At 48.2% G+C, this 118254-nt stretch overlaps 1 protein-coding gene across 3 annotated transcripts; it reads right to left on the bottom strand.

Moving 5' to 3' along the window:
* Positions 1-1639: 1639 nt before the first annotated feature.
* Positions 1640-114807, bottom strand: LIMK1 (LIM domain kinase 1). Of its 3 annotated transcripts, XM_029613153.1 has the most exons (16): positions 114633-114807; positions 109073-109169; positions 69996-70134; positions 46201-46310; positions 38393-38599; positions 36458-36563; positions 35890-36077; positions 34564-34747; positions 33888-33974; positions 33539-33670; positions 30546-30605; positions 27852-27917; positions 19580-19736; positions 8209-8264; positions 7011-7168; positions 1640-4057 (listed from the first exon to the last, which is right to left on the bottom strand). In XM_029613153.1, exons 1-16 carry the CDS (start codon positions 114688-114690, stop codon positions 3886-3888), a joined length of 1977 nt encoding a protein of 658 aa, XP_029469013.1. In that variant the 5' UTR covers positions 114691-114807; the 3' UTR covers positions 1640-3885. The 3 variants fall into 3 exon arrangements, with proteins under 3 accessions (XP_029469013.1, XP_029469015.1, XP_029469014.1); XM_029613155.1 differs by lacking the exon at positions 27852-27917; XM_029613154.1 differs by lacking the exons at positions 109073-109169; positions 114633-114807 and adding an exon at positions 104589-104896.
* Positions 114808-118254: the final 3447 nt, after the last annotated feature.

Genomic DNA, 118254 nt, shown 5'->3' with positions numbered 1-118254 from the left:
TTACCCCTTTAAGAGTAACACTGGGTAACCTGCATAGAGTGGCAGTTACTACCACATGAAACTTGCTGGGCAGACTGGATGGACCATTTGGTCTTTTTTGGCCGGCGTTGCTATGGTAGTAGCCACAGGAACTTCTGTTTTATCACTTCCTCTTAGGCCTCCTCCAGCTGCCTCCAGTCATTCCCTAGTCTGAGCATACCTCCAACAATTAAATCCAAGGCTAGAAACAATTTACCGTACATAGATAGAAAAATCTCTTCTGATAGCTCTTCACCTGAATGCTCGCTCCTCTTACCCCCCACATGCAGTTAAGAGCTAGAATTCTACATTTGAGCAGGACAGTCCTGACTTTTGTAGAAGTTAACAGAAAGAAAATGGACAGTAAGAAAATCCCTTTACTATTACCTCACAGGATGGGATTTACAGGTGCTTAGAGGACCAATCCCCCAAGGGTCACCTCAGCTACTGCCCATCTGCACCAGGAGCCAACTTTTCAAAACAATTAGGGATGCTAAACGCAACACAAATGACCCTGGTCTGGACACAGTGAAGGAGTCTGCTCGATAGTGGGGAGTGCTCAAGCACCTATGCCTGTACTGGTTTGGGAAGGTACAAGTAGACTCTCACATAGCTGCGGTGCAGATTACTACTGGTGGTCACCAAGCTGCTGGAGTATGCTTGGCAGTAACTCCAGCCTTGTGTGCTTTTTTTTGTATGCTCAGTTAGAGCTATAAGGGTATTGCAAAGGTGGCTGCAGATGCTTTCCCCTGAATTACAGTATACAGAGCTGTCACGCAACCAGAAGACAGTTAGATATCCTGGACCTAAGTAAACTCTTGGGGAAAAAGATGTGCTATTTTAAAACTGTGAAAGCACCATGACTTCTGGGTTCTTGTACTATGACTTCAACTCTGCTTTGCCTGAAATATAAATCTGTGCCTTAGACTGTTAGAAATATTGGACATTGTAAACAGATGGATTATTTCACCCAGTGCTGTCTGCTCCAACAGTAAATATTACAAAGACAAGGAGCTAGCATGGGAGAGGCACAGAGACCCTTGCTATCCTGCAGTGTACCCCTCACCACTGGGGGTGCATTAGCAGGATCTGCCTCTCTATCCTATAGCAGAATGGATGCGTGGCAGGGTTTTTGTGTGTGATTTACAACCTTTTTCTTCAACTTTGTTTAGATCATTGCTTTCTAACAGATCGATACTCTAAGGCCGCGGTAGAAACAGTGCGGCAGTGCCAGGCGCACCCTCGTTCCCCGCACGCACAGTTCTCTTCACCTACCGCTCGATACTCTCTTCTAATTGCATGCTTTTTTTTTGCTTCGGGAGGAGGGAGAGGACTGGGGCTACCCCGGAGACCGGCACCCATTGACGCGACCAGGGCAGGTGAGCGGGGGCTGGGGGAAAGTTTGCCGCTTATCCTTACTCCTGCCTCTAACGCAGGGGTAGAGGTAGGCGGTAAACTAACAGGTTAAATGTGCGGCAAATCGGCAGGGAAAAAAAGCGATAGTCGGAGCACGCGTCAGTATCTGAGGGGAATAGCTAATTCCTTCATTATACTGCTAATTCGTTCATTTACATATCATATACATGCTGCGTGCGGAAAGGGTTATGCGTCTGTTTTAAGAAGCGCTAAGGACCCGTGAAACTGGAGACTGTATCGCTGGATCGCCTTACGTGTCCGAATTGTGCGCTCCCAGCACGTTACAGACGGGAAATCTTCAACCGCACGTTACAGTATCGACCTGAAAGTTTACTTCAGAAGGGAGAAATGAACTTTTGCTCAGGAACCGATTCCACCCCTAGATGGGATTAGCAGAGATGCTCTTCTTAGGGAAATGCCATTGATTTTGGACTAATATCTCTGATTCCATGGATGGGTGGGATCGAATCACCAACACACAATTAGCACCCTCAAAAGCCAAACTGAGGAGAATTGATGTAAACAAAAATTCTAACAGAATCCAGGTATGACATGTATTGTGAATCAACGGGAAAGCAAGCAAAGCTTGCATTAGAAGATTTTATGGGTTTAGATGCTGTCATTGCTAGGTGAGATTACTGGTTTGTTTGTTCGGTGTTTCCATAATTTTAGATGTATTGATGTTGCTTGCCTGAAATCCACTAAGAGCACATTTTTCACATTGGCAGGGTATAAATTTACTAAAGAAATAAGAACCAAATCCAGCAGCGGGGGAGGGGGTAGTAGAAGAGCATATCATGCAGTTGCTCCTGCCTCTCTCAGATAAAGCATAACTAGAAGTCCATGGAAGCAACGGGATAAGAGCAGGGCTGGATCACTCTATGGTGAGAAAATGGGAGCAGGCTTGTAACCCTAACAGGGAAGGGGCTGGAGGCACAGGGCGTGACGGCCGGGTGGCGCGTGTCAGGAAAACGTCTTGTTCTCAGCGACACATTCGCTATGCAAGTCCCAGAAAATATTGTGAGGCTAATAGCCCCTTCTGCAGCCTTGCTCAGTGGGCTCCCAGCAGGGTGCGTGCAGGAAACAGGTGTGCAAAGCACGGTGGATCCTCGAGCACGCCTTCTGCCGAGACCCTCCCTAGCTGCTTTCTTCCCTCTCCACAGGCTCTCGGATCATGGAGTCCATCTTAGGCTCTCTCCTCCCCCCCTGTAAAGCCCCAGCCCTAACTCTCTCCCCCACCCACCAGGGGAACCTCTAAGAAATCACAGACTTTTTTTTTTCTTTTTTTGCAGCACAAATTCGCATAAAACCAAGGCACCACTTGGGATTGGCTTGGACGAGGTTCTGCAGATGCTGAGGGCCCGGCTCAGAAGGTGAGCTGGCTCAAGTAACATGGCATAGACGACATACTCCAGCCCCTTAGAGAGACTGCTAGGACCCCCATCCTCCCACGACCCGCACAAACTGAAATGTAAACTCGGTCTCTGTGCTGAGAGCTCCATGGGCCTCGGTTCCAACAGCAGCACAAGCTGTGCTCCAATTGTTCCCCTGTGCGCTCAAGGGTCGCTCACCTAATGCCATGGCAGTAGGCAATTCTCCACGGCTTATTTTCCTTCCAGCACCAGGTGCTCTGAATCAGGTCAGCCTCTGTAGCACACTGAGCGCTGGGATGGAAGTTAGGAAGCCTGTTCGGGCCTGGAATTTGTGGAGAGGATGTGAGGCCTGCAATTGTACTGTAAATGCTACAGGCAGAATCTGGGACCTCTGGCCCCTTTTGGTGTGGGAATCTCTCTGTGCTCTCAGTACGACAAGCCCAGGCTTGCTAATGCATCTATAAGAGCAAAAAAAAAAAAAAATGATACCACCCCATCCAGCAGAAAAGGAAGAATCATACAGCATACTGAAAGGAACATGGTCCCACTCCATCCTACATAGGTGAGAGGGGCAGTGTGCAAAGGAAAGGAACATAGCAGGTATCATAAAAGTCTAAAATCTGTCCAGTTGTCACACAGCAGGCCAAGCACTTAAGGAGACACTGCAGCCATGTCCCCAATGCCTGGCACCTCACCCCTGGTCAAAGATTACAAAGAATATTTACAGGAGAATATGCACACTCCAAATATACATACAAGATATTTACAAAGAGATGCGTGCTGTCGCAGGCCACGTAGATGTAGCAGAGAGAATCTGGAGAGGGGGTCACAAAGAAAATAGCAATGCTATCATCTCTGCATGGGAAACGGGAGGCGGGGGGGACACACCCCCAGTGCAGGCGATGGAGAGCGCTTGCTGCAGACAGACCCCTGGTGCGGGTGATGGAGAGCGCTCACTGCAGCCAGGCCCTGGCACCGGTGATGAAGAACTCACTGTAGACAGACCACCAGTGCGGGCAATGGAGAACTCGCTGCTGACCAGCCCTCAGTGCCGGCTGGGTTGAGTTTTCTGTTGACTTCACTCAGGGGAGTCAGGGACCTCAGGGTGAACGGCCAGCCCGCTCTCCCCCCTCTTGTATGTCTCCCAGAATCCCCGCTCCAGCTGTTCCAGGTGAGAGTTGAGAGGGAGATGAATCTCAAGATGCATGAGGAGAGTTTCCAACCAGTGCTCCAGCTTTGAGAAGGAGGGCCTAGAAGAGAGAACGTACACCCGGTAACAAATCACCCTTTAGAAAGCCAGGAGAGAACAGGAACCCAGTAATAAGATAGCATATCATCCAGTACACAGTCCTGGGGGAATTCTGCGCTACTGCGGAGTGCAGAACTCCCACCCTGCGCAGAATTGCCAAATTCTGCACAGAAAATGGCAGAGGAGACCCCGGCATGCTGTGAATAGAGCACACAAAAATGAAGGCTCCAACGTGCCGTTTGCGGCGAAGATGAAGGCCCCGGTGAGAGTGTGTGTGTGTGTGTGTGCGTGCGTGAGAGAGGAGAGGGAGAGGGATATGAGAAAGGGGTGGTGTGTGGGGGAGGGGAGGAGAAGGTGAGAGAGAGCAGGGGGGTGAGCAGGAGGATGTGAGAGAGAGCTTGGGAGGTGAGAGAGTGGGGGGATGCTTGAGTGTGGGTGCCAGAGAGAGAGGGAGCCTATATGAGGAGATTGTGAAGGACTGTGTATGTGTGTGAGAGATTGGGAGCTGGTGTGTATGAAAAAGGGATCCTGTGTATGTGAGGGTGCTAGCCTGTGTGAAGGGATTGTGTATGTGTGAGACAGAGCCTGTGTGAAGGGCTACGTGAGTGAGAGACATAGGTAGCCTGTGTGAGGGAGAAAGGAAGCTTGTGTGGGTGTGTATGCAAGAGAGAGGGCCCTGTATGAGGGTGTGTGCATGTGTATTAGAGAGAGGGAGCATGTGTGGGTGTGTATGCAAGAGAGAGATCCTGTATGAGGGGATGTGTGTGTGTGCGCGAGAGAGGGTGAGGGAGCCTGTATGAGGGTGTGTGTGTATCTGTACTAAAGAGAGGGACAGAAGGAGCCTGTGTGAGGGGCAGTACTGAGAATGAGGTCAAACTCTGGGACTAGCGATAGCATGGAAGGGGTTGAGTCTAGAGGTGGAGGAGTTGGGGCCTGAGAGGGCAAAGTGGCCAGTGGAGTAGGAAGAGTGAGTGGAAGGGACACTGTTACAGTGAATTTCTAGGGAAATTCTGCTCAAAATATTTAAAATTGTGCATCTCTAAGTAACTTTATTCTGTATTAATTTAACATGTAATTACTTAAAGACTGTCATGTAAATTGTGTTATTTTGACCAATATAAAGTTTGCAGAATTTTGCAAAATTTAAAGTTTTTGTGTGCAGAATTCCCCTAGGAGTAAATACAGACACAGATCATACAATAATGTACTCACCCACCATGTAATATATCATTCAATACAGAATATACAGCTCTGTAGTTACCCAATGCAGCACGTGTATTATTACATGGGGTGCAACAGCAAATATATTATATACAGCCTGTAATAATGCATTACCACATACAGAACATAGGCCAGGCTTCTCTATCACCTTCTAGAGAAGGGAAAGGCAGCAGGAGAGCAGGTTCTGAAATATTCTCAGCACCCTGCCTAAGTGGGGGTACTTGAGACATAGGATAGAGGCTCTATTATTCAAAATGTATTTGTACCAGAGAGATATTTCCATTCTCTGTACCCTCTGTCCTGTCTCCTCTCCTGCTGTTCTGTCAGCAACTTCTCCTCAGTCTGCAGACAGAACCACCTGTGGGTACCAGAGAGATATTTCCATTCTCTCTACATCCTCTGTCCTGTCTCCTCTCCTGCTGTTCTGTCAGCGACCTCTCCTCAGTCTGCAGACAGAACCACCTGTTGGTACCAGAGAGATATTTCCATTCTCTCTACATCCTCTGTCCTGTCTCCTCTCCTGCTGTTCTGTCAGGGACCTCTCCTCAGTCTGCAGACAGAGCCACCTGTGGGTACCAGAGAGATATTTCCATTCTCTGCACTCTCTGTCCTGTCTCCTCTCCTGCTGTTCTGTCAGCAACTTCTCCTCAGTCTGCAGACAGAACCACCTGTGGGTACCAGAGAGATATTTCCATTCTCTCTACATCCTCTGTCCTGTCTCCTCTCCTGCTGTTCTGTCAGCGACCTCTCCTCAGTCTGCAGACAGAACCACCTGTTGGTACCAGAGAGATATTTCCATTCTCTCTACATCCTCTGTCCTGTCTCCTCTCCTGCTGTTCTGTCAGGGACCTCTCCTCAGTCTGCAGACAGAGCCACCTGTGGGTACCAGAGAGATATTTCCATTCTCTCTACATCCTCTGTCCTGTCTCCTCTCCTGCTGTTCTGTCAGGGACCTCTCCTCAGTCTGCAAACAGAACCACCTGTGGGTACCAGAGAGATATTTCCATTCTCTGCACACTCTGTCCTGTCTCCTCTCCTGCTGTTCTGTCAGCGACCTCTCCTCAGTCTGCAGACAGAACCACCTGTGGGTACCAGAGAGATATTTCCATTCTCTGTACTCTCTGTCCCGTCTCCTCTCCTGCTGTTCTGTCAGCGACCTCTCCTCGGTCTGCAGACAGAGCCATCTGTGGGTACCAGAGAGATATTTCCATTCTCTGTACTCTCTGTCCTGTCTCCTCTCCTGCTGTTCTGTCAGGGACCTCTCCTCGGTCTGCAGACAGAGCCATCTGTGGGTACCAGAGAGATATTTCCATTCTCTGCACTCTCTGTCCCGTCTCCTCTCCTGCTGTTCTGTCAGGGACCTCTCCTCGGTCTGCAGACAGAGCCATCTGTGGGTACCAGAGAGATATTTCCATTCTCTGCACTCTCTGTCCTGTCTCCTCTCCTGCTGTTCTGTCAGCGACCTCTCCTCAGTCTGCAGACAGAATCACCTGTGGGTACCAGAGAGATATTTCCATTCTCTGTACTCTCTGTCCTGTCTCCTCTCCTGCTGTGCTGACAGTGACCCCTCACACCCTCAGTGTGTTGGGAGCGCCCCCAGCTGGAAGCAGAGAGACATTTCCATTCTCTGCACTTGATCCTGATCTGGGGGCTTCTGTCTTAGTGACCCCATTGCCCCCTTCCTTTGCTCCCTGGCCTTTTCCAGTTTTCCTCGTAGGGCTGTCTGTGTTCACCTTTTCTCAGGGTCCAGGTCGCAGCAGAGTACAGCGATTGGGTAGAAACTTGGAGGGCAATTCGGAGGGCAGAAACGGTCCAGAAATCCTCGGACGTTGAGGCCGAAATCCATTGTCCTGGGCAGATAATCGGGGTCGGCATTTACCCTGCCGATGATCTAAAGAGACAGACAGAAAGAGAAGCAGGAGGAGAAAGAGTAAAAAAAAAGAGGCAATTGGACTGAAGGGGAGAGAGATTAAAAGAAGACACGGCAAAGAAGAGCAGGTGAAAGCATGACCCCCCCTCCCCCCACCACATGGTGTTAGTATAATTCAGTAGCCAAGAATAATTTTTCAAGCATGAATACAGTGTCCTATACTGTGCAATCAGGGCTGAAGTGACATTTCTGAAGATTTCGGGATGGAAAGCTAATCTCATATCTTAAGCCTCATTTCAGAGCTAAGAATTCTGCAACATTCATACAAAGCCATTTTGGTGCTCTAAATGTAATTAATGTCAGGTTCTAACTGTCTTTCTGGCATCCCTGATGGAGCTCCAGAGAAAGGACTACTGAAAGACGTTAGGGAAAAAGTGGCAAGCTGGCAGCAGCTGCTATAGCGACAGACAATCTGCAGGGCACATAATAAGATACGCAGCACTGTACATCTACAGAACCTGCATATTCTTATAACTACAAAATCCAGAAACTTCCAAAGTCATCAGCAGACTGCAGGAGGGAAATGTTTACTGACCCGTCAGGAAGATCCATGCATATATGAGAGCAGTCTTAGGAAGGGAGCTCCGTGCGGGTATGAGGGAAGTCTCGGGCAGGGAGCTGTGTGTGTATATGAGTGGAGTCTGTGCGTGTATCAGAGCAGTCTTGAGGTGAGAGCTGAGTGTGTGCATGAGGGAAATCTCGGGTAGAGACCTGTACGCATGTATAAGCAAAGCCTCTTTGTGTCTATCAGAGGAGTCTTGGGGGGCAGGGAGCTGTCTTTGCGTATCAGAGGAGTCTCGGGCGGGGGGGGGGGGGGGGGGGGAGCGGAGCTGTCTTTGCGTATATATCCCTGTAAACAGGATTATGAGGCTAGAAGGTCTATGTTTGCTTAAGGGAAGCTTTAGCCTTAACTTTTAGCTTGAACCTTGAAGTTCTTTGCAAGTCTACAAAATATTTGGCTTCTCTCATCAGGGTGCAGAAATGCAGATAAATCTGCTTACCTCACACAGGACAATCCCAAAGGAGAAGACGTCCACAGTCTCATCATAGCTCCTGCCTGAAAGAGGAGAAAACTTGTGATCCGTGCCCTACCCACAGGACGCACCTTCCATTCCTGCTACCTCTCCTCCAGTTCTTTCCTCATCCCTGTTAGATTCTTCCACGTCTCCTTTCCCCTCTAATCTAACTCCTCCTAGATCTCTGTCATTTCCCTGCTTTCTTTCTACCCTTCACCCATCTCGTGTAGATCAGCGCAGCCGTGAAAACCCCTGTATCATCCGCATGGTACGATATGTATTCTTCGGTTGTGTCCATGGTCCTATCATTCCAAAAGCGTGTCCGTTACAAATGCTTTCATTACTCCAAGAGGGTCACCTTACAACAGTTAGAGCACCTTACTGGGAATATTTCATATCATGACAGCGTGATGAAGGGTGCAGTTGTAAACACTCTGTTAAAGTAATGATATTAGCTTGAAAAGTTTAAAATAGCAACTCCTGCAAAGCTGTACACGTTCCTTCTAGACTCTGAATTTTGTCCCCACTATCTTTAATGGCCAGAGAATGGTTATTTACTACAGATGATACAGTGCCCCAGTTAGCAAGCAGAGAATCCATCCTACTTGATAAAGCTGGCTCCATCTTAGAGATGGTTGTCCATAAGACTTCAGGCTTTGAAAGAGTGGCCCAATGAAAAGTCTACAGCTTTGCAGAATTGTAATGTATCTTTAAGTAAGGATAATTTGATTTTACATTCTAAAATAGGAAATTTGTCTAATTATTCTTGTAGGCCGAATCTTTGTTTCATAAACTTTCCCAATGTCCTCTTATCTTTCCTGTAGAAATGCTTACAAAAGTTTACTTGCACTTTCTAAAGTTCTCTATGGAATCAATATCTACATTTATTAAGAGTTATTACTTGCCAGATCAGGGACAGGTTGCCACAATTGAGGGAGAAATGAAAATTGGTTCTTACCGGCTAATTTTCGTTCCTGTAATATCACAGATCAGTCCAGACAAATGGGTTTTGCATCCCTGCCAGCAGATGGAGACAGAGAACAAAAAGCTTTGAGGCACTGCTTCATATCAGAGCGCCATCTGCAGTCCCTCGGTACTGACCTGTACCTAAGCCAATGAGCAGAGAAAACTGAATCCCAAACTAGGGCAAACAGTTAAATCAAAGTTTGAGCCCCCTCTTCTTTGTAAGGAACGATAACTGCTTAACCTCAGCGGCTCCCTTAGTAGAACAACAGTCTTACCTTAGGCCGAGGCTGGCAAGCTGAGAGATGAGGTTGGGTTGTCCCAGGACAGCTAACCAGCGATAGGGTTAGAGCCAAGGCAATACCAAGGCAGACAGAGAAGGACAAGACTCCGCACAGTCCAGGGTCAGTGCAGGTAGCAGACAAGGGAAGAACCAAATTGAATCCGAGTAGTGGGTAGGCAGCAAGAAGGCAATATCCAGGCCCAGTCCAGAGTCAGGGCAGGCAGCAGGCAAGAGAAGAACCAGATCCAATCCGAGTCGTAGGTAGGCAGCAAGAAGGCAATAACCAGGCACGGTCCAGAGTTAGGAATGCCAAAACACACAGGAATCCAACGAGAGCACCAACACAAGTAAGCCTTTAGCTGAGGCAGTGCTGTGCTAGAACCAGGACTTTAAATATAAAAACTTCCCGCACAAATGACTTCCAGGAGGAGTAATGATGCGTCCCGGTGGGTGGAGCCGGGACGCGACTCATGCCGGGCTGTGCTGCCGCTGGGAGACGCCGCTGAATGGCGGCACTGCAGGGAGCCCCCAGTGTCGAGGATCATCGAAGCCCCTCCCTCCTGCTTCTAGGGTGAAGTTTGAGAGGGAAACACTGATGAAACTCCTGGAGTAGACGAGGCGCCTATATATTACAGGCTGGTTCCCAAGAATTCTCTTCTGGCCCGTAATTTTTCCATGAGATTAAATATTGTAAAGTCCCCCTTGATCTTCTGACGTCCAAGATTTCTTTAACCTCGTATTGTATGTCATCCTGTATGACTGGGGGGGGGGGGGGGGGGGGGTTTGTCTAGTCTTCCTAGAGGGCCAAGAAAAGATCGCTGGTTTGAGTAATGAAATGTGGAAAACATTGTGGATGCGCAGATTGGGGGGCAGATGAAGTTTGAAAGTGACCTCGCTGATTTGTTTCTCAGTGGGAAAGGGGCCAACAAATCTGGGTGCAAATTTTAAGGACGGTGTACGAAATAGGTTCCGAGTGCTCAGCCACACCAAGTCCCCAGGTTGAAGTTGGGGTCCCAAGCTCCTTCTCCTATCGGCCTGTCTCTTAGCTTTAGTGGAGGATTGTTGTAATAGACATCGGGTTTCCTCTCATAAGTCAGTCATGGACCGGATAGTTTGGTCTACAGCCGGACAAGAGGAGGGCGTACTGATGGGAAGCGGAATCCGAGGATGTCTTCCAAAAACCAGAAAAAAAGGTGATGATCCTGAGACTTGGGGCACGTGATTATTATGACAGATTTCAGCCCAAGGCAAAAGGGATGCCCAGTCGTCCTGTCGCCAATTCACATAGCAATGTAAGAAAGTCTTGAGGGATTGATTAGTTCGTTCGGTTAAATCATTGGATTGGGGGTGATAAGCTGAAGAAAAATTTAGTTCTATTTTGAGTTTTTTGCAGAGGTCCCTCCAGTATCGAGCCGTGAATTGAACTCCTCTATCAGAAACGATACTTGAAGGCAGGCCATGAATCCGGAAAATGTGTTACAGAAATAGTCAAGCTAGTTCTGGAGCAGTGGGTAGTCCGGGAAGTGGAATGAAATGGGCCATTCTGGAAAAGTCGGTCTACGACAACCCAAATGACCATATTACCATCAGAGAGAGGAAGTTCTGTAATAAAATATGTGGCTATGTGAGTCCAGGGCTTTTCTGGAATAGGAATTGGTTGCAAGAGTCCGCAGGGTCGCTGTCATGGAGTCTTTTGAGCCACACAGGTGGGACAAGACTCCACATATCTTTTGATATCCGATTTCCATTGCGGCCACCAGTAGTGACGGGAGACGAGATTTCTTGTTCTGAATATTCTGGGATGTCCAGCAAAGTGGGAATTGTGAGCCCTTTGGAGAACCCTTTGCCTTAGACGCTTGGATACCACTGTTTTCCCTAAGGGAACTGTAAAGGTGGCGGCCAGTATTATTTGAGCCAGATCAATAATATGACAAGGTAGGTCAGGGGTATCATCAGGTAGAAAAGTTCGGGAGAGTGCATCTGCATGTAGATTCTTCTCTGAAGGCCAAAAATATAGTTTAAAATCAAATCGACTGAAGAAAAGTGCTCAACGGGCTTGCCGTGGGTTCAAACATTGAGCCTGTGATAAATAGGCGAGATTTTTATGATCGCTATAAATGTTAATGGTATGCTTGGCCCCCTCCAGAAGGTGTTGCCATTCATCAAGTGCAACTTTTATTGCCAAGAACTCTCGTTCCCCTATGGCATAGTTCTTCTCCGCTGGAGAAAATTTTTTTAGAAAAGTAGGCACAAGTAAGTAATTTCCCTGACTCAGAGGGTTGTAGAAGAATTGCTCCCACTTCTAAGGCTAAGGCATCGACCTCTATGATAAATGGTTTAGTTGGATCAGGGAGTTGCAAACATGGATCTCTCACAAATTCCTCCTTTAAACATTGAAAGGCATGGACGGCCTCGGGAGGCCAGTTGCAAGTTTGGGCTTCCTTCTTAGTCAAGGCAGTAAGTGGAGCCACCAAGGTAGAGTATCCTGAAATAAATTGGCAATAGTAATTGGAGAAACCCAAAAATCATTGTAAGGCCTTGAGCCCCACTGGTTGAGGTCAGACCACTAGAGCATTCAGTTTCTCAGGGTCCATGTGTAAACCGTTTCGAGACACAATATATCCTAGAAAAGGTAGTTCCTCTTGGTGAAAAAGGCATTTTTCTAGTTTTGCATACAATCTGTTGTCTCGGAGGCACTGAAGGACTTGCCTTACAGGGATCTGATGTTGGTGCTCTGTCTTGGAAAAAATCAAGATGTCGTCAAGGTAGACAATAACATGAGAATAAAGAAGATCTCGAAAAACATCATTAATCATGGTTTGGAAAACCACCGAGGCATTACCAGATATTCATAATGTCCATCGCGAATGTTAAAAGCGGTTTTCCACTCATCCCCTTCTCGTATTCGGATTAAGTTGTAGGCCCCCGGAGGTCGAGTTTCGTGAAAATATGTGCTCCTCTGAATCGATCAAAAAGTTCCGAAATAAGTGGAATGGGATACCGATTCTTTTTAGTGATGGCATTAAGTCCTCTGTAGTCAATGCAAGGCCGCAGAGACCAGTCTTTCTTCTTGACAAAAGAAAATCTGGCCCTTGCAGGGGAAGAGGAAGGTCTGATGAATCCCCGGACCAAGTTCTCATGAATGTATTGGTTCATGGCCTCAGACTCCAGCTCAGACAAAGCGTAAACCCTTCCCCTGGTGGGGTTCTTACTAGGAAGACATCAGCAAATCTGGCATACTGATGTGGTAAGCTGGACGGAATAATCACTGAGCAAGAGATCATAGTCATGGCTGGAAGAACTCGTAACAAGCAATTCTGATGGCAGTAAGCACTCCAGCTGGCCAACTGCAAGGTTCCCCAATCCATCTGAGGTTGATGTAACCTTAGCCAGGGTAGCCCTAGGATCACCTGGTTAAAGGATGAGGGGAGCCCATATAGTTGAATGGTTTCCTGGTGGAGAATTCCTGTAGTCATTTTAATGGGTTTGGTAATCAGAGAGATTTTATTCCCCAGTGGCTGTCCAGAAACAGAGGACACAGTGAGAGGAGTTTTCAAAGGCTCTGTAAGAATGTGATATCGACGAACTAGATCTTCTTCTATGAAGTTGCCGGCTGCCCCAGAGTCCAGGAAGGCCTGAAAATGAACAGTACTGTCAAGGATAGAAATTGATACTGGAATCAGGATTTGTGGAGAGGGAATAGTGTGACCCAGGGAGGCCTCTCCCACCAGTCCTAGGTCCGGGAGTTTCCTGACTTATTCGGCATTTATTGACGAAATGTCCCGTTCCAGCACAGTAAAGACAGAGGCTATTTAACCTTCTACGTTGCTGTTCCTCTGGTGTTAACCGACATCGGTCGATCTGCATAGGCTCCTCATTGTTAGACTGAAGTTCAGAAGCCTTGGGGGGCAACGAGAGGTTGTTGAAAAGCAAGTGCCAGCCGAATGGGTTGTCTCAGGACTGCCCACTCACGAGACCTCTCCTGAAAATGAAGGTCCAGTTGAATTGCCAACCGAATCAATTCTTCTAGAGATTCTGGAGGTTCCCAGGCAGTCAACCCTGAAAGACCCTGAAGGAAAATGGCCGTAAGACTGTCATCACCCCAACGAAGTTCGGCCAACAGAGTGCGAAATTGAATGGTGTATTCCCCGACTGATCGGGAATCTTGTCGAATCTGAAGTAAATCTGAAGCAGCCGAAGTTGAACACCCAGGCTCGTCAAAGATCAGACGAAAGTCTTTCAGGAATTGATCCAAGTTGTTCAATAAAGGGTCATCTCGTTCCCAGAAGGGGGAAGCCGAGGCTAAGGCTGATCCTTCCAAAAGGGATAAGATAGAAGTGACCTTAGTCTTATCCATGGGGAACAAAGAGGACTGGAGCGAGAAGTGCATATGACACTGATTTATGAACCCCTGACACTGCTGAGGATCTCCATTGAAACGAGGAGGGGGTGGCATCATAGAATGGTGAGTGGTGAAGAGGAAGTTGGGGTTATTGGTGAAGCGACCGAGAGGGCAATATCCAGGTACAGTCCAGAGTCAAGGCAGACAGCAGGCAAGAGAAGAACCAAATCCAATCCGAGTCGAGGGTAGGCAGCAAGAAGCCTCAAAAGGACAGTTGTCTTTCTGAAGACTGCTTCTGTACCAAGGCAGAGGAACTCTTGCCTGAATGAAAACATCTCGTATCCCAAAAACTGGAATGAGCTGGGAAATTCTTCTTGTCACTCCTCTTATCTTCTGGCAACTAATTCCCCTTCGACTCTGCCAAACTCTTCATTGGCTGGTTAAGAGTCTCCCCAGAGAGGATTTTCCCTTTGAAGGGGAGATTACAGAACTGGGATTTGGACCAAATGTCCACAGACCAATTTCATAACCACAACACCCTGCGAGCCACCACTGCCGAAAGCATGCTTCTGGCAGACGTACACACTAAATCATATAGCGCATCCGCCACATAAGACACTCCATCTTCCAAACGTGCCGACTGCATGGAGCTGCTGGAACAAGCAGAACTCTGCTCTTTTGAGCCTTCTGCACCCACCATAAGCAGGCCCTCTGCATCAGACTACCACAGATCGCCACCTGAAACTTAAGGCAGAAACCTCAAACATCCTTTTTAACTGCATCTCCAGTCTTCGATCCTGAACATCCTTCAGAGCGGCAGACCCTGCCACCAGAATAGTTGTTTTCTTGGTGATGGCAGAGACTGCCACATCCAACTTTGGCAGCTTTAGCAGGTCCGAGGAATCAGGGGACGTAGCTCCTCCTTCCTAAACAGGCGAACGACTCTCAGGTCATTTACCTTCTTAGTGGCATCTCGTCCAGACCTGTGTCATCCTTGTCCTTATCCAGATCTGCATCTGGGTCGGCATCGGGATCCACCCCACTGGGATCACCACCCCAAAGGGGCACCTGCAGGATCCTCGTGAGAATCATCCTAGCCATCCAAGTTCCTTGGATCACCTTCAGCTCCTGAGCTGTGCCCTACCCAGGCGTCTGAGCAAACCACCAGAACTTCTCGACGAGACCTCCCTAGGTCTCTTGGAAGGACTTCATGGCTGTCTGTCCTTGGGACGCTTCCCCCCTGCTGCCTTCCATGCCAGAAAGGCCTTATGCAGGAGTAAAACAAAATCCGGTGAAAACACCTCTGGATCCTCGTTGTCCCCATCAAGGCTGCTCCCATCTGACTCATCTCCCCTGCTAAGGTCCTGCGCTGCCAATAGTCTCATGGGAGAAAGAGCCAGAGGAGAGTCCCTGGGTGCTCTGGAGCTCGCAGACTTCTGTCTGCAACCCTCAGGAGGCATGAAGGCTCCTTCCAGTCCCCCTGGGACCTCTGCCACAGGCCCCAAAGATCTGGTGGCTCTCTTGTCTAGGGCCAGATCTGCAGAGGCTTCCTCACCCCCCTGCAGCACAGCCGGAGCTCAAGGATGCCTCATTCAGCCATGAGGACCACAACCCGTATGCCTTACAGGCTGCCATGCGAGGCTTTGGCGCTATTAGGCCCCAGGCAGAAACAGTGACCTACTGGAAACAACCCTGTTCTGACACCAGCCCTCAGGCCGCACACATGGTGTGCTCAAAAACACGCCTGCCAGCCCCCCTCCCCCCCCCCCCCCCCCCACTGAAGAAGTGACGGTTTGGTGAGCGAAAAAAAGTCACTCCGGCGCTGGCAAATAGGCCGCGCACGTGGTCTGCTTACAGAGCCACGCGCCAGGACAGGCCCAACCTTGCGCGCGGAGAAGGAAAACACACCTGAGCCTCCTGCCTACAAGAACCCCGGATCCCCCTGCATCTATGGCAGTTCAGCTCCTCCCTCCTTCCAGCTCAGACAGCTCCTGCTGATTAAAACCAGCCCCTGCTGCCGAGCCGTCCCGACCGAAGCTCCTGTTTCTACTCTTTTTCTTTTTTTAAGAACTTAACAAGAAACAGATGTACTTCCCTACCAGGAGGAAGGAGACCTCGGAGGAAAGAGGGAGCCAGTACCCTGGCTATCAGTCCCTCCGGAAGAAGCGGGTTAAAGCCAGACAGGGATAGCCAAACCCCTCCCCCCTCCCCCGCTCGCCCGGCTCCACCTGAGGGATGGTCCACAAAGGTACCTATCACCTCAGGGAACACTGAAGCAAATTGTCTTCTTATTCTAATACTTTTTTTTTTTAATTTTAAAACAGACTGCAGGTTTGCACCTCTAGCACCTGCTGGAGACAGAGAAATACTGAGGGACTGCAGGTGGCACTCTCGGATATGTAGCAGTGCCTCAAAGTTTTGTTCTCTGCCTCCATCTGCTGGTAGGGATGCAAAACCCACTGGTCTGGACTGATCTGGGTATGAAGAGGAACTGGATATTAATCCCATCACAGCTGGTGATTTCGACCTGACAGCCTTTTCAGAACACTCTCAGAGTGAATCTCGTGAGACCGCTACTCTTGTGGTGACCTTTCCCCAAGAACCGGACCGAAGTTCTTAACCTTACGGCTTTTCTTTTCTGAGCGAGAGGTGACGTTCGTGAGTAAAATGATTGCTATTATCCCAGATGTCAGTGGAGAAACACGGAGGAAAAGGAAATTATTTCTTGCTTTGAAACCTAGGGTATTAGCCCTAAAGGCTCAATTCCTCCTAAAATTTCCTTGTAAATGACTTATTAAACTCCAGGGAGAAGTAGATTTTCCATGATCCTGTGCAGTTGGAGCTGTGCCTGCCCCTAGCACTTCGGGATAAGACCTATATACATTTAAAATCTGCGCGTGCGGGGTACATTTGTGCGCGCTACCCGGCGCGCACAAATGTACACCCAATTTTATAACATGCGTGCGCTGCCGCGTGCATGTTATAAAATCTGGGGTCGGCGCACGAAAGGGGGTGCACACTTGTGCACCATGCGTGCGCCAAGCCCAAGGGGAGCCCCGATGGCTTTCCCAGTTCCCTCCGAGGCCGCTCTGAAATCGGAGCGGCCTCAGAGGGAACTTTTCTTCCGCTCCCCCCACCTTCCCCTCCTTTCCCCTATCTAGCCCACCCCCATCCCTACCTAAATCCCCCCCTATCTGTTGTACTTATTTACACCTGCCTCTGGCAGGCGTTTCTTGCGCCCGCTGGCCGGCTGCCTGTGCACCAACCCCCGGCACAGCCGCTGTGCCGGACGCCTCTGTCCCGCCCCCGAATTGGCGCCACGTCCCCGCCCCCTTCCCAAAGCCCCGGGACATACGCGCGTTCCGGGGCCTGCGCGCGCAGGAGCAGGTTTTCGGAGTTACGCGCGTAACCCTTTGAAAATCTACCCCATAATGTCTCTGATTTTTCTATATATTATTGCTGTATAAGTTCTCTCTCTTTCTGTAACCGGTGGCCTAAGTAATGTCAATGTATTGGTTTTCTTTATTGTATTGATATTTTTTCTTTTGGATGATAAATATGTTGATATGATTTCTGTAGTCAAGATCTCTTGATTGTGATAATTTGAAAAGGTAATAAAGGGCTGATTATATAAAAGAGCAACCTGCCAGTTCTTCCTCCTTCGATCTAATCCCTCAGTCCGCTTTCTTTTTTCCTAATATCAATTTTATGTCCTATATTTTTAACACTTTTTTGGAATATCTTTAATTATGGTCACAACCCCCTGATTTTGAAAAATCCCCTTCTCTGACACAGATCCAGAGCGGCAGTTACTACCCTTAAGGCATGGGAGTAACCTGTACGGAGTGGCAGTTATTACCATAAGCAACTCGCTGGGCAGACTGGACGGACTGTTTTGTCTTTATTTGCTGACTTTTACTAGCTTTCTATGTTTAGCTGTTTATGCTGTATTCAAGCTTTATACAGCTCTGTTCCGATGATAATGAGCACAGCCACTCCTGAGCTACGTTATCCCTACCTGTCTCCTCATGAATAAAATAGATGTCAGAATGAAAAAAAGGAAATCTTAATCATTTTCTTTGTTTCACCTATTTTAGTGACTGACTAGGTCTTTCCATAGGATAAAGCAGGGGAAGGCAACTCCGGTCCTCGAGTGCCACAACGTGGTCAGGTTTTCGGAATACCCACAATGAATAAGCATGAGGTGCTTTTGCATGCAGTGGGGGCAGTGCATGCAGATACATCTCATGCATATTCAGTGTGACTATCAAGAAAACCCCAGCTGGCTTTGTGGCACTCGAGGACCAGCGTTGCCTACCCCTGGGATAAAGAGAAGAAACTTTCAGAAATGGGAGGTATTCTATTTTGGGTAATAGTAAGGTCCATCCCTTAAGGTGGGGGGGGGGGGGGGGGGGGGGCCTGGTTTTCAGAGTTTGTATAAGTGACTCCACAAGTCACCAAGGGGAGAAGTCGCCTGAGGGGCAGTGAGAGGCAGCCCTGGCGCTGGGGGCTCTCAGAGGCTCCAGGGAGGGAAAAGGTTGTTTGCCCCTCTTTTCTAACTGAAGGTTGGCGTGGATTCTGCAGGGGATCCAGCAGCACCCGGACTTAGGAGGATTTCTTATTCCAAGGCTTATGAGATAGAGGGCTTTGTCCAAAAGAGGGGGTCAGCAACCAGGTAATGTACTACCCAATCTGAGTGGGAAAAGTGGATTTTCCTCGTTCTAAGGAAAAAGGCAAATTCTGGCGAGCTGGGATAGTATCCTAGCGTTCTCCTTGAGCAGGCTGAGAAGATACTGTATATCTTGTGTGGATCTTGGTGTTTGTGACCAGGAGCTACATTTTCTTGCGCTTTTGGACTGTTAAAAAAAAACTCTCTGTCCTGCTTTACTTGTTTTGATACTGATGAGCCAGTTGCTTTTTTTTCTTCAGGAAACTTTTGATTTGGAACAAAAGACGTGGGGGGGGTGTGGACTGGTCTTTTGGAGTGTGATGCCCACCGCAGAATCCGGATTCCAGAGCTGCAGAGAGGTGGAGAGTGCTCTGTGGCATCTGAAGTTGGCCCCCTCGTAAAAGGGGAGTTACACATATAATCTGTGCTAGTGCTTTAGCCTTACTGTTGTAGTCAGAGGCTCATTTCCTGAGGAAAGAGGAGACATAGCCTGTTCTATTCCTGGATTCCTGTTGGGACCGGGCGTACAAAAGGGTCACCAACCTCCAGCCCGTCCGTCTCAACCAAACAGGGTAGGGATCCCTGACTAGGAACCCCGACCCCAGGGAGAAAGGCTCAAAAAGCTAGGAAAAAACACTGGGCACACTGACAGAAAAAACTGCAGTGCTGGAGACAGAGAAATATTGAAGAACTGCAGGTGGCACCAGGGTATTTGAAGCAGTGTCAGTTTTACTTTCTCTGTCTCCATCTGCTGGCACGGATGAATAAACCCAGGAGTCTGGACTGATCCAGGTACGTACAGGGAATCCTGGATTCCTGTTCCATGATTTAACAAAAATAATATGCCTCCCTTAGGAGTCCATCAAAAGCCACAAATGAAAAAGGCCTGTGATGAAGTCAGAAGTCCCCATGACTCTGTTGCTGATATTATGGGGTAGACTCGCAATGCAATTTGCATGCAACCATCTTACTGGCTGAAGTGAGACAGGACTTTAGCATGGAGCGGAACAACAGAAATGTTCGCATCATCACATGAGTTGTGTCCACCAATAATAAGGCAGGAAATCTGAAATAGTGGGGATTAGAATTCTCCACTCACCATTTATCATCTCTGGTGCCATCCAGTAAGGGTTGCCTACCACCGTGTACCGCTTCCTGCGATCCACTTTCTTCATGTTCTTCAGCTGATCCGACTGGTTCTTCTCATCCACCATGAGCCGAGCCAGCCCGAAATCTGCCACCACCACACTCTTGTTCTGAGGAGGGAGAAGACGGAAGTGTGGATGAGAGGAGCCTTCAGCTAGGTGGAGGCAGACAGAATATGCAGGGAGGGAAGCGAGACCGGATGACAAAGCACAGGAGACATTCACCATGCCAGGGACATCCCTATGTGGTAGTGAGGGTGCTGTGCAAAAAGCATGTATCATTGTCAGATAGCTCATGGGGGGGATGCAGCATTTGAGACATGCACTGCGTGACAGAGATCATGAAAGGAGGGCACGTTTGCATATATTCATTGTGACAGAAAGTCCATGGAGGGAGAATACTGCTCGAGATACAAAGTCTGCCAAGGTGCTCATTGGTGAGGGGGGTAGCACATGAGACATGCAATGGAATGGGAGCGAAAGTGTTTTTTTCATAACTGCCATGACAGATGTGGGGTTTCACCCATTAATCAGAAATGCTACTTGTATTGCAGGCCATGCTCTTGATTCAGCTTTCTCTTCAAAGTCTGATCTTGTTCGGAATGACTCTGTGGGAGTTGCACCACTGTCTTCGGCAGATCATTTTTTAGTGCAGTTTACTTTGGGGGTAGGGTACAGAAATAATAACTTCTCTGCTTTGCAAGCAAAAAATTGCAGTGAGGGATTGGAAAAGCCTTGGTTGATCGCTTGCAACCAGCTCTGGTTCAGAGGAGGAATATGTTGATGAATGGGCTTTTAATATAAAAGAGGTAATTGACCAAATGGCCCCTTTAAGAGTATTGTGAGTGAATCCATGCTTGAATTCTCCATGGTATAGACTGAGATTAATTAAGCAGAGTGAGATATTTCGAGAGGCAGTAGAGGAAGGACAAATCTAGAATGAATCGGGATGCATGTTGGGCCTTGATTAAGAGATATAAAACAATTGGTGAAGGAAGTAAAAAAAAAAAAAAAAAAGTTTTATTGCTGACAATTTGCGGTCTGCTGAGAACAAGCAATAAAACTTTTCCAGACAGTAAGGGCTTGGTCTTTGGCCAGCATCATAGTTGGAGACTAATGTCAATAGGTTGAATGGCGAATTATTTGTGCAAATTCTGAGGATAAAGTTAGATTCAAATTGCTTTTTTTTTTACTCTCTTTTTTTTACTCTCCAGCCTGATGCAGTGGATGGGTTGCGAGATGGCCTGTTGAATTATCATTTTCTAGCTGATACATTTCAGCTTGAATCTCATGGTTTGCAGGCTGCCGTCCAAGCTGTTTTAAAGAAACAAGCTGGAATTTGTTGCCAGAAGATATGGTCTTCTGGCAACAAAACCCATCTAGTATAGATGGGTTTAAAAAGGGTTTAAGACAAGTTCCTGGAGGAAAAGTCCAAAAACCATTATTAGCAGGTAGACATGGGAAATCCATATTTATTCTTGGGAGTGAGGAATAAGAAATGGATCTACTCTTTGGGATCTGCTGGATACTTGTAACCCAGATTGGCCATTGAGGAAGATAGGATGATGGGCTCGATGAACTGTTGGTGTAACCAAGTTTGGCATTTCTTATGTTATCTCATAATTAGGATAGCTTTATGAATGTAACCTGTGATGAATCAACCTAGACCCTAGTCAGAAGAGGGGTTTGTGAAGCTGTTGACCCCAGTGTAATGCAGGATGGCTAAATATAGCTCTTCTCCACAGAGGCTGAACGTCCTGGTTCTGAATCAAGATTCAAAGGGGATTCAATGACTTGAGAAGGAAGCTCCAGGTATCTTGTTGGTAAAGTGAGAAATGTGCATTCTCCAAATGAAGTGAAAGGAGAACTGTGATTCCCTGTACGTACCAGGATCAGCCCAGACTCCTGAATTTATGCATCCCTGCCAGCAGATGGAGACAGAGAAAGTGTCACTGACACTGTTTCATAATCCCTGGTGCCACCAGTCCCTCAGTTTTCTATTTTTATAAGCCTTACTCCCAGGGGATTTTTGGGTCCTGGTGGATCCTTCCCCTGTCTGGTTGAGGTGGACGAGCTGGGGGTCAGTGATCCTTTTGTATGCTCGGTCCGTGATCCGTGGGGTGTAAATCTGGTGGTCCATATCCCTCCCCTTCACAAGGCTGCCCAGGCAGCTCTAGGCTCAGGGCAGCGGGTTTTTATCAGTGTGCCTTTTCTTGTTGCATCATCTATCATGAGCCAAGCCAGCTCCACCACACTCTTGTTCTGAGGAGGGAGGAGATGGAAGTATGGATGAAAAGAGCCTTCAGCTAGGTAAAGGCAGACAGAATATGCAGGGAGGGAGAGGGAAGCGAGACAGGATGACAGCTCTGTTTTCCATACTGAGGGAGTTTTTCTGTGTTTTGTTTAATAAAGTTAATTGAAAAAATTTTTTTTTTAACAGTGATGGAAGTTTGGTCAGGGACCAAGGAGCTGAGGTAAGCAACGGCTCTCTGCTCCGTAGAGGCAGCAGTAAGGGGAGAACGGCTTTCTTAGCATCTCCAGACCCTTTTTCAGTCAATACAGGGTTTTTTTCCCGCTGTAGTATTATGGTGTGCCGCTGTGTGCGGTGCAGCACCGGCAAATCTGAACCACTTGGGTCTCTGTGCTGCATGTGTGTCTGGTGGAGAAGGGCCGTTGGAGGGACCAGAGCAGGTGAAATGGTCGCGATGGTGTAGACTCTTCCGTAATATTTCTCCTTGTGCGCCGGGGTTCCGAGCAGATAGAGGCCTCCTTCTTCATCGGCATGGAAGCGACGGCCATTTTGGATTATCACGCAGCGCAGACAGAGGAGGGGGGATTTTCCCCAATCTGCTTGAACTCCAGAAAGGAGCAGGGCAGGGTAGATGAGAACTTTGCCTCAGAGCTACCAGTGTCTGGCTCCTTTATAGTTGGCTCCCAACAGGTTCCTGCTACTCCCAGGCCTTTTTCATCTGATTTTATTTTGCTCCTCCATGAAGCATATTTGGCTCAGTAGTCAGGGCTGAGGCCTCAACCCTTTCCTCCTGTGGGTCAGAGCTTGAGCCCTAGGCTGGGGCAGTCCCGGAAGCAGAGGCCTTCTGGGGTTCAGTGCTTACTGGGTCCTACTCTGGCTGGCGAGGATTTGGATGAGTCAGTCAGTTTGGAGGGCACTCCCAGAGATTCAGGGGTTTTGTTAGCGCAGGACCAGGGGGTTCTGGATGCGGCCGGCTCAGTTCCGGGGGACGATCCAGAAGAAGTCCCGGGTTCTGAGGGGGATGACTCCAAGGTGGTCCAATTGTTCCAGAGGGAGGAATTAGGGCCTTTGGCTGAAGGTTCCCCAAGAAGGCTCAGACATGGAAGGGGCGGATCCGGTTCTGGATGGGTTTAGAGGTCAGACGATAGCTATTCCCTATTATAAGTCAGTGAAGAAATTGGTGAATCAGGAGTGGGGAGCTCCTAACGCCAGCTTGATAGTGAGGAGAGAGATGGCGAAGCTTTATCCTTTGCCTGAGCAGACATTGGAGCTATTTTCCCTTTCAAAAGTGGATGCTGCGGTGTCGGCGGTCACTAAAGAGACGACTATCCCGGTCGCAGGTTCCACGGCATTGAAGGATGTGCAGGATCAAAAGCTGGAGATTCATCTCAGGAGGAATTTTGAGGTGTCTGCTCTGAGCTTGTGGGCGGCCATTTGCTCCAGTTTCATGCAAAGAGTTTGTCTGCCCATCCTGTAGCTGCTGCATCCAACACAAACGAAGTCAGGTGTTGAGGCAGCGGTGGCCTACATTGCGGATGCCTTGTATGACTTGCTAAGGACTTCATCTCGTGTTATAGGGTCCGCGGTATCAGCCAGGAGGTTGTTATGGCTACGTAACTGGTCAGCTGATGTGTCTAAGTCCCGGATGGGGTCTCACTCCATTAAGGGACACCTTTTGTTTGGTGAGGACCTGGAGCAATTGATGAAGGATCTGGGAGAGAATAAGGTGCATAAGTTGCCAGAGGACAAGCCTAAGGGCAGACAGTTCTTTCAGTCTCTGTCGTGTTTTCGGGAGGTTTGGAGGTCTCATCCTGCGAGAGGAGCCCCAGCTTCGCCGAAGCAGTCCTGGGGACAGTCCTTTCGAGGCGGTCGAAGGCCATTCAGAGCTTCCACAAAAGGTGGAGCTACAGGGGCTAAATCCTCACAATGAGGCAAGGCCGGCCACTCCGCCATTCTCTTTATAGTGGGTCATCTAGCACGATTTTACAGGGAGTGGGCCAAGATTACTCAGGATCAGTGGGTCCTCAGTGTAATAAGAGACGGTTACGTGTTAGAATTTTGTTCGTGACCTGTTTCTAGTTTCCCCCTGCAGGTCCCTGGAAAAACTTCGGGCGGTTCAGGAGACATTAGACAGGTTGCAGAGGTTAGAGGCCGTGATTCCGGTTCTTCAGGGTGAAAGGGGCAAAGACTGGTATTCCATTTACTTCGTATTTCCAAAGAAAGAAGGCACTTTCCGCCCGATTCTGGACGTGAAGCGGGTAAATGTGGCGCTAAAGATGTCGAGGTTCCGTATGGAGACCCTGCGGTTGGTAATTAAGGCAGTGCACAAGGAAGAGTTTCTGGCTTCTTTGGACCTGACGGAGGCGTACCTACATATCCCCATTCACCCGGATCACCAGCCTTTTCTGAAGTTTATGGTGCTAGGTCAGCATTTCCAGTTTCAGACTCTCCCTTTTGGGCTGGCCACAGCGCTGCGCACATTCACCAAAGTAATGGTGGCGGCAGTATTACGGCACGAGGGAGTGTTGGTACACCCTTACCTGGACGACTGGCTCATCAGGACAAAGTCAGAGGACAGTTGTCGCACTGTGGTGGAGAAGGTGATAAATACTCTGGAATCTCTGGGCTGGGTTGTGAATTTGGCAAAGAACCACCTGATTCCGTCTCAGACTCTTGATTTTCTGGGAGCATGATTCAACATGCTGAAAGGCAAGGTGTTTCTGATGGAGGAGAGAGTGTGCAAGTTACAGAGGCAAGTCCAGCACTTGTTGACTTTGCAAGTGGCCCAGAGTCTGGGATTTTTTGCAGGTTCTGGGCTCGATGGCTTCAGCGCTGGAGTTGGTACCATGGGCCTTTGCACATATGAGACTGCTGCAGAGGGCTGTGCTGGCATAGTGGAATCCTTTATCGGAGGAATTTCATCTGCCCATGCTTCTCGTGGGTTATGCGCGGGACAGTCTGTCTTGGTGGCTGCTAATGTCCAATTCTAATTCGATCTGGAGGTCCCGGATTGGGTAATTCTTACTACTGATGCCAATCTCTCTGGATAGGGAGCAGTATGCCAACAACAGTCAGCCCAGGACACTTGGTCAGCGTAGGAAGCACCTCGGTCTATCAATCACTTAGAGACCAGGGCAATGAGGTTAGCATTACTTGCCTTTCTGCCTTTAGTTCGAGGCCGGTCGGTGAGGGTCTTGTCGGACAATGCGATGCCCATAGCCTATATAAATCGGCAGGAAGGAACTAAGAGTTGAGTGATGGCCCAGGAGGCTCAGGCGCTAATCCTTTGGGTGGAACAAAACTTGGACTGGATAGTGGTGTCACACATCACAGGGATCGAAAACGACCAGCTGGATTTTCTAAGTTGTAGTTTACTAGATCTGGGGGAGTGGGAGTTGTCCGAGATAGTAATGCAGCTCATGTGAGAAAGGTAGGGCTGCCCCCATGTGGATCTAATGGTGACTCATCTCAATGCGAAGATGGCACGATTTTACAGTTGAAGAAGAGAATTCGAGGGCAAGGGAGTCGATGCTCTGGGCTGTCCTGACCTCAGGAGGTTCTGCTTTACGTATTCCCTCCTTGGCCTCTGATAGGAAAGGTGTTGAGTCAAATAGAGAGAAACCCAGGTGAAGTGGTATTGGTAGCCCTGGAGTGGCCATGTCGGCCATGGTTCGCAGATCTGGTCAACATGGCAGTGGACGGACCATTACACTTCAGTCATCTTCTGTGCCTTCTTCATTAGGGTCCCATATTTTCAGACCAGGCTAATCGCTTTTGTCTAGCGGCTTGGTTTTTGAGAGGCGGCATTTGAGATGCAGAGGATACCCAGAAGCGGTCATTGCTACTCTTCTGCAGGCTAGATGGACCTCTACTTCGTTGTCATATGTTCGGGTCTGGAAAGCGTTTGAAACCTGGTGTATAACTAATGGAGTGTAGGCCTTATGGTCTTCAGTATCTCAGATTTTTATCTTTTCTTCAAGCAGGTTTGGTCAAGGGCCTGGCTTTCAGTTCTCTGGGGGTTCTCTGGCTTGCCTGCAAGATAAACTGTCTTCTCATCCTGATGTAGTTAGATTTCTTTGGGGGGGTTAAGAATTTGCGCCCTCCGGTGAATAGAGTTTGTCCATCCAGGAATTTTAATTCATTCTCCGAGGTTTGTGTGAGGCACCTTTTGAATCTCTTCACAGAGCGATGTTTAAGGATTTGACCCTAAAGGAGAATCTTTGAGTTGCAGACTTTGTCGTGCCGAGATCCATTCCTACAGATCTCAGACTCAGGAGTGTTCTTGCGGATGGTACCCTTGTTTCTTCCGAAGATGGTTTCGGTATTTCATGTAAATCAGAAGGTGGAGCTTCCGACCTTTCCAGTGATGGATTCTTCCACACCTCATGCGTGGGAGCTGAAGTTTTTGGATGTCCGCAGAGCTTTGTTTAGATATCTCAAGGTAACAAATGATTTTAGGAAGTCTGATCATCTTTTCATTTTATGGAGTGGTTCGAAGAAAGGTGCCCAGGCTTCCAAGGCTACCATTGCGGGTGGCTCAAGGAGGCTATTGGGTCATCATAAATTCTCAAGGGGCGTCAGGTATCTGAAGGTTTGAGGGCTCACTGTAGTCAGTCTCAGGCAGCCTCCTGGGCGGAGGCTCAGCTGGTTTCACCACAGGAAATTTGTAGAGCGGCGACTTGGAAGTTGCTACATACTTTTGCAAGGCACTATTGTCTGGATGTAGGGGATCCAGAGACCCGGTCGTTTGGCAAGAGTGTCTCGAGAGTGGGACTCTCCAGGTCCCACCCTAAGAAGGGAGCTTTGGTACATCCCAGGAGTCTGGACTGATCCGGGTATAAATAGGGAAAGGGACGACTCTCCACCCGATCCATGGAGGTGGAGAGTCGTCCACTCAGCTGCAATTTCTTGACATAGACTATTTTTTTCATGATATGGAATACAGACTTGTTGGAAAAGTTTTTTCTGAATTTTGTTAAGTTTGGATAGTTTTACAAGTTTTGCAAGTGTTTTGTGCTTGGATACAGGTCAATACTAAGGAACTACAGGTGGCACTAGGGATTATGAAGCAGTGTCAGTGAAGCTTTCTCTGTCTCCATCTGCTGGCAGGGATGCATAAACCCAGGAGTCTGGACTGATCTGTGGTTCTACAGTAACAAAAATTAGCAGGTAAGAACCAATTTTCCTATTGTCACTGATCTTTCCTGAAAGTTCTTGAGGAAAAAAACTCAGCCTGAGTCCTGTGTGTGGCTCTTGTGAATTTTAAGATGTGGCTGCCTGAGATTCTATTTTGGGAGCAGCAGTTTCCTCCTGCTCCTCTGGGTTTCCAGCTCAGTCAGAACCACTACTGGGATCTCAGGAAGCAGGGGTTGGGGAATAATTTCCTTATTTTATATCTCCTCTCCGCCCAGTTGGCCCAGTCATCGCAGTGACAGTCCTCGGCTGGGGGTCATACACCAGGCTTCTTTCAAAACCCTGCAGTTATGGGGGTCGTAAGTCCAGCCACTAGGTGTCACCATTGTGCAATGACTATGACTCCTTCTCCCTACCTGGACCTCAGAGTTACTGCAGCAGCATCTCCGGTCCACCTGGGGAATGGAAAACCAGAGCCGGGAATCAAGCCCAGCTCTTCTGTAGGGTAGTGCACAGCACTGTTGCTAAATATCTACAGGTACTTTTTCTTTGGGCAATTTTCACAAGGGAAAGTATGCTTGGTACTTTCCTTCTGAAAACTGGTGCAGAATTCAAAGGTAAAGAACCTGTGACTTTGCAGCTGCCTGCAGAGTATTGAGAAGTGCCCCTAAATGAATCCAGAGCCCCCCTAACTGCACCTGAGACAAAGTTTGCACACATGCAAAGCAGCTCACAAGAGATGTGGCAGGTAAGGGACACTGGATCGGAGATCGAAAGAGAGGCAACGTGCAAGGCAGCTCACGAGAGAGACAGCGTGCGACAGACACAAAAGTGGAATTTACCTCGCGCACCAGGCAGTTGAGGGAGTTCAGGTCTCTGTGTATGATATTCATGGAGTGAAGGTAAGTCTGCAGACAGAGAATGCGATTAGACAGTCTGGGTGCTGAGAGACTTGGGGAGGGGGAGAAGGAGAAAGAGTGATTGAGCACGAATGGTCATGCAGTGGGGAAGGCTAAAGACAAGGAAGTGACAGAGAGACAGAGGGAAGACAGTTTCATGGGAGGGGAGGTTAGAATTAGGGCAACATAGGCGAATAGAGGGAAAGAACGGGAGACAGAGAGAGGGAGCACACAGACAGGGCAGTGAGACAACAAGACAGGAAGAGACAGAGTGCAGAGTTACATTCAACAGATTTAATTAAAGAATACAGTCATACTGGAGAGATATGAAAGACAGACAGATATAACGAACCTTTTACATGGAATGAATAGTGCATGAAGGCCAGGAACACTGGGTGCACTAGGGTAAAAGCCTCCTTCTATCACAGTGACAGAAAAGAGTAAATAATGGCTGGATGTGTGGATGTAAGTGGTACAGCTCCAACACGGAGAGTGTGCAGAGAAGAATCAGGCTCTGCTTGTATTAGTGTGTACGTGTTGGCCTGTGCACTGCTGTGCGTACAGCAACCTGGGTCAGTGTCACTATGCTGTTCTTATCATCATCATTATACCTATTAATCCAAAAGCGATTTACACATTGATAAAACCTATACAGCCACCTCCAAATACCAAGGAGGGAAGGATCAAGTTACACAGATCAGCCAAATGCTTGCGTGAACAACCAGGTTTTTAAAAGCATCTGAAAATGTAATAATTCCCCGACGGATCTAATTTCCATCGGAAGCTCATTCCAGAGCTTTGGCACAGCAGCTGAAAATGCCCTAGATCTCTCTCTCTCCAGCCCGACTCCACAGAACCCAGGCCCAGACAAAAGACCCAACTGGAAAGACCGAAGGAGTCTGGCAGGTGGGTAACACGTGATCTTTTCAGAAATATAACCTGGGGTCATATCATGCAACACTTCAAATACAACTAATCTCTTCAATTTTAATACTGAATTGGAAGCCACTATAAATCACAAAGAAGTGGGGGGTAACGAGATCAGACATTTTAAGGCCACCAATCCGCCTAGCAGTTGTATTTTGAGTCGGCTGCAGCCGACTAATCATATTTTTGGTAAACCTCTCCCCCACCCCCCGCAAAAAAAAAAAAAGCAAATTACAATAATCAGATGTTGACATAACTAAAGCCTGGACCACCAACCTCAAAAGTTGAATCTGACGAATGACCTGTAAATATGCGTAAGCAGCCTTAGCAACAGAAGAAATAGGAGTCTGCGTGGACAGATCCGATTCAACCAGACCCCCAGGTTTCTTACCACCTCGCTAAGCCTCAGTTCTGTAGGCCGCAGACAAATAGAAAAGTTGGCCTCTGGTTTCACTTGGCCCACTCAGTAAACATTGGTTCTATTAACTATTAAGCTTAAGGCCACTAACTTGACACCAAGATGACATTTTTAAAAGACAGTCATAAATGATTCGTCTCCTGATGTATCTGGAAAGAAAATCACCTAAAGATCATCTGCAAAAAGATGAAATCTGATCCCCAGCAACCTTAATGACCTTCACAAGGATGACATTAAAAATATTAAACAGAAATGGGGGACAGGATGGAACCTGGGAGCACCCCCAGAAGGAAGAACCCAAGGGGGACAACCGACGACCACCCAAGGAAAGAGACTGAGGCTTATTTTTCAAGTAGGAAGCAAATCACTAGAGTGCTATCCCGCCAATACCAAACTTTCTCAACCGTTTCAGTAAAAGACCCTGATAGGCCATGTCAAACGTGGCTGACAGACTTGAACGCATCACTGTTGATTCCTCTCCTCTAACACAATTTCCATCCAGGATCATCCGATGGGGGTGTAAGCAGGGCTTTTGTACTTAATGTTTTCGATAAAAATTCAACCAGCTGGGATGTGACAACTTTATAAGAATTCCACTGGCAAAAGAAAGTTGGGACACAGGCTGATAATTACTCTTGTCCAATGGATCAAGATTATCTTTTTTTAAGATAAGGCTTAACGACTGTTTTCTTAAAAGTCTCTGGAAAGATTCCAGATTATAAAGAAGCATTAAGCACTAACACAAGTCTATCTAGCAGGAAACAGTCAGCTCCCTTTAGATAGGACACCAGACAAATGTCTAGTTCTGGCTGTACAACCTTCATAGTCCCTAGAATTAATTTCAAAGAGGACCAATCAGTAAGCCTCAATGCATCCCATAAAATAAGGGGTTAGCATTCCACTCAGTTTCCACCGGTGCCCCCAACCCAATGCTAATAAGATAATCAGATCCCATAATATCTCCTTCTATCAGCTCAGAACCTTTTATAAGGGGTCCTCAACTGAACCCCACTAAAGGGATTCCTTCATTTCTGATCTGTAATATCTTATCACAAAAACAAGAGGCAAAAGGATTACAAAGATCCATAGTACCACTCATTGTGGGTGGAGAAATCAGGGAGGTAACAATTGAGAAAAGTTCTTTAGATCCTATTATTAGCCTGCATTAATTTTGGGGGAAAAAGGCCTTTTTTTGACTTTAATGTGTTGTCATGATATTAGCAGGTGCACCACTGCATGTATGTCAGTGTCTGTGTGTGTGTTGGCATGTGTATTAGTGTATACAGACTCACCATTCCTGCTGCGATGTCCCTAGCAAAACTCACTCTCTGGCTCCAGGGGTAGTGACTGTCCTGTAGGGAGAAGAGCTCTTAGCAAGCAGTATCAGCAGTAGGAGACCTAGAGAAGGAAGGTCTTCTCATCCCACAAGTTCCCCATTACTCTCCTTTCCAGTCCCCTCACCCTCACTCTTTGTATATCCTCCCTCCACAGATCCACTTTCTTCTCTCTCCTCCCAGGTCCTTCTCACCCTCCTTCCCCTTCCTCTCTTTCTACAACCTCCTCTACTTTAAAACCTTACAAGAATTTCTAGGTGCATGGGAATATTTTATAGACCTGCAGCACAATGGAAGGAGGTGGATTCAGACATGACAAGATTTGTAATCTACTCCTTCTCTTAATCATTTGTGATCTATTCCAGTCATGAGAGGCAGAATAGAAATCCAGGATGAATTTAAATTAGAACTATTCTACTTTTTTGGGAGAAATGTGACAATAAGACAAAAAAAAGCAAGTAAAGATGAATATAAGAAAACAGAGAATAATTTCAATGAGTGGTGAAGAGAGAGCAAAAAGGTGGCCATTTGCATAAGCAGAAGAAGAAAGAGCAATGAGACTCATGCAGCAGTGTCAACATGGCAAGGTCTGCACATGCTCAGAAAGAACTTCAGAGTTTTTTTCCATCTTGGTGCCATTGGATGACATGACCTACTTGTGGAGCTGACTTTATCCTATATTTTCTTTTCCTTAAGATTTACAGAAGGCAATAGGCCTAAGGCAGGAACTGGCATTAATAAATATGAAACCACCAAAAACCCATTTACAGAGGAGGAGGAGGTGGCATTGACACAATTGAGAGGGGTGGAGTCAAGGATCACTCCCACAGAAGCAGCACAGGGCTGCAGGACAGGTCTGAAGGTGGTCTTCTGCTTTAGCAGTCCCCTGCTCCTTCAGGTTGAGCCCTTGGGTTCTGAGGGCTGATAGGACTTGCCTTCTCGAGAATATCATGGATGCTGCGGGATTCAGGCACAGGCAGGAGCTGGATACAGGCAAGGCTGGAACACGGTACAGGCTGGGCCCAGATGCAAGGGCAAGGCCTGGGAAGGCATACAAGGGACTGTTCTGGGCAGGGCAAGACAAGGACAGGATGAGACAAAGATCAACCAAACACAGGGCCAGACAAGGACTGGACACGGACAGGGCTAGACAAGTTCTGAACATGCAACAATAAAAGGAAAGCTCGAAAGGGGATAAGGCTGACTAGCTTAACCGAGAAGGCCCGAAGGCCACAAGGTAGGACAGAAAAGCCCAAGAGGACATTGAGCAAGGCAGGTAGGCCTGGAAGGCTACAGAGTGACTTTCCAGAAGGTCTGGAAAGTCACAGAACAACACAGAAGACCTGGTTAGGCCACAAGGCAAGGCAGAATAACAAGGCAAAGACGGCCAGATCAAGGACGAGGTGGCTCAATGAAGAGGCATTGAGGGAATGGTCAGGCTGGGTTAAGCAGGGCTGGAACTGATCAGTGAGGAGGTATCTTGCACAGCTGTGAGGCTCGCTGACGACCCCTGGTGGAGGGGAGTGTGCAGCAGCTGGAACCATAATTACTCCATGCATTTACTGAGGGTTATTACGCGCACACGTGCCAAGTTAGGAACACTATTGAAAATGACCCTCCCTGCGAGGAATTGGTTAAGTGGCAGGGGGATTTTTAAAACCTTAAAGAATGGCCAAGAGTTTGTAAAGTGAGCTTTGCTCCTAAAGAAACACTATTGACGCGGGTGAAGAGGCTTTTTTTTCCCCAAACTGCTCACTCTGTAAGCGGGTAAAAATATCTTTACCTGCATTGTTGAGATGGCGTTCCTGGGCCAGAGACCCAAGAAGCCCCTGGGAACATCTGCCCTAAATGCTCACAGAAGTGCAAGTGCTGGGGAATGCTGCAGGGACTTTTAGCTACACTGACAGCCAGATTACAGGCATAAATCAATACTTACCCGCAAAAGAGGCTTTGAAATTTGCCCTCTAAATGTTCCCCCTACCTGCCCTTTCTCCTCCTGTTTCTCTACAGTTGCTCTCTCCTTTTTCTTCCCCTCCCTCTATCATAACAAGTCCACTTTGTCCCTTCTTCCCCCTCCTCTCTCTCTCCATGTGTCACCCCCATCTTGTCATCCCCTCCTTTTTCTCTTATGTTTTTCCATCACCTTCCTTCTTCCTCTCTCACAGGCCCTGTCCCCCCTTCTTTTTCCACCACAGGATCCCTCCCCTCTTCTTAATTTCCCTCCCCTTATGTCCCTCCTCTCGCTCCACAGGTCCCCCCATTGCCTTCCATTCCCCACAGGGAAGCATTTAACAGGGCTAATCCAGGACTATTGGGGGAAGGGCCAGGCCAGAAACGGATTGGGGGTATAGAAGACTGGAGGAGGAGGGCCTAGTGGTGTTACCCTGGGAATTCCTTCTTTCTAACGTGTGTCACTGGATGAAATCCAGTACAGATACGCTCTCTGCTCCCCAAGTGTTCTCCTGCATGAAACTCTTTCTACGTTCTTCTCATATTGCCAAGGTCAAAACTCTGCAATAATCTCTCCCAATAAAACAAATTGAGCTCCCAGAGCGTGCACGCTATCGCCTGTACCTCCCCAGGGTAAGCTCCCCTTCACTGGTATGGTTTAACTGATGCAGCTCTTTAAGGGACATTTGATTTCGGGCCCCTGCACTGCAGGCTGGAGGGGGTGGGGTGGGGGAGCCAATCCAGCCTGGAAAAGAGAGTTGCAGAGAGGAGCCTTAACTTTCTGAGCTGGAACAGGAGAAGCCTGGGCTAGTGTGGCGGGAGGGATGCTACGCTTCCTGGGCAGGGTGGAGAGGATTCTCGGCATTACAGACTGGGGGGGGGGGGGGGGGGGGGGAGTATTGGGTTGGGGTCCCTGGCCTATAAGCGGGGGGAGTCTCAGCTCACGGAGTTAAGGGAGAAAGTCTTGGCTCTTTGAGGGAAGTAGAGGAGTCCTTTCTCACCATGCTTTTGATGATCCCGCGTAGCGTGCCCCCCTTGATGTACTCTGTGATGAAGTTCAGCCTCTTGTCCTTGTACAGCACCCCAATAAACTTCAGCACATTGGGGTGCTCCAGGCAGCGCATGACCTTCACCTGCCGGGGGGAGGGACAGAACATCACAAGAGCAAGGAAATCCCTCTCGCCCAACACTCCCCTAGAGCTCATTCCTGCCTGGCCCAGGAGCACAGGCTCCCCCCCATACAATTACACAGATCCGCCCTGCACCAACAACACTGCCTCCCTCCAATCCAGCTCTCATCAGGGAGCCAGCTTGCAATGAGACAAGAAGTCAGCTGGTGTCAGGACTCACCTCCTTGAGGAACGTCCTTTGAGTCTCCTCGTCAAACCTGATCAGCTCCTTCATCACCATCACTTCCCCCGTCTCCCGATGCGTGACCTGGCAACAAAAAGGAAGTGACATCAGCACTGGCGGCGGTACGAACTGTGGGGAAAAACCCTCGCAAAACTAAATTTCTGCCCCTGTATCAACCAACGTTCATGTATCCTGATGCGCCTTTTGTTTTATTCTATTCCCCCTGCCTCTTGGGAAGTGGACTAGGGACCTCCTGAGGTCTCTGCTTCACACCAGAGCCAGGGGTGTGAAGATCTCAAGAGATCCCGAGGCGCCGTCATTCATCCTTACAGGATGGCTCCAGGGATGTGGTGCACGGTGAACTCCCTATGCATTGAAAAATGGAGGGGGGAGGAGCTGGAGAAGAAAGAACGCGTGAGGAGCAAGGAAACAGCAAAACAAGAGGAGAGTAAAAGGGGATGAGACAGGAAGAAGAAGAAGAAGGGGTGGGGAGGAAGGGTGGGCAAAAGAGGGAGGTGATGTGAATGGCTCCCCTGACATGACAGGTAAAGGCGATGGCTGATAAAATTGTGAACTTGCCAATTATTGTTGTACCAGAGGGAGATGAGATAAAGCCGAGGGGCCCGCCCATGCTGACGCCCTGCTCCCCCCCCTCCCCGGGACACCAGCATACCTTAATGGCCTGCCCGAAGCAGCCCTTTCCCAGCACCTCGCCGTGGATGAGGTCCGAAGGCCGGAAAATGCGGTGTGTGCGGGACACGACCCGCAGGGACTCTGAGCGAGCAATGTCCTTGCGCTGGCAGGTGGGGGAGCCCATGGAGCTGGAACACGGAGATTTATCGATGCTGCAGCTTCTCCTGGGGGGGGGGGGCGGCAGACAGACAACGCTAAACACGGGGCCCCTGTGTACATTCAGCATCCCAGTATTGCCTCTGGTGGTACCCCCAGGGTAAGAGCTGACCCAGGGTGCAAAGCAGAATAAACGACAAACACAGCAAAATAATCACACTAGCAATGGGGCCCCTGCCCCGGCACCTCTCTGTCTCTCCCCTGCAATTGGGCAACTTTGTGTAATGCCCGGGTACTACTTGGGATGAGAGTCCCAGTGCCCCTAGCCTTCTATCCTTTCTCTCTGTAGCTTCTTTTCTTTCCAGCCCTCTCATCCCAGTGGTTTAAGAGAATTGTTTACTGGGATGAGAGGACGACTGAGCGATATCTTGTAGGCTGCAGCTCAAACCATCAGGACCTAATAATCCCCCGGGAGGAACTGGAGATCTCTCTTCTCTTTTTCTTCTTTTTTTTTTTCTATACTCCAGACTGCAGGTTTTAATACCATCTACCATCTGCTGGAGACAGAGAAATACTGAGGTACTGCAGGTTATGTACAGTGTCAGTGAAGCTTTCTCTATCTCCATCTGCTGGCAGGGATGCAAAACCCAGGAGTCTGGACTGATCTGGGTATGTACAGGGAATGAGCGATATCTTGTAGGCTGGAGCAGGAGCCCATGCTGACTCCAGCTCGTTCTCATGCAATTTAAACTTTTATTAACATAACCAGAAAATAATACTAATCAATAACGTCCTACATTTGCAGTCTACTTCCAACACAACTTCTCAGAGGGTCACTCCTGGAGACGTGGGGACCTCTGGATCCCAGCTGGGCTCTGCTTCTTAACCTGCATGGCAGGGTCCCGCCCACAGAGCTCTTCCTGCCCGGCAGGGCCCCGCCCACAGAGCTCTCTCCCTCTCTGGGATTTAAGGTGGGCCAGGCATCTAGCCTGTTCCTTCACATGGGGATTCTCTTTTCTTCTTTCCCCCTTCCTACACCGCTCTTCATCTCTCCGCTGAAAGTGTAAGAGAACAGTTGTTCTGGGGTTTCTCCTCCTCTCCCACGCTGCCCTCTAATTGCCAAACCACCAAAGAGCTGTGCAGACCCTGCAAGAGTCTGGAAAGGCAGAAAAAAAAAAATCTGATGCCACATTAATAAAGTATCTCCTACATGATTGTCCTCTGGCGCACGGCTCCTGCCTCCCCACAGGGAGTCCGCGACGGCGACTTCAGGGGGCTGTGCAGATCGGCTAAGGGGCTGGTTTCCATCATGGCATTGTCTCTTAGCACAGCCTCATGAGGGTCATGCTCAATGGTCAGCTGCAGCAGGCGGCTCGTTTCCTGGAGGAGCAGATCAATCTGAAGAGGACAACAGACAGACAGGAGTGAGAGGGGCAGACAGAAAAGGAGCACGCATGAGAGGGGCAGAGCATGGAGGAGGGAGAAGAAAGAGTGCATGAGAGGAACAGAACGTGGTGGAGAGAGAGGATGGGGAAATGCAGGAGAGGGATGCAATTCATGAGAGGAGAAGAGAGGGACAGAGCGTAGAGGAGAGGAAAAGAGAAAAAAAAATATATAGAGAGAGAGAGAGAGAGAGAGAGAGAGAGAGAGAGAGAGAGAGAGAGAGAGAGAGAGAGACGGCACAACCTGAAGGATTGGGAGAAACGGAGACGGCCAAGCCTCTTGCCTTTCTCGGGAGCCCCGAGACGGGAGAGGGAAGGGGGAGCACATTTCCGTACCTCGTCCAGCGGAACATTCCTGACCGGGGTGCCATTGATCTCCAAGATTCGGTCTCCCACATGAATGGAGTTCTTCACGTCGGGGCTGATGCAGTCAGGATATACTCTGAGGAGAGGAAGGAGATCTGTATTATTTCAGGAGGACCCCAGCATGTGAAAACCCCCTTATAGTCATTATTTGAATAGTGATGAAGGAATGACAGGGACATCTCCTGGCTATTTATGACGAAAAAAGATGAGAGCCCAAGACATAGCTCCACACCCCCCCTGCAGGAAATGCTCTGGTTCCACAGATCATCATTATTGTTATAATCAGCACTACGGGGACTTAAAATTAAAGCCATAATTATTCATAAATTTAGAAAGTTTCAACCCTGCCATCTCTGAAAAGGGAGGAAATCCTCTTCTCTTTTTTTTTTAAACTTACCTGGGCTCAGTACTTACTGACTGAGTACAGAGACGATCTCCAGCTGCGAGGGGAGAGAGCTTTGGACGTCACCACCGCGCTCGGCTTCCTGCACCCACTGCCTTTCGGCTGCTTCAGCAGCAAAGTCCACGCCGGGAACCGGCTACCGGACCAAGGCATACCTCTGAGGTATCTCGGAAATCACCTCAGAAATTCTCAGCTGGGGGAGGGCCCTTTAGGTATTGCCGCAGAAAAGTGGGGCAGAATCTTTTCTCCAATTTAAAAGTAGAATTTCTTTTTCCAAAAGGTACAGCAATCCCCCATAGGGAAAGCATGTCCTCATCTGCTGGAGACGGAGAAATACTGAATGGCTGAGGTCACTGCAGGGGTGTATCTAGGGTGACATCAGCTTTGAAACCTGACTCCGTCTCCATCTGCTGGCAGGGGAGCATATAGCCTATTAGTCCTGAGTCCATCTGACTACAAGCTAGGAAATCATAAATTTAGAAAGTTTCAACCCTGCCGTGACCAAATTTCTGTTTTATGTCTGGGGTCTTTACAAGGCAGATGAGTGTCAGTCAGCCCAGCATCACAGACTGCTGTCCTGGTTTCTGGTAGGTCACAGTAAGGGCTGAGGACAGCATTAAAGTTAAGGTTTCTATAGGGATAGGGACAAAGTTAGGATTTGGATTAAGGATTTTGTATGGCTGTGTTTAGAGTTTATGTAGGTTCACTGTTGTGAGGGTTAGCATGAAGATTATGGTTTGAGTTTGTATAGGGTTTGAATAAGATGAGGACAGGCAGGGTTAGATTTTGAGTTTTTCTACTCTGGTCCTCGAGAGCCACAAACAGGGGCCTGGTTCTCAGGAGTACGTACGAGAGACATTGGCAGGCACGGCCTCCACTGTACGCAAATCCATCTCGTGCATATTCACTGGGGATACCCTGACAACCAGGCCCCGTTTTTGGATCTCGAGGACATACGCTTTCGCATTTTCATAAGCACGCCTGTAATTATTCTCAGAAAAAAAAAAAACCTATCTGCATGAATTAGCAGATGTAATTGTGCGTTAGGGGGGAAGGGGTAGTTTTCCTGTGATAATCTTCAAAAGGGAAAGTCCACACTTACTTTCCCTTTGAAAATTAGGGTAAGGTGGGTGGATGAAAAAATACCCACAGACTTTATCTTTTAACTTTTATCTATGAATTGCCTGCTGTGAAAGCACTAGGCACAAATGGGGGGGGGGGGGGGGGAGGTGCGCCGCTGGCCCACCTGGATACCGTCGCACGCAGACGCTGCACGAAACGTGTGCCGCCCTCTCAACGCGTACAGTCGTGCTGGGTGCTACGTGTTAACGGGCGCCGAGTATCCTCGCCCGCCGAGGCTGCGGGTTAACCTGTGCCAATCTCCTCACAGGTCCCCATAGGAACAATACTTTGAATGGTTTTGCAGTCTTGGGAGGAAACCCTTGTTGCGGCCTATCCTGGCTTCGACGCTGTTTTCGGCGACTCGCAGCTCTGGCACTTACTCTGTGACCCGCACGGTGCAGGGGCGATCGGAGCCGCAGCCCGGGGCGCTGCAGGGCGGGTCAATGGAGACAGAGAACCCTCTCTTGCCGTCGGCAGAGGCGGGGATTGACACCAGGGTGACTGTGTGTGGCATTCGGGAGCATGGAGAATCCGGCAGGAGCTGATCTATCACCGGAGTAACCACCATCTGGTAATAACAGTGCCCGCTGCAGAAAGGGAGGAGGCAGTGGATGGGGTGGAGGGAGGGGCAGGTAGGTTGACATGAGGGAGAAGATGTGTTTTGCGTTGGGGGGGGTCACAGGGAATGAGGGTGTATGGAGGAAGGCCGAATGCATGGGTTGGAAAGGGAGAGAAGGTAGGATATGTGTGCAACGGGGGACACATGGGAGAGAGAGGTGTGGTGAGGTCACACAGAAGGAAAGGGGAGTGTGTATGTGTGTGAGAGGAGGGGGATTGAGTGTGCAGTGAAGTGACAGATATTTGTGTGTGTGTGTGTGTGTGTGAGGTGAGGTTACACATAAGGAAAGGGGAGTGTGTATGTGTGTGAGAGGAGGGGGATTGTGTGCGCAGTGAAGTGACATATTTGTGTGTGTGTGTGTGTGTGTGCGCGCATGTGTGGGAACCACACAAGAGGGAGGGTTGTACGTGTGGTGAAGCCAGATGGGAGGGACGGTGTGCGTGTGGTGGGGGTCATAGAGAGATGGAGGTACGTAGGTGGAGTAACATGGGGTAGGGCAGTATGTGTGATGGTCACATGGGGGAGCATGTGTTTGGAAGGGTGATATGGGAAAGGGGAGTGTGTGTGTGTGTGGTGGGGTCACCACAGAAGAGAAAAATGTGGTGGAATGGCATGGGGAGTGGGGTATGTAATCAGGTGATGGGGATAGTGTGTGTTGGAGAGGGAAGGATGGGAAGGAGGGAGGGAGGAAGGGAAAGAGGAGGTTTAAGAGGCACAGAATTGATGGGGCCGGGTGGAGTAGAGAAAGGAAGTGATGGGGAGGAGGGAAACAGGATGAAAGAAAAGAATATCATATTGTAAAGTTAACTATTTTAGTATGATACCTTGCTATTTACTGCATAAAGAGCCATGGCACAGATGCAACATGCCCTCTACACTGTATTATTGACTCTCCTAGAGATACAGATCCTTTAACAATTATTAGCCAGGCAGACATGGGAATTATTTCTGGGAGTGAGCAACAGGGAATAGATCTCTATTAGGATCTGCCAGGTAATTCCAAATGACCTGATCTGGCCACAATTGGAAACAGGATGCTGAGCTTGATGGACCATTGGTCTGACCCAGCATGGCACTTCTTATGTTCCTACCTAAGGCAGTGACACGGTTAGTTCTGATACTGCATTATTGGCTGTCCTATAGTTTCAGCAGATTCACCACCTTGGCTCATATAAGTTAATGATTGTATGATAGCAACATCCCTAATTAAGGGTGCCAATTGGCTCCAGATTTTCAGGACAGGTTGATCCAGTCCTGGTTTTTCCCCATTGCATGCTGGGTCTTATTCTCTAAGAAAAGCAAGACTATAAGTACTTGCATGTAGTGGAGTAAAACCAGGACTAATTAACCTGTCCTGAAAACCTGAAGCTAGTTGGCAACCCTATTCCTAATGCAAACAGGTTCTAGTAATTATTATCGGGTATGGTATTATTATGGTAAGCTTTGGGGGAGATTAATTAATTGTTAGGAAAGAGACAAGATGACAGGGAAGCCCTGCGGTGTCTCATTTATGTACCAAAAGCCCCTAAAATCCTGGACATTATTTACGGCCTCGCTCTCTCTCTAAACATAAAGACTGTATATATTTGGGGACTTTCCATGCTTAGAGACAATTTCACAATGATTCCAGTTTTTTCTTATTTTTGACTTGTTTGCTATAAGTGGACACTGCTATTAAAAGCAAATAGTCAGCCAAATTGGAACCAGGCAAATAGCCATGGCTGAAGTCATAGATGAAGTAATTGCCAGATATTGATCAGCTGATAATATTGCAAAAAGGAAAATTGGTTCTTACCTGCTAATTTTCATTCCTGTACCACCACAGATCAGTCCAGACTCCTAGGTTTTGCATCCCTGCCAGCAGATGGAGACAGAGAAAGTTTAACTGACACTGCTACATAAATACATGTGCCACCTGCAGTTCCTCAGCATTGATCTGTACCCAAGCTTAAAAACAGCAAACAATAAACACATTTTCAAACCATCTTCTTTAAAACAAGTCTGTATTCCATACCCAGAAACTAGAATAAGCAGATGACTCTCCACTACCACAGATCGGGTGGGTTCTAGACTGATCTGTGGTACTACAGGAACAAAAATTAGCAGATAAAAACCAATTTTCCTTTCCCTATATGTACCCAGATCAGTCCAGACTCCACCTGGAGAGTCCCGCTTGCAAAACACTCTCGCCAAAAGACTGGGACTCTGAATCCCCCACATACAGACGATAGTGTCTTGCATAAGTATGCAGCGACTCCCAAACTGCCAATCTGCAAATTTCCTACGGCGAAACCAGCTGAGCCTCTGCTCACAAAGCCGCCTGAGAGTGCATAGAATGGGTCCGCAAACCTTCAGGAACCGGACGACCCTTAGCTATGTAAATCGACCCAATGGCCTCCTTCAGCCACCGTGCAATAGTAGCCTTAGATGCCTTAGAATCTCTTTTTGAACCACTCCACAAAACAAAGAGGTGATCCAACCTCCTGAAGTTATTCGTTACCTTGAGATATCTCAACAACACTCTCTGCACTTCCAAAAGCTTAAGCTCCCTCGCATGAGGTGCAGAAGAGTCCAACACAGGAAAAGTTGGAAGCTCCCATTCTGATTCACATGAAATGCTGATACCATGTTAGGTGAAAAAGAAGGAACCGTCCGCAACGACACTCCAGAGTCCGAAATTTGAAGGAATGAAGCATGGCAAGACAAAGCCTGTAATTCAGAAATTCTCCTAGCGGAACATATGGTCACCAGGAAAATGACCTTAAGAGTCAAATCTTTAAGAGTCGCTCTCCTGAGTGGTTTGAAAGGTGCCTCACACAAACCCCTGAGGACGAGATTTAAGATTCCAGGATGGACAAACCTTCCTTACCGGCAGACACAAATTCTTTGCTCCCCAGAGAAACCGAATCACATCTGAATGAGCAGAAAGAGAGGAATCCTCTACTTTTTCCCCCGAAGACAACCAAGAGCAGCCACCTGGACCCTAAGAGAATTCAAAGCCAAATACTTGACCAGACCCTCTTGAAGAAAAGACAAGCTATGAGACATCACAGATTTTAGAGCTTGCACCCTCGGAAACCGGAATCTCCTCAGGATCATTCCCCAGAGTCATATCGACCGCATGCGGATCAACCGCAAGGTCGTGCACCAGAGTCCCCACCGGAGCCTCGTCAGAGTCATCAGAGTCATCAACTACGACCCCTCGAGATGGAGCCAGACCCAACAAACGCTGGACTAAACAAGGCCACTTTCTACGAAACTGAACTGATCTGGAACCCACATCCAGATCTTCAGAAGGTTGGGCATGGGTCCCCAAACCAGACACAGCCGTGTACTGCTGAGCCAAATAGGCCTCATGCAACAGCAACACAAAATCTGAGGAGAAAGGCCTGGGAGCGTCAGTCAAAGGCTGAAAAGAACCAGTGATAGGCAGAATAGGAGTACATTCCCCATCTGCCCCCCCCCCCCCCCCCCACACCGCTCCTCCCCAGAGTCCAAGCAAGCCGGGGAAAGCCTCAGAGCGAAATCCCTTTCCATTAGTGCAGCATAGGCCACATGAGCATTCAAAATGGCCACTGTTCCTGCACCGACGGGAAAAGGGTCCTCAACTCAGTGTGAACCCTGCCGTGTGGAACAGGGGCAGGCAACAGGCTCCTCTTTTTCGTGGCTACCGAAACATTGGATGGCCCTCACCTCTGGAAGAACACCTAGAGCACAGGCCGACACGATTAAGGCGTGACCCTGCCGAGCTGCATGCGCAGCAAACTGATCTGCGCACCATCACTCCGATGGCGGGAAGCTTACCTCGGTAACGAACAAGCCAACCAACACTGCAAACTGCAACTTTAAACTCCCCAGCCACCAAAACAGCAAAAGCAAGAAGCCAGCCGTGCTAACATACTCAGGTTTCCTACATTTTTTCTTTTTTACAACACTTTATCAACACTTCCTAGGCTGGAACACAGAACTGCCAAAAATAAAAGGGACAACCAGGAAACCAGCTATCCTGAGCCTGCAAGCCACCTCAGCAGCCTCGTGAAGGGGAGGGATATAGACCACCAGATGTACACCCCACGGACGCAAGGAGTGAGCATACAAAAGGGTCACCAACCGCCAGCTCGTCCACCTCAACCAAAGGGATTGTCCCCACCAGGACCCAAAAACCCCTTGGGAGGAAGGCTTGTAACCCCAATTTAGTCTCCTGACTACAGAACTGCAGGTTTTGCACCATCTACCATCTGCTGCAGACAGAGAAATACTGAGGAACTGCAGGTGGCACATGTGGTTATGTAGCAGTGTCTGGTAAACTTTCTCTGTCTCCATCTGCTGGCAGGAATGCAAAACCCAGGAGTCTGGACCATTCTCGGTATGTACAGGGAACTGTGTTCTAATAAGAGACATCAAATGGGATTAATCAAAAACAGTCCTATACTGAAATGCCTTGCTGCACCCCCATGGTATGGGAGAAGAAATCAACAAACATGCAGTTTTGAAATGAACCATTTTGGTCTCTTTTGACCCAACTAACCTGGAACAAATTGGGCACCCTGACATTTAAGGGGGAGTAGTTTTGTGTTCAGGCCCAACCAATGAATCAAGAGATACATAATCTTTACTGCTCGTTGCATGGAAAGCATTATAAAAAGGACTAGGGCTTAGCCTACATTTTTGGCAGCAGTCAGCCCCAACACTCGAGACCAGAGGAGCAGACTACGCAGAAGAGAGGAGTAGACCCCAGCATCAGAGAGGCATTTGAGGGGCCTTGGATCACTGGCCATGGTACAAGACACCTCATTTCAAAAGTGGGTAATGGGAAGAACCTAGGCAGTTAGGTACTAGTTTGGCTACCTGTAACAGGTGTTCTCCTAGGACAACAGGATGTTAGTCCTCACACATGGGTGTCATCATCAGCCCAGCACTGAAAACTTTGACTGGCACACTGAGCATGCCCAGCATGCCACTATCCACACATCCATGTGGAGTCCCTCTTTAGTCTCGTAACATAGAATTATGAAAAAAATAAAACAAGCAGCAAAAGAAGAAACACAACTTTGTGGGGTCTAACATCCTGCTGTCCTAGGAGAACACCTGTTACAGGTAAGCAACTCTACTTTCTCCTAGGACAAGCAGGATGGTAGTCCTCACAGATGGGTGAATAGCAAGCTACAGGCTGCTCCCGAGCAACAACAAGAACCAACAGGCACTTAACCAGGTGCTAACAGGCAAAAATACTGACATTGCTGTTGGTAACAGAGGGAGACTGCCTGAACCCAAACAATGGGCCTAGGTAGGAAGAGTTGGGTTCTACAGTTGAAAGAGATTCCAAAGGACAGATTGGCTGAAGCTGCTATCATGCCGGCCATCCCTGTCCAGACAGTAGTGAGTGATGAACGTATGGAGAGAATTCCACATCACAGCCTTGCGAATCACTTGCAAGTGGGCCACCAAAGCCACCATGGCTCTGACGGAGTGAACCTTGATGTGGCCTCCAAGCTGAAGGCCCGCCTGCGCATAGCAGAAGGAAATACAATCCGCCAGCCAGCTAGACAGTGTTTGCAACTCCCAAGCTGTTCTTGTCAAAAGAGATGAAGAGCTGCAAGGATTGCCTGTGGCCTGCCATCTGCTCAAGGAAGAAAGCTAAGGCCCTCTTGCAATCCAAGCTGTGCAGGGCCCATTCGCTCTGGTAGAAAAGGTTGTCAAAACAATTGACTGGTTAAGATGAAAATCAGTCACCACCTCAGGCAGGAACTTAAGGTGAGTACGGAGGACCAACCTATCATGAAAGAACTTAGTGTAGGGCGGATATGTCACCAACACCTGAAGTTTGTTGACCTTGCGCGCCAAAAAGATGACCTTCCAGGTCAGGTACTTCAGATCACAGGAGCGCAGTGGCTCAAAAAGGATCTTGCATGAGCCAAGCCAACACCATGTTGAGGTCCCAGGATACAATAGGAGGCCGCAGGGGAGGCTTCAGCTGAAGCAGGCCCCACATGAACCATCCCACTATGGGCTGCACAGAGACCGGCAAATCATCAACACCTTGGTGGTAGGCGCTGATGGTACTCAGGTGTACTCTGACCGAGTTGGTCTTCAGACCAGTGTCCGAAAGGTGCAGCAAGTAGTCAAGCAACTTCGGAATGGGGCAAGAGAATGGATCCAAGCCATGGTTCTCACACCAGAGGGAAAACTTCTTTCACTTCAGGTTATAAGACTTCCTGGTGGAAGGCTTCCTGGAAACTACCAGGACCCGAGACATGCTGTCAGAGAGGTCAAGGGACTGCAGAACTAGCCTTTCAACATTTAGGCCGTCAGAGCAAGGCCCTGAGGTTGGGATGGCGCAGCCTGCCCTGATCCTGCAAGAACAGGCCGGGGAAGGTCCCCAGACCGATCGGCTCTCTGACGGAGAGATCCCGCAGGACAGGGAACCAGACTTGCCTCAGCCACCGAGGGCAATGAGAATCATGGTCCCCCTGTCCTGCCAGAGCTTCAGAAGAGTCTTCATTACCAGGGAAAGCGGAGGATACACATACAGACGGCCCTTGCCCCAATGGCAGGCAAAGGCATCCAAGGCTGGCTTTCCGTCTCCCTTGTACATGGAGCAGAAGTAGCTCATCTTATTGTTGCAGGGGGAGGTGAAGACATTGTGCGACGCCCCCAGGCAGAGGATACCTCATGCGGATCCGTAATGGACATGGTCCGCGGACACTGGGGCATCAGCAAAACCCCGATGACGCCATAAAAAAAAGAGCTGGAGAGCGGTCGATGACCGGTGGCCAGCGAAGAGTGACACTACCAGGAATTGACCACAAAGAACGAGAAAACTTACTGTGCCGCCCTATAGAGGCACTGACGGGGGAGGAAAAAGCTCTGAAGAGAGCAGCTCTATAACCGTGAGGCGAAAGCTGCGCAGAAAAAAAAAGACTGAAGAGTAACCCCCGCGTGGATGTGGGGATAGTGGCATGCTGGGCACGCTCAGTGTGCCAATCAAAGTTTCTAGAAACTTCGACAAAAGTTTTCCGTGCCAGACTCCATCTGATGATGTCACCCATGTGTCAGGAATACCATCCTGCTTGTCCTAGGAGAAATACATATATATATATATACATATTATCTCAGAGTCTTTAGATCTGTTGTCAGAGTGAGTACCAGAGCGGATGCATGTAGCACTGTTCTTGATATACATCGCCCAATTAATCCATTCACCAATTGGGCTAAAACCTACAAGGGTATATAACATATACATTAAGTTCCCAACCTTCCATCATTAAATTTCCAGTAACATGTCCCCTTAAAAAATGTCCAGGAGTTTAGGGGCTTTTGGTACATAAATGGGACTCCTCAGGGCTTCCTGTCTCTTTCCTATCAATTAATCTCCCCCAAAACTACTACTACTCTACCGACCTGTTCCTTGGTCCCATGTCAACTACAGCCCTATCTCCCCATCTGAGACCTCCCATGAGAGATTCAGCTCCCATTTGCATTCCTGAGGCGGCAGCAGAGTCCATGTTTTTTTGTGCTTTCCCTGCTGAATGGCGCCATTCCTGGGGTAATGCAGGCACTGGAACTCACCAGTAGAGTTTAGAGCGCTCCACCAGGGCGTACGTGTCGCCATCACCGATGAATGCCCGGCAGCTCAGGCAGATAAAGCATTCTGGGTGGTACTTGTGTTCCCCAGCCACCTACAGAAAACAGAACACAGTCAGTGCCAAGCCCTGTATCACCAGTCCACTAACAGACACGTCTCACTAGTTTAGTTTTGTGATTTTGATTGTCTTTCTTAACAAATCAGAGCAATGTATAATTAAAGAAAAAAAATACAAAAAAACCCCACACTCTTAGAAGGTCTTAGGAGGAGCTCTGTATTCACAGGATCGGGAGAGGGGAGGAACACACTTGGTATACAATGAAAAGACAGAACACGGACCATGCCTCGTGTGGGCACTGAGCTGAGCAGCTTCCCCGTAGCGTGCCAGGGTGTCTCGGCGTGGCGGCAGGTTCAGATCCGCAACCTGTGCACTCAGCCAGACCCCAGGGTGTGTCCTGGCAGGAGATCCATGACCTGTGCCCTCATCTCGATCCAGTGTGTACTGGCACAAAAGCAAGCTTGGATCCAGGGTTTCTGCCGTCATCACGTCCCACTGTGTCCTGGGAGGACATTCATGGCCTGTGCACTTAATCCATCTAATACTGCTGCCACGGTACCCAACCACAGCAAAGACCACATTTTGCATCTATTTAAAATTAGCACTTACCGAGCAAAAGGGGTGCTACAGTGCTTAGATTAGCCCTACAGGCTGCCTCTGGCACAACACCTCATAGGATGTGCATAGGCACTAGGAGGTCCATATTCAGACTCAGCCTGGATAGCAAAGTTAGCTGGATAAACTTATCCGGCTAACTGTGGAGGTATATTCAACAGTGCAGCTGCACTCTGAATATAGCAGGCTACCTTAAATGTAGCTTAGGACAGCTCTTTGGCATGACAAGCCGCAGCCAGCTAAGTTGTCCGGCTAACTCTGAATATTGGAGTTATCTGGCCAACTCAACTCCTCCCAGTTATGCCCCCAGAATAGCCTAACTTATCTGGCCACCTTACTTATTAGCTGGACATGTACCCAAATATTCCATTAGTCACCTAACTTCTAAATGCTTTTGAATATGGACTTCTATATTTTTTTGCTTTCCTCTGCATTTATTAATAACAGGAATCAGGATAAAAAAAACTCAGCGGCAGCTACACCACTTGGAGAGCTCATAATGTCAATCCCATCACTGTTGGCTATGTACCACCGATTATTAAAAAGGACTCCAGGGGTGATCTGGGAAACTATAGACCTGTGAGCCTTATGTTGATGCTGGGAAAAACAGTAGAAGCTATGCCTAAAACAAAATCACTGGCCATAGAGACAGATGGAGTAGAGCAAACATGGATTTAGCAAAGGGATGTCTTCCCGATTTCTTTTAGATTTATTTGTAGGTGTAAATAAATGAGCCAGTTGATGTGGTGTATCTGGATTTTCAGAAAGTATCTGACAAAGTCCCCCCCCATGACTGCTTTTCTGTGCACCCTCCGCCTTAATATCATGGCGATATTAACTCGGAGGTCCCGAAAGTTACCAAAAGTAAAAATAAATAAATAAATAAAAATTTGAAGTTGGCCCGCGGCTCGAAAACCGGATGCTCAATTTTGCCGGCGTCCGGTTTCCGAACCTGTGGCTGTCAGTGGGCTCGAGAACAGACGCTGGCAAAATTGAGCGTCGGCTGTCAAACCCGCTGACAGCCGCCGCTCCGGTCCAAAAGGAGGCGCCAGGGACGCGCTAGTGTCCCTAGCACCGGGCCTGATTTGCATAGTGAATCGCGCGCACAGGAGAGTTTCAGCCCGACAGTGTTTCCCAACCCTCTCCTGTAGGCAGCCAGTTGGGTTTTCAGGATAAACCACAATGAATACTCGTGCTTGCACTGTATGCATATCTACCTCAAGCATACTCACTGTGGCAATCCTGAAAACCCAACTGGCTAGACGTGCCTCCAGGAGAAGGCTGGGAAACACTTACACACAGGCTAATTATTTTGTAACTTTTCATACAGTAAACTAAGGGTATGCTAATACTTCGGCAGTTAAAAAATGCACACTTAGAGAAAAGGCTCAGCATGCAGAAAAAAACATGACTTTGGTGCATAAATCACATTTTATGCACGTAAATCATGTTTTCTGTGCCTAAAATACAGACTATAGGTCCTGGAGCCGGAACTCTTCCTTTTGCCCATAGGCTATCAGTAGTGCTGGAAACCACTCCACCTCTGATCAGGAGTAGAATTTCCAGCGCTAAGAAAACCTGAGTTAAGCTGGAGCAGCTTTCTGCGCTGGGGGGTCATAGCTCTTTCTTTCATTTGCACAGGTTTACCATGGGAGGGCACTAAGCCGTGCATACAGTTCTACGCACACATTTTCTGTGTGCAAAACTCCTTGCTGCAACGGGGAGCAGAAGCTTGTGTGCAAAAAATGTGCGCACGACTGTGGGTAAAACTGTGCGCTCTGCTGCGCTCACCCTGTTATCAGGCCGATGTAGAATGGTGCGCTCAGTCCAGCGCACCGTGTACCAAACAACTGGCCGCGTGTTTCCGACCTGCGTCAATTATCCCTTATACTGTAAAGGCTAATAGCGCATCAAAAACGCACAGCCAACCCCCCGAAAACTAATAGCGCCTATCACATGCAAATGCAGGTTGATGAGCCTATTAGTTAGTTGCCCGGAATACTGGAAGTAAAATGTGCGGCCAAACCACACATTTTTACTCTCAGAAATGAACGCCTACCCAAGGGCAGGCGTTAAGCTCTAAGCAACCCTGAAAAGTGTATAGAAAAGCAGAAAATACTGCTTTTCTGTTCACCCTCTGATTTAATATCCTAGCGATATTAAGTTGGAGGAACCAAAAATTAAAAAAAAATGTGCTCGCTCAATTTTACCGGTGTCCGTTTTCTAACCCATGGCTGTTAGCGGGTTTGGACACTGACGCCAGTAAAATAGAGCGTCGGTAGTCGGGACCCGCTGACAACCACCTCTTCACTAATAAGGAGGCGCTAGGGACGCACTATTGACCCTGGCGCCTCCTTATTAGCGCACCCACCTCATTTAAATAGAGAATCGCACGCCCAGGAGAGGCACTCGACATGGAGCGCCGGCTCTCCCGTATTTTTTTTTACTGTATCAGCCTGTGAGCCGGGGCCAGGGATTAGTAGCTGGTTAAAAGAGAGGTAACAGAGGGGAGGAGTAAATGGTCAGTTTTCCAAATGGAGAAAGACCAATGGAGGAGTACTGTGGGGACCTGTACCGGGACCGGTGCTGTTGAAAAGATTCATAAATGATCTGGAAAAGGGAATAACACGTGAGGTGATCTGCTTTGCAGCTGACACAAAATTATTCAAAGTTGTTCAAGCAGCAGCAGACTGCAAGGAGCTGCAGGGGGGACCTTGCGAGACGGGGAGACCGGGCATCTAATGGCAGATGAAATTTAAATGTGAAAAAGTGCAAAGCGATGCACATAGGAAAACATAATCCCAACTACAGGTACCTAATATGCTGGGTACTGTATTGGGAGTCACCATCCAAGAAAAGGACCTCAGACTTATTTTGGACAGTACCTTGAAATCCTCAGCTCAGTGCGCGGCGGCAGCCATAAAAGAAAATAGAATGTTAGGAATGATCCGAAAAGGAAGGACGAATATAACAGAAAACATTACACTGCCACCAGGATCAATCATGGTGGCAACTACACTTCAAGTGTAGATGGTTGCCTCATCTCAAGAAAGACAGGAGAACTAGAAAAGGTGCAGAGGAGGGCAAGAAACAGGATGAAGGGGATGGAACGGCTGCCCTAAGATGAGAGGCTGCAAGGGTGAGGGCCCTTCAGCTTGGAAAAGGGAGGGCTGAGAGGAGTTTCTAAAATCATGAGTGGGGTGGAACGGGCAAATATTTACCCTTTCAAATAATACTAAAAGAAGAGGACACAGCAGAAAACTAACAACCGGCAGATTTAAAACAAATCGTAGAGTGCACAACGAAGCTGTGGAATTTGTTACCAGAGGACGTGCTCAGAGCAGGATTTGCAAGGTGTGGACAAGTTCACGGAGGAAAAGTCCACAAAATTTTGTTAGCCAGGTAATTTGGGAAAGCTATTACTATCCCTGGGAGTGAGTAACAAGAAACAGGTCTCCTACTGTCTGGCATCTGCTGGGTCCCTGAGACACAGACTGTCAGAGACAGGGTACGGGGCTTCACGGACCTTGGTCTGAACCGGTGTGGCACTTCTTACGGTGGCTCCAGTGTTTTTTGTTTTTGTTTTTTATCAAGGGTCTCTAATATTTCTCTGAAACCATTTCATTTCTTCTACGCTGATATATACTTCTCTGTGCATTTATGGCCACATGCCATTTTAAAAGATCTCCCTCCCCGAGTCTCCTCCTCAGTTGTTCATACTACAGTCAAACCTTATTTATTTATCCGAATAACCTTCCAGTGGCAGAATCCAGGCATGCGTGGGGCAGACACACAAAGGGACTTTAATGGTGAAGGGGAGGGGCCAGACTACAGACCGAGGAAGCCCAGTGATGTCACAGCAGGCAGGCTGGGTGGGTCGAGTGCTCCTTTTCTGGTGACATCTTTGGTTTCTATACCTCAAGGGGCTACCTCCGTAAGTCTCTTTTCTTTTTTTTTTAGCCTGGCAAATCCCCTCCCCCCCCGGTAACTTCCGTTTAGTCCACCACTCATGGCACTGACGGTCCCCCTGTGCCAGAGCCAAGCTTCGGGGCTCCTGCCGGATCCCTGCAATCACTGGCCTTGATTCTGGCCACTAGGTGTCACCTTTAGGCAAAGACCATGTTGCCTATCCCCCTCCTCCTCCTCCACCACTGCAGGCTGTAAACGCTGCCTCCACAGCATCCCTAGCCTCGGCCAACCAGGGGAGAAGAAGATCCAACCCGGGGACCGAATCAGGAATCTTCCTTATGGCAGTTTCCGGTCCACCTGAGTGAGTTTCTGATGACAATGAGCACAGCAGCACCTCCAAGTTGTACAGGAGATAATGGTGGGTGGAGCTGTGAAAACCTTTACCCTCTAAATTATTTTATCCTCAGGAATGAACCAAAAATTACACAGAAAAAAGGAACAAGATATTCTCTCAGCTGTCAATGACTAAATTACCTGAAACACTTTTTTGCTATTAAAAATAAAATAAAGCAGGTGTGATGGTGAGAGGAGAGGCACCAGCAACATCCTATTGACAAGAGGTCCCTGATCTTGCTCTCACTCCCAAGTCAAGCAAATCCTTCCCATTCTGGAGCGTGGTCTCAAGGCAGAAACACCGTAAACATGCGGAGTCTCTTGTGAAGAGCCCTGCACACTGAATGGCCTTCTATAGCTAATTAATCAGGAACTGCTCATTAGTTAAATCCCTAAATAGAACATACACCGTAAGAGCTGTCTGCAGCATCCGCTAACTTCTGTTATTCACCAGAAGACAGGCCTCACTGCACCTAAGTGCACAGGGTAGCAAAGAGCCACCGCCCCCAGCACCTATTATACACCAGAAGAGCAGGGAGGGAGGTGGGGCTGAGAGATAGGAACTCCTGACTGTGATGAGCAGGGCACACCCACACAGCGCAGTGTGCGTCCCATGGGTGCAGGGATTGAGAGGTGTGGAGTCCTGACACATACAGACAGCGCAGTGTGCATGCCATGGATGCAGGGGCTGAGAGGTGTGGATTCCTGACACATACAGACAGCGCAGTGTGCGTGCCATGGATGCAGGGGCTGAGAGGTGTGGATTCCTGACACATACAGACAGCGCAGTGTGCGTCCCATGGATGCAGGGGCTGAGAGGTGTGGATTCCTGACACATACAGACAGCGCAGTGTGCGTCCCATGGATGCAGGGGCTGAGAGGTGTGGATTCCTGACACATACAGACAGCGCAGTGTGCGTCCCATGGATGCAGGGGCTGAGAGGTGTGGATTCCTGACACATACAGACAGCGCAGTGTGCGTCCCATGGATGCAGGGGCTGAGAGGTGTGGAGTCCTGACACATACAGACAGCGCAGTGTGCGTCCCATGGATGCAGGGGCTGAGAGGTGTGGAGTCCTGACACATACAGACAGCGCAGTGTGCGTCCCATGGATGCAGGGGCTGAGAGGTGTGGATTCCTGACACATACAGACAGCGCAGTGTGCGTCCCATGGATGCAGGGGCTGAGAGGTGTGGAGTCCTGACACATACAGACAGCGCAGTGTGCGTCCCATGGATGCAGGGGCTGAGAGGTGTGGAGTCCTGACACATACAGACAGCGCAGTGTGCGTGCCATGGATGCAGGGGCTGAGAGGTGTGGATTCCTGACACATACAGACAGCGCAGTGTGCGTGCCATGGATGCAGGGGCTGAGAGGTGTGGAGTCCTGACACATACAGACAGCGCAGTGTGCGTGCCATGGATGCAGGGGCTGAGAGGTGTGGAGTCCTGACTGTGGTTGGCATGGCACATACAGGCAGCGCAGTGTGCATGCCATGGATGCAGGGGCTGAGAGGTGTGGAGTCCTGACACATACAGACAGCGCAGTGTGCGTGCCATGGATGCAGGGGCTGAGAGGTGTGGAGTCCTGACACATACAGACAGCGCAGTGTGCGTGCCATGGATGCAGGGGCTGAGAGGTGTGGAGTCCTGACACATACAGACAGCGCAGTGTGCATGCCATGGATGCAGGGGCTGAGAGTTGTGGAGTCCTGACACATACAGACAGCACAGTGTGCATGCCATGGATGCAGGGGCTGAGAGGTGTGGAGTCCTGACACATACAGACAGCGCAGTGTGCGTGCCATGGATGCAGGGGCTGAGAGTTGTGGAGTCCTGACTGTGGTTGGCATGGCACATACAGACAGCGCAGTGTGCATGCCATGGATGCAGGGGCTGAGAGGTGTGGAGTCCTGACTGAGGTTGGCATGGCACATATAGACAGCGCAGTGTGCGTCCCATGGATGCAGGGGCTGAGAGATGTGGATTCCTGACTGTGGTTGGCATGGCACATATAGACAGCGCAGTGTGCATGCCATGGATGCAGGGGCTCAGAGATGTGGAGTCCTGACTGTGGTTGGCATGGCACATATAGACAGCGCAGTGTGCGTCCCATGGATGCAGGGGCTGAGAGTTGTGGATTCCTGACTGTGGTTGGCATGGCACATACAGACAGCGCAGTGTGCGTCCCATGGATGCAGGGGCTGAGAGATGTGGAGACCTGACGGTGGTTGGCATGGCACATATAGACAGCGCAGTGTGCGTCCCATGGATGCAGGGGCTGAGAGATGTGGATTCCTGACTGTGGTTGGCATGGCACATATAGACAGCGCAGTGTGCGTCCCATGGATGCAGGGGCTGAGAGATGTGGATTCCTGACTGTGGTTGGCATGGCACATATAGTCAGCGCAGTGTGCGTCCCATGGATGCAGGGGCTGAGAGATGTGGAGACCTGACGGTGGTTGGCATGGCACATTCAGACAGCGCAGTGTGCATGCCAAGGATGCAGGGGCTGAGAGGTGTGGAGTCCTGACACATACAGACAGCGCAGTGTGCGTGCCATGGATGCAGGGGCTGAGAGGTGTGGAGTCCTGACACATACAGACAGCGCAGTGTGCATGCCATGGATGCAGGGGCTGAGAGGTGTGGAGTCCTGACTGTGGTTGGCATGGCACATACAGACAGCGCAGTGTGCATGCCATGGATGCAGGGGCTGAGAGGTGTGGAGTCCTGACACATACAGACAGCGCAGTGTGCGTGCCATGGATGCAGGGGCTGAGAGGTGTGGAGTCCTGACACATACAGACAGCGCAGTGTGCGTGCCATGGATGCAGGGGCTGAGAGGTGTGGAGTCCTGACACATACAGACAGCGCAGTGTGCGTGCCATGGATGCAGGGACTGAGAGTTGTGGAGTCCTGACTGTGGTTGGCATGGCACATACAGACAGCGCAGTGTGCATGCCATGGATGCAGGGGCTGAGAGTTGTGGAGTCCTGACACATACAGACAGCGCAGTGTGCATGCCATGGATGCAGGGGCTGAGAGGTGTGGAGTCCTGACACATACAGACAGCGCAGTGTGCATGCCATGGATGCAGGGGCTGAGAGTTGTGGAGTCCTGACTGTGGTTGGCATGGCACATACAGACAGCGCAGTGTGCATGCCATGGATGCAGGGGCTGAGAGGTGTGGAGTCCTGACACATACAGACAGCGCAGTGTGCGTGCCATGGATGCAGGGGCTGAGAGGTGTGGAGTCCTGACACATACAGACAGCGCAGTGTGCGTGCCATGGATGCAGGGGCTGAGAGTTGTGGAGTCCTGACTGTGGTTGGCATGGCACATACAGACAGCGCAGTGTGCATGCCATGGATGCAGGGGCTGAGAGTTGTGGAGTCCTGACACATACAGACAGCGCAGTGTGCATGCCATGGATGCAGGGGCTGAGAGGTGTGGATTCCTGACTGAGGTTGGCATGGCACATATAGTCAGCGCAGTGTGCGTCCCATGGATGCAGGGGCTGAGAGTTGTGGAGTCCTGACACATACAGACAGCGCAGTGTGCGTGCCATGGATGCAGGGGCTGAGAGTTGTGGAGTCCTGACACATACAGACAGCGCAGTGTGCGTGCCATGGATGCAGGGGCTGAGAGTTGTGGATTCCTGACTGAGGTTGGCATGGCACATACAGACAGCGCAGTGTGCATGCCATGGATGCAGGGGCTGAGAGTTGTGGATTCCTGACTGAGGTTGGCATGGCACATATAGACAGCGCAGTGTGCGTCCCATGGATGCAGGGGCTGAGAGATGTGGAGTCCTGACACATACAGACAGCGCAGTGTGCGTCCCATGGATGCAGGGGCTGAGAGTTGTGGAGTCCTGACACATACAGACAGCGCAGTGTGCGTGCCATGGATGCAGGGGCTGAGAGTTGTGGAGTCCTGACTGTGGTTGGCATGGCACATACAGACAGCGCAGTGTGCATGCCATGGATGCAGGGGCTGAGAGTTGTGGAGTCCTGACACATACAGACAGCGCAGTGTGCATGCCATGGATGCAGGGGCTGAGAGTTGTGGATTCCTGACTGAGGTTGGCATGGCACATATAGACAGCGCAGTGTGCGTCCCATGGATGCAGGGGCTGAGAGATGTGGATTCCTGACTGAGGTTGGCATGGCACATATAGACAGCGCAGTGTGCGTCCCATGGATACAGGGGCTGAGAGTTGTGGATTCCTGACTGTGGTTGGCATGGCACATATAGTCAGCGCAGTGTGCATGCCATGGATGCAGGGGCTGAGAGTTGTGGATTCCTGACTGTGGTTGGCATGGCACATATAGTCAGCGCAGTGTGCATGCCATGGATGCAGGGGCTGAGAGATGTGGAGTCCTGACTGTGGTTGGCATGGCACATACAGACAGCGCAGTGTGCATCCCATGGATGCAGGGGCTGAGAGTTGTGGAGTCCTGACTGAGGTTGGCATGGCACATACAGACAGCGCAGTGTGCGTGCCATGGATGCAGGGTTTGAGAGTTGTGGATTCCTGACGGTGGTTGGCATGGCACATATAGTCAGCGCAGTGTGCATGCCATGGATGCAGGGGCTGAGAGTTGTGGAGTCCTGACTGTGGTTGGCATGGCACATATAGTCAGCGCAGTGTGCATGCCATGGATGCAGGGGCTCAGAGATGTGGAGTCCTGACTGTGGTTGGCATGGCACATACAGACAGCGCAGTGTGCATCCCATGGATGCAGGGGCTGAGAGTTGTGGAGTCCTGACTGAGGTTGGCATGGCACATACAGACAGCGCAGTGTGCGTGCCATGGATGCAGGGGCTGAGAGTTGTGGATTCCTGACACATACAGACAGCGCAGTGTGCATGCCATGGGTGCAGGGGCTGAGAGGTGTGGATTCCTGACACATACAGACAGCGCAGTGTGCATGCCATGGATGCAGGGGTTGAGAGGTGTGGATTCCTGACACATACAGAAAGCGCAGTGTGCATGCCATGGATGCAGGGGCTGAGAGGTGTGGATTCCTGACACATACAGACAGCGCAGTGTGCATGCCATGGGTGCAGGGGCTGAGAGTTGTGGATTCCTGACACATACAGACAGCGCAGTGTGCATGCCATGGATGCAGGGGCTGAGAGGTGTGGAGTCCTGACACATACAGACAGCGCAGTGTGCATGCCATGGATGCAGGGGCTGAGAGGTGTGGATTCCTGACGGTGGTATTCTCAGCTCCTGGTTCTTGTGAAAGTGAGAGAGTTTGCTCTTAGCATTTACTGCTGAATGACTGTTGTTCATTTGCCGCTTTTACTCCTGCCATTCTTCCCTAGCTGGCCTTTGTCTGGCTGCTGAGGCCTGCTCTGCTCTAGGTTTGATCTCCTTCCTAGCACCGAACAGGAGCACGTTTCCACCTGAAGACTGCATCGCTCACAGATCATGGGATGAGAAGGGGGACCAGGCTCTCCCCTAACCCCCCCCCCCCCCCAGCACAAGCCCGAAGGCAAAAGGAGAGAATGGAGAGGAATTCCTGTGCATGTCTCCACCAGAGAGCTGAGTCACAGGGATCACAAGGCCTCAGCATTGCAAAATGGGCTGATAGAATTTCCCTCCTGCCATGTCTGCCGCGTGGCGGGAGGGAAACTCTGGAAAAGCACACATTTACAAACCACAGGTCAGCACAGGGTCAGTCCACGCAGCACCAGTCTACCAGCCGAGGCACAAACAGATACACAACTGAAATCAGCTGATTTGTGGGGGCTGCCCAAGAAAGCGGCTGCTGCTAACTGCAGGGCCAAGGGGGAGAGCTCCAGCCAGGACTGGGGTCCTCCATCTCCCCCTCTCCGCCACGGCCTGTCCACGAGCTCGTGGGGTTCTCGGAGGCCACGTCTGACCTCTGCGTGCTCTTGAAAGCTCTACCACAACAACATCTTTAGATTCTTCTTCCGCTGCTTCAGTAACAGGGGTCACTACATGCAAAAAAAGTTCAGATTTCTTCCAGACAAATATAGCTGCTAGACTATGACACCAGAGCGGTAGGTTAATATTACATTTCTAGCAAAAGGAAATAAATAAGCCCAGGCCAGGCTTAGACAGTCACACAGCACTAAGCTGCAGTTGCGGTCCCATCTAAGAATCTAAATATGGGTCATCAGAATAGGCAAATCAATCCGTAGAGCCCCACATGTCACCGCCCTCCCTGCTGGGGGGATACAGACCTGCAGAGCCCCCCACACTGTCACCCCCCTCCCTGCTGGGGGGATACAGACCTGCAGAGCCCCCCACACTGTCACAGCCCTCCCTGCTGGGGGGATACAGACCTGCAGAGCCCCCACGTGTCACAGCCCTCCCTGCTGGGGGGATACAGACCTGCAGAGCCCCCGTCAGACCCCTCCCTGCTGGGGGGATACAGACTGCAGAGCCCCCGCGGGTCACAGCCCTCCCTGCTGGGGGGATACAGACCTGCAGAGCCCCCACGTGTCACTGCCCTCCCTGCTGGGGGGATACAGACCTGCAGAGCCCCCACGTGTCAGACCCCTCCCTGCTGGGGGGATACAGACCTGCAGAGCCCCCACGTGTCACAGCCCTCCCTGCTGGGGGGACACAGACTGCAGAGCCCCCACGTGTCACTGCCCTCCCTGCTGGGGGGATACAGACCTGCAGAGCCCCCACATGTCACCCTCTTCCCTGCTGGGGGGATACAGACCTGCAGAGCCCCCACGTGTCAGACCCCTCCCTGCTGGGGGGATACAGACCTGCAGAGCCCCCACGTGTCACCCCCCTCCCTGCTGGGGGGATACAGACCTGCAGAGCCCCCCACGTGTCACACCCCTCCCTGCTGGGGGGTACAGACCTGCAGAGCCCCCGCGTGTCACCCCCCTCCCTGCTGGGGGCATACAGACCTGCAGAGCCCCCACACTGTCACCCCCCTCCCTGCTGGGGGGATACAGACCTGCAGAGCCCCCCACGTGTCACACCCCTCCCTGCTGGGGGATACAGACCTGCAGAGCCCCCCACACTGTCACCCCCCTCCCTGCTGGGGGGTACAGACCTGCAGAGCCCCCGCGTGTCACCCCCCTCCCTGCTGGGGGCATACAGACCTGCAGAGCCCCCACACTGTCACCCCCCTCCCTGCTGGGGGGTTACAGAGCTGCAGAGCCCCCCACACTGTCTCCTCCCTCCCTGCTGGGGGGATACAGACCTGCAGAGCCCCCACGTGTCACAGCGCTCCCTGCTGGGGGGGGGGGGGTACAGACCTGCAGAGCCCCCGCATGTCACCCCCCTCCCTGCTGGGGGCATACAGACCTGCAGAGCCCCCACACTGTCACCCCCCTCCCTGCTGGGGGGATACAGACCTGCAGAGCCCCCACACTGTCACCCCCCTCCCTGCTGGGGGGATACAGACCTGCAGAGCCCCCACACTGTCACCCCCCTCCCTGCTGGGGGGATACAGACCTGCAGAGCCCCCACACTGTCACAGCCCTCCCTGCTGGGGGGATACAGACCTGCAGAGCCCCCACACTGTCACAGCCCTCCCTGCTGGGGGGATACAGACCTGCAGAGCCCCCACGTGTCACAGCCCATTTTCATTTATTAAATTTTATTAATTGCTCAACCCAAAAGTTTCTTGGCCTAAGCGATTTACAATAAAACATACATATTGCTTGTGCAAACTTCTTAAATAAGGTTTTACCACTAAACCCTAATTTATGGCTATTTGGTTTGGACATTACAGCCCAATTGCATTTGACTCCCACAGAAGGACTATTTTTCAAAAAAGCTGGCTTAGTGGGGGAAAAAACCTAATACTAGCAAATTGGTTAAATTCCCAAAGACCCAGTTATGAGCATTGGTTCCAGAAGATGATCCCCCTATGCTCCATGGAGCAGGCCTTTATTAAGAAAGCTACGCCAAAGAAGTTTGTTAACACCTCACTAATTTGGTCTGCCTTTACAAACCATCTTTATCCCCTCACCGGAGCCCGGAACCAGAGTCGAGTGAAGTGCTACACACTAGTGATGACCAACCAGCTACATAGCAGAAGCCAAACGTGATTCACCAATCAGGCCTCCGCCAACGCCCGCTATAAGACATTAATTCATCAAGAGACTAAGGGAAGGGAGGCAGGCGAAGGGGGGGGGGGGGCGGTATCATATGATGCCAAGGCTCTTTTCTCTTATGTGTCACAAATCACAAAGTCATCCCCACCGAAGATACCAGACGAACAGGCACAATCTAAGGCTAACGAGCTCGCATTATTCTTTCAGCAGAAGATTTTGAATACTCTGGCACTCCTCCCAACCAATACTACCCCCCCCCCCCCCTGCTCTACATTCACCAACACCCACACCCACGCTGGAGTCAAGCTCAACAACTTCGAATTAACCTCCCCCGGTGAGATCGAATCCCTCCTCAAGAGACAGAAACCATCTAGCCATCCAGCTGACAACATTCCATCCAAACTTCTACTACTGATTCCAAACAGGATCTCTGGACCTCTAGCTAACATTATAAACTGCTCGCTAACCCAAGGGATGTACCCAGACAGCTTAAAAACCGCTTCTCTTAAACCCCTCCTTAAGAAGCACAACTTAGACCCCAAAGAACTTGCTAACTTCCGCCCCATCTCAAATCTCCCTTTCTTAGCCAAATTAACAGAGAAATTGGTTAACACCCAGCTTTCAGAATATCTAGAAGAACAAAATATCCTATACCCATCCCAATACGGATTTCGCAAATCTCGTAGTACAGAAACTCTTCTCATATCATTAACAGACCATATTATTATGGGACTAGACAAGAGCTACCCCTTTCTTCTAGTTCTCCTAGACATCTCGGCGGCATTCGATACCGTCAACCACTCCATCCTCCTGAATCGCCTATCAGACATAGGTATATCCGGATCAGCCCTCAGTTGGTTCACGTCTTTCCTCAGTAACAGAAGCTTTAAAGTTAAAATTAATAATAAAGAATCACCTTCGACAACTTCCTCACTTGGTGTACCTCAAGGATCCTCTTTATCACCCACCCTCTTCAACATCTACCTCCTCCCCCTATGCCAGCTTCTAACAGACCTTAACCTAATACACTACCTCTATGCAGATGACGTGCAGATTCTGATTCCGATAACAGAATCCATCGCAAAATCAATCATGGACTGGAACAACTGCCTAAAACTGATCACAAGCCTTCTTAACAGTCTAAATTTGGTTCTTAACGCATCAAAGACCGAACTCCTCCTCATCTCCCCCAACCAAGACAACCCTCTCCCACAGACCCACCACAATACCCAGCTCATGCATACACATGTAAGAGATCTCCGGGTACAACTCGATAACCGCCTAAACCTAAAGAAAATTATCAACACCACAACCAAAGATTGTTTCTACAGACTTCAGGTTCTAAAACTTAGAAACTTAGTAACCTACACTGGTTACCTATTAAATACAGAATTTGGCACAAAGCTCTCACCATCATCCACAAATCCATACACAACCAACTTCCTTTAGACCTTCAGTTACCTCTCAAACCATACACATCTGCAAGACCCATCAGAGAGGCTCACAAAGGAACCCTTCAAGTTCCCCCAACTAAATCCACGCGACTAACCTCCACGAGAGAACGGGCACTTTCCACAGCTGGCCCCATCATCTGGAATAACCTGCCGACAGATCTAAGACTGGAACCCTGCCTGACTACCTTCCGGAAAAAACTCAAGACTTGGCTTTTTGTCCAAGCCTTCCCTCAAACATAACATCGCAACAGTGCTTTCATTTAGCTCAATAGACTAAATGTCCAACCCTGTAATTGCATATCCATTCATGTTTATTCTCCAGTTTTTTCTGTCCTTTATTTCCTGGCTATTCTAGCCTCCAAGTTCATTCCCCCTGTTATTTGTACCTGCGCTTCGGCCTTCTTGTTATATGGTTTTTTATTAAGTTAACCCCCAAGTTTGATGTAAACCGGCCTGATATGAAGCTTGTCATGAAGTTCGGTATAGAAAAATGGTAAATAAATAAATAAATAAATAAATAAAAAGACTCAAACCTCTACTATTTTTCCACGACTTCCGGACAGTTCTGCAAGCCCTGCTATTTGCCAAAATAGACTACTGCAGCGCTCTCCTCCTGGGTCTCTCTAGCTCTACCACCAAACCTCTACAGTTGATACAGAACGCCGCGGCAAGAATCCTGACCAACACCAACCGTGGAGAACACATATCACCCATCCTCCGTAACTTACACTGGCTCCCAGTTAAATACAGAATCCTTCACAAATCATTTACCTTAATTCACAAATCCATCCACAATCACCTTCATCTGGACCTCTAATTCCCTCTCAAACTCCATATCTCCAACAATTATGATAACAACAGACCTCAATACCAATATGATAACATTGATAACAATATGATAACCTCAATACAATTATGATAACAACAGACCTCAATACCATCACACTAGCCTTCATGCTAAATTAAGACTATCCAACCATGCTACCCTTACATTTTAATAACCCCTCGTTACATCAACTTACCCCAAAGTTTTATGTCGCTCATATTAAATATATGCACCCAATAATACAAATATGAGTTTTTCCCCCTTTATTATGTTCCAAGTTTCCCCATGTATTCTGATCCAAGTTTTATGCCCTGTTCTATGTAATTGCATTCTCACATGCCTGTTTTTCAGTTACAATGTAAACCGAGACGATATGTAAAATTTTACATGAATCCCGGTATAAAAAAATGTTAAATAAATAAACAGACCAACTAGAGAAGTATACAAAGGAACTCTACAAGCCCCACCAACCAAAGCCACACGCCTCAACTCAACCAAAGACCGATCCTTCTCGACAGCAGGCTCAGCTATTTGGAACAACATCCCCTCAGACCTTAGGCTAGAACCCTGGCTTTTAACATTTAGGAAAAAACTTAAGACCTGGCTTTTCCGCCAAGCCTTCTCAGATCCCCCTGATACACACTAGATGACCGTACAACCTCTTAAACTATGGATCTATCTACTACCTTTAAGTACTTTATTAGCTACCCCTGATTCATCAATTGTTTATACTCTTTGTTTATTGCCTTCTTAGGCCTTTCTTTCCAGCTGTCTACGCTTCCAAGTTTTACTATCCTTGTTGAATGTAACTTTGCTCTTCCTGTTCAAACGATTGTTCTTTTGTTACAGTTCCCCAATTCGATGTAAACCGATCTGATATGGTCATTTAACCATGAAGGTCGGTATAGAAAAGTGTTAAATAAATAAATAAAATAAATAAAATCATGACATGGTTATTGTTGTTGCTGTATGTTATGTTGTTGAAATAAAAACTAATAAAAACAGTTTCCAAAAAAAAAAAAAAAAATCCATCCATGAGTAATGTACTCCAGCAGCAAGATGAGGATTAAAGGCACAAGTAACCTACGTCCTTCAATACTCAGCAGCTCGGGTTCTGCGCTGAGTCCAATGGCATTTTAGAGGTCCAATACTGAGCGGTGCGGCAAGCGGAGGGTTCCCTGGGTGACGCTACCTGAGTAATTTTAGCCTGGATATTCAGCAAGGCTCGCCTGGTTAAATCTGCCACCGAATGTACCCGGGTAACTTGAGGACACCGATTCCCCCAACCAGACTTAAATTTATCCAGATAGCGCAGAGGATCAGCGCTGCACAAATAAGTTTACACCACGCCCCAGATCGCCCCTCCCTTTTTATTTGGCCAAATTTCACCCAGGCAAAAAAAAGTCACCCAGGGTAAATTCTGCCAGTCGGGCAGGACAGCACCTTTAAATCTCAGTGTTGTCCGGGTAATTTAAAGATTTCCTGGACAAACCATTTTCAATATTGATTTCTTATAGACTACAAATTGTTTGTGTAAATGCAGGAACGTTCACAGGAGAGAAAACATCGCTGAAGAAATATGACAGGACCATCAGCCTCTAGGGAGACCGTTCCCACCCAGCCTCTGGCACGCCAGCCATGAACCCATCTGCACAGCGAAACTCCAGAAAGCCTCCAGCAGAGTGCCAAAACCCCAGAGAGGGTCTCAAAATCTCCAGCACGGCTCGGAGAGCTCCGGGCAGGTGTGAAAATCTCCAGATACACTGTGGCTCGATTAGAACCCGAATAGGATGGGGCCGTTTCAATTCCAGAAATGCCCCCATGGCACAGACTGTTTCGAGACTCTCATTCAAGTATAACAAGAACAAAACAAAATAAAATCCCCAGCAAACCAACACATATTATTTTACCACAGAAATAAGGAGAGCCGGTGCAGGCAATCAATGCTCCTCTGTGGTCCCTCCCCACTGCCCTTCCCTTATCCTGGAAAATAGTACCTGCCCTTTCTAGGGGCAAGTCAGCACACTTAGAACATATAAGAACATAAGAAAATGCCATACTGGGTCAGACCAAGGGTCCATCAAGCCCAGCACCCTGTTTCCAACAGTGGCCAATCCAAGTCACAAGTACCTGGCAAATACCCAAACATTAAATAGATCCCATGCTACTAATGCTGGCATCAAGCAGTGGCTACTCCCTATGGATTAACAGCAGTTTATGGACTTCTCCAGGAACTTCTCCAAACCTTTTTTAAACCCAGCTACACTAACTGCCTTAACCACATCCTCCGGCAATGAACTCCAGAGCTTACTTGTGCGTCGAGTGAAAAAGAACTTTCTCCAATTTGCCCCAAATGTGCCACTCGCCAACCTCACGGATAGCCCCCCAGTTCTTGTATTATCCGAAAGAGTAAATAACCGTTTCACGTCCACCAGCTCAAGTCCCCCGATGATCCCGTAGAGCTCCACCACTTGAGCGGCATGCCTGGATATTTCTGCTGCTTCATCGGTGCTGCCATGGGCAAAGTCCAGTCGATAATGCCCAAGGCGCTGGTCAGCAAGAGGCGAGGCCTCTGCTTAAGATTTTACACATGGCAAATGTTATTTTTGGCTCTGCCAGTTTACGAAGGTGCCTTTTGGGTTCCAACTCTGTTGGGACTGCACCCTACTGAGGCTGCGGTGCTGTGAGCGTTCATGGGGATCCCTAGCCCCCCATTTTTAACCCTTCCCCTCCTCTTATTTAGAAACATAGAAACATGATGGCAGAAAAGACCGGATGGCCCATCCAGTCTGCCCATCCGTCCAATTAATTTAACATTATTCCTTAAAGAGCCCCTGTATTTATCCCAAGAGAGATCAAAAACTTTTCAAAAAAAGCTTAAAACATGGCTTTTCAAAAAGGCCTTTCAAACTGAGAATGGGAAATAGGTAGTACTAAGAAACAAGAAAAGGACTTATACGCACAAGCAAAAGTCACCCGAGAACATATGTGTGTTTTTATTTTTATTTTATCACACTTAAGTATTAAGTTAAAGAATTAGAGTATACCGCATCTACGGTTAGCCCATAAAGGGAATTTTAATACACTTTACATATAGCTTATAATACTGAATCATGTATCTGAACAACTGCGGCACCCCCTGGTTAAAGTACAGTCCATCTCGAATTTATTTATGTGCCTATTTGTAAACCGTTGTGATGGTATATCACTATACGACGGTATAGAAAAATGTTTAAATAAAAACAAATAAATAAATAAATGCTTTCTTGAATTCTCTTACTATTATTGTCTCCACCACTTCCACTGGGAGGCCCATTCCATGCATCCACCACCCTCCCTGTAAAGAAATATTTCCTAAGATTACTCCTGAATCTACCCCCTTTCACCCTCATCCCATGACCCCTCGTTCTAGAGCCTCCTTTCCATTGAAAAAGGCTCGCCTCCTCTGCATGGAAACCTTTCAATGTCTCTATCATATCTCCCCTATCTCGCCTTTCCTCCAGGGTATACATGTTTAGATTTTTAAGTCTATCCCCATAGGCTGACCACTGACCATTTTAGTAGCCTCCCTCTGGACCGACTCCATCCTGTTTATATCCTTCTGAAGGTGCAGTCTCCAGAACTGTACTCAGTATTTATTCCAAGTGAGGTCTCATCAGGGACCTGTACAGGGGCAGTAACACCTCCTTTTTTCTGCTGACCATTCCTCTGCCTCTGAGCCAAACATCTTTCTGGCTTTTACTGTTAATTTATCCACCTTTTTGGTCACCTTAAGATCATCAGATATAATTACCCCCTGGTCCCTTCCTTTGTGCTTGGAAGAATTTTACTTCCAATACTGTACCTTTCCCTTGGATTTTTGCATCCTAAATGCTTCACTCTGCATTTTTTTAGCATTAAATCTTAGCTGCCAGACCTTAGACCATTCCTCGAGCTTCGCTAGATCCCTCCTCATGTTCTCCACTCCTTCCTGGCTGTCCATCTTGTTTCAGATCTTGGTATCATCGGCAAAAAAGACAAACCTTTCCCGACAGCCCTTCCATTATGCTGCTCACAAAAATGTTGAAAAGAACCAGTCCAAGGACCGATTCCTGAGGCACACAGCTAGTAACAACCCCCTCCCTCAGAGAAACCTCCATTTACCACTACGCTTTGCCATCTCCCACTCAGCCAGTTTCTAACCCAGTCAGTGGCTCTAGGACCCTTACCCCAGGGCGCACAATTTATTTACAAGGCTCCTGTGTGGAACTGTGCAGCCACCACAGCCACAATCCTCAGCCAGGGACTGTGGTTTTCTCCGAAGCCCCTCGAGAGTGCACTCCAAGTCAGCCAGCAGATGGCGCTGTCATGCGATAGCTGGGACCCCCCCCCCCTCCCCCTCTTGGGGGCTGTGAATGCTGTCGCTGCAGCATCCCCCGCCTTGGCTGCCTCATGCAGCGTCTCTTACAGAGGCCTAACTTCCAGAGTGCCCATGGTGCTCGCAGGCCCGTGGTACATAAGAACATAAGAATATGCCATACTGGGTCAGACCAAGGGTCCATCAAGCCCAGCATCCTGTGTCTAACAGTGGCCAATCCAGGCCATAAGAACCTGGCAAGTACCCAAAAACTAAGTCTATCCCATGTTACCATTGCTAGTAATAGCAGTGGCTATTTTCCAAGTCAACTTAATTAATAGCAGGTAATGGACTTCTCCTCCAAGAACTTATCCAATCCTTTTTTAAACACAGCTATACTAACTGCACTAACCACATCCTCTGGCAACAAATTCCAGAGTTTACTTGTGCATTGAGTGAGAAGAACTTTCTCCCATTAGTTTTAAATGTGCCCCATGCTAACTTCATGGAGTGCCCCCTAGTCTTTCTACTATCCGAAAGAGTAAATAACCAATTCACATCTACCTTTAGGCCTGCAAGCTGTTGAATTTCCCTTCGAAGGTGGAAAAAATCTCTCTCAAAATTGCCCCCATGGTGACTTTCTAAACAATAAGCTTCGGATGCCCAGGAGGAAAAAAAAGCACCCAATTCAGACATTGACTCCCAATTCCACATCCAGACACAAGTATTGTACACAGATACACAGAATTAATAATCCCAGACTCTACCTGTCTCCCTGGGCAGCGTCGTCTCTCAAAGCCCACCTGCCCTTCCTGGATCCCAAACAGGAGCTCTCCGAACATGGTGCCTGCTGTCCACCTGCTCCGCGAGGCTCCGACTCCGAGGCTGGTGCTGGTGTCACCGTCACAGCCCACGGCTGGAAAGTCAGACGGTCTCAGTGACATCAGAGTCCGGCCCCTCGGCGTGCTGCCCGCACTCCCCCACGTACACACACACACACACACTGCCTTTCTGTTTTCTGACTCGCAGCGGGCAATGAAGAAACCAAGCCAGAGGAAGCAGAAGCCATGCAGTGACTGGAGCCTTCCACAGCTGCTTCCGAGAAGATGGCGAGAGTCGGGGATCTCCCACAGGGGAAGTGTGCAGTGAACAGAAACCCCAAACCACAAGCAAAAGGCAAGAAGCAACTTATCCTCCCCTACACATCCTGCTCTCATCAGGAAGGCCTCCTCACACACGGCCTCTCTCCTCCTTATTTGTCTCTCATCAGGAAGGCCTCTCCTCACTCCTCCCCTGCACATCCAGCTCTCATCAGGAAGGTCTTACACACTCCCTTTCCTCACTCCTCCTTATTTGTCTCTCACCAGGAAGGCCTCCCACGGCCCCTCTCCAAATTCTTCCTTATCTGTTTCTCGTCAGGAAGGCCTCTCCTCACTACTCCCCCTGCACATCCAGCTCTTATCAGGAAGGCCTCACACATGACCTCTCTCCTCCTTATTTGTCTCTCATCAGGAAGCCCTCATGTACAGCTTCTCTCTCTTTTTAAGAATTGTTCCACAAAAATTCTCTCTCCTTAGTCTTTCATATCCCTCCGGTCACATGGATAACCTTGTTCCCATCTGGCTCCCATCAGGAAACTATCATGTACAACCTTTTACCTTACGCCTTCCCTCTGGCTGCTCATTTTGTTCTCTCACATGTCCTTCCCCATGTAAACCAAGTGCAGCAGTAACTCTGCTATAGATGAAGGACAATCTGTGCAGAGCCCCTTCCACTCGGCAGGACTTGGCTCTCCTACCCCACTCCCCACCCCCGGGATGTGAGTGCTACTCCATCAGCAGCGCTAACACCAGTCCAAGGAGCAGCCTCCCATTACCGTCACTACTGTGCCAGAGTAGCTCAAAGGCCTTCCTACGCCGCCACCTCAGGACTGCTCAATCATCCCAAATATCCAATTAGGGGGGGAGGGCAATTATCAGACTGTTGGCTTGGGGGCAAAATCCACGGGTCCTTTTTTTTTCACCTGCAGACTTTGTCTCGATTTTCAAAGAGCGAGTATGCGTGGAATTTCACACTGAAACCTGCTGCGGGTACTGTTGACCCACAGATTTTTGTACCTCCTTTTCGTGGGGGTACTTCTTCAATACTGACTAGCACGTGTAGAGCTGAACATGCAATCCACGCGAGATATTTTCCTCTCCCTTGCCCTCCCCCCCCCCTCCTCTAAATGCAGCTTGAGAGAGACTCCAGGCTCACACAGCCACTTGGCAGGGGTAAATCACTATTTATCTGCGCCTACAGCTTTGAAAACTGCCCTTCAAACACGCAAATAAGTAATCTGTCCACAGCCCTGGCCTACGCCCGGCGTCGATACCATCGCTTTTTCCAGAGGGAGGATCAAGCAACTTCCAACATCTATTTGCTGCCTCATGGGGGGGGGGCCCTGCTGTACCCACCCCTAATCTGAAGCCAATGGCCAGTCACCAGGGCCCTGCACATCTCTCTCTCTCTTCCCTGCTACCGGATTGTCCTGTCGAGCTCACAAACCGAACCTCTCGGGGGGGCACTTTTATCGTCGCTGCCCCGGAACGGCAAGAGATGTCATTCATTTCCCGCCACGGAAGCAAATCATTGGCGAGACTGGAAAATCGTGCATCCGCAGGGGGCACGGCAGCGAGGCACCGTACACGCCGGCAAAGGGAAATGTGCCTGATTCTTTAAAAGGTTACATTGCGTGAACTCTGGGGATCCGTGTTCTCCGTCCCTGGCGACGGGGAAGCTCCCTGCAGATCTCCGTATGCCCTGGCACCTTTACGAAAGGTCTAGTGGGCGGGGTGGGGTGGGGGGTGTCAGAGAATAATTGAGGAGGTGACGCTCATACGCCCCCCCCCGTTCATAAGCTTATGGCCTGATAACTGCAATGTCAGACACATCCAACTGAGTGCGCAGCTATGATGCAGGCTACTGTCAGAAGAACGCCAGCTCCATGTCGTAGCAAGTGAGCAGGGGCAACCGTCGGAGATAAAAATCGGAGAAGCATATTACGCTGTGTGTGGAAGAGAAACCGAGATGTCTTGTAACGCTGCTAAATATATGATGTGTGTGACTTTTCCAAATTAAAACATTATACAGCGGTCTCAAAGTTTGGACGGAAAGAGCTCTCCGTGTGGTACCGGGTATGGGTGGAGGAGTGAATGAAATGAGTTCTTGGAGAAACGCCAACAGGAAATGGGACAGAGACGGCAGAGCTGCTGCAGGTGCAACCACCACCACCTTTCCTGATAGAAAAAAAACAACCTGTCAAGAGAGCTAAAGGCGGCACACTTTATCTGTGCTAACAGCATGCAGCGAGCCAGAAAGTCATCAGCAGGCAAGACTCCATACTGGGCATGAGAGGCCAGCGAGCTGAGGACGGAGCGAGACCCCCATCCTTGGCATCGGGGGGGGGGGGGGGCAGCAGCACAGGGGAGGGAGGGAGACCCCAACAGTAAGAGAGTCATAGGTCAACGATGCAATGATGGGAGGGAGCGAGGCTCCATCCTCGGCATTGGAGGGCAGCGGGATAGGAGAGGGAGGGACCCTCTATCAGAAAGAGTCATAGGTCAAGGATGCAATGATGGGAGGGAGTGAGTCCCCATCAGGAAGAGTCATAGGTCAACGATGCAATGAAGGGAGGGAGCGAGGCACCATCCTCGGCATCGGAGGGCAGAGGCACAGGGGAGGGAGGGAGACCCCATTAGTAAGAGTCATAGGTCAACGATGCAATGATGGGAGGGAGCGAGGCTCCACTGTGGTGTCCGAGTTCTGCAGTATGAGGATAGCGGGGGGGGACTCCACCGCATTGCACGAGGATGAGTTTGTGATGCTTCTGACATGGGAAAATGTAATGTTGAGGTGAGTCTGAACTGGAGACCATCAGGTTTCCAGAGACTCCCCACCATTTACTTGCTTTCCCATCCTAAGCTGGGAGCATTTTGCAAGGGCTGCAAAGTTCATAGTTCCTGGTCCCTCTTGCATTAACGTACTGGTGCAGGCAGAAGGCTTAGGATTAGGGGAATGTACAGCTCCCACCCTCTCCTCCCAGCACAGGGGGGCTCCCTGAGGTTCAGGAATAAATCGGCTCTTACCATAACCAGCCCCTTCGTGATCTGCTCAGAGCAGCCATGGCACAGCTCCCCGAAGCGGGCCCAGTAATCCTTCTTGCAGTACAGGTGCCCGTCCTTCTCATAGTATCGGTGGGAGAGGGAGGCCCCACAGTCGCTGCACCTGGAGAGAGAGAGGAGGACAGTTACACAGGTACCGACCCCGCTCCAGACGCACAGATGTAATGGGAAGGCAGCAGCTGGAGGGGAACAAGGGCAGGTGAGACAGAGACACGAGAGGCATCAGCAAAAAACGCAAGATCCAACTACACAGGCCTGTTTCCGACTAAGGTCACTTCTTTCACGTGATTTCTTTGGCATGCAGCATGGGGGAACTTATAAGATGTGCTCCAAAATACACAGAGAGGGTTATTTTCAGCAAGCCCATAGTGTTTGCGGTCCTGTGGAGCCTTTTCACCATCGGGCCTGCAAGTTGATTTTCAAAGGGAAACTCCCTGTGGTTCTTCCCTTTGAAGATAGCACGATGGCTGGAGCCGCGAGGATTTTTTTCAGCTCACAGACTATGCAGGGGTTAAGCAACACCCAGAGCTTTAAATATCTGACATCCTTTGCCTACTTCAGCCTGCCGCTCCCATCCCTGCCCCTTTTCCCTGCTGGGGGGGCCTTATCTGCACGTAAACTCTCGTTTATCTGTGGAGGATGCCCTGAAAAATTGCCCCCAGGAGAACCTCCAGTGAAACCGTGCCTCAGCCACTCAACTTCTGCTAATTTATTCTCCACTCGGTGCCTGGCTTTGCTTCGAGGACACTCGCAAACAGCAAAGAGGGGCGACACCATTCTTCGTTTATGTTTTGAGACAATTGTTCTCAGTTATTTTATTTTTCCCAGGAATTACAATGTTCTAACAACAACAACCACCACAAAAATCAGTGGATTTTCTTCTGTTTCTTACAACAAATTCATTTTTCCACTGATTTTTTTTTTTTTGTTATAACATTGAAATTTCCAGGAAAAATAACATAAAAACGAAACCGAAGGTTCCTACTTATGTTGTATGTGATTCCCACTCTAGCTGAGAGCATTAAAAAATGCTTAGATTGATTTACTTAGAACTTCTTATAATCTGCTTTGCCATATAAGCAGAGGACTCTAAATGAACAGCAGGAAATTTAAAAAGTTAGAACCAGCCTTGATGGTGAATGGGCTCCTCACCAGACTACCAACACCCACACACATCCCTCATGCACGCAACCTACACAATACCCCACATATACAACCCACGTGCACACCTCCACAGTACCCCCCACACACACTCCCCACATGCACACAACCTCCACAATACCCCCTCTCACACACATCCCACATGCACACAACCTCCACAATACCCCCTCTCACACACATCCCACATGCACACAACCTCCACAATACCCCCTCCCACACACATTCATCATTTATTTATTTATTTATGAAACTTTTAATATACCGACATTCATAGGGCATATCATGCCGGTTTACAAAAAACTGAAGCAGGTAGAAAATACAATGAACAGGGGTGGGGGAGCAGGCAAGAAAAGGGGGAGAGGGGGCAGGGGAAGAGCAGCAAGAAAGGATAGGGCAGAAGGAGAGAGAGGAACAATCAAATTGAGCAATATAATAAAAGGAACATAATTGTAACTGGGTTCTAAAATTATAAGTTAAGGCGAGGTACTTATTTACAATAATGCACACAATCATGCACAATCATGCACACAACCTCCACAATACCCCCTCCCACACACATCCCACATGCACACAACCTCCACAATACCCCCCCTCCCACACACATCCCACATGCACACAACCTCCACAATACCCCCCTCCCACACACATCCCACATGCACACAACCTCCACAATACCCCCTCCCACACACATCCCACATCCTCCACAATATCCCCCTCCCACACACATCCCACATGCACACAACCTCCACAATACCCCCCCACACACATCCCACATGCACACAACCTTCACAATACCCCCTCCCACACACATCCCACATCCTCCACAATACCCCCTCCCACACACATCCCACATGCACACAACCTCCACAGTACCCCCCTCCCACACACTCCCCACATGCACACAACCTCCACAATACCCCCCTCCCACACACATCCTCCACAATAACCCCTCCCACACACATCCCACATCCTCCACAATACCCCCTCCCACACACATCCCACATCCTCCACAATACCCCCTCCCACACACATCCCACATGGACACAACCTCCACAATACCCCCTCCCACACACATCTCACATGCACACAACCTCCACAATACCCCCTCCCACACACATCTCACATGCACACAACCTCCACAATACCCCCTCCCACACACATCCCACATCCTCCACAATACCCCCCTCCCACACACATCCCACATGCACACAACCTCCACAATACCCCCTCCCACACACATCCCACATGCACACAACCTCCACAATACCCCCCTCCCACACACATCCCACATGTACACAACCTCCACAATACCCCTCCCACACACATCCCACATGCACACAACCTCCACAATACCCCCCCTACACACATCCCACATGTACACAACCTCCACAATACCCCTCCCACACACATCCCACATGTACACAACCTCCACAATACCCCTCCCACACACATCCCACATGCACACAACCTCCACAATACCCCCCTACACACATCCCACATGCACACAACCTCCACAATACCCCCCTACACACACATCCCACAACCTCCACAATACCCCCTCCCACACACATCCCACATGCACACAACCTCCACAATACCCCCCTCCCACCACATCCCACATGCACACAACCTCCACAATACCCCCCTCCCACCACATCCCACATGCACACAACCTCCACAATACCCCCCTCCCACCACATCCCACATGCACACAACCTCCACAATACCCCCCTCCCACCACATCCCACATGCACACAACCTCCACAATACCCCCCTCCCACCACATCCCACATGCACACAACCTCCACAATACCCCCCTCCCACACACATCCCTCATGCACACAACCTCCACAATACCCCCCTCCCACACACATCCCTCATGCACACAACCTCCACAATACCTCCCTCCCACACACATCCCACATGCACACAACCTCCACAATACCCCCCACATCTACAACCCACATGCACACAACCTCCACGATACCCCCACACCCTTCGGAAATGTACACAATCTCCACATTACCCCAAACACATCCCACAACCTCCACAATACCCATCCACACACACACACATGTCTACATGCAGACAACCTCCACACACATATATATGTACAAACCCTTATAGTTTAATATGAACAGAAGCTTTCAGGCTAATGCTGAATGTTTGTGTGTTGCAGTTTGTATTTGTGTCTCCTTTACAACAGCTGGGCCAGGCTCCACCAAACTTTATGTAAAGGTTTGTCCTTGGGGGACATCTGACTTTTCCACGTTTCTAAGTTGGTAAGTGGGTTGGTAAGTTACATTTAACCTCGTTAAATGTAACTTTTGTTTCTCTGATTATAAAAAAGTTGTTCCATCCATTACAGTTATATATCCCTGTTCAATGTAAACTGATCTGATATGGTATTTAACCATGAAGGTCGGTATAGAAAAATGCTAAATAAATAAATAAATTTTGGGGGGGGTGTAGAAGAGAGACAAATTTGCCACTTTTCCCATAAGAAATGTAAGGGGGGGGGGGGGGTGGATCAGGGTATCTGAACTGAAGCTGTTTAGAATATCAGACTTTCCTCTGATTTATTTATTTAAACATACATTCAGCTTTTCAATTATGTGCTCAAGGTAGACTACAACAAACGGACACAATCAAAAAATGAATATAATATAAAAAGTAATAAAACTTATTACGAACTTAAAACCGTAAGAGCATTAATAACAATAATAAAACAGATGTGATATTCTAGACACCGGCAGTTCAACACCCCCCCCCCCCCGCCATGCATTTCTTTTTAAAAGGTGGCAAACTTTGCCCACTTCCTGGGTAGGGCTGGCACTCCCGGCGAACCTTCAATCACGTACCTTCCTTCCCGCAACTTACCTCTTGGCAGCCGTGGCTCCTTCTTTGGCTGTATTACCTCTGACACAGCCCCCTTTCTGGGCCTTGCACTGGTGGGATCATTGCCACCCTAGGCAACCGCCCGTTTATCCTAACGGAAGCACCAGCCCTGCTCCTGTGCCCCGACAATCGCTCACCCACCCCCTAAAAGTGGAAAACTCTGAGGCCCCCCTCCCTCCCACCAACCCCAGGACCTCCCTCCTCACAAAGTTTGGTGCAGCTAGATCCAGCCTTTCCGAAGTTATTAAGGATGGGGAACACACAATGTAAAACAGAAACTGTAACCCACCATCTCAAAACCCTCTCTGCTCGACTAAAACAAGGATAGCGAGCACACAGAGAACTAAGACAGCCTCCTATAAATTAAAAAAAAAAAATTCAGAAACAGAACTAAAATATTTTGCCCACATAAATGACAATGCAACCTATCAATAAGAATCGACATTAAGAACCACGTAGTATAAATAAGGTTTAGGACTGGGGAGTGTGGAAACGATGCAGAGCTGGGGGGGGGGGGAGATAAGTGGAAGTGTGCGAGACAGGATGGGGGGGGGGGGACGAGGAGGAGAAGAGGCTGGGGATGTAAAGATTGGGGAGAGGGGGAGAGTGTAGGATCGGAAAGACTGGGAGGGGGTGACAGGCCCCTGGGAAGCTGTTAGAAATATGTTGGCGGGAGGTTGACGCTACCCACTGGGAAGGCCCGGTAGGTCCTGACCGCCAGCTGGTGAAAGACGATGCAGAGACTGAGCTGGAGCCCCTTTCCCCGTGGGTTGAGCCTTTGGGTTCGGGGAGCCAGCAGATGACGGTCTCTGGTGAAGGCCGAAGAGAGGTTCCGAAGTCCGGCTACGGTCAGGGCTGGCGGCAAGCAAGGATGAACGGTGGTCACCGGCTACGGTCGATACCGGAGGTCAAGTCCAAGGAAGGCAAGGCAAAGCTGGAGACACGGAAGGTTGGACGAGACTGAATACGAGGAAAGCAAGGCAAGGCTGGACGAGGCTGAAGAGGAGGATTCCCGAAGCAGTGACTCATGCTACCCAGGCGAGGGCTACCTGTGGCAGAGGCAGTGAGAGAGAAGCAGCGGAGGCCCTTTGTAGAGCTAAGGGTGCGACGACATCCGAGGGCGCCGAGGGCCCTTTTAAGTCTGGCCAGGTTTGGTGCACGCGTGCCTAGAGGCGCAGTCAGAAGCGGCAGCGCCCTGCCGCACACTGACGAGGCAGCGGCGTCCTGCTGTGGCTGGGGGACTGGCCCTGAGGTAAGCGAACCAGCTCGCGGGGCAGCCCATGAGCTGGCAAATGTAACAAAAAGAAAGGGGTGGAGAAAGGTTGGAAGTGGGAGTGGGGGGGTCCAGCGTGAAAGATGGAAGAAAGGGACTGGAGCCAGGAGAGAGCGTGAGCTGAAAGGCAGAAGAAACTAGATGAGGCCTGTGGAGGGGATAAGTACAAAGTGTGGAAATGGGGAACTAGGGAGAGGGTGAAACACAATGGGGAGCAGAAGGATGGGGAGGGACTGAAAACAGAGAGGGAATGAGACTGCCGTGGAGGCGGGGGTCAGAGCTGAAAGGAGATGAAGGGCAATGGGGAAGAGGTGGGGATGGGAAAGAGGGATGATGGAGGAAAGTGAGATGGTTAGAAAGAGGATTAGCTTGTGAATGGGGAGTGAGAGAGCCAGATAGTACCTAGTGAAGGGGAGGAGGAGGGCTAAGAGGGGGCTGTGGAGAGTTATAGAAGAAAAGGGTTGGAGCAAGGATACTTGGAAGGGGAGAAGAAGGGGTGGATTGTAGATATGAGTGGATAGAGAGGCAGAGAAGAGAGAACTAGAGAAAAAGTAGATAAAAGGAAAAGACCAATGTCAGAGACATGCAGAGAAAGAAGGAAAGTAAAGAAATGGAAAATGGAAAGAAGACACTGGAAAAGGAGTTAGGAGAAGAGAGAAGTGGAAAAAGGAGACTGGGACCAATGGGATTAAAAAAATAAAATGCCCAGACAACAAAGGTTAAAAAAAGCATTTTAATTTTCAGTTTCGTGGCTGGAATACGTCAGCTTTGGTAATTGACACCGCTTATATAGTTGTAATTTTGCTCAGTTCAGGAAGCAAATGCATTCCTGTTTCTATTTCCCCAGTGTTACGCTGCATGCAGACTCTGTTTTCTTGGGATTTCCAGTTCAGTTTTTTCTGTATGTTTGTTTCTAATAAGTGGTCACTTTTTTTTTTTTTTGTATTTGTTGAGGGCCTGTGCTCTGCATGTGACTAGTTTCTCTTTTTTTTTTTTTTTTTTTTTAAGGTAGGGCGAGGACAAGAGAACATGCGCATGTGGCAGGGAAGGGGGAAGGAAGCAGGGAGAGTCCCCTCAGAATTAGGCAACCCCTATATTTATATGGGATTATGTGGGGGGGGGGGGCCAGAGAAGGTTCGAATGGAGCAAAAAGATGTGGGAGGGGGGCAGAGGAGAGGGATGATGGCCGGTGGTTAGTTCTACAGAGCCAAATAAAAAACTGAACAGAAAGAAAGAAAGAAAGAGTGCGTGAACATGCATGGAAGGTGGAGAAGAGAGGGGGGGGGGGAGGGTTCTGCAACCAACTAGTCCAGTTTACAGCCTCCTAGGTTTTGTTGAAGTATTAGAAGTCTGTAGTGAGGTACTAGAGCAGCCTGTTCCTGAGGCAGCGCACCCCTCTCTGTCTCTGGGGAATTCAGTGAACCCAATGAGGAAGGGCGCTCTCCTTAACAACCATCATGGGAGCAATCCACCCCCATTTTAGGCAACAACTTCCTGTCATCTTCTCCTAAAGCAGAATAGGAAGTAAAGTCTCTTTCTCTCCCCCCCCCCCCCCCACTTCCTGTCTGACTGTTGTGTGAGGAAACTGTTTACATGTCCTGACCACAATACAGAGGGAAGCACAGGGCATCAAGCGGAAGAGAGACATTTTCATAAGCCCGGCCCCCCAGTCTCAGCACCAGCACAGGGCGATGCCACACGGCCTCTCCTAAAAATCAACCAGGGAAGATTACATGCATCCGCTACCAGCACCACGAGGACAGGGAGAATCTACGATTCCAGGACGAGATCGGCTCTGGAATATTGCACGCATCCAGTCTCAGGAACTACACATAGGAACATAGTTAATGGCAGCAGGAAGAGACCCCCAAATGGTTCATCCAATCTGACCCGCAAGGTTTTTTTTAGGGTAGTAACTGCCGCTCCATGCGAGTTACCCCCATGCCTTCTGTTAAGGATAGTAACTGCCTTGGCGGGCTCAGGAGCACAACCAGCTTAGGAAGATTTCACAAAGAACATAAGAAATTGCCATGCTGGGTCAGACCAAGGGTCCATCAAGCCCAGCATCCTGTTTCCAACAGTGGCCAATCCAGGCCATAAGAACCTGGCAATTACCCAAACACTAAGAAGATCCCATGCTACTGATGCAATTAATAGCAGTGGCTATTCCCTAAGTATAATTGTTTAATAGCCATTAATGGACTTCTCCTCCAAGAACTTATCCAAACCTTTTTTGAACCCAGCTACACTAACTGCATTAACCACATCCTCTAGTGACAAATTCCAGAGCTTTATTGTGCGTTGAGTGAAAAAGAACTTTCTCCAATTAGTCTTAAATGTGCTACTTGCTAACTTCATGGAGTGCCCCCTAGTCCTTCTATTATTCAAAAGTGTAAATAACCGAGTCACATCTACTCGTTCAAGACCTCTCATGATTTTGAAGACCTCTATCATATCCCCCCTCAGCCGTCTCTTCTCCAAGCTGAACAGCCCTAACCTCTTCATCCTTTCCTCAAGGGGAGCTGTTCCATCCCCTTTATCATTTTAGTTGCTCTTCTCTGTACCTTCTCCATCGCAACTATATATTTTTTTGAGATGTGGCAACCAGAATTGTACACAGTATTCAAGGTGCGGTCTCACCATGGAGCGATACAGAGGCATTATGACATTTTCCGTTTTATTCCCAACATTCTGTTTGCTTTTTTGACTGCTGCAGCACACTGAGCCGATGATTTTAAAGTATCCAGTTGTCGCTGTCCTTTATTTCCTGGCTACTCTAGCCCCCAAGTTCATTCTCCCTGTTATTTGTATCTGCGCTTCGGCCTTCCTGTTATATGGTTATGTTCAGTTAACCCCTACGTTTGATGTAAACCGGCCTGATATGAAGCTTGTCATGAAGTTCGGTATAGAAAAATGTTAAATAAATAAATAAATATTATCCACTATGATGCCTAGATCTTTTTCCTGGGTGGTAGCACTTAATATGGAACCTAACATCGTGTAACTACAGCAAGGGTTATTTTCCCCTTAAGGCAACACCTTGCACTTGTCCACATTAAATTTCATCTGCCATGTGAATGCCCAATCTTCCAGTCTTGCAAGGTCCTCCTGCAATGTATCACAGTCTGCTTGTGATTTAACTACTCTGAATAATTTCATCCGCAAATTTCATAACCTCACTCGTCGTATTCCTTTCCAGATCATATATATATATATATATTGAAAAGCCTAGGCCCAGAGACAGGACATGGATTCTGCACAGCTTAGCTCAGAACCTAACAGAGAAATTTCATATTCTCAAACCCAAAACCAGGACAAAGAGCTTCTAAAATGCCCATCCCCAAATGCAGAACATAGAAACTCCACACAGACAACCCCAGAAGCTGGCCAGTGAGATTATATCTACCCAAAACCAAGGCTAGGACAGCGATATCAAACCAAATCCCAAGACTGAAAGAGACCACACATGTAAGCCCACAGCAAAGGCATGTTAGGTTCACATATAAGTACCAACTATCAATATAAACAGCAGGTGAAACTCAATTTTTTATGGATCCGTTGGTAAATATTACAAATGCAAAAGGTACACCAACACTCACCCGTGTATTTTCAATTATAAGACGCTCTCACTCTATTGCCATCAAAATTTTAAATTTAGTTCTATGACCCTCATAATAGGCATCATCGTGTTAGCTCGCACTTTTAAGACTCAGCCTTATGCTTAATCATAGGTCACTGGTGATAAATCCAACAATAATACTTTTTTTCAAGTCTTTTTTTCATAAGGTGAGGCAATTAAAAGTTAATTCAATACTGAGACTCTGATGGCCCTAGAATCCCGGCATTTGTGATTCTACATACCATGGGCCCGTTGTAGGAGTGGTTCTTATGTTCTCATGAACCTATAGTGACAAAGTACTATGACATTGTGAAGAAGTAGGACATTATACTCTATGGCTCTGGATAACCACAGACGCTCGGGATGGGGAAATGATAAAGAATACGGTTGCAAGGTTCTCTACTTTCACTAGAAAGCTGGGTTTGCTTTAAACCGTGTAAAATGTTTGTACTGTTGCACACAAACGACTTTTGGATTGATGATCTTGTCACTAGACCTTGTACTGACAGGATTTTGTTTTGTTATCATTATTGCTGAATTGATAAATAAAGATTAAAAAAAAAATTAATTCAATGGAATACTTAGCTTTCTTGAGACACGGGGCCGTGTTTCAGACTGCATGTCCTTTTTCAAGGGAGCTTAATTGTGTGATTCAAATATGGCGGTCAAGGGTTTTCGTACTGTCTAATGTTACAGTACGAAAACGCTGGACCGTCAAATTTGAAACACACAATTAAGCACCCTTGAAAAAGGACATGCAGTCCGAAACACCGCCCTGTGTCTCAAGAAAGCTAAGTATTCCATCGAATTAACTTTTAATTGCTGCACATTATAAAAAAAGACTTGAAAAAAAGTATTATTGTTGGATTTACCACCAGTGACCTATGATTAAGCATAAGGCTGAGTCTTAAAAGCGCGAGCTAACACGATGATGCCTATTATGAGGGTCATAGAACTAAATTTAAAATTTTGATGGCAATAGAGTGAGAGCGTCTTATAATTGACAATACACGGGTGAGTGTTAGTATACCTTTTGCATACGTTCACATATAAAACAAAGCTGAGACCAAGAGGTTCTGTAGCACACACCTAATCCTGAGATTCAGACAAAGTTTTCACATTCCCAATCCCAAGGCCAGGAAAAAGGATTTGTACAAAAATCCAACCCCAAGGCCAAGACACAAGCCTTCCACACGCCAAATCCCAGACCCATGGGGAAGGTTTTCTAGGTACCCATTCCCAGGCCGAGGACAGAGAGCCTCACACATTCAAACCTGAAAGCAGAGACAGAGAATTGTCAGCTAAGCCTACGGAGAGCCAGGAAAGAGAGTTTCCGTACTCCACCGTTAGATCCTGCACAAAGAATGCCTAAATACCATAGCAAAGCGTGCTGCCAATCTAAACAAATTTGTAGTTAATGGTGTGTTCCAAACAAAATCTTGATCCCTGCAACAATTAGAAAAGTACTCAATAAAAAAAAAAAAAAATGCTGGGGAGGTTATTCACTTTACAAAAAAAATGTATTAAGAATTTACTAAACGGGATCATTTATGGATCAGAGCATGAAGGTAGTCCCCTGATCCCCACTCCTTCACATCAGCTTCCCGCCGGGCGTCATGTTAAAGTAACACATACCAGCTCCCTTTCAGGCCGATACAGTAAAGTCCGCAGGAATGAAGGTGAACGCCCGCTCTCCCGGCACGTGCACCAGCCACTTGCCGGTGTGCGCGATTCAGTATTTAAATTAGGCCCGGCGGTAAAAACGGGCAAAAGGAGGCACTAGGGACACTAGCTCGTGCCTAGCGCCTTTTTGACAGGAGCGGCGGCTGTCAGCGGGTTTGACAGCCGACGCTCAATTTTGCCGGCATCGGTTCTTGAGAACGGGTAGATGTGAATCTGTTATTTACTCTTTCGGATAATAGAAAGACTAGGGGGCACTCCATGAAGTTAGCATGGGGCACATTTAAAACTAATCGGAGAAAGTTCTTTTTTACTCAATGCACAATTAAACTCTGGAATTTGTTGCCAGAGGATGCGGTTAGTGCAGTTAGTATAGCTGTGTTTAAAAAAGGATTGGATAAGTTCTTGGAGGAGAAGTCCATTACCTGCTATTAAGTTCACTTAGAGAATAGCCACTGCCATTAGCAATGGTAACATGGAATAGACTTAGTTTTTGGGTACTTGCCAGGTTCTTATGGCCTGGATTGGCCACTGTTGGAAACAGGATGCTGGGCTTGATGGACCCTTGGTCTGACCCAGTATGGCATTTTCTTATATTCTTATGAAACTTTCGGGACCTCCGACTTAATATCGCTATGATATTAAGTCGGAGGGTGCACAGAAAAGCAGTTTTTACTGCTTTTCTGTGCACTTTCCCGGTGCCCGAAGAAATTAGCGCCTACCTTTGGGTAGGCGCTAATTTCTTAAAGTAAAATGTGTGGCTTGGCTGCACATTTTACTTAATGAATCACGCGGGCATACCTAATAGGGTCCTCAACATGCATTTGCATGTTGAGGGCGTTATTAGGTTCGGTGGATTGGACGCGCGTTAACAGTGCGCTCCATCGGAGCGCACTGTACTGTATCGGCCTGTCTATTTGTAAGTAAACCAACTGAATGAACCAAGTCTAAAACATTAAAAAAATCATGGGCTAAAATGAACAGTTTGATTTCCACCTTAATCCAGTTTCCTGCTTCAGCAATGTCTTACGCCTGTCGCCTTCTCATACGGATTACAATAGGGAAGGGGTTTCAAGGCATGGTCCCAGAGTATGAACCCTGCCATATGCATGGACCTGCAGTTCTTTTCAACATCACCGTCTTGAAAATGACCTCAACGTCATCAGATGCGGATCATTCTCCATAAGATTAGTTGCTGGATTATATATGACCTTCATCTCAAATCTTAATCTAATACATGCAGTTTCTGGACAGTTATGTGGCTTCCAGATGAATGGATTGAATTACCCTAAGTGCTTTTCCACTGCGTGCTGAAAAGCGCCAATAAAAAAATTCTTGTTTTCTGACAGAATATCCTCCACACCTTGATACGTCCCCTGTACAAAACTTACACCACATGAACTCCAGAAGAAGCTCCCTTTAGCACAATGTAAGTTTTAAGACAAGCACATGCAGTAAATTTAACACTGAGATCGTACCCAACAGTGAGGTTCACTCCTGCCATGGAATGCACCAGGGGCGACTGCACAGACATTTTGTTCAATTTTTTTTTAATAAAATGAATAAAAAATAATTACATTTTAAAAACAAAATGTTAAAAATGTTGGGCGCTGTCAGAAAAGGGGTGTTATGATCACTGCCCACGGGTTCCCCCGTGAGCAGGCTCACTCACCCCATGCTGCTTTCTTCACCGACGCGGCACGGAAGCCGCTGTCGGCCCTCTCCATGCGGCCGGAGCCGTGGACTAAATCTCTCTTTGCAGCCCGGAGGCCGCCCGTGCTGCTCCTCTTCACCGCGGCCAGAGCCGCGGACTTTCCTGCCATCAGCACGGCTGGAGCCGCCGCCGACACCAGCGTCTTCTTCGCGGCACTAGGCCGCAAGCCCCAGTCTCATCTGGTGGCTGGAGCCGCCCCCAGGGAGTCCTGCAGCGGCTAGAGCCGCTGCCATCATCGGGCCTGCTCCCTCTGCATCTGTGCGTCGGTGCAGGCCGCTATCCGCGGTCCTGCACAGCTCCCCTGCTGCTCCTTAGGCACTGGCGCGCGCCTCTCTTCTGGATTTAAAGGGCCAGGCACAGGAAGTGTGCTGGCCCCACCTAGGGAGTGGACTTCCTGCTCCAGCCCTATAAAAAAGAGCTGTCTTCACAGTCAGTCTTCGCCTTGCATTGGAGTTGCTTCACTCTGGAGGTTCCTGCCTGCCAGAGCTCCGTCAGGTCTTCTCATTTTCTCCATGGAGTTCTTGTCGTCACGTCTCGTCATGCCATGTCAAGTTAAGTCTTCGTGCCTGAGGTCCTCGTCGAGGTGTCCTGGTGTTTGTCTCCTGGTGTCTCGTCATAGACCTTCTGTTTCCTGATGTTCCTGGTTCCTTGGTGTCCTGCTCCTGTGTCTTCGTTTTCGGTGCTCTTGAGCCTTCTGGTCCTGTAGGCCAGGGGTCCCTCGGATGTTGTTGTGCCCCAGTTTGGACTAGCCTGCAGGTGGACTGGTGTCCTGTGCTCCTGAGCCGTCATGTCCTGCCAGCCGTTGGTGGAGCTTCGGACGACATCGGCTCCATTGTTGGAGTTCTGCTTCGACTGGATCCTTCCCTGCGTTCGTCCCGTTCTCAGCGTGGTCAGCGACCAGCCTCCTCAGGCTGTGTAGGGCGCTCAGTGGGACAGGGTGGTCCGCGACTCAGTCCCACAGGTGGGCCGAGTAGGGCGCCCTGAGAGACAGTGACATTGTCCTTCCAGCTGTTGTCAAGTTCCTCGTCTCGTCTGTGATGCCATTGCATCAACCCAAGTCTCGTCCTGATGCCGTTGCATCGACCCTGGTCCGGGATGCCGTCGCATCGACCACTGGTCCGTGATGCCGTCGCATCAGCCTTGGTGTCATGTCTTCGTCCACGATGCCGTTGCATCGATCCTGGTGTCATGTCTTCAGCTACTTTAGTGTCTTGTCTTGTGCCAGCCCTCGTCTCTGATGCCGTCTGCATCAGCCTTGGTGTCAAGTCCTCGTCCGCGATGCCGTGGCATCGATCCTGGTGTCATGTCTTCAGCTACTTTGGTGTCTTGTCTTGTGCCAGCCCTCGTCTCTGATGCTGTCTGCATCAGCCTTGGTGTCAAGTCCTCGTCCACAATGCCATTGCATTGATTCTGCTGTCATGTCTTCGTGTCAAGGCCCGATTGCCCTCATCCTCAGGCTGGACCTGCTGCTCCATGCCGATCCAAGCGGCAGGTCCGAAAGGGCTCGGAATGGTAGGAAGACCATTCACATTCCAACATCATCTGTTGTTGGCCATGGGAGCTTGCAGGCCTGGCAGAGGGTAAGACCGTCAGCCATGCTGGAACACGCCGTCAACCCTTGGTTTGGTCCTGGATCCGTCTGGGGTCGGGCCGAGGCCCAAGAGCACACTAAACCCTGGCGGGGATCGCTTTGTAGCGCCCCCGTTACAACAGAATGCAAGGCCTTTCGAGGCCCACATACAAGGGGATTAAAAAAAATCACTCCCAAGCCAACTCCCTGATTACCCCCAGTTCCTTTTAACTGTCTGATGAATTTACGCAGGGCAGGGCCGATCTCCGGTGGGTGTCCCTAGAAATGGCGCCTGCAGACCTAGGCTGTTGCCATGGGTAATAATTTCTTCTGCACAAAATGGCATCTGCCTGGGTCTGGGCCTGACTGGTGCCATTTTGTGTGGAATAAATTAAACAATCGCGCCAGATTTGGTCTACCGGTCCCATTTCTCAGCATATTACTAGCAGGACAGGCACGACAAGGGTTCGCTCCAGCCCTGTAAAAAACAAACAAAATGGTAAGAGGGTTCGGTGCAAGAGGCGTGTGGGACAGAAGCAGGCAGCCTACATTTTTGGTGACAATGAAATTTGTTTTTAAAACCATACAAATGAAAATGAACATATTTTCTGTTGCGGGTGTGGACCCTTAGGCTGAGGGGTAGTTGGTGCTACCTTCAGGGAGTAGGCCCTGCAGGTCATCCCTGTCAGCAGGCGGAACTGAGATTTGCTTGTTGGGAAGAGGGAATATTAAATATCTGATATCCTAATTTCTGTTAGCAGCTCGTTTTACACTTGCAAGATCCTGGAAAGAAATGTCAAGATTTAGTATTTAGAAAGCTCAAATATGGGATATTGCTATAACAGAAAAAAATCACAGTGTATTGCAGGGTAATTTGTACTCCGGGCAGAATTCTGCACTACTGCAGCGTGCAGAAGTGGTGCACAATTTCCATTTTTTGTGCAGAATTTGGAGAGAGGCACAGCAGGCAGTGAGCGGAGTCCGTCCTGCTTGCAGAAAAGATGTGAAGGCCAGGCATGCCATGAACAGAGCCCATCTCACTCGGTGGAGATGTGAAGGCCTGGAGTGCTGCAAGCAGAGCCCATCCCGCTCGTGGCGAAGATGTAGCAGGCCTAGCATGCCACAAGAAGAGCCCATCCCGTTCACAAAGAATATATGAGAGGCCCGTGAGAGTGAGAGAGAAAGAGTCTGTGTGTAGGGGAGGTGTGCTTGAGAGATGGAGCCTGTGTACAAGGCTGTGTGTGTGTGTGTGTGTGTGTGTGTGTGTGTGCGCGCGCGCGCAAGAGAGCCAGTGTGAGGGTACATGGGTATGCATGCCAGAGACAGGGAGCCTATGTGAGGAGATTGTGAGGGAGTGTGTATATGCATGAGAAAATAAGGGATGGTGCATGTTTGCGAGAGAGGTGTGTATGTGTGTGTGTGTGAGAGAGAGAAAGAGACTGTGTGAAGGGATGTGTGTATGTGTGAGATAGATAAGGGAGCATGTGTGTAGGGGAGTATGTGTGAGGGACGGAGCCTGTGTGCAAGGGTGTGTGTTTGTGAGACCGAAAGCCTGTGTGTGGATGCATTTTCCAGAAAGAATGAGCATATGTGAGGAGACTGTGATGGAATGTGAATATGTGTGAGAGATTGCGAGCTGGTGTGTGTAATAGTGCATGCCTGTTTATGTGAGAGAGAGCCTGTGTGAAGGTTTGTGTGTGTGTGAGAGAGAGAGAGCGAGAGAAACTGTGTGAAAGGATGTTTGTATGAAAGAGTGAGAGAGGGAACCTGTGTGTATAGCCTGTGTGCAGGTGTGTGTGAGAGAGATAGGTAGCATGTGTGAGGTTGTGTGCATGAGAAAGAGAGGAAGCCTGTGTGGGTGTGTGTGCAAAAGAAGGAAAGGAGCGTGTGTGTGAGAGAGAGAGGGAGCTTAGATGAGAGAGCGTGTATGTGCACGGGAGAGAGATAGCCTGTGTGAGGATGTGTATGTGTGAGAAAGAGACAGAGGAAGCTTGTGTGAGGAGCAGTATTGAGAGGGGGGTCAAACTCTGGGAGTGGAGATAGAGTGGTAGGGATAGTGGAGGGTAGAAGAGTTGGGATCTGAGACGGCAAAGTGAAAGGAGTCTAAGAGAGGAGTAGGGAGAGAGGTTGGAAGAGACTCTCTTACAGTGTACTTCTAGGGAAATTCTGCATCTTTAGGTAATAACTTTTCTGTATTTACATTTTAAATTAATTACTCAAAGACTGATGTTTATTGAGAGGCCAATTAAATAAGACGAACAATAAAACGGGTGCTTGTATGGAGTGCTTGTTTCCCTAACCCGCATGCAGCCACATCCCCTGGGTGCCCGATGCAGTATTTAAATGAGGGGCTGCGTAAAAAAAAGGATGCATTGGGGGAGAATTGTGCGTCCCTAGCACTCAAATGCACCAGAAGTGCACACCTAACGGCACGCGAATCTCAACCTCTTCAATTCTTCGACTGAAGATTAATTTAATTGTGGTTAAAGAGGATTGGTAAGTATAGCTTTGGGAAATCTTTGGACTTATAAAAGTTTGGAGAAAGGTAAAATAGTGGGATATGTTCTTTAGAGTTTATGTGTATCTGAGGTAATAAGCAAGCCAGAGATACTTAATGCTAGTGTCTGTCTTTCCTACCCACTCAACCCTTGATTTTTAGGTAAGAGACACTTTCTCATTAAAAATCAATCAGGCTCTTATCTAAATCATACTATTGTACCAGCCCTTAATGAAAGTTTAATCATCCCCTTGTAGGACACTAGCTGATTAATTAGTAAATTCACCTGTAAATTTAAAGTACTCTAATTCCAATTCCCTTAGTATCCTAAACTTAACTAGGAATTCAATAAAATTAAGATGAAGGCAGCAGTCCAGCAACAAGAGGGGGGCTTTCCAGTCTTTTGCATTGAGTATCACATGTATGATTTTTTACCCGCCGGTGAGAGATTGTATGTGTGCACTCAGTGCAAAAAGCTCCTGGCTCTGAGGGAACAAGTCCAATCTCTGGAGGCTAGAGCAGCAGACTTGGAGGAGCTGAGGCAGACAGAGAGGTACATTGACGAGACCTTCAGGGACATAGTAGCCACGTCCCAAATCCAGTCTGGCAGCCCCAGTGCTGCCTTGGATCAGAAAGGTCTCCCAATTGGAGAACATCACCCTGGTGTAGCAGGAAGTGATCCTGTAGCAAGGACCTGCTCTCCAGGTGATGTATTGCCCTCTCGCACTGAGGACAAGTCTCCCAGGGCTACTGCCCAGGAGGGAAGGGTTAGGCCGGCCATCATAGTTGGTGATTCAACTATTAGAAATGTAGATAGCAGGGTGGCTGGTGGATGTGAGGACCGCCTGGTAACTTGCCTGCCTGGTGCAAAGGTGGCAGACCTCACGCGTCACCTAGATAGGATTATAGACAGTGCTGGGGAGGAGCCGGCTGTCGTGGTACACGTGGGCACCAACAACATAGTAAAATGTGGGAGAGATGTTCTGGAAGCCAAATTTAGGATTTTAGGTATGAAGCTAAAATCCAGATCCTCCAGGGTGGCATTCTCTGAAATGCTTCCTGTTCCACGTGCAGGTCCCCAGAGGCAGGCAGAGCTCCAGGCATGGACCTTGTTTAAAAATACAATCCTAGAGGCGCAGTCCAGATGTATTCCACGTATTAAGAAAGGTGGAAGGAAGGCAAAACGATTACCGGCTGGTTAAAAGGTGAGGTGAAAGAGGCTATTTTAGCCAAAAAAAACATCCTTCAAAAATTAGAAGGATCCATCTGAACAATAGGATAAAGCATAAGCAATGTCAAGTTAAGTGTAAAACATTGATAAGACAGGCAAAGAGAGAATTTGAAATTAAGTTGGCCATAGAGGCAAAAACTCACAACAAAAACTTTCTAAAATATATCTGAAACAAGAAACCTGTGAGGGAGTCAGTTGGACCATTAGATGACAGCGGGGTTAAAGGGGCTCTTAGGGAAGACAAGGCCATTGCAGAAAGACTAAATGAATTCTTTGCTTCCGTGTTTACTAATGAGGATGATGGGGAGATACCAGTTTCGGAGATGGTTTTCAAGAGTGATGAGTCAGACGATCTGAACCAAATCACTGTGAACCCAGAAGATGTAGTAAGCCAGATTGACAAACTAAAAGAGTAGCAAATCACCTGGACCGGATGGTATGCATCCTAGGGTATTGAAGGAACTAAAAAATGAAGTTTCGGATCTATTAATTAAAATTTATAACCTATCATTAAAATCATCCATTGTACCTGAAGACTGGAGGGTGGCCAACGTAATCCCAATATTTAAAAAGGGCTCCAGGGGCGATCCGAGAAACTATAGACCAGTGAGCCTGACTTCAGTGCTGGGAAAAATAGTGGAAACTATTCTAAAGATCAAAATCTTAGAGCATATAGAAAGACATGATTTAATGGAACACATTCAGCACAGATTTACCCAAGGGAAGTCCTGCCTAACAAATCTGCTTCATTTTTTTGAAGGGGTTAATAAACATGTGGATAAAGGTGAACCGGTAGATGTAGTGTATTTGGATTTTCAGAAGGCATTTGCCAAAGTCCCTCATGAGAGGCTTTTAAGAAAACTAAAAAGTCATGGGATAGGAGGCGATGTCCTTTTGTGGATTACAAACTGGTTAAAAGACAGGAAACAGAGAGTAGGATTAAATGGTCAATTTTCCCATTGGAAAAGGGTAAACAGTGGAGTGCCTCAGGGATCTGTACTTGAACCGGTGCTTTTCAATATTTTATAAATGATCTGGAAAGGATTATGACGAGTGAGGTTATCAAATTTGCGGATGATACAAAATTATTCAGAGTAGTTAAATCACAAGCGGATTGTGATACATTACAGGAGGTTCTTGTAAGACTGGAAGATTGGGCATCCAAATGGCAGATGAAATTTAATGTGGACAAGTGCAAGGTGTTGCCTTTAGGGAAAAATAACCCTTGCTGTAGTTACACAATGTTAGGTTCCATATTAGGAGCTACCACCCAGGAAAAAGATCTAGGCATCATAGTGGATAATACTTTGAAATCGTCGGCTCAGGGTGCTGCAGCAGTCAAAAAAGCAAACAGAATGTTAGGAATTATTAGGAAGGGAATGGTTAATAGAACGGAAAATGTCATAATGCCTCTGTATCGCTCCAATGTGAGACTGCACCTTGAATACTGTGTACAATTCTGGTCGCCGCATCTCAAAAAGATATAGTTGCGATGGAGAACATAAGAACATAAGAAAATGCCATACTGGGTCAGACCAAGGGTACATCAAGCCCAGCATCCTGTTTCCAACAGTGGCCAATCCAGGCCATAAGAACCTGGCAAGTACCCAAAAACTAAGTCTATTCCATGTAACCATTGCTAATGGCAGTGGCTATTCTCTAAGTGAACTTAATAGCAGGTAATGGACTTCTCCTCCAAGAACTTATCCAATCCTTTTTTAAACACAGCTATACTAACTGCACGAACCACATTCTCTGGCAACAAATTCCAGAGTTTAATTGTGCGTTGAGTAAAAAAGAACTTTCTCCGATTAGTTTTAAATGTGCCCCATGCTAACTTCATGGAGTGTCCCCTAGTCTTTCTACTATCCGAAAGAGTAAATAACCGATTCACATCTACCCGTTCTAGACCTCTCATGATTTTAAACACCTCTATCATATCCCCCCTCAGTCGTCTCTTCTCCAAGCTGAAAAGTCCTAACCTCTTTAGTCTTTCCTCATAGGGGAGTTGTTCCATTCCCCTTATCATTTTGGTAGCCCTTCTCTGTACCTTCTCCATCGCAATTATATTTTTTTTGAGATGCGGCGACCAGAATTGTACACAGTATTCAAGGTGCGTTCTCACCATGGAGCGATACAGAGGCATTATGACATTTTCCGTTTTATTCATCATTCCTTTTCTAATAATTCCCAACATTCTGTTTGCTTTTTTGACTGCCGCAGCACACTGAACCGACGATTTCAATGTGTTATCCACTATGACACCTAGATCTCTTTCTTGGGTTGTAGCACCTAATGTGGAACCCAACATCGTGTAATTATAGCATGGGTTATTTTTCCCTATATGCATCACCTTGCACTTATCCACATTAAATTTCATCTGCCATTTGGATGCCCAATTTTCCAGTCTCACAAGGTCTTCCTGCAATTTATCACAATCTGCTTGTGATTTAACTACTCTGAACAATTTTGTGTCATCTGCAAATTTGATTATCTCACTCGTCGTATTTCTTTCCAGATCATTTATAAATATATTGAACAGTAAGGGTCCCAATACAGATCCCTGAGGCACTCCACTGTCCACTCCCTTCCACTGAGAAAATTGCCCATTTAATCCTACTCTCTGTTTCCTGTCTTTTAGCCAGTTTGCAATCCACGAAAGGACATCGCCACCTATCCCATGACTTTTTACTTTTCCTAGAAGCCTCTCATGAGGAACTTTGTCAAACGCCTTCTGAAAATCCAAGTATACTATATCTACCGGTTCACCTTTATCCACATGTTTATTAACTTCAAAAAAGTGAAGCAGATTTGTGAGGCAAGACTTGCCCTGGGTAAAGCCATGCTGACTTTGTTCCATTAAACCATGTCTTTCTATATGTTCTGTGATTTTGATGTTTAGAACACTTTCCACTATTTTTCCTGGCACTGAAGTCAGGCTAACCGGTCTGTAGTTTCCCGGATCGCCCCTGGAGCCCTTTTTAAATATTGGGGTTACATTTGCTATCCTCCAGTCTTCAGGTACAATGGATGATTTTAATGATAAGTTACAAATTTTTACTAATAGGTCTGAAATTTCATTTTTTAGTTCCTTCAGAACTCTGGGGTGTATACCATCCGGTCCAGGTGATTTACTACTCTTCAGTTTGTCAATCAGGCCTACCACATCTTCTAGGTTCACCGTGATTTGATTCAGTCCATCTGAATCATTACCCATGAAAACCTTCTCCATTACGGGTACCTCCCCAACATCCTCTTCAGTAAACGCCGAAGCAAAGAAATCATTTAATCTTTCCGCGATGGCCTTATCTTCTCTAAGTGCCCCTTTAACCCCTCGATCATCTAACGGTCCAACTGACTCCCTCACAGGCTTTCTGCTTCGGATATATTTAAAAACGTTTTTACTGTGAGTTTTTGCCTCTACAGCCAACTTCTTTTCAAATTCTCTCTTAGCCTGTCTTATCAATGTCTTACATTTAACTTGCCAATGTTTATGCTTTATCCTATTTTCTTCTGTTGGATCCTTCTTCCAATTTTTGAATGAAGATCTTTTTGCTAACATAGCTTCTTTCACCTCCCCTTTTAACCATGCCGGTAATCGTTTTGCCTTCTTTCCACCTTTCTTAATGTGTGGAATACATCTGGACTGTGCTTCTTGAATGGTATTTTTTAACAATGACCACGCCTCTTGGACATTTTTTACTTTTGTAGCTGCTCCTTTCAGTTTTTTTCTAACAATTTTTCTCATTTTATCAAAGTTTCCCTTTTGAAAGTTTAGCACGAGAGCCTTGGATTTGCACACTGTTCCTTTTCCAGTCATTAAATCAAATTTGATCATATTATGATCACTATTGCCAAGCGGCCCCACCACCGTTACCTCTCTCACCAAGTCCTGTGCTCCACTGAGAATTAGATCTAAAATTGCTCCCTCTCTCGTCGGTTCCTGAACCAATTGCTCCATAAAGCTATCATTTATTCCATCCAGGAACGTTATCTCTCTAGCGTGACCCGATGATACATTTACCCAGTCTATATTGGGGTAATTGAAGTCTCCCATTATTACTACTGCACTACCAATTTGGTTAGCTTCCCTAATTTCTCTTAGCATTTCACTGTCCATCTCACCATCTTGACCAGGTGGACGGTAGTATACCCCAATCACTGTAGTCTTCCCTGACACACAAGGGATTTCTACCGATAAAGATTCAATTTTGTATTTAGTCTCATGCAGGATGTTTATCCTGTTGGACTCTATGCCATCCCGGACAGAAAGCGCCACACCTCCTCCCGACTGCTCCTCTCTGTCATTGCGATATAATTTGTACCCCGGTATAGCACTGTCCCATTGGTTATCCTCTTTCCACCATGTCTCTGAGATGCCAATTAAGTCTATGTCATCATTTACTGCTATACATTCTAATTCTCCCATCTTACTTCTTAGACTTCTGGCATTAGCATACAAACATTTCAAAGTTTGTTTTTTGTTTGTATTTTTATTCTGCTTTTTAATTGATAGGGATAAGTTAGAATTTTTTAGCTCAGGTGAGTTTTTAGTTACAGGCACTTGGACTACTTTTCTAATTATTGGAACCTCACTGTCGGGATGCCCTAATTCTAATGCATCATTAGTATCCTTTAAAGATACCTCTCTCCGAACCATGCGCTGCTGAGCGACTGTCGGCTTTCCCCTTTGTTCTAGTTTAAAAGCTGCTCTATCTCCTTTTTAAAGGTTAGCGCCAGCAGGCTGGTTCCACCCTGGTTAAGGTGGAGCCCATCCCTTCGGAAGAGACTCCCCCTTCCCCAAAAGGTTCCCCAGTTCCTAACAAAACTGAATCCCTCTTCCTTGCACCATCGTCTCATCCACGCATTGAGACTCCGGAGCTCTGCCTGCCTCTGGTGACCTGCGCGTGGAACAGGGAGCATTTCAGAGAATGCTACCCTGGAGGTTCTGGATTTAATCTTTCTACCTAAGAGCCTAAATTTGGCTTCCAGAACCTCCCTCCCACATTTTCCTATGTCGTTGGTGCCCACGTGTACCACGACAGCCGGCTCCTCCCCAGCACTGTCTAAAATCCTATCTAGGTGACGCGTGAGGTCCGCCACCTTCGCACCAGGTAGGCAAGTTACCAGGCGATCCTCACGCCCACCAGCCACCAGCTATCTACATTCCTAATAATCGAATCACCAACTATGACGGCCGACCTAACCCTTCCCTCCTGGGCAGTAGGCCTTGGGGAGATATCCTCAGTGCGAAAGGACAATGCATCACCTAGAGAGCAGGTCCTTGCTACAGGATCCTTTCCTGCTACACCTGGTTGGTGCTCTCCCATTATGAGACCTTCTTCCTCCAAGGCAGCACCAGGGCTGCCAGTCTGAAGTTGGGACTGGACTACTATGTCCCTGAAGGTCTCATCTATATACCTCTCTGTCTCCCTCAGCTCCTCCAGGTCTGCCACTCTAGCCTCCAGAGATCGGACTCGTTCTCTGAGAGCCAGGAGCTCTTTGCATCGCATGCACATGTACAACTTCTCACCGGTGGGTAAAAAATCATACATGTGACACTCGATGCAAAAGACTGGGAAGCCCCCCTCTTGCTGCTGGACTGCTGCCTTCATCTCAATTTTGAACAGTTCCTAGTTAAGTTTTAGGTTGCTATGGGAGTAGGAATGTGTCTAACTTCCTTTAAATGTATTAGTGAATTCACTATGTGTCTGGTAGTGGCCTACCGGGGTCTGATCGAATTTTCAATAAAGTTTTTGTTGATGGGTTTGTTTTTTTTTGTGCAAGTGGCACCTGCCTATAAATTAAGGGATGAGCTTGGGTTGGGAATTACAAACAGTCTAACTTTAGTTAGTCAGCCTGAGTGACTCACAGCTCCCTTGATTAACAAATGTTGTTCCCTATTCAAACCTAATCACACTACCTCAACACCTTTCCAAGGTGAGTAACTGAGCTGAACTATTCAACTTTTTTACTTTGATATATACTGCTCCTAGCTTATTTCTAGCTTCTGGCTACTTTTTTGTGGGGTTTTTTTTTGTGGTACAGAGAAGGGCAACCAAAATGATAAAGGAGATAGAACAACTCCCCTATGAGGAAAGGCTGAAGAGGTTAGGGCTGTTCAGGTTGGAGAAGAGATGGCTGAGGGGGGATATGATAGAGGTCTTTAAAATCATGGGAGGTCTTGAACGAGTGGATGTGAATCAGTTATTTACACTTTCAGATAACAGAAGGACCAGGGGGCACTCCATGAAGTTAGCAAGTAGCACATTTAAGACTAATCGGAGAAAATTCTCTCTCACTCAACGCACAATTAAGCTCTGGAATTTGTTGCCAGAGGATGTGGTTAGTGCAGTTAGTGTAGCTGGGTTCAAAAAAGGTTTGGATAAGTTCTTGGAGGAGAAGTCCATTAATTGCTATTAATCAATTTTACTTAGGGAATAGCCACTGCTATTAATTGCATCAGTAGCATGGGATCTTCTTAGTGTTTGGGTAATTGCCAGGTTCTTGTGGCCTGGATTGGCCTCTGTTGGAAACAGGATGCTGGGCTTGATGGATCCTTGGTCTGACCCAGCATGGCAATTTCTTATGTTCACAATTGCAACAGACGCTCAATATGTACATCCATTTTTATCCTGCTTCTTCTGGCCAATTTTGCTGAAGCTGCTAAAGACGCCCAAGCTAAGTGCCCAATGCTACGGGCATCTAAACTGTGCATCCAGAAGACTTTTTTTTTTTTTTTAAATCAAGCCAATATGCATTTATTTTTCAATACTGCAAGCAATAAATTTAAGTGTCACAACGAGTCTAAGTAGGAGGAACCACAGAGGACCGTATTTTTTAAATTCTCCTGAGCTCTGGGGCTGGCGTTAAATTTGCTGGGTTAAGAGGTGTGTGTTGGGTGCTTGGAGAGTTACTGCATCAGGGGGTAATCGCTAATAGCCTCATCTACATGGAATTTACATGCGACGGGCGCTCTTGGCTCCGCATTTGCTTGGGCGCGTGCTTTGGATGTGTTAATCTCCTTATTGCACTGGTTGCCAGTCTAGCCCAGCGGTTCTCAACCAGTGTGTCGCCAAGCAAACAGAGGTGTGTCGCCACACTTCCCAGGCCCCCCCCGGTGACCGAGCTGCTCCCCCTGCCCCAGTGAAATTGAACTCTTCCTCCGCCCGGGGCTTAAAATGCTGATAGCCCGGGTGGGACAGGGCAGGAGAGCTGGAGTCAGCGGCACCAGCATGGTCTCTTATTAAACATCACGGAAGATGAAAGTGCCCTCTGCGAGGGAGCATTTTTTGGAACCAGACTATTACATCAACAACCTTATAATCAAGATAATTAAAGGAAAATTTGAAACAATCCAGGAACACAAGACTTTTGAAGTTAAAATGGTCAGACAGGACTGACAAGAAAGGACACAAAGACCTTGGTTTCTTATAACATTAGGAGCCATAAAATTGTCCTGCCTGTCATCTTCAGATAACCCATCATACCTCCCTCATCCTCTCCCCCCTGCATCACTGCAATGCCTTTTATGATTCACTTTTGCTCATCCTATTCTGACCTGAGGAAGCAGAGCCGTGGCGTGCCTATAGCCATGGCCACGGGTGCCGCTACCGCTGCCATGTGCCAAGGACAGCAGTGCGGCCAGCGGGTACACAGCAAAAGAAAAAGCAGCGTGGTCCTGCCGAAATCGACGGCGTGGTCAGAGCAGCCTTAGTAAGTGGAAAAGCGGCGCGGCCCTGCTGGCAATGCTACTGATTCTGGTGGGCCACACTGCTTTTCCACTTACTAAGGCTGCTCTGATCACGCCATTGATTTCGGCAGGACCACGCTGCTGAGGAGGAGGAGGAGGAGGAGCGCCCCTGCTGGAAGTAGTCCAATGCGCCAATGCCCCATGCCCGGACGTTGTTCCCTTGGCCACGGGGGCTGAAGAAGGAGAGTACTGCTGCTGCCTGCTAAGTCAAGGAGGAAGTGAGTGAGAGGGCATGTGTGCTTGTGTGTGGGAGAGAGCACATGTGCTTGTGTGTGGGAGAGAGTGAGAGAGAGGGCATGTGTGCTTGTGTGTGGGAGAGAGTGAGTGAGAGGGCATGTGTGCTTGTGTGTGGGAGAGAGCACATGTGCTTGTGTGTGGGAGAGAGTGAAAGAGAGGGCATGTGTGCGGGAGAGAGTGAGAGAGAGGGCATGTGTGCGGGAGAGAGTGAGAGAGAGGGCATGTGTGCTTGTATGTGGGAGAGAGTGAGAGAGAGGGCATGTGTGCTTGTGTGTGGGAGAGAATGAAAGAGAGGGCATGTGTGCTTGTGTGTGGGAGAGAGTGAGGGAGAGAGCATGTGTGCTTGTGTGTGGGAAAGTGAAAGAGAGGGCATGTATGCTTTTGTGTGGGAAAGTGAGAGAGAGCATGTATGTGCATGAGAGGGAGCATGTGTGTGCACAGCTACCCCAGTTATTCTCCTTGACAATTTCAGGGCATCTGGAAATCAAAAATTCCAAGGTATGGGTAACGGGGAATTGTTTTAAATCCTGATTTTAATTGTTGGGTGTTATTTGATGTGTCTGTTTTAAAATATTTTATTGATGTTTGGAAGATTTTATATGAGTTTTTAATTATTGAATGTTATTCTATTCATTAATTGTTTAGAATTATTCTTTTTATTAGTATGGTTTTACTAATTTTGTTTTATGAAGAATGGTAATGTTTCTGTTTTTTCTGTTGTTGCAGTGCATATAGAATTTGGCTTGTTGGTTTCCAGTTCAGTTTTTGTGCTGTACATTTCTATTTATACTATATGGTCTCTTTATTCTGTATTTGAGGGTATATCTGTGTTTTGCATGTGTGACTGAAGTGAGTTATTCTGTTAGTGTGTAGTTTCTATGTAGGGATCTATAGCAGCTTGGATTGTTCTGTTTACCTAATAGGGGGTTTATTACTATTTCAGGCCTGGTGTAATTTTGATAGTATTAACTTTCATACAGGCCGATACAGTACAGTGTGCTCCAACGGAGCGCACTGTTAACCTGCCCTTGGACGCGTGTTTTCCCTTACCCCTTATTCAGTAAGGGGCAGAAAACGCGCGTCCAACCCGCGGCACCTAATAGCGCCCTCAACATGCAAATGCATGTTGATGGCCCTATTAGGTATGCCCGCGCGATACAGAAAGTAAAATGTGCAGCCAAGCCGCACATTTTACTTTAAGAAATTAGCGCCTACCCAAAGGTAGGCCAAAATGTGCACCCTCCGACTTAATATCATGGCGATATTAAGTCGGAGGTCCCGAAGAGTAAAAAAAGTTAAAAAAAAAAAAAAAAAGAAAAAAATTTAAATTGGGCCGGCGGCTGTCGGGCCGAAAACCGAACGCTCAATTTTGCCGGCGTCCGGTTTCCGACCCCGTGGCTGTCAGCGGGCCCGAGAACCGACGCCGGCAAAATTGAGCATCGGCTGTCAAATCCGATGACAGCCGCCGCTCCGGGTCAAAAGGAGGTGCTAAGGACGCGCTAGTGTCCCTAGCGCCTCCTTTTGCCCTTTTCTACTGCACCACCTAATTTGCATACTGAATCGCACGCACTGGCGAGTGGCCACGCGCCGGAAGAGCGGGCGTTCGTCCGCTCTCCCGCGTTTTTACTGAATCAGCCCGCTAGGTAGGGCTGTTGCTGTTTGAGTGGCTCTCTGAGGGTCATGCCCATGCCCAAGACGCATTACAGTAGACCTAATACCATATAGGTTTCAAGTATCTCTTGCTTTTTTGCAGGGTTTTCTGGTTGGCACCTCAGCAGTGCATGTAAATATAATATGCATATGTAAGTGATATTTTTACCTCATAAGACTGTGCTTTGAATGTCCTTTTTCATGTAAAACATATTATTATAAATGCATAATTTTTAATTGTGTGTGATGGTGGTCGGGGGTGTAAGGCTGTAAGGTTTTCCTAGGGCGCCTTGTACTGGCCATGGGCATTGCTGTACAAACATTGAACAGAGTCTCCCAACTGGTGGTGTCATGGGTTGTGTTCAAGGGGGAGAGCGCAGTTTTTCGCTTGGCCATAGGCGCCAAATAGACTGGCTACAGCTCTGCAAGGAAGAGTATTAGTTCTGGAAAGCTAGTCAAGAAATGTATTAAGTAAGTTCCAATAAAAAGTATCACCTTATGCATATTTTTTATTTTTATGGGTTAACCTTTTATTTCTGTGCCTTCAAGTGGACTAACGTGGCAATTACTTTCTCTCCGATTCCTGTGGTGCAGGGCAGGATTTCCCAGGCAGATCTGTCCCTTTAAGAAGAAAAGCTACACAGAGTGTCATTCCCATTGTTTCTGTCCCCTTCAGGAATGCGTCAATGTTGGCCAACAATGAGCAGACCCTGGGAAAGTGAAATTCTTCCTTTGAGCCAGCAGTGCTGCGGCAGAGTTCATGAAAGCAAAGTATGCGTGCGAATGCAGTGTCCCTTGAGTGTGTCTATATGCAGGTATATATGTGCATGTCCCTGTGTGTGTGTATGTGTATCTATGTATGTATATATACATACATAGATACACATATGTATATATGTGTTTGTGTATATATGGCTATATCTAACTCTCTCTCTCTCTATATATATATATCCGTTAGTGTGTGTATTTGTGCATGTCCCTGCGTGAGGGGGTTTCTCCTTTCCTGCCTCATGAATGGAATATAAATAAGCAATGATGTCACCGCACTAGCAAGCTCCCATTACATCACCTTTTAAATAGTGGCAGCTGACTGGTCAATTTAAACTCTCCCAGGACAGACCAGTCCAATGGGAGCAGTGCATATGAGCACCAGCCCCTGCGGCATTAACCCTTGCAGTCCTGCAATGTCTGCACTGCTCTCCACTTGGCCAGAAATGCAGCTCCCAATTCCAATACACCCCCCCCCCAACCCACCCTGTCTGCAGTATCGGTATTTGGCCGAACTGTGTGTGAGGCCCAACAGCACTTAAAGAGAGCAGAAAGAAGGATAATTATAGCATAGACTAATTACCCACTTCCTTTCCACCAGATTTTAACTCTGCAGCAGCAAGCCTTTAACTAGGAAGAGGCAGGCAGTCTGCCAGAAGTGACGGAAGCGTCAGGGGAGTGGGGACTGGGGGTAGAGCTAATTAACATGAGGGGGGGGGAGGGTTCCCAGGTGGGGGGAGAGAAAATCATCAGTAGGAGAGGCCAAGGAATCAGCTATCCGAAGAAGAGAGGCCCTGGAGGGAAAGAAAGTCATCAATAGGAGAGGCTAAGGGTTCAGCTACCAAAAGGGGGTGGCAGTGGGGGGAGAGCCAGTCAAGAGGAGGGGGAGGGTCAGAAGAAGAGTCCTGAGCGGATATGCAAAGAGTGAGCCAGTTATAAGGTAGGGGACCCTGGGGAAGAGAGAAGTCAAAAAGAGGGGCCAACAGGGGGAAAAAACTGAGACACCAACTGGAGGTAGCTGCAAGAAGCAAGGCATGAAAAGCAGGAGCAGAGGGAATAGCCGTCAGTGAGAGAGAGCCCGAGGATGAAGGCACCAAGAGGAGGAAGAGGGGGCTTGTGCCTGTATTAAAATTCATGGGCATAAACTTCATGCCCTTTACAGGTACAACTTTGCGGCCTATCCTGTAATGGCTAAATTTGCGTGCGTAGGTATTCAAAGCCAATTTATGTGGATGCCTTGTGTTTGATAATTGCATTGCATGTTTACAGTTGCACCACAGAAAATTTAGTCGTGATGTGGGGCAGTATCGGCAAAGCCACCTGCTGACGTTTCAACTTGTGGGCGACTGGCGAGATCGTGCTTTCCTCCCCCTCCCCCGCCCTGCTATTTTGATGCAATCTTCCTCTCCCACAGAGTTGGGTGTGTGTCTGTGGCTGGAGAAGCATGAAATCACCTGGCACTGATGCACCAGGCACCAGGGGGGGGGGGGGGGGGGGGGGGTGTTCCTCCAGCCTGTAGCATTTGGAAGGACAACCCCTCGTTGACCACAAGAGGTTGGCATGGACCGGTGGACTATAGGGAATTTGCCTGAGCCTGTAGCTCAGTCCCTTGTTTGACCCAGCTGTCTCATGCCTGAGGAGAATGGGTGCACTCAGGTGCCAGACTGTCCTGCCTCGATCTCGACTCCACGGTGGCGGAGACAGTTTTCCTTGACATCGAGGGCCTGGATGCCGATGTCGTCAAAGCCAATGACCTTGACTTCAATGGCAAAGGCTTCAATGAAATGGGCTCCAGGATGGTCTGAAAGGTGTCCTGAAGCCTTAGAAGTCTGATGACCGAGGAGGCTTTTTTAAATTTTTTTTTTTTTTTAACATCATGATAAATTCCCAGGCAATGCAGGCAAACTTTGAGGTTATCTGCGAGAGACATTTTTCTGTCTCACATTCAGCCTCTCTCTAGTTGGCAAGATGAAGAGAATGTCCTCACTGCTCTGCGGAAGATAAAAGACCACGGGGACATGTGCAGCACACAATGCATGATCAGCGGAACCAAGCTTTTTCTTAGCTCCAGCTATTTTGTTTACTTTAAAATATTTATATTCCGCCTATAGCGACAAATCGTGCTAGTGAACCTTCCGGAGCTTGGCTGCCGTCAATGATATCACCCACCCGTGTGACCGACCTTCCTGCTTGTCCTTCCCTCTCCCACAGAACTGGGTGTGCAGGAGCGCAGACCTCAATACTGGAACAGCAGGGGATCATGCCGGTCAGTACTGAGGGGCACTGGCAGGGCTAAATGTCTGGGTCTTGGCACTGGAATATCAAGCGGCACCGCGAGGCAGGAGTGAGGTACACTGGCAGACCCCTGCGGATTTATCCAATTATAAATGGACCTCCTTTTAAAACTTAACGAGGTCAAGACAAAACGTTTCATCTTTCTTCCCAAACTCAAGTTGCTCCTACCCCACCCCCTTTCTCTCGCTGTGGTTAACGCTGTTATGTAGGAATTGAAGAGGGTGGGTGACAGGGTGGAGAACCACATGAGGACGGGCAAGGTTCTGAAAGAGCCGATTCCCAGAGATATCGCTTGGATGCAGTCATGGAGGAGAGAGGCGAACCATGCCAGGGCACAGAGCCTTACTCCTAGGTGAAGGTGGAAAGAGATGGGGGGAGTCAACGTAGGAGCCTGAGAAGAGAGGTCACATGACAGTGGGTGGGTAATGGAAGAAGACAAGAGTAGATAAGGGTTTTGGTAAGACGTTCAGAAAGGAAGGGACTGATTTTGGCAATAGAGAAAGGAACAAGAAATTTTAGAAGTGTTTTGGGCATATGCAGCAGTGCAGGAGAGAAAGATGACCCCCAAGGTTGCAGACTGAAGGGACTGGGAGTGGATGGGTCCCATTGGGCAAACTTATCAGAGCCTACAAATTGCATACTACTCCCGTACTGATGACAGCCAACCACTGATCCCATCCAATGCAAATCAAGGGACTGCCATCACCAACCTCGATGATTGTCTAAATCTAAATCCAAAAAAAGACAGAAACAAAAACCCAGCCATCCTCGCCCAAAAGTGATCCTTGATGGAATGACACTAACCCTTAGCTCCCAAACCCGGAGCCTGGGCTTCATCTTGGACCCCCAACTGTAAAATCCCAGATCCAAGCAGTGATCAAATCTGGCCTATTTCCACCTCCGCCAGCTCTGTCCCCCTGTCCTGGATGACACTGCTGTTCGAGCCACTATATTTCCCCATCTTGACTATTGCAACTCTCTGTATGTTGGAATCCCTAATGCCTTTACCCCACTGCCTACAACTGATACAAAATACCGCAGCCCGCCCGATAGTGAATGCAGACAAATATGATTATACAACACCTATCTTAAAAACCCTGTATTGGCTCCCAGCGCTCTACTGCAACAAAATCAAAACCCTAACCCTTGCCTACCAAACGCTCAAAAGGCCTAGCAGTGACTTACCTTGATGCATCTCTAGCCAAATACATACCCACTCACTCCCTATGCTCCCTGGCTCAAAGCCATCTAATAATGCCAGCCCCCAGAAAAATGCACTCGTCAACACAAGGAAAAGAACCTTCCCAGGACCAGTCCCAGGTCCTCACATTACACTTGCCCCAAAGCTTCTATCCTGACTAGAGGAAATCCTGGCTTTTTGAAGCTTTTTTTTGGATCCAGGTCCTGCTTTCTGAAGCAGCTTTTGGTAGCAAGCAGTGACACGAACCATAATAAAGCATCCCTTCAACCCTTTGCAAACCCCATTCAAACTACCTACCTCCTCCACCAGTAGGAGCTCACATTTAACTTTTGGCTAACTGAATGGAATCCTAATATACCTGTTAACGCAATGCAACATACTGTGTTAAGTTGAACCCCAATCAGCAGCTGTATTGTTCTTAACCAATCATGTGGTACCACTCTGTAACTCATATCTATGGTGCTAGGTTGTGTAATCCATTGGGTTGTACAATACTGAACAGCCCTATTTTGTAACCTGCTTTGAACTCCCCTACTGGAAGAGCAAGTCATAAACAAACAATGAAGATGCTTCCGCAAACAGCTGAAGCTTCTCCTACTGGCCCGTAAGTGCCCTCACTCTGCAATTCCTCATTACTTCCCCTCTGTTATCTGTACCCCTTCCCATCACTGCATAAGCTTCTCTTTATCTGTGCCTTGCCAACTCCCACTCTGCGCTTTCCACCTTGCAGTAAGATATACCCAAAACAGCTTTCCTGAGTCGGTGAGTCCTACAAACTCTCTGGCCATATTCAAAGCTTGCAAGAAGCACACTTTTTGGGTGCTGTTTTTAAAATCTTCCAGGCTCCTAATAATATTAAGATGCACTTGGCTGTGTGCACATTTTGGACGCACAGCTTTATTCCGAATTTAACAAGGAGTTTAGTGCATTAAAAAATGTGCAAACAAATTAGCATTCCGTCATGCAAATCCCCTGTTCATCAAGGCATTAGCTGTTGCTCTCTAGTGCAGAGAGGCACGTAGGCTTAATACATGGTTTCTTAACACTGGAAAGTTAGCTCTTAGTCAGAGGTGGAATAAAGTGTCTGGTGTTAATCTATGGGGCTGATCTGGAATTGGTGGTGCGGGGATCCTGTATTTTGGATTTAAGTGCATAAAACAGAAGTCTGAGCACAAATCAAGCTCTCTGCACTTAAACCATGTTTTATAGTAATATAGTAATGATGGCAGAAAAAGACCAAAATGGCCCATCTAGTCTGCCCAGCAAGCTTCCCAAGGTAGTAACTGCTGCTCCGTGCAGGTTACCCCCACTTTTCTGTTAAGGATATATGCATGCTAAGTATGTCTTTGTGTATATGTTTTTGGGCTACCTCACTAAACTCCTGCTGTATTAGCATACCATTAGCTTACTGCATCAGAAGTTAACTTTTTTTTTGTTTTTTAGCACGTGAGTAAAACAGGCATATTTTTTACTTGCATCTTATTACATCAGGCTTTCAGATATTAGCTTTCTTGATGTTAATCAGGTTCAGAATAATAAATACAGTCCTTGAAAACTTTTTTTCTTTTGCCTATGGGCCTGATTTTTCAAAGGGATCCTACAGGGTGAAAATCCTCCCCTAGCTGAGTGGCTAAATCTAGCAGGTTAGTTGCACTGGGTAAATAGATTTAGCCATTCAAAAAATAAATGTCTCGGGGGGCGGGGGGACAGGATTTGGTCAGGAGGAGGGACAAGTTAGCTGACTAGCTCTAAATTTCTACTACCAGCCAGCCATCTCTTGAGTGTTCCCATAGCTGGCTTAAGTTTAGATGCCTAGGTTATGCCACACATTTAGCCTGCAGACAGCCAGCTATCTTGGTAGTTCAATAGCCATTTAAGTATCTGTCCCTAGGTGCCTTGACTAGACTGTAAGCTCTATGGAACAAGGACCGTCTCTTATGTGTTTCTGGACAGCACTGCGTAAGTCTAACAATGTTATATAAATGATGATAAGTAGTGACATAGCTGAGGTTTACCTGGAGACTGGAATATAGAGGTGTAATAATTCCCTGAAAGTCAGAGAGGACTAGGTTGCTTCACTGTAGGGGGGACCATATTGGACTTTGGTGATACAGCCTCTCAGGAGAGATGAAGGGCACTCGACAGGCTCAAAGATTACGGACTGGCTTTATTTTGCCAGCGTAGCTCAATTAAACACAACACCCAAGCAGTGTCCCTCTTGTGCCCCATGCAGCATCCAGGAAACTCATCCAGAAGCCAAGAAGAGACAGTCCTCAGCTAATGGCTCAGACACTGGCCAAACGACCGTGTTTTAAGTCCTCTCTGCTGATTCTGCACATTATAGCCAGGGCAGTCGGAGAAGACGTGGGCTACGGCTGCAGAATGAGGCCGAGTCACTGGTGGGAGTCTGCTGGCTGTGAGGTCATCAGCCTAATGTACAACTGAGAAGGGTTAATTTCATGCAGTTTCTCTACCTTCCCTCTCTCTTTATGCCATTAAACAAACAAAAAAAAAAAAAAGACTTTTCCCACATTCTTTGCCTATGAAAGAAATCATCCTTATTGAATTGTTTTCCATTCAGGTAAAACGAGTACTGTAAATCCCTTTAGTACAGAGTCTGGCCTAATGCTGCCAGGACTTCCTGCCCCAGGGGAGCTGCACGTCCGGTTTCTGACCGCAAAGCAGAGAGAGCAGCTGCAGGTAAAGCGAGGGGGAGGGGGGGAGACAGGGCCAGCCTTGCACAGCATGGAACAGGCAGCAGCGCACCCGGCCTGCAGGAGAGGAGAGGGGGGGGAGAGGCAGTGGCGCCACACGGAGAGAATGAGAGAGGTATCCAGGGACCGTGCCTGCCACGCAGAGAGACGGAGAAAGACGAGCAGAGTCTGCCATGCACAGAGGGGGGGAGGGGGGGGCGCCGAGCCAGTACCTGCCATGCGGAGAGAGAGAGAGCGCGGGCAGAGACGGTGCCTGCCGTGCGGGGAGAGACGGGCAGCTCTGGCTCTGTACTTACTTTGCTCCGGCGCTGAGCCACTGCCTCCGCCGAAGCAGGGCCGTCAGCATCCTTGCGGCTCTGTCCTTCTCACCCGTGGCCGGGGCGCCCGAGAGGCTCTGCATCTGATCCCGCGCCTACCCAGACAGGAGCAGCAGCAAGAGGCCAGGCTCCCTCCAAGGGCCCTGCCAGGGAAGTTGCTCACACAGAGAACAAAGTGAACCAGATGTGCGAGATAGAACTAGAGAGAGAGAGAGGAACAGGAAGGGGGAGGAGGAGTCGGCCACCCCTGTCCCACCCAGCTCTGAGGCCCCTGGGGCTGGGGAGAGAACAGCTGCATCATCCTCCCTATATCCTGAGACCTCCTAGTCCCTGGGGGCTGGGAAGAGGACAGCAGATGGCCTAAACAGAGATCACTCCCAAATGACTTTGAACACATCCTTCCTGTCCCAGCTGTGCTTAACGGAAAGGAAAAAAAAGCATCTGTGTGTGTGTGTGTGTATATAAAATGGATATTATATACACAGCAAAAAAAAAAAAAAATAGCCTGTCAATGCTCCCATGCCTGAGGTGCGCAGTCCTGAGGACTGCAAACCAGCCTGGTTTTCAGGATACCTACAGTAAATATTTATCAGGAATATCAGAAAACCAGGCACAGCTTGGTTACTCAGAAAACCAGACCTGCTTTAGAGCCTTGAGGACCAGGGTTAGTTACATAAACTGAAAACTAACCAGAGGTCCATCATGCATCTCTGACCTGCACTATCTCCTGCAATCCCCAACAGCCAGCACTCCTGCACCATTCCCTACAGCACTGGAACTGCAGGAGCCCTGCCCTCCTGCATCACTGACACTAACATCTCCTGCTGGGAGGGGTTGGGACTGCAGCAGCTGGGAGATCCCCCCATAGCCAGCACCATGCCCTACAGCTCTCCCATAGCCAGCATCCCTGCATCGTTCCCTAAAGCGCCTCCTGCTGGGAGAGGCTGATAATGCAGGAGCTGTGAGCTCTGTCCCCAACAGCCAGTGCTCCTGCACTATTCCCTTATAGTGCCTCTTACTGGGAAAGGCTGGGAAGGCAGGACTTGTGCAGTGGTGGGGAGATAAACAAGAAATTAATGAATATGGACCTCTATGCTTGCATAAAAACAGTATTTATGCGCATAAAAAATTGGTTAAGCCTTTGCACCTCTCTGCACTGGAAGGCCCCCTCGGGGAGAGTGGCAGAGGATGTTGTACATATAGGTGCAGCCACAGACACCTGGCTACCTTCACTGGCCCATTCACTTCTCGCTTTTGTACCTGCTTCCCTGCAGGATTTCACTAAGGGGCCTGCAGTCCTAATACACAGTCCCAGAATGCACCAGGATAGGAGAAAGCCAGGAATGAGATTATCCTGAGCTTTGGGTGGGCAGGAAGACTGCCCAGTGCTAGCGATGGAAAAGGAAGACATGAAACGGAAGGCCTAATGCGTACGTCCAGTACCTGTCTGACAGGAGACTGGAGTGATCTCAGATCCTATAACTAAAAACATGGGATGCAGATCAAGGCCGCCATATCCTAGGAGAAATGTTTCCTGGCTCAGATTGGCTAAGAGTAGTCACGTGATAGGGCAGATCATTTCCCTTGAGGTCAGCTGTATATTTTGGAGAGGGGGGGGGGGGGGCAGTTTTCCTCCTGCTCCTTTGGGCTCCCATCTCAATCAAGACCAGCCTCTTCTGGGTTCTGGCATTATTCACATCTACCACAGAGTTTTCCTCTGTTTAAAACCTTTCAGCTAGCCCAGCCACTGCAGTGGTAGTCCTAGTTCAAGGGGCCGCAGACTGCGGCTCACCTGGGAGACCCGTGCAGCTGCACAGTCAGTCTGGCCACTAGATATCTCCATCGAGCAATGGTGGAGACGCGCTTGCTCCCCTAGAGGCTGCATGTGCTGCCTGTACGCATCCTTAACCCTGGCTTGTCCAGTCAGCAAATGGGTTTGGGAAAGATAATCGGATCTTCCACATGGCAGGACGTGCTACCCTCCCCCGAGTCACCTAGCCAACCCAAGGCCTGCTGCACTTTCACCAATAAGAGTGCAGTTATGCAAATGGTCCATTGGGACTTCTGAAAGCATCATAGCCCTGTGGCTGGTGCCATGGATCTACGCCTACATCGCCACTTCTGTAGTAAACCTTCCCTTCGTGTGCCCTTCTGACAAAAACTGCGTCATTTGCTCCGAAAACTCATCCTGGCCTGCAGAACATCTGACAAATCACTTTAGTGGTTTTTGATACGGGTGAGGGCAAAGAAAGCAGAACACAATTTCAAATATTTTTCGGTCTTTTTTTTTCTCCTCCTTAGCCACCTTGGGGCCCAATATTTTATTTATTTATTTATTTAAGTTTTTTTATATACCAACATTCAAGACAGAAGTCCCATCATGCTGGTTCACAAGAAACAGGGGTGCAATAAACTTTACAATTTGAACAATGGTGCAGAAAAGCAGTTACATGTAACAGGGAATCAATAACTAGGAGTAAGAAGGAAAATGAAGATCAAATAATTATATATATATATATATATAATAACATTATAAGAGGTGGCTATTAATGCTAATACTAGCGAAGAATGTTGATTGGCTATTAATGCTATTACTAGCGAAGAATGTTGATTGGAGGAGGTTAAGTAATGTTGGAGTTAGGAATATAAAAAGCCAATCGTTAAATCTGTGTGCTAAATTTCAGTGCCCAATTCCTTAATGCATGTGCTGAAAAATGTATAACGCCTGATGCAGTAAGCTAATGGTATGCTAATGCATCGAGAGTTTTAAAAAACAAAAGTGTGCAGACTGGAAAATGTGAGTACAAATATTTAGAGGTTAATATTCAAAGCCATTTAGACGGATAACTCACAAATTATCCGTCTAAATGGATACTGAGCCACTTATCCGGCTAGACTGTACTCGTTATGATTATCTTTGTTTGGCTCTTTTCATGCATATAAGGTAATCCACCTCAAACCTCTTTCCGTGTGAAGAGTGCGGATAATTTGTTTTAAGAAACAGAGAATTGTAGCCAGATAAGTCGTCATCCAGCTACAATCTAGCCAGATAAAAAAAAGAGGCGTTCTGGGGCGTCCCTAAGTTATCTGGCTCCCCCCACCTTCAGTGGTTCAGTATAAATATACGGACTTTAGCCGGGTAATTTGTCTGCTCCCTGGATTACTGAATATGGACCTCTATGCTTGCATAAAAACAGTATTTATGCGCATAAAAAATTGGTTAAGCCTTCACACCTCTCTGCACTGGAAGGTAATAGCTAATGCCATCAATAACAGGGATTTGCACGGAGGAGCACTAATTTACCCGTGCATGCCAGCGAGCGGTTGTGTGCATAACCATTCATTAGCACGTGCCTACCTGATCAGGATCAGCCGAGCCAGCGAGGGCACAGGGGGGAGAGAACTCGGCGCGTCCTCCAGCGCAATCACACATTTCTGTAATGACCCGCAGACTCCTCCCACGAACCTCCCGTACCCTCTCCTCCTTTTTTTGCTGCTTGTTTTTTTTTTTTTATCTTGATCCCTTCATGCAACTTTTACTCCACTCTCTCCCTGGCTGCCTTTTCCGCCCCAATCCCTCCCTTACCGTCTCTAAGGCCTCCAGGAAGATCCATTTTCAAAAGGACTGAACACTGCCCTCCTCTAATAGGGCTGAGCGTACGCGCGGGTTCCTGTACTTTCAGCTTCAATGAAGAGCCATTCCAGTGGGCATGTTTAGGTCGGGGGAGGAGAACAGGGCACGCACATTTCACTTTCAAATGCACACATGCTATTTTGTCCTGCCCGGCCACCCGTACAAATAGAAGCTGCAAAGTGCTCGGGCTGGTTTAAGGCGCAAACTATGCCACTTGCTCATTTTCAAAGGCGAAAAATGCGGATGGTTTCGCTTTGAAAATCTGCATAAAATACATGCCTTAAAAACACCTGCAGTTTGCAAGTACGGGGGACGTATACAAAGCACTCCCCATAGACAGAAATCTCAGGTTTAAAGTTGGTCTTCTCTATGTGTGCCCTAAAAGCTCTGGTGAAAATGTTCCCAGCCTGCTTTGTTACTTCCAAGCCCCCCTTTCTGCCTTTTTTTTTTAAATTGTATCCAGGACTTTCTCATTTCCCAGTTTATTGGGTTTTTACTATCACCATCCGTGATCACATCCCAATAAACCCTGCACATGGGAAAAGATCCACTCATGGGGGGGGGGGGGTGTTAAAAGGGGGTTGCCATTGCAATCTAGAAGAAACAACATCTCATCGGGACAAAATAGAAAGGAGAACTAGGAATAACACCAAAAAAGGAAAGAACAGGGCCAGGAAACGGGCAAGCTGATGCGTGAAAGACTATTACCAGTACTGCAGTGTTATAGTATGAACGATTGCCCCCAGCAATGGCGCACAAGAGACCGTGAGAATGTCACCCAAGAACGGATTCTCGTGCTGGGCGCTCTGCACAGAGCACCAGCCCCTACCTGAAGCAGTCCGTGTGCCAGTCTGAGCCCAGAGCCTGCAGGTACTGCCCGTCATAGATACACTGGCCGCAGCTCGCACACATGGGTAAGTCACTTCCTGTACGGGCAGGGGAGGCAGGAGAGGGAGAGCGCAGGAAAGAGGGGAAATAAAAAAAAGAGAGAGAGAGAGAGAGAGGATAACATGATTACACTCAAGACACTTTCCTACAATTTGTGAATTAGGGGGTTGAGCATAAATGTTCTGGAGACTTGAACAAGAACAAAAATGAACAACCTCGGAGATAGACAGAGAGACAGACGTGTAATCCCTGAAAATTACAGAGCAGCCCCCAAACTGGGTGTAACACACACACACACGCACACACATCCTATGCTCTGACCTGTGACGGTGAACGGTGTAAACCATTCCCAGACCCAGTCCCAGACAATTGACCAACCCAGTCACCCCTTCAATCCCCATTCTCAAAGACGCAGCACATCTTTAATGCCTAGGCCCTAAAAACCTTTTCGAGTACCTGTGACACACACACATTCAGCTCCAGCCCCGCTGCCAGATTCAACCCCTGATCTGAGTGTAACACGGATGCAGACCCAGCTCCCTAAATATGACTTCCCAGACCTACATGTGAAATGCTCACAGACCATATGCCATGCCTCGTATATAACCCTTACCTGCTCAGTACATGACCCACTTCCTAACATGCTCAGAAAAACTCTTAGATATGTTTAATACTCCCAGCTCTCAAAAGAGGAACGTAAGAAATTGCCATGCTGGGACAGACCAAGGGTCCATCAAGCCCAGCATCCTGTTTCCAACAGAGGCCAAAACCAGGCCACAAGAACCTGGCAAGTACCCAAACACTAAGAATATCCCATACCACTGATGCAATTAATAGCAGTGGCTATTCCCTAAGTAAAATTGATTAATAGCCGTTAATGGACTTCTCCTCCAATAACTTATCCAAACCTTTTTTGAACCCAGCTACACTAACTGCACTAACCACATCCTCTGGCAACAAATTCCAGAGCTTTATTGTGCGTTGAGTGAAAAAGAATTTTCTCCGATTAGTCTTAAATGTGCTACTTGCTAACTTCATGGAATGCCCTTGACTCCTCCTATTATCTGAAAGTGAAAATAACCGATTCACAACTACTCGTTCAAGACCTCTCATGATCTTAAAGACCTCTATCATATCCCCCCTCAGCCGTCTCTTTTCCACACAACGATCTCACTACTGACCTAAGAAAAATATTGTCAGAACCAATTGCAGACTTGTTTAAAGCATTCACTTACCCAGCCCTTAGACCTATAACCTGCACAGAGCTAGGCCCTCACAGGCATCATCCCTGGGCCAGGCCTATGTGGGACACCCTTACAGGCGTCATCCTCTGCCCCGTTAAGGACAACCTCACAAACCTCATCCCCATGCCAAGCCCGTGCAGGGCACCCTAAAATTCACAAGCTCATTATGGGGCCGATGCAATAAGTCTGAGCGCCCGTTTTCCTAACGTGCAGGCATCCACATCCCCTGGGCGCCCGATACAGTATTTAAATGAGGGGCTGCGTAAAAAAAGGACCGCGCCAGGGGAGAATTGTGCATCCCCTAGTGCTCAAATGCATCGGGCGCCCACAATTACAACGGGCGCTCAAAACGAGCGTCTGTTTTTATCCCACTTCTTCTGGCCAGTTTTGCTGAGGTTGCTGAAGACGCCCATAGATAGCTAAGTGCCCTTTGCTATGGGCGTCTAAATTGTGCATCCAGAAGAATTTTTGTTTTGAAATCAAGCCAAAATACATTTATTTTTCAACACCGCAAGTTTAAGTGTCACAACCATACTAAGTAGGACCATGTTATTTTAATATCTCATGAGCTTTGATTCGTGGATTGACATTATGCCACCTCCGGGACTGGAGTTAAATTTGCTGCATTAAAAAGTGAGCATTAGAAACATAGAAATGACGGCAGAAAAGGTCCGATGGTCCATCCAGTCTGCCCAGCAAGCTTCCCATGGTAATATCTGCCGCGCCATGCAGGTTACCCCCATGCATCAGTCAGGGCTGCTTGACGTGCTTTGCTTATGGACTTGGCTGTAGAAGCAGTCCTGTGTTTTTTCCTCAATGTCTGCCCATCAGTGTCCCAAACTTTGTTGGTTGTCCCTGAATCCAAACACCCCCCCCCCTTTCAAAGCAGAGAGCGATGTTGCAGTTGCATCAAAAGCATCAAGGCTTGTTGGGTAAGGGTAGTAATCCCATGCTTTCTGTTAAGGGCAGTAACCGCTACACTGTGCAGGTTACCCCCATGCTTATCGGTTCCCCACTTCCTAAAAAGCAGGGCCCTCCATGGTTGAGGTTGAGAAGAGGCCAATTCCCCTTTCCCCCTGCCGATGAAGCAGAGAGCTTGCAGTGTTGGAGTTGCATCAAACGTATCCAGGCTCATTGGCTAAGGGCAGTAACCACCGCACCAGCAAGTTACCCCCATGCACTCTTTATTCGTTTCCTTTAGGACTTGGCCATAGAAACAGTCCCTGTGCTCTTTCCCTTATGTCTGTGTAACAGTTATCCCAGACCATGGAAGTCGGGGCCCTTGGTTGTCGTCTGAATCTAATTCCTCTTATCCCTCTGCCACCTAAGCAGGGAGCAATGTTGCAGTTGCATTAAAAGCTTCAAAGCATATTGGGGCCCCCCCCTGCGATTTTCTGCATCAGGGGGGGGAATAGCTAATAGCCTCATCTACATGGAATTTACACGCCACCGGCGCAATCGGCCGTGCATTGGTTTGGGCGCGTGTCCTGGAGGCGCTCGTCTCCTTATTGCATCGGGTGCTAGCCTAGCGCGTCCAACCACGTGTAAACCACGTGTAAACCTGGGTGCTAGCCTAGCGCGTCCAACCACGTGTAAACCACGTGTAAACTTGGGTGCTAGCCTAGCATGTCCAACCACGTGTAAACCTGGGTGCTAGCCTAGCATGTCCAACCACGTGTAAACCACATGTAAACCTGGGTGCTGGCCTAGCATGTCCAACCACGTGTAAACCTGGGTGCTAGGCTGGGCGCGCGTTATTGCATCGGCCCCTTTACATGGAATACGCTGACATTCACCACTCGTGACCTATGTGTAAAACAACATTTTAAACAACCAACAGTCCAACCACCCAACTTCCGTGTAACACACTCAACAGCCCAATTCTCAGTCCCCGATTGGTGAGAGACACTCTGGCAGACATAATTCTGTGACAAACTCACAGGCGTAGCTCCCTCACCAGCGCAAGCCTTCTTTTCTGCAGCAGCTGGAGATTTTATCCTCCTGCTTCTGCAAGGGGTCATTACATCATTGCACCCCGATGGGGGTCGGGTGGTGAGGCGCCAGCCCCCATATCCCATAGCATTCAGTCTCAGCCAAAAGGCCAAGAAGAGACCACCACCCTCAGCTCAGAGCCGAAAGCCCCCGAGTTTAATTCCGTGGTTGACTTCAGCCTCAGATGCGGACGGGATCCTCACACATTTGCAGTGGCCCCCGAGATCACCCCTTGCAGAGGCTGTGCTGTGTGCAACATTCACACCGGGGACACTTTAGGAAAGCTGGTACTGCCTTCCTGCCTTTGAAGCAGGAAGGAGGAAGCAGAGAAATTATGTTCTGAGAAAAGAGAAAATATGAACCCCGAACCTGGTGGAGGTCTGAGTCCACAACCAGCCAGAGAGAGATAACAGAAGCTGCAAACTGGTGCAAGAAACCTGGCCCCCAGGTCATCAGTGGGATTTGGGGTCAATGCCAGATTTTCCTAGCCTTTCAAAGCATTCTGGGAGCTGTAGTCCAGCTTTCCTACCAGCAAAAGCAAGTCTATAGATTCCAGTATACACGTAAGGCAATATTAGTAAGACTACAGACAGACACAAAATAGGAAGGAACCCTTTAGCACACAGATCTCTATACTGGCAGCTGGCACAAGCACAATCATTCGGATTTTCAGTCCCGAGGAGATTTTGCTAGTTAATATTTTTCAAAGCTCCTCCTTCCATCACGGGGCAAAGTTCAGTAACCTGCATTGTTTGCAACTTGCGCAGGCACACACTGCAGCCAATTTTGAAAGGGAACTTGCTCGCTTTGTTTTCATTTGAAGATCGGTGGTCGCAAACTGCCATGTGCCATAAAAACTGGATTTGTAGTTTGCACCTACTTGCGCGGGCAGTCAAGTGAGAGCAAAATAGTGCACGTGTGTTTGAAAATCATGCACATGCATGCTTGATTTTTCTCTCCTTCCTGATTCAAATGTGCTTGCATAAATGCCACTTTTTAATGCTGAAAAGTACTGGCACACACTTTTCACCAGGCAGAGGAGAGCAATTTCCAGGAAAGCTCTTTATCCGGGTAAATGGCTTTGAAAATTGCCAGCTGTAAATAGGGTTTCACCTGGGCCACACCAGATAGGCTAATCCAGCCCTAGTTTTGCCCTGCTGCATAATGGGAAAATGTCATCCTAATTTTTATCTGGGTAATCGGAATCCATGCTCCATGCATGCAACGAGACAAAACCAGGACTGGATCGGCCCCTTTGGTCTGACCTTGGCAGTTCTAGATTTAAGATGATGGCACCCACAGGCTGAGGACCAATGGGGAGGGGGACCAGAGATCGGACAGCAAAAGGTTCCAGGTCCCATATTGTAGGCACCTTCAAAATTCAGCATCCTAGGCACATGCCCACATTGCCTATGCCTAAATATGGCTCTGGACCTGGAAGAGGTGGCAACCCTAATTATAAATCTAAGTAAATCAGGGGTGGCTGTGTTGATTCTTACCAGAATCCTATGCAGGCATTAACATAGACACATGTAAAGCATGAATATGGTTTGAAGGCATCACACTGACACACATAAAGCATGAATACAGCATGGACAACTGAAGAGCAGATGCAGACATCACACTAACACATGTAAAATCATGAATACAGCACAGACAGCTGAAGAGCAGATCATCACTGACCTGTAAAGGCATCATCACATTGATACACGTAAAGCATGAATACAGTACAAGCAGCCGAAAAGACAACTCGGAGAATGAAAAAAAAAATAGGGAGTGTAGTCAGACTTTTAACTAAATAGTGTCTGAATAAAAGAAATATATCAATAATAAAAATTAAGGAAACCTCTGAACAAGATTTTTAAAAAGTAAGCAATAAAGACACAGGCAACTTAATATTCTGGAAACTGTAGCTAACAAGTCTAGTTCAGCAGCCTGAGGCTAGACAGCAAGCAGTCACGTGACTAAGGTGCCCCCACTTAACTCCACGTCGCAAGGGTCAGGCTGAGCCAGTCCTGGGTTTTCTTCCCCGCTACATCTTATGATCTTATAGTTCCTATTGCTAGAAGAACAGCAGGAGTAGAGGCTGGAGAGGGGGGGTGGCGTAAAACCAGGGCTGGCAGATCCTGCCTCTCAGATGGTCTGGAGCTGGGCTGTAGTGTGATGAGGCGGGGGGGGGGGTTGCCGACATGTACTGGGGGGGGAATATCCCACGCCTCCCCGCAATGACAGGACGCTGCAGCAGCCGCTGCGGCTCGCACTGACCTTCCTCCTCGCCCATGTGCTCATCCCTCCAGCTGCAGCACAGCAGCATTAACCTCATTCACCCCGCTTTGCCCGGGCTACAAAGGCGGGGGCAGGGGCGGATCGGTGGGGAGACTCTGCAGAGGGGCCCGCTCCCGCTCTCCGCCGGTCCTGGGAGCGTCTCCAGGAGAGACGAGAGGGCTGCAGGAGATGGCTAAGGCACTGGCAGGCAGGGAGGAGGAGGAGGCTGGCCAACAGCTATGCATCCCAGGGAAAGCAGGAGGGGGAGGGGGGAGGATGGCGGAGAGACAGGCCAAGACGCCCCACCCCCCACCCCAAAGGAACCGAGGAACAATAGGAATTACAGCCAGCTCAGCAGAAACTGAGCCACAAGTTTGGGCAGGCGCTGAGAATGGCCCCATAGGTGCACACCTCCTCCTACCAAATACATAGAGATTAAGGTCAGTAAGTTGTGGGTGAGGTGTTTTTATTTCTGGCTAGTTTTGGGGAGCCACGCTCCCTTCATCATGTTGTAGGATTAATGCCCTTGTAGCCTATTTGCCTGCAAGGTCAAAATAGAATGAAAAGATTCCTGCCAAGGATGAGGTTGCTCAAATACACAAAACTGAGAATACCGTAATGTCCCTCTATAGATCCATGGTGTGACTGCATTTTGAGAATTGTGTACAGTACGAATTGTCCCATCTCAAAAAGATATAGCGGACAGAGGAAAGGTACAGAGAAGGGCCACAAAAATGATAAAGGGGATGGAAAAGCTCCCTTATGGAGAAAGGTTAAACAGAATTGTGTTTTCTTAGGTTGGAAAAAAACAACTGACAGGGGATATGATTGAGATCTATAAAATTATGAGTGGGGTGGAATGTGTAAATAGGGAATAGTTATACATAGAAACATATAGTAACATAGAAGTGACGGCAGAAGAAGACCATACGGCCCATCCAGTCTGCCCAGCAAGCTTTCACAGTTATTTTTCTCATACTTATCTGTTACTCTGACCGCTGAGGTCAGGGCCCTTTTTCCTTCCACCCCTGCCATTGATGTAGAGAGCAGTGCTGGAGCTGCATAAAAGTGAAGTATCAAGCCTAATTGGTTAGGGGTAGTAACCGCCGCCATAAGCAAGCTACTCCCACGCTAATTTGTTTACCCTGCCTGTGCAATTTAGTCCTTGTTGGTTGTCTTAATATAAATCATCTTTTCTTCATTCCCCCCTGCCGTTGAAGCAGTGAGCTGCGCTGTATATGTATTCAAAGTGAAGTATCAGGCTTAATTGGTTCGGGGTAATAACCGCCGCAACAAGCAAGCTACTCCCATGCTTATTTGTTTACCCAGACTATGCAATTCAATCCTAGTTGGTAGTTGTCTGACTGTAAATCCTCTTATCTTCATTCCCCGCTGCCGTTGAAGCAGTGAGCTGCGCTGTATATGTATTCAAAGTGAAGTATCAGGTTTAATTGGTATGGGGAAGTAACCACCGCATCAAGCAAGCTACCCCCACGCTTATTTGTGAATGCAAATCCTTTGTCCCACATTTCCTCTTGCCATTGAAGCATAGAGCAATGTTGGAGTCGCATTAACCGTATGTATGTTTATTGAATAAGGGTATTAATCACCAGGAAGTAGCCGTCATTCCCGCAAGCCACCCCCATGCGTCTTCTCTTCATTCACATCCTCGAGACTTTATGGATCCACAGTGTTTATCCCACGCCCCTTTAAATCCTTCACAGTTTTAGTCTTCACCACTTCTTCCGGAAGGGCATTCCAGGCATCCACCACCTTCTCCGTGAAGAAATACTTCCTGACATTGGTTCTGAGTCTTCCTCCCTGGAGTTTTAAATTGTGACCTCTGATTCTGCTGATTTTTTTGTAAAGGAAAAAGTTTGTCGTTGACTTTGGATCATTAAAACCTTTCAAGTATCTGAAAGTCTGTATCATATCTCCTCTGCTCCTCCTTTCCTCCAGGGTGTACATATTTAGATTCTTCAATCTCTCCTCATAAGTCATTCGATGAAGACCATCCACCTTTTTGGTCGCCCTTCTCTGGACCACCTCCATCCTGTCTCTTTTTCCCTTCGGAGATACGGTCTCCAGAACTGAGCACAGTACTCCAGGTGAGGCCTCACCAAGGACCTGTACAAGGGGATAATCACTTCCCTTTTCTTACTCGATATTCCTCTCTCTATGCAGCCCAGCATTCTTCTGGCTTTAGCTGTTGCCTTGTCACATTGTTTCGCCAACTTCAGATCATTAGACACTATCACCCCAAGGTCTCTCTCCTGCTCCGTGCACATCAGCCCTTCACCCCCCATCAAATACATTTCTTTTGGATTTCCAAACCCCATATGCATGACTCTGCACTTCTTGGCATTGAATCTCAGCTGCCATATCTTCGACCAGTCTTCCAGCTTCCTTAAATCCCATTTCATTCTCTCCATTCCTTCCAGCATGTCCACTCTGTTGCAGATCTTAGTGTCATCTGCAAAAAGACAAACCTTACCTTCTATCTCGTCCGCAATGTCGCTCACAAAGATATTGAACAGGACCGGTCCCAACACCGATCCTTGCGGCACTCCACTCATCACCGCTCTCCCTTCCGACTAAGTTCCATTTACCATCACACATTGTCTTCTGTCCGTCAACCAGTTTGCAATCCAGGCCACCACCTTGGCACTCACTCCTAAGCTTCTCATTTTATTCACAAGCCTCCTGTGCAGGACCGTATCAAAAGCTTTGCTAAAATCCAAGTAGATGACATCGAGTGCTCTTCCTCGATCCAATTCCTTAGTCACCCAATCAAAAAAGTATATCAGATTCGTCTGACAGGACCTTCCCTTCATGAAACCATGCTGCCTCTGGTCCAGCAATTCTGCTGTTTGTAGATAATTCAGTATTCTTTCCTTCAGCAGCGACTCCAATACTTTTCCCACCACCGAGGTGAGGCTAACCGACCTGTAGTTTCCAGCCTCCTCTCTGTTCCCACTCTTGTGAAGAGGCACCACCACTGCTCTTCTCCAATCACTCGGGACCACTCCCGTTTCCAGGGATCTATTGAACAGGTCACTCAGTGGAGCTGCCAGCAATTCTCTGAGCTCTTTCAGTATTATTATTATTATTATTTATTATTTTTATATACCGACATTTGATCAGAGATATCACACCGGTTTACATTCAGGTACTGTAGGAATTTCTCTATCCCCAGAGGGCTTACAATCTAAGTTTTTTACCTGAGGCAATGGAGGGTAAAATGACCTGCCCAAGGTCACAAGGAGCGACAGCGGGAAATGAACCCTGGACTTGTGGTTCATAGCTCACTTCTCTAACCACCAGTCTATTCCTCCTCCCTTATATATATTTATTTATTTAATTTGTTTAAAGGTCTATCTCTACCGACATTCGTCAGGGACATCGTGCCCGTTTACATGGAAAATGGGTAACAATGTAAGAGAATCAGTTACAAAAAACAGGGGTAAGAGGAACTGGGAGTAATATGCAAGTGGAACGGAGGAATGGCAGAAGAATGGGAGAATGAAGTCTGGTACGGTGGGTGTAGTGTACTAGGGGCAAGTAACAAAACAAAAGAAGAATTTTGTACATACTACATAATGTTCAAAACTTGGGTAGGATG

Source organism: Rhinatrema bivittatum, chromosome 8 (genome assembly GCF_901001135.1).
Source record: "Rhinatrema bivittatum chromosome 8, aRhiBiv1.1, whole genome shotgun sequence".
Taxonomy (NCBI): domain Eukaryota; kingdom Metazoa; phylum Chordata; class Amphibia; order Gymnophiona; family Rhinatrematidae; genus Rhinatrema; species Rhinatrema bivittatum.
Note: the sequence above shows the minus strand (reverse complement) of the source record. Positions and strands in the feature narration are given on the sequence as shown.

Excerpts from the sequence above, each read along its gene's own strand:
- LIMK1 (XM_029613153.1), bottom strand. The coding sequence starts at position 114,690 with ATGAGGTTAATGCTGCTGTGCTGCAGCTGGAGGGATGAGCACATGGGC. Across the intron at positions 33,975-34,563 it reads GCTTCGGGCAGGCCATTAAG|GTCACGCATCGGGAGACGGG; the intron begins GTATGCTGGTGT and ends TTTTGTTGCCAG. Across the intron at positions 4,058-7,010 it reads GACCTGGACCCTGAGAAAAG|GCCCTCCTTCTCAAAGCTGG; the intron begins GTGAACACAGAC and ends TCTCTCTTCTAG.